Source organism: Vulpes lagopus, chromosome 20 (genome assembly GCF_018345385.1).
Source record: "Vulpes lagopus strain Blue_001 chromosome 20, ASM1834538v1, whole genome shotgun sequence".
Taxonomy (NCBI): Eukaryota; Metazoa; Chordata; class Mammalia; order Carnivora; family Canidae; genus Vulpes; species Vulpes lagopus.
Window position 1 is genome coordinate 5,662,894 of NC_054843.1, and position 144,179 is coordinate 5,807,072.

The 144,179-nt window shown below is 42.3% G+C and overlaps 4 protein-coding genes across 7 annotated transcripts in view; 2 read left to right on the top strand and 2 right to left on the bottom strand.

Moving 5' to 3' along the window:
* Positions 1–7,361: 7,361 nt before the first annotated feature.
* On the bottom strand, positions 7,362–66,448 carry LOC121479410 (SH3 domain-binding glutamic acid-rich protein-like). The gene is made up of 7 exons (XM_041734950.1): positions 66,237–66,448; positions 58,891–59,076; positions 50,324–50,404; positions 25,717–25,791; positions 24,976–25,068; positions 10,894–11,037; positions 7,362–7,829 (listed from the first exon to the last, which is right to left on the bottom strand). The coding sequence occupies exons 1-6, from the start codon at positions 66,279–66,281 to the stop codon at positions 10,927–10,929; spliced, it is 591 nt and encodes a 196-aa protein (XP_041590884.1). The 5' UTR covers positions 66,282–66,448; the 3' UTR covers positions 7,362–7,829; positions 10,894–10,926.
* LOC121479409 (GTP:AMP phosphotransferase AK3, mitochondrial-like) lies at positions 34,441–35,683 on the top strand. 2 transcript variants are annotated; one of them, XM_041734949.1, is made up of 2 exons: positions 34,441–34,637; positions 34,734–35,683. In XM_041734949.1, the coding sequence occupies exons 1-2, from the start codon at positions 34,441–34,443 to the stop codon at positions 35,158–35,160; spliced, it is 624 nt and encodes a 207-aa protein (XP_041590883.1). In that variant the 3' UTR covers positions 35,161–35,683. The 2 variants fall into 2 exon arrangements, with proteins under 2 accessions (XP_041590883.1, XP_041590882.1); XM_041734948.1 differs by having other exon boundaries at positions 34,441–35,683.
* A 20,777-nt stretch (positions 66,449–87,225) lies between the features above and the next one.
* LCA5L (lebercilin LCA5 like) lies at positions 87,226–123,316 on the top strand. Of its 3 annotated transcripts, XM_041734944.1 has the most exons (9): positions 87,226–87,376; positions 98,830–99,167; positions 99,450–99,596; positions 103,653–104,167; positions 106,500–106,637; positions 116,577–116,658; positions 118,329–118,432; positions 118,597–118,714; positions 121,476–123,316. In XM_041734944.1, exons 2-9 carry the CDS (start codon positions 98,840–98,842, stop codon positions 122,189–122,191), a joined length of 2,148 nt encoding a protein of 715 aa, XP_041590878.1. In that variant the 5' UTR covers positions 87,226–87,376; positions 98,830–98,839; the 3' UTR covers positions 122,192–123,316. The 3 variants fall into 3 exon arrangements, 2 of the variants coding, with proteins under 2 accessions (XP_041590878.1, XP_041590879.1); XR_005984717.1 differs by lacking the exons at positions 116,577–116,658; positions 121,476–123,316 and having other exon boundaries at positions 118,597–118,671; XM_041734945.1 differs by lacking the exons at positions 116,577–116,658; positions 118,329–118,432; positions 118,597–118,714; positions 121,476–123,316 and having other exon boundaries at positions 106,473–106,582.
* Positions 123,317–130,259: 6,943 nt separating this feature from the next.
* Positions 130,260–144,179, bottom strand: part of GET1 (guided entry of tail-anchored proteins factor 1) — a 14,892-nt gene continuing 972 nt past the window's right edge. The window contains exons 2-5 of the mRNA XM_041734951.1: positions 135,985–136,150; positions 135,070–135,137; positions 132,933–133,047; positions 130,260–131,246 (exon numbers count right to left, since the gene is read on the bottom strand). Coding sequence (XP_041590885.1) covers positions 131,173–131,246; positions 132,933–133,047; positions 135,070–135,137; positions 135,985–136,150 — 423 coding nt within the window. The 3' untranslated portion in view covers positions 130,260–131,172. The remainder of the gene's footprint in view (positions 131,247–132,932; positions 133,048–135,069; positions 135,138–135,984; positions 136,151–144,179) is intronic.

A 144,179-nucleotide genomic window follows, 5' to 3' on the forward strand; every position in this document is an offset into this window, starting at 1 on the left:
AAGTGAAGCTGTCTGTGCTCAAAACTGCTATAACATGTCTGCCTATGCCTTGGCACAACCAGAAAAACTTGGAAACAGATGTGAATCAAATTTTTTTTCTTTTGAAGATAATGAATTTGTGAGAATCCAGTGTTCTTCAAGCCAGCTAGGGGCACCTGGGTGACTCAGTGGTTGAGCATCTGCCTTTGGCTCAGGTCATGATCTCGGGGTCCTGGGATCAAGTCCCATATCGGGCTCCCCACAGGGAGCCTGCTTCTCCCTCTGCCTACTTCTCTGCCTCTCTCTCTCTCTCTCTCTGTCTCTCATGAATAAATAAGGCCTTTAAAAAAATAAATAATAAATACTAAAAATTGGGGTGAGAACATAACCGACCTGATGCCTGTACATTTCTTTTTTTTTTTTTAATTTTTATTTATTTATGATAGTCATACAGAGAGAGAGAGAGAGGCAGAGACACAGGCAGAGGGAGAAGCAGGCTCCATGCACCAGGAGCCTGATGTGGGATTCGATCCCGGGTCTCCAGGATCGCGCCCTGGGCCAAAGGCAGGCGCCAAACCGCTGCACCACCCAGGGATCCCTCTATTTTTAAAACAACTTTTAGCCAAGAGCTATAGTCAAACTACGTAACAATTTTGTGTCATGGGAGCCAGGGAAGAGGAAATGGACCATGGCCATGGCATGGAACAGGGTTCTGGAGGCCTCCTGCAGAGATAGGTGCTAATGCTTCACTTGCTGGATCCAGGAGCAGCAGAGAGGAAAGGGCCCATGGAGAGGCGCCAGGGCAGTGAGGTCTTCACCCATTGCTGGAGTAGTTCAGCATTTTGTCAACCAGTGTGACTAAGCCAGTGCCATCCAGTGCAGGTTGGGCCAACCTGAGCCCACTCTGTCCTCACTGAGGGACCATAGGCCATACTGAACCCTAGTGGCAACTGCTCTCCTGTATTCTGTGCCCTCTTAGAGGAGGTGGATTAATATGACATTTTAAAGAACACTGGATCCCCATAAATTCATTTTCTTCAGAAGATTCTGGAGGCCAAACAAAAAGGTTGTAGAATAGTCTGGATATGGTGGAAGTATCATTTATGCGAATTGACACAAGAAGAGCCAGAAAATTGGTCTAAATTCCCACAAGGCAGTAATTTGTAATTAGTTTAATAGCAAAATTTGGGGTAACACGGAAAATGCAGGTAAATTTTAGCTGATGGTTCTCGTTTTTTCTTTAAACAGTAAATGATAGGACAAAATGGTCAGTATCCCAGAGTCAGAAGCTGAGTCAGACTTCATGGTAGCAACATCTGACCCACTTCAGTGGCTGGAGAGCCTCTGCTTATCCCCCAGAGGCTCTCTGGAGAATGTCAAGATTCTCTTGCAAATTAAATTGCCTTAATCATTTGGGTAGGCAGCCAAAAATAGTAATGACCAATAAACCTGGCCTTTGTACTCAAACTGAGGGTTTGACTCCCACTTCTACTCCTGACTAGCTGTGTGCTCCTAGGCTGGCTACTTGACTTCTCTGTGCCTCTATTTCCCCAGCTAGAATTAAAGCTCTATAAAAATAAGACTTAGGTCTTATGGTCTTTGGAAGGATTAAAGACGACAATACTAAAGAGTATCTAGCACATAGTGAACATAAATTCCAACCAAGAAATTCATTTAACACAGGCTCAAAGCAACTGTGTTGAGTTACAAAGATGAATGACATGTGAATCGCGTCCTTAAAAACCTACCATCTAAAAAAAAAAAAAAAAAAAAAAAAACCTACCATCTAAATTCCACTGCTTGGTGTTTACTGAAGAGAAATAAAACATTTGTGCACAAAATGCCTTGTCCACAAATGTCCATGGCAGCTTCATCCAAAATAGCCAAAAACTGGAAAGGACTCCAACATCCATCCATAGGCACAGTAATAAACAGACTGGTGATTCCATACTCAGCAATGAGAAGAAACAGATCAATGCTGATATCAGCACAAAGATGAATGCACCTCCAACACTTTGAGGAGGAAAAGAAACCAGGCAAAAAAAGAGTAAACAGTTATTTTACTCATTTATATGAAGTTCTACTAATGGGAAATCTATAGTGTCAGAAAACAGAGTAGTAGTTGCCTGGGGAGGAGGTGGAGAGGAGGGAGCAGCTACCAAAGGATCACAGGGGAACTTCATAGGGTAATGGGAATGTTCTGGATCTTGATAGGGGTATGGGTTACATGAATATACATAGATGTAAGAATGCATCAAACTGTACATGCCAAATAGGTGCTGGAGTATATAGTAAGCAATATATCTGGTCTTCGTCTTCAGTTCCTGACACCGATCTCCTAAAACCCTTGAAATTTTCTGAGTGTTCAGAGTGTCTTTTGTTATTCATAATAAGCCCCTTAGGATCCCTTTGGACCTGAGAAATGGGAGATGGGAGCTGGTTGCCAGAAAAACCAACCATGGGATTAGAAGTTTAGACCTTCTCACCCACCTTAACCAGACGTCTGGGAGGAGGAGAGTGAGTTCAGTCACCAATGGCCAGTGATTTGTGCCTACCTGATACATGCCTACCTAGGAAACCTCTATTAAAAAGCTCAGAAATTAACCCCAGGAGTTAGTGCCAGAACTGAATTAAAATGACACCTATTGGTGTCAGAAAATTGGAGAACTGGCCAATGTTGGAAAAACAGCACAGTTGCATATTATTGTATAAAGTAAACCTCAATGAAGTTGATTTAAAAAGAAAAATCTACAACCAAGCAAAGAGTTTTCAAATTGTTCTCTGCATTGGTGGGTCCCCTTGGGGTCAAGGTATACTCGAAACTATACTCAGAGCAGCTCTCCTCCATCTGATTTTTATACTGGAAATCCATTTAAACAGAGTTCCATGGCTTAAATATATATATATATATATATCTTTGAAAACCACTGGTTCCTTTGTAAGAGACCATTGGGAGTGATCAGTCTGGTTGGCCCATGCAGGTGAGGGAATGAGGGCTTAGCTGTTTTCCTGGAGTTTAGATTCCTCCTGGGCAGCATTTCTTAAACCCAGCTGCACATCTCAACCAACTGAGGAGCTTCCGAAAATACTCTGGTACCTTCAGAGTGGATCGAAGACACCATCATTGCACGGTAAGTCCCCAGGAATTCTAACCAGATGAAGAGCCATCACCCGCTTTGTTCAGGAGCTATCTAGAACTCCCATTCCTCTGTCTAAATATTTAAGAAAAAAAAAAAAAACCCTCCTAGCACTGAAATCCCTTCTAACCACTCTGAGACACCATCAAGTTGCCTGTTTACTGGATTTGGCCTAATGCTATTTCAATCTCTGAATCTAGTCAAAAATGGAGAACATCTCTCTATTCCTTGGAACAAAATAAAACCAGGTTGTATTTCTCTGCTTTATTTTTGCAGAATCTGAAGATAAATTAACCTATGAGTGTGAAGTTTTTAATATGAGTTTTACTTTCCTCCCTAGGTAACTTCTGTTGCCTTTCAGCGATAGACTAACGCTTTGTTATAAAGGGAACGCAGAGAAATCTGATCTGCTACAAAACTAGCAAACTAAAATTCATGTCCTGGGACTAAAGAGTATTTCGCCTCATTAAATCTCCTCAACAAAGAGCCAGAAGGAACCATCCTCTCAGCTAAAAATACCGTGAGGAGCTAGTTGCGACACCAGCGCATCATTCAGTGGCCGGTGACAGCTAAGCCCCGGAGGAGTTCTGGGTGTACCCTTCAGCATCAGTGAGTGGAGTGTACCCAAGGACAACCAGACTGGAAAAAGCAGATGACAATTTTTAGATTTTTTCTCTCTGCAACCTAAGACTTCGTATTGGAAGCCACTGACCAACTTCTGGAGTATTGTGGGCTGACAGCACTTCACTTGCCTCTATAACTGGGGCTGGCGTTGGTGGCCACAGCAGCAGCCCAAGAACCTGAGAATGAAGGGGATGGAGATGTCCCCCCTGATGGTTCGACTAAGAAATCTGCATATGTGGATCATAGCTGAGAAGTTCCAGTTCCCTCCCTCCAGGGCCTGAACTTCATGACCATGGCATTGAGTCAAGCAGAACGTAAGGACCATCAGAGTCCAGGGAAGGAGACTCTCTGAGGACAAGGCACACACTGCCCACTGCCCAACTGGGAACTGTCCAGGGGGCATGGCCACAGTCAAGGACAGAGAGAAAAGGGTTTGTTGGGAAGGCTGCTCATGGCCATGGGTGGAACCCAGGTAGATCTCGGTCCCAACTTGGCCATTTCTGGGCTGTGTGACCTTACACAAGTACTTAACACTCTGTCCCCACACTTCTATGCTGCCTCACTTTCTTAATCTGTCAAATGAGGATGGTGTCCACCTCATCGGGTTACTGTAGGGATTACGTGAAGCCCTTAATACAGAGCCTGACTCACAGCAAGCACCCAACAAATGTTAGCGAATAAAAACACTATGAAACACAATAACCAGCGGCCTAATTTTAATCCTAAACTGTGAGTTTGATTCGTGTGAGCTGGTGAGAGAAGGGGGTATGCTCAGGTGCTAACACTCTCCACTTGCTGGATTTGAACACATTCCACTCAAGTTACTCCTTGACCCCCACACGCACCTGCCCAGCCGAGTCCTTTCCCATTGCGCATCTTCCGCCCCTGAGAGCATCACCTCGTCTTCAAACAATCTCTGGACTTCTAGTTCTGGAAAACAACCCCACCTGCTGAGAGATTTTCAAGATTTCACAACTCATTTTTTTCTACTTCCAACAAAGTCCTTCCAAAACAAACAGGAAAAAAAAAAAAAAGCTGAGGATCTTAGACAATCATGAAAGAAATACTTTTGTGAGGATAATGAATATATCTCCAAATATTTGGAAATACACTATGTTAGGGCTGAAGGGCTGGAATGGGGAGGGACAATCAGCCACTTGGCTCATTAGGGTTCTGTTCATACTCCTGGGAGGAACTAGCACCATTCAGAGGCTACAGGAAAATCCTGTACCTTTACCAAAAGCGTCCATATCCGATCAATCATTGAATCATTGACTAAGTTTAGACTCCTTCTGTGTAATGCAACGGTGTGAAATTCAAACAATCGATTACTGGTTTAATGGTGTTTAAGAATGCACATCATTTTGCTCATGATAAATTATCTTGGATAAAAGCATTATAAATGATATGCTAATAAATTGACCAATTGGCATGTAAGGTTTCTGTTTGTTCTTCCTCTGTCCAGTTGGCAAATCCCATATGCCCACCTTCTGATTTCAACAGTACCCAACCTTTTACATGCTGCCAGGGGGCTCTGGGGGCAGTACACTGTGTCCAGAAGTTTATGTTCTATCACCACCTAATGGACCTTCTCCATTATTACAATTCACTAGGGTCCCTGTGCATGACCATGCTTAGCACAGGTGTCATACTGAAACTGTTTAAAGGAAATATTCAAAAATATTCCTCAAGGAACTCTCTCACCTCTCACATTTAGTCTAGAAAACTAAGAACTCCCCGAAACCACACATTGCCTTTATCACACATCTTGGATCCAGGCACCAGATGAAGACTCCAACTCAATGAAATGCAAGGAGACCCCAGATCGGAAAAGAACAGCATGGAGATGGGAGTGTTTCTTGTTCAGGGCTTAGGAAAAGTGCTCTTGGATTTTTGTGTAGTTGTTTTTCTACTTTAAAAAGGGCAAAGAAAAGAGAAACCGTTACTTGGAATTTGGGCCTTCTGTAGACTAATAAGTCAAACTCTTTGTACCTCTATTAGCTTCAGATCAGCAGACAATTATTCCATTTTCTGGCCTTTCCTTTCTTCAGAAGGATTTTGCTTATTTGCTTGGGTTTTCCTTCTGGGTTTCTTTTTTACGTATTCATAATGCTTTTTGGTTTCTAGAAATTTCCTATACTGACAAACGTGTGGAGGTTAAAAAAACTCTATTTTGATATTGCACAATCCCTATTGGGGGATCTTCCTTACTGTGTCCCCGGACTCACTTAGCCATTTAAGCTGGTGCTGTTTATATGGCATCCCATATACAGGCAGACCTAAGTGGAGTCTGCATTGCAATAATACTTCCCCAAAAAAGGAAGTGGAAGTGAGAGTAAATAAAGATACACTCATACAATGTCAATTTTCTGATTACAGAAAGACAATATAAGAGAAAAATGATTCCATTTAAGTAAGTAGTCATCTTTGTCATCTTGCTTATTATTAGCACAAATAGTTATTTTCCTTTAGCAATATGAGAAACAAGAGGAAAATTGGCACCCAGCTGAATAAATGTTCCTCCATCCGACTCCACCACAAAAGAGCTACAAGTCAGCCTAAGAAATAGCAAAAAGCTTGAGGCCTACCCACGAGTGGAGCTGCTACAAAGTTATGCGTGCTCTGTAGATAGGACATTTAATGCAATAAAGTACAAAATAGAAATTAATTTTTAATCACATGAATTTTCATCTCACCCTAGTCTCACCTTAGGTTAAGCCAAGAAAGAAATGTTTCTAAGGTCGTTTTCAATAATTGGGAACAAAATAATCTTAATTCTCTTCAAAGTGCCTCTTTTTGTTACTAGGGTAACAAGAAAAGAGCTGTTCTCAGAGTCCCTGTGATGCACACAACCTCTGCCAACACACAATACGTTCCCGGATGACACAAACAGCCTTGGCTGCAAAATCAATAGGCAGACTGAGGAGGAGGTGAAGTTTATGGCCACCCCGAGTTGAAGTGCCATAATTGCCTTTAAATAGGACCACATGGAGGGGGACAAGCTCTTCTGACAGAACAAAAGCACTGCTTGCAGCAAGAGAAATACAAGGACCAGCACAGATACAAGAGAGGGGAGGGGTGTCAACAAAATCTTGCAGGAAAGGAAAAATCCCTTTGACAAACTGAGATGGGGTACGTGAGCACAGAAACGCTGCCAGCCTACCTGGTGTGCAAGTCGTCGGGGCTGGACCAGCTCTCCGTGGACCCTGGCATCAGCAGGCACAACTACAGATGTGCACTCTGCGCCTCACAGCCGTGGCTGCAAATCAATGAGAGGCAGGAGGAACAGAAGCAGCCACTCCCTCGGCGCAGAAACGTGCAAAGACACTGGGGTGCAAATCTATCTGTCCCTACTGTCGTCTCTACACATGCGGATGGCAGGCTTACAGTTAAAAAAGGCTTCGGAGATAATGTGCACAGCTGTGTGTATCACACAAAATATGACGTAACAAGACAACCAGTGTCATTTGAAAACACGAGCTGAATAACCAACACAACAAAAAATGCCCATCCCAGTGCAGACAGAAAGGTTGTGCAAAGGATTCAGACTTGGCAACAGACACATTGAGTTCAGCCGGATACAAGTAGAGACTATAAATAAAGAAATTAATGTTCCTCGGGGAAGATAGCCGCTATTAATCTTTATTTGTATGATTGTTCTCTGGAAAGCTCTTCATTTTCAAAGCTCTTTATTTTCAGCTCATTCTGAGACAGGTGGCATAAGGCACATACGAAGAAATGCTTTTATTACGTCACAAAGAGAAGTTCTATATTTGGAAATCATGTTTCAAAATCATTTCTTTTCAGGGTATTAGTAAGAAGATCTATTCATGCAGAGCAAAAAAAAAAATTAAGCAAAAGCCAGATATGTCAGGCACATGAAGGTATGGAGGAGTTGTCTTCACATGGACTCTCACGTTGCTAAGATTAGACAGACATATCCGCGTACATCTAACCATGTCAGGTAGGTACGATTCCTCGGGGAACCCCGGGTGTACCGAGAGAGGGGTGCTAGCTTCACGCCAAAGCATTTTGTTGAGTTTGGTTTGTGGGGAGACAGTTGAAATACTGCTTCACGGCTTGAGTTTTCTAGAAGAAAGGGAAAATAGTAGGGAGAGGACGTCAGGAGAGAAAGCCAGTGTTTACCACGATCTTCACTACCTATCACGTGTTAGAGGCAAGTGCTCCCTTTTACTCTCTAAAGCACTACTCACCCTTTGCTTCCAAGTGCAAGGAAAGAAAAATTAAATGGTTTCTTTTGGTGGAAACCCAGATCAGGTTTATATCCTCTCTCTGTACTAACACATATCAAACACCCTAAGGAAGTCAACATCTCTGATGACAGTTTCCCCACTGAAATTTCATGGAGAATGGAGAGGCCCAATTGACAAGCTCGGACCTGGAGAGGGCAAGTTAAATGGCCCATGCCTTGCCTGCAGGGCAGCCCCTGGGGAGGTAGCATTCGGTCTCATACTACAGATGATTTCTCCTGGAGCAGTAAGTTAGCATCAATTCTGAACATGGGTTATGAGAATCCCTCCACCATTCCATTCCCTGTTCTCCCTGGCTTCTCCAAGTTCCCCCTAAAGTGAAATCTTGTCAAATAAAACACCTGGATTCTCCATGAGCTAAGAGATGGGTTTGCTTTGGACACTGAATGGCGTGGTGCCCAGTTCAATGCATGACTGCATGGCCATGTTGCATATGAAAGGATCCTGAATCTCTCCAGGGGTGGGGGGTGGGATTTTAGGGAGGTGATTGAGTCGCTCCTTCACTATCAGGCATTTTGACCTCACAGACTCCTGTGGATGGGATTTCAAACTACAGAATCGGTGGAACAGGCAAATGTGCTTGCTGGCCACAGCTGTATTTGCCTTTTCTTTTTCCTCCTTTGAATCAGTCTGTGAAGCCATCTGGCTCCATGAAGGATGCTCTCAGCTGTGTCACTTCACGATCAACATATTTTTTTTCGTTATCACACTAAAATTGCATTATTTTAAAAGGAACTTCAGAGGGCGGGGGGTGGGGGTGACTGGGTGGCGGGCACTGAGGTGGGCACTTGACGGGATGAGCACTGGGTGTTATTATGTATGTTGGCAAATTGAAAACCAATAAAAAATAAATTTATTAATAATAAATAAATAAATGAAATCTTTTTAAAAATAAAATAAAAGGAACTTCATAAGCAGGGTGAATAGAAATGGATTTTAAACAGTACTTATGAGTTTTTACTGTTTGGGGCTTTTTGGTAGAAGAAGAAATAATTAGGATATTTCTCCTTCCCAATATTCTTCAGATAGAATTTCTAAAAGTAAATTTGCTCATTTTTTTTTTCAAAAAAATGTGTCCCAACCTACTCCTTAAAATTGAGACACTAAGAAGGGACACTAATAAGATTAATAACAGATTTCTCGATAGTAGCAACAGAAGAATTTTTTTTTAAAGAAAAGAAATGGGGATCCCTGGGTGGCGCAGCAGTTTGGCGCCTGCCTTTGGCCCAGGGCACGATCCTAGAGACCCGGGATCGAATCCCACATCAGGCTCCCGGTGCATGGAGCCTGCTTCTCCCTCTGCCTGTGTCTCTGCCTCTCTCTCTCTCTCTCTGTGTGTGTGACTATCACAAATAAATAAAAATTTTAAAAAATATATTATTTAAAAATAAATAAAGAAAGAAAGAAAAGAAATGGGATTACTTCCAAAATGACAATCAGTAGGCCTTAAAAGGTGAGGTCTGTGTGTCCAGAACATGAAAGAAACCACCTGCAAAATGTCAAATGATGGGCTAGATTTCCTTTGTAATTTACATAAATGAATAGTGACATTTGCATGGTCTGATAAGAATGGGCTACGCTTTTTTAATAAAAAAAATTTATATTAATTTTTTATGCATAAGCGAGTGTAAGTATATCAAGCGGGGAGATTCATACTAATCAAATCGATTTTTGGTACACAGAGCGGAGCTATTTCTTAGCCAATATTTACAAAGCACCGGGGACTTCTTTTTCCTTCCTCTGCTTAACCTTTGTGGACCCTTCATGAGACAGGGCTCTGAGATGCACCACAGGCCTTTACTGAAAAACCACCCTGCACTTCAATGCTTCACCTTCCATCTCTCCTTCCCCAGATCCCCGATATCTGCACCCCCCAAATCTGCCCTGTGTGCTTCACTGGAGGCAAGGAGACAAAACAAACTTTTAGTAAGTAAGGAGACTAAAAGAATTTTTCTAATTTTAATTTCAATTTTGAAAAGAACCCTTAGAGTACCAAAGCAAACCTCAGCGCCCTAGAGAATAATCTGCTGCCTCAAATTTGGTCACAAGGTTAAATAATATTCTTATTAGTATTATTTAAGAATACAACTCTTGCGTAGGCATTTGCTAAGTGTCTGCGATAGCCAGAGATCTCTGCAGCACTTACTGATCTCGAGTTGTTTTCATCCATGTCTTATCTGTATGGCCCACAATATTTGTCCTCAATACCCACTCTCATGAGATACTATCATCATCTTATTAATGTATTCACACAGCACTTGCAGAATCACATAACTATCCTGCATTGTCAGAAGTTTACAGTGACAAGGCGGCGAGTGTACTTGTCCAAGGAACTAAGGTGATCTTCACCATATTCCACGATGTTTCTACACGAGCATTCGGGTTAATATTTGATAAATGAAAATGTCTGTCAAGTACTTATCACTCAATCTCGAGCAGCAGTATTTTTCCTTCAAGAAGAGCCAGCGTTGTGATTTTTCAAGGCTGTAATTTATTGCCCCCATTGTGAACTCGATTGTCATTCCCCTATAGATGTGTACATATATCCGGGGCAGCAGGAGAGTCTGGGTAATAGAGCAACGGTCACAGAACACTCCCCGTGCTCTCCCTTAAATGAAGGTCATGCAGAGGAAGAGGAGGAAATAAATAACACAAAGCCAACTGCGCCTTGCCTCTAGGGTACACATTTTCCTGGAAATCATATAAACCATGGCCTTCCACACCCTCACCCACGGGATGGGTGGGGGGCAGCTGAGCAGCCCTCCAGCAGAGCCACCGGGGCCTGGGGAAGACCGCGTGGCCTGACCTGGGGCCCTTCTCCCATCACCAAGGAAGAGGCAGCATCAGCCCAACGTTGTAACAACCTAGGACCATGTTGTTACCTGGAAGAGGGGAGAAATGAAGCATGAAAAGGCCTAAGAATCTTCTGCTTCTGCTTCTTCTTCTTCTTCTGGCTCCTCCTCTCCTTTCTCAGCTTCCTCTTCCTCTGCTTCCCCTTCTGCTCCCTCCTCAGTGATCTCTTCCGTCTAATTTTAACAAAAATTTCATTAATTTTGAGAAAGGTCACAGATACAGCGAGGAAAGAAATACAAACTCTCAGACTATAGATGAGGGCCTCTCACACACCCCTACCCTACACACACACACACACATCACACATACAATACACACAACACCCATCACACACAAAAAACCTATGACATACATCACACACACAATATATACCACACACATCACACAGTACACCTGCCCATCACACAATACACACAATACCCAGCACACACACACACACACACACACACACCCCACAATTTGGAATAGTGCTGCAGAGCACTACATTAATTCTAATGAGTACCATGATTTCTCTTAAGTATGTAGTCTTTACTCATATTAATGCACTATTCTCATCAAATTACCTTTAAAAATTTGGGAGGCAGTTAGAAGAATAAAATACGAAAAAATCTCGGCAAACAGAAATTATCAGAAAAGATGAAGCTTTTAAATGTAGAAGTTGGTTATATTTTGTTATAGCAATCTAATTTTTTCAAGCCAAAGTCATCAGCAACCCATACATATAACCTGAAACTACCTCCAAATTAGTAGTATCTTTCTCTTATCTTTATATATAAAAATGGGATTTTTAAAAATGGAAACATGTCTAACAACAAAGAAGCTAATTATTGGAAGGATGTAACCTATAACTTTAAAAAGCAGAGCATAGAATAGGCTAGAAATAACCTTTAGGCCTAGGAACAGGGGTTAATTTGACAAAATGACATTAAAAACAATGAAGCAGATCTATATTTGCTGTCTCTCCCCCCCCCCAAAAAAATATACACACATTACATGAATGAAAGTAGCTTACAAAAGAGTATTCATCAAGATTTGATGTGTGTGTATGTGTAGCTAGCGGTTAACTCCAGGTAATTGGGCTGCAAACTATTTTCGTTTTCTTTTTTTAATCTGTATTTTCTAAATTTTTTATAAAGATCATAAACTATTTCTGGGGCACTTGGGTGGCTCAGTTGATTGAGCATCTGACTCTTGGTTTCAGCTCAGGTCATGATCTCAAGGTCATAAGATTGAGCCCCAAGTACCGCTGTGCTGGGTATGGAACCTGCTTAAGATTATCTCCCTCTCCCTCTGCCCCCCTCCCACTCACACTCTCTTGCTCTAAAAATAAACAAATAAAAATTTTAAAAAATAAAGATCATGAACTATTCCTTTTTTTAAAAAAGTTTTATTTATCTATATCTTTTGGAGAGGGAGAGAGGGAGAGCCGGTGTATGCACATGAGCAGGGGGAGGGAGGGGGAGGAGAGGGACAAGCAGACTCCACCCTGAGCACAGAGCCCTGTGCTGAGCTCCATCATATGACCCTGAGATCATGACCTGAATGGAAATCAAGAAGATGCTCAACTGACTGAGCTACCCAGATGCCCAATCATGAACTCTTTCTAACTTTAAAAAGCAATAAAAGGGGGGATCTCTGGGTGGCTCAGCAGTTTAGCACCTGCCTTTGGCCCAGAGTGTGATCCTGGAGACCCGGGATCAAGTCCCACATCGGGGTCCCTGCATGGAGCCTGCTTCTCACTCTGCCTGTGTCTCTGACTCTCTCTCCCTCTCTCTCTATCATGAATAAATAAATAATAAATAAATAAATAAATAAATAAATAAATAAATAAATAAATCTTTTTTAAAAAGCAACAAAAGGTTTTTTAGGGGAATTTCTTATGACATTTGGGACTCTCTTTAATGTTGATGACCTTCACCAACAAAGGACTTGATGAAACACTGAGACAATACATTGGGTGATTTTTGGTAAATTATTTTCCATATTCTTTGGTTCTCGTTTTGACTTAGCTCTCTGATTAGCATTTTAAAACAATTAATCAAAAAAGTTCATTCAAGGGGGATCCCTGGGTGGCGCAGCGGTTTAGCGCCTGCCTTTGGCCCAGGGCGCGATCCTGGAGACCCGGGATCGAATCCCACGTCGGGCTCCCGGTGCATGGAGCCTGCTTCTCCCTCTGCCTGTGTCTCTGCGCCTCTCTCTCTCTCTCTCTGACTATCATAAATAAATAAAAATTTAAAAAAAAAAAAAAGTTCATTCAAAATATCCTTAAAATCATTCTTGATTACAATGGAAGTCACTGAGAGTCAGCTAACCTGAGGAGCTGGAATAAAAGGGAGAATTCGAGAATGTCCCTTTGGACCTGCCCTCAGAATCCTCTAACATTTTCTCAACTGATTCCTCTCCACACAGACATGATTCCCTCCCTGTGAGGGTTTAAATTCAAAACTACTCCGAATGCCCAGCTAAGGAGCCACAGGTTCAACAAGCAAGCAGCTGGGCAGAATTGCAGTCGGCTTCATTTTGACTCATAGCACCCCTTGCACAGCGGCAGCAATATAAAAATAGCATGCTGCCCTTGCAGTGTTAAATTAATGAAAATTATCACAAAATTCCTTATAATGAAGTCCCTGCCCCAGCACGAATTAGAAAGCAAAACAAAATTTCTCAAACAAGCAAAAGCTCATTCTTGGAAGCTTTCACAATTAAACAGGAAGCATTAGGATATTTCAGCAAGCAGGAAAAGAAAGGGAAAGAAGAGAATTCATTCGTAAAAAACGTAAGCCGAGTTACAGATCTCCCCGGGTCTGGGGTCTCTTTCCTCCTTCTCATTTCCCATAACTCATTTCAATCACTGAAAGAAAATTAAGGGTTTAGGTTTCGTTGGGTTTTTTTGTTTGTTTGGTTGGTTTGATTTGGTTTACTAAACACAGTTCTTAATATAAAACAAACAGTATTGTCTTTGAAATTAGATGGACTTTTTACAATGAGCATCGAAACAGTAGATCTTGCAATCCAACTCCCTTGCCAACACTTCAGGTGACCTAGAATTTATGACCTAATCCAGTGCTTCTCAGACTTTCTGGGGGCATTAGAAACACCAGAGCTTGCTAACACACAGTTTGCTGGGCTGCACCTCAGCGTTTCTGATTCAGGAGACCTGGGGCCAGGCCTGAAAAATCTGTATTTACAGAGGTTCTCAGGCGAGGTGGCGGCTGCTGCTGCTGCTGCTGCTGCTGCTCTGAGAACCCACTTTGAGAACCTCCAACACAATCTCTATTCCCTCCCTTAAATCACATCAATTGATAACCAGAGCATGACGAGCACTCCCAAGCAGTAGGCTTGGCATCACTACCCACTGAGGCCTTCATTTTCCAGGGTGCGTTATGTTTATTCACATTTTTGTGCATGCAAGTTATAGTCTAATGTAATTACATCATTTAAATAAGCATCATGGAAATCAGAACATGAAAGGATATTTTGTTTTCTATGTGAACTTAACGGAATGCTTTGAAAAGACTCTGTACATGTAAGTCATCTTAAAAACTTGTCATCAAATGAGGTATCAAAAAAGCTGGGATTGGGCAGCCCGGGTGGCTCAGCGGTTTAGCGCCACCTTCGGCCCAGGGCATGATCCTGGAGACTCAGGATCGAGTCCTGCATCGGGCTCCCTGCATGGAGCCTGCTTCTCCCTCTGCCTGTGTCTCTGCCTCTCTCTCTCCCTCTCTCTCTCTGTCTCTCATGAATAAATAAATAAAAATCTTAAATTAAAAAAGAAGCTGGGATAGCAGGGAGGACTCACAAAACCCAAAGAGATTATGCACCTAGCTTGCATTGTGTTTTTAAATTTCTGTTCTATTTTTAAAAAGCCAACACCGATTTTCTAGACAGACAAATGAGTTATGTTTATGTTAGAAAGACAACAGGAGGTGACTGGGTGACCTGCACCAAGGGGGGCACTTGATGGGATGAGCACTGGGTGATATATGTTGGCAAATTGAACACCAATAAAAAAATAAATTAAAAAAAAAAAAGAAAGACAACAGGTAACTCCAATCATTGGACTCTTATTTAAAGAAATAGTCTTTATCTTACATCAAAAACATGGCAGGACTCTGGAAAACTGTGTGGAGGTTCCTCAAAGAGTTAAAAATAGACCTGCCCTACGACCCAGCAATTGCACTGCTGGGGATTTACCCCAAAGATACAGATGCAATGAAACGCCGGGACACCTGCACCCCGATGTTTCTAGCAGCAATGTCCACAATAGCCAAACTGTGGAAGGAGCCTCGGTGTCCATCGAAAGATGATGGATAAAGAAGATGTGGTCTATGTATACAATGGAATATTACTCAGCAATTAGAAACGACAAATACCCACCATTTGCTTCAACGTGGATGGAACTGGAGGGTATTATGCTGAGTGAAGTAAGTCAATCGGTGAAGGACAAACATTATATATTCTCATTCATTTGGGGAATATAAATAATAGTGAAAGGGAATATAAGGGAAGGGAGAAGAAATGTGTGGGAAATATCAGAAAGGGAGACAGAACATAAAGACTCCTAACTCTGGGAAATGAACTAGGGGTGGTGGAAGGGGAGGGGGGTGAGGGGTGGGGGTGACTGGGTGACGGGCACTGAGGGGGACACTTGACGGGATGAGCACTGGGTGTTATTCTGTATATTGGTAAATTGAACACCAATAAAAATTAATTTATTAAAAAAAACATGGCAGGAAGTACACGTTTATATATTTCAAGTTAGAGTAAAAGTGTTAAGCCTCTACGTTTTTATAACTGAGCACTTGAAGTGACTTCTTCAGTTGGTCAAACCACCTTCAGTTCGAAACTTAGGACTTGAGGTCTTCCACTGTACCTGGGAATGTTGGTTATTATTTAAGCACAGACTCCATAAACAAACCTATCAGCCAACCCAATAATAGAGTGCATTCCATTACAGAGGATAAATCTTATTTCCCTAATTTGTATCTTTAATAGCTTTAAAACTATTTTTTAGTTAAATTTTGTTTGTCTTAAGTAGGCTTCACACCCAGAGCAGAGCCCAACATGGGGCTTGAACTCAAAACTCTGAGACCAACACCTGAGCTGAGATCAAGAGTCAGAGGCTTAACCAGCTGAGCCACCCAAGAGCCCCTCCAGCTTATCTTTTAATGCTTTAATTGTGCTTTTAAATCTTATATCCTCAGTACTCTTAATTCTTGAATATTTATTTTGTAGGATTCTTAATCTTTTATCTCTGTGATTCTTGATTCTTTTACATTTAAGTTCTTCTTACTCTACCTTGTTCATAGAAGACATTTCTTTTTTCAATCCTTTATCTTATTGAATGCACATGTTTCCTTTACATCCTTAATTTTAATTCCTTTTATAATCCTTTTCTTTCTTTTCAGTGAGTGTTTTCTGTTATGGGCTTAGGAGGATGGCAAAGAGGTAAGCAATGCCCCGAACAGCGAATTGGAGGCTCCTGCTATCTATGTGATCCCTCACCCCCTTCAATCCTGGCCTTCTAAAATGAAGATAGACTCTCAACCTCAACTCTATCAGACAACTGAAGGCATGCCAGACCAAGGCCTACAGGGTCTCATCCACTGGCCATGGGAGACAGGCTCCAGGAGGCTCTATTGCATACCAGTGGATAAGAACCAGTGCTTTAGTATAACCTCAAGATGAAGAGGCAGGTTAGAAATTCTTCCCAAATCAGTAATGCTCTCCCTGGATAGGTTCCCACCATGTTATGTTTCCTAATGTCACATATCTTCCAGACACTTAAAGAGGAGCTGCATGTTTAAACTTCATAGTTTCTATGATACACAGCTATAGTGAAACATCTAAAATTGACCTCAGTGTTATGTGCTACCTTGACATCTAGTAAAATCTGGAAGGCCAGAAATGGCCTAAACACTGGCCAAAGCTCCCATAGATTAGGTCTCCTACCCAAGCAGCCTGCCTTACTGAGTACCCGGGCACAGTGCCTGTCCATCCCCTGGAATTATTCAACAAGCCAATCACATTCTCCATGTGAACCAAGGCACACTTTGCCCTCTTGATACCACAAAGCCTGCCTCCCACACCCCCAACTGTTCACACTGTCCCAAGTGCTCCTCTTGTGTCCCTACACTGTGTTGATGTTCTCATCCCTTGGGCTTGGAGAATATGTAATAAACTGCCATCAATCTCATCTGCCCGGTGTCAGGTCCTGTGTATCAGCCATCCCCATGACCACAGGAAGGGAATCCTTCCCTCACCAATAAGGTGAATAGGTGGCAATCAAAACAACACCACTAAACACCATGCAAGCTGCATTAACTGTACACACTACCCAGGAAGGAGGAGGGGAAGAATGGAAGCATGACCTGGTCCAGCCCAGCCCAACTCTGCAGACAACACCTTCCCATAGGAGGCTCAGGAATGGTCCATGACCACACCCTATTTCTCCATCCACGTCTCTTTGCTACGTTTACCTCCAACTTGCTAAAGTTCCCTTCCCAGCAGGCTAAAGGAGGAGTTTCTGGGATGCAGGCTACATCAGCTTCTTCATATTGAAGAACAAGGAGAACACGGCTAAGCTGCAATTCTCTGACCTAAAAGATGTTTTTATTAAGCACCGCTGTTAAATATGCTACTGTACCTCTTCTGTCACTGTCTCTCTCGCCTCTTCCTTAGGTCCATAAATAGGAATTGAAGAAAAAAATATGAATTCAGGTAAGTTTTAAGTTGAGTCTAAAAATTAAACAAACAGGGGCGCCTGGTTGGCTCAGTCGGTTGAGCATCTGACTCTTTATTTCAGCTTAGAAGATGGTCTCGGGATCATGGGATCCAGCCCTGTGTCAGGCTCTGCACACTGAGTGCAGAGTCTGCTTGAAATTTTCTCTCTCCTCTCCCTCAGCCTCCCCATCTCATGCCCCCTGCTCATGCTCTCTCTCTTTCTCTCTCTCTCTCTCTCAAATAAATAAATAAATAAAATCGCTTTAATTAAGTGGAGGGAGCAGTCCCTAAAAATTCCTCATGCCTTACTACTCAGGCAGTGAGCTCACGGAATCTTGCACTTGGGGGAGCTGAAAGCAATCTTGCATTCCCATAACCTCTCACTCAATCCCTCCTTTGGACAGATGAGGACATTGAGGCCACAGAGTTAAGCAATTTTCCAAAGGTCAGAGGACAAGTAAGCAACACAATCAGGACTGACTTTAAGGCTCCTGGCCCCTCATTTAGTGTCCTTCCTACTCTACCGTGCTACATCTCAAGATCAATAACAGAAAAGGCAAAATCATGGAAGGTGGTGATAAGGACCCACCACATCCCTCAGTCCAGCCCTGTATCCTTGGCCAGTTCCGGAACCACACTATCAGATTTCTGAGGCTGGCAGGCAAAATACAGAACCTGAAAGGCTGCTCCAGCTGGCCAGGCCGGGTCAGCCCCACAGGTCTGCCCAGTACAGGGAATTTCCAAACTAATCCTTACCCCCCTTTCAACGCACCAAGTTTTAGTGCTAAAATAATGTCCAAGAAAAGAGAGGTCCATGCTTGTTGGCTTCTCAGCAACGTATTGAGTGGACGTCTCTAGCACTGCCTAAGTCTGCCCATGCCTTGGCCCTCCCATCCATGACCTCCAGCTTCTCTCACTCGGGGCACGGTGCCCTAGTCTTCCTTATCTCTGACCTGTTCTCCACACTGTGGCCAGGTATCTTGCAATAAAAGACAGCACACCTTACTATGCTTCCCTCATGTTGAAAAACTTCCATCTTTTCAAGGAACTTCTATCCATTATTCATAGGATGGCCAAAAGGCCATCACAATCAGGCCCCTGCCCACCCCCACCCCCGACCCTGCCATGTCCCTCACCACTCTTTATTTCAGCCATGTGGACCACGTGCCCCTTTCTCACATCGGCCACACTTTCCAGGACACTGCTTAAAATGACATTTTTTTTTTAAAATTTTTTATTTATTTATGATAGGCACACAGTGAGAGAGAGAGAGGCAGAGACACAGGCAGAGGGAGAAGCAGGCTCCATGCACCGGGAGCCCTACGTGGGATTCGATCCCGGGTCTCCAGGATCGCGCCCTGGGCCAAAGGCAGGCGCCAAACCGCTGCGCCACCCAGGGATCCCGACATTTTCTTTTTAAAAAAAATTATTTATTTGAGAGAAAGAGAGAGCCAGAGAGAGTACAAGTGGAGGGAGGAGCAGAGGCAGAAGCAGGCTCTCCACTAGGCAGGAAGCCCAATGTGGGGCTGGATCTAGGACCCTGGAATCATGACCTGAGCCAAAGGCAGATGTTTAACCAACTGAGCCACCTAGGCGTCCCTTAAAATGACACTTTCAAGGAAGACTTTTCTGATGCATAGGCTGAGTTATAGGACCCCCTTATTTGTTCCCATGACCATCATTTATCCATCTCACTGAGGAGTCTGTGTACTCCTTGGGGCACGACTTGTGTGTTTATTCTTTTTTGGATCTCCAGGATCCAGCCACTATCTGGAACCAAGACGTCAGCTCAATAAATGTGCTAAGTGACCAGATAAATGAACGTATACTCTGCCAGTAACTGTTTGGATCTCGAAGAACATTAATTTTCCTCTTACTCACAGGAGATCAAATTAAAATATGTAACAGAGAATTATCAGCTACATAGAGTTCCACATTTTTCTAAATTCAGTTATTTGTATGAACTGAATTCAGCTGAAACAAATGCATCAACGAGATAGACACTGTTAAAAATGGGGTTATCCTTAAAGGGAGGCTGGAGGACAGTAGGGGGGCTTACAGGAATAAGCGCAAGTCTCAACTTTTACAGCTTAGCCAGCAGCAGTTACCGAGGGACCTAGGACTCCATCAATATCTGAATTGACCTCAATTTCTTAATTAAATGGGGAAAGTAATTGCCCAGAGAATTTACAGAAATACTTCACCACAAAAAAGTCATATATGGGGGCAGCCAGGGTGGCTCAGCGGTTTAGTGCCGCCTTCAGCCCAGGGCCTGTTCCTGGAGACCCAGGATCAAGTCCCACGTCAGGCTCCCTGCATGGAGCCTGCTTCTCCCTCTGCCTGTGTCTCTGCCTCTCTCTGTGTGTGTCTCATAAATAAATAAATAAAATCTTTAAAAAAAAGAATATCATAAAAAATCAAATATGCTTTGAAGAACCCAGATGTTACGATCACCAGTTCTATTAGAACATAAGCTCTGTGGGAGCAGGGACTTTGTCATTTTCCTTGCTCTGTCCCCAGTACCCAGAATTCTCCCTGGCATATGGCAGCACAATCTGTCAATAAAAGGTTGAATGGATGCATTTATATATGCTACTTCTGCCTCGAATTCCTCATAGGAGGAAGGGGATGTATTATGGAAACAGAACTTAAACCTCCATCCTTAGGTCACAGAATTGTAAAATATCAGAATTAGGCAGAACCTTAAAAAGCCATTCATATTCAATGCTTGCACGGACCTTTATGATGAACAAAAAATTATATTGGTAAAACGTTTTCTGGGTTTTTTTTTAAGATCATTGTGATCACATGGTCAATTGAGCTAAGTTCTTGCAAATCTTAGGACAGGCTATGCACCATTCACTGGACGAAGCTACAACCTAAAATCATTTTACCTTGTTATTGTAAAGAAAGTTAGACAGGGGAAGCCCCAAAAGTAGAAAGTCTTAGAACCTTCACCAGCAACTATTCCTGTTGGGAACTTGGCCAGTGAGGCAGGCCACAGAGGCGGCAAGTGGCCAGGACTAGGGACAGGTGTTGGCTGTGGTGAGTGTCAGGCAGTGGCTGATTAGGACAGGTGGCTGGTGTGGAAGGAAGCCAAGAGCCAGCCCAGAGTGACCTGAGGGGGGCAGGTGGCCTCAGAGTGGCTGGAAATGTCAGGGACAAGGGCAGAGTTCTCTCCATCTTCAGGCCTGAGACTTACCAGCTCAAGAACCTAAGCCAACATCGGCCCTCCGAGAAAGCAACTTTCCTCAGGACAGGTTTTGGAGGAAGCCGAGTGGACTTCGCAAGCCATAATCATGTAGTCAGTCAAGCCAAGGTCTTAAAAGGTTTTGGAGAGGACCGCTGAGTTGGCAGGGAACACAGCTTAAAATAATATTACTTCAGTGGGTGCAGCGGGTACAGTCTCCCATAAAGTGCTCATGAGGCCCCCAGTCTGCAGCCCCTTCCCCAGTGTGTGCCCTGAAGCTGAGGTGACCTTCTGCTTCCTTCCTTTCCTCCTCAGGTACCATTTACAAGCCTTGCCTCTCTGCCCTAGCCCCCTGTCCTTTCCAGGCCAGCAGGGAAGGCGACCACAGAGTCACCCCTCTACTGGGGTCTGGAGCAACAGAGGAGATCTCCTCAGGCATGAATGAACGGTCTTCCCAGTGTTCACTATCCTGCCTCCCAAATGCCCCCAACCTGCCAGCACATGGGTAGTGCACATCCTGGCATCTGGCATTTAAGAGCTGGGATGCTGGGGTTGGTGGTCAGGGGAGGCCGTTTCATTACAAGAGGTCACGGTTTCTGTCTCCACTTCTGATTTTTTTTTTTTTTTTTACATCAAGAGCGCTATTCTTAGATAAATACTCCTCCCCATTAAAATGGCATCAAGTGCAACCTGAGTGAGCACGTGCGACAGTTGGATCAGATGAACGAGCCCACACCTCACTTAGCTGGTTCATCACTTGGTTTATCACGGCCAGCTGCTGGAGGCAGTTGCTACCATGATACACTTGAAAACTGTCCTTAACACACCAATGAATGGTTTTTAAAACACAGATGAAAGGTGTGAAATAATGGTGGACACTGAATCGGGTCTGTAGTCTACTTAACAGAGAGGCACCAGCACCACGTGCCTGGTTTCCACCATGTACCATGGCTCCTTGACATGTCAGCATTGGGCGCAGCCAGGCGAAGGGCACACAGGATTCTGGACAATGTCCCTGTGAGTCTATGATTATTTCAAAATAGAAGGTGAAGATATGTGCGTACTCTTTGTCATACATAGTGTAACAGACCACTAGGATATGAATTACACTGGGTTCATACCACACAAAATGGGGAAAGGGAGGAGTGTTAGTGCTGCTCCCACACTCCAAGAAGATAGCTGCAGATTTGTTGTGGTTCTGGGCTCCTAGGCCTTCTTTTTTAAATCCTAGGCTAGCTAGGAGAGGCAATGAAGCTAGATGGTCCTTAAACAATGGGGCTTGGAGCTTAAGCTTGGAGTTGGGTTGATGGAAGCAGCCAGACTGAAGACAGAGGGGCAGGAGAAGGGACATTGCACCCAGGGGCAGCCACTGTGCTCCATCAGAGACATGTCCACCAACATCCCGCCAGGGCAGAGGGCCCAGCCCAGCCGAGGGGCAGCGCCCAACAGCTACTACAGGCAGCAGGACAGCCAGGTCACAGAGTGACCATCACAAAGAATCAGAGCCCTCTCCCCCATCCACTGATGACTCGGGGTGACCCAAGTCCCTGGGGAGGGAGTGGGTCTTCAACGCCCCTCACCCTGATGGAAGTTCCCACCAGCATGAGGTGGAGGCGTGAAGTAGATCTCACACTGTTCGAGAAATAAAGGAAGCTGATATTCTTGTCACACGTCTTAGGAACCAGATGGAGGCCGACGGGTACTATGTTCCTTCTATCCCCCATGGAGCAAGCAGAGGGAGCCCTGATCTGTTTGAATGAAATGGGCCAGAAGGAGCAAAAGGTAAGACTCTGTGACATCTCCTCCAGGTGCTTTTCAACAGAGCCAGAGAGTTTCGTCTAAAAAGCACCAGATTGATCTGAACTATAACATCTAGAAAAACCTACGAGGATGGGTCGAGTACTTTGGAAATCAAGTTTTAAAGAGGCAAAACACAGCAATCTAATGGACTTTTCTGTTTGCTACAAATAAGCCTCATCTAAGCCTGCGGGCACCGTGGGCCAAAAGGTGTCATGACGAACAGCCTAGGTGGCCTTCCCACCTTAACCTTTAAAAACAAATCCAAAGGGCACCTGGGTGACCCAGTCAGTTAAGCATCCACCTCTTGATTTCAGTTCAGGTCATTATCTCAGGGTTGTGAGATCAAACCCTAAATCTGGCTCCACGCTCAGCAAGGAGTCTGTTCGAGACTCTCTTTTCCTCTGCCCCTCCCTCTGCATGCACATGTGCATGCTCACTCTCTCTTTAAATAGATGATAGATAGATAGATAGATAGGAACAAACCCCAAAATTATTAAAATGTATAAGAGGGAAAAAATGAAAAATGAAAAATAAAATGGATAGGAGGTTCTTCAAGTGCAAAATACAGCCATTCTAAATATCAGATAGTTTTGTCTCCTTTTCAAATTTCAATCCATTACCCTATATATTCAATCCCAAAGGCAATCATATTATGTCATTTGTAATGCCTAGTGACAATGGGGTTCTTTTCCTTTATATAACTGGATTAAAGTAGGTTAAAGAGCACGGATCACTTGTCAAATTGGAAAAAGTCAGAATCTATCTTTATGTAGAATATTATTAAAGAGTTGAAAAATGAGTTTGATCATGAATGTGAATAATACATTCATCTAAAATTAAAATGATTTTACTTAGTCATTTTTTCATCACAGCTCAGGTGAAAATAACAAAAATGATTTTTTTTCATTCCTATCAGGATTCACAAAATTATAATTTACTTTGTAAAGTGTTCTCAATAAAAAAAAAAAAAAGCTGGTTTTGATGGCTTACCACCTCCCTGAACAATAGCTGAGAAGAGGAAGCAGACCCATCCTTGCTGTAGTTATGAAAATGCTACCTTCCTCTCAGTCCCCAGGAGAAAGGGATTGGGATGTAATGTTTCTTATCTTTGTCTCTCTGTCTTAAAAGAACCAAACTGGATTTCAAAAAGTATAAATTGATAACACTGTAAGAGGGCACTAGGCAATTCCTGTAAAATCTGCATTATAAAAACATGGATTTTTAAATTACGGGGTAATGAAATTGTCACTATATTTAATTTAAAATTTATTATTTCTGATTTTACAGACTGCCATGAAATTCCATCTAAATTCTGGGTCAGGATTAAAGATTTTTGTCTTTCTTCCAAACAAAAGACTTCAAAGAGTCTTAAATTATCAACACTTTGAAACAGCAATCTTTAAATATAAGGAATTTACTCCCCTGGCCCCTCCAAATTTCAATTCCTTAAGATGTAGACAAATTGATGCCCACCCCCACCCCAACACACCCATAGCATGTTTCCCTAGTACCCTTCCTAACCACATTCCATCTGCTGGGAATGAGAGTCCAACTATCTTAAAAGATGTCTACGTATCTATAAATAGGTAAAAAGAATCATAAATAGGTAAAGATGCAAATCATCATGGTTCAGTAAACAGTCTTTGCTACAACTGGCCTAGTGCATTTCTACCACTGGCTCAGCCTGATGCCAGCAACCCCATCCACTCAGCATCCTGTGCACCAGGGTCTCCCCTTACCTGACTTATTGGTTACATTCTCAGTATTCCTTGACTCAGTGGCCCATCTGATTCCCCATTCTCTCAGCTTGGCCATTCTAGAACTAGAGTCACCCCAGCCCTCCCATACCCCCTACCCTTTATCCTGTAGCCTCTGAACTAGGACCCTTGTAGAATTAGATCACAGACCTTGGAGCAGCTGATATTCCCATGACTGGATCTGAATTGAGTGTGGGTTTCCCTCCCTGAGGCCCCCCCTTCTCTCTCCCCAGCTCCTGTCGGCTTCCCACAAAATGTCCAACCCCTCTAGTTCTGTGTCCCAAGCAAGCAGTGTTCTTGGCAGGTGTTTTGCTGGGAATCCATCAATACTCATAAGGTTCCTTGTTTTATAAAAAACTTGAACCTAACCCTAACAACACAATTACAGATTATTAAAGCCTTGTCTAGCCTGTCCCTCCAGGCCTGGGTTCAGGGTCCTTCCTTGGTTTCCTTTTAGTCCCCTACCTGCCTTGACCACAGTGGTTAACGGTTCCTCCTGCTTCCTTCCTGGATGAACCCTCAGCTCCTGACTTCTGGGCTCACTTCAGTGTGCCTAGGAAGATTCCTGGCACCTGGGCGGTGCTTCAATGCTTGTTGACCTGAATCCAATGAAAACTATGGTGCAAAATGCAAACACTCACATTCTTCTCTTGAGATTCAGTGAGGTTGCCTGCATCTTCATTGTCCTCTTTTTGTGCCTCATTTTCTCCAGCCCCTTCAGTCTTCTCTGTTCCCTGGTCGTAAAGCAAACCATGGTATCACTAACCTTAGATAAACTTTCAAGGGAAAACCAAACTACACATGCTATGGTTTTCTTATTTGGATACACAGTATACAAACAAAGCAAACATAGACTTCCTATTTATTAGGTCACTTAGCCACTAGAGTATAGAATCACCAATCCCCTATATTGTTCATTGGACCTGCTGTTGTAAGTCAATAGATATGAGTTATGTGCCTGGTAGAGAAATAAACTCACTAATGAGAAGCTTGTAATTCACCCACTTAAGGCTTATGAAGAAAACTCCAAATGATTTGATATTTAGGCAGTGTTTGCTTTCTGTTGCTTAAGTGGAAGCAGGTTTTATCATTTTAGAGAGAAAAAAAAGATGATAGGGGATAGATAGTGAATACATACATGGATGGATGATGGATGGATGGAAGGAGGGATGATGAATATGATAGTTGAATGATAGATAATAAATGGATGAATGATGGATGGAGATGGATGATGATGATTGATGATAGATAGATGATAGATAGATAGATAGATAGATAGATCTTCTATCTATGTAAAGTAGAATGACAGAAAAAATGAGAACCAAGCAGACATTCTGAGGAAGCTAGTCTGGGGGAAGATGGTTCAAGATATCAACTCTTACCTCTGCGGTGCTCTGTACCTCTCCCACTACATCACCATTGGGAAGGGAAGATGCATCCTCGGATGATTTTGTCACCTGCATCATATAAGTTGAGAACGTTAGAAAATTTTCTTGAGGATAATAGCTTGCATTTCAACATCTTCTAACCAAGTTATGTTTGTCTTCATCCCTCACTTTATCTTTACAACAATACTATAGCCTGGTAAGTAGGACAATCACTACTACTCACACTTAAGAGATGAGAAAATCAAGGCATAAAGTGTCACATTGCAAATTAAGGGTGGGGCTAGGTCTACACCTCCTACTTTATGCTCTTCGGACTTACCCACAGTTGCCAACCTTCTAAAATATTAAGTTATTTTTCTCATCATAAGAAAAAATTTTGTAACTGTGTGAGGTGGTGTTTGCCAACTAAACCTATTGTAATCATTTCACTATAAATATATATATATACATACACACGCAGCGATTCTTTTACATTGTACACCTTAAACTAATACAATGTTATATGTAAGTTATATCTCAACAAAATTGGGGGGAAAATCAGTTATTTTTATTACAAAGGCAGTTAAACCATTGACACACCCTCTAGTACCATGCTCTTATGGTAATCAATATTAAAATTTTGATATATACCTAAATCTATCCTAATACATCATAGAGGTTTTTTTGTTTGTTTGTTTGGTTGGTTGGTTGCTATTTTTGTTTTTTTGTGTGTGTGTTTCTTAAAACAGACATGGGAACATGGGGCACATATTGATTTTTTAGCTTGATATATCCTGAACATTTGCCCAGGTTAATTCAAATAGTTCTAGCCTCATTTTTTAAATAACTGCTGAATATTAAATATATAAGTTATTCAAATATTTCCCAGCCAATAATTTTTCAGAATTTATATGTTTGTGCTTCAATAAACACTATACTAAGCTGAATAAAAGGGTGGGGGTTTTATCAGATTTCTTTCCAAAAAAAGAAATTGTAGCAATTAATATTCCACAGTAAATAAATTAACATCCTCTTTTCCTTTATCCTCATGACCAATGATCACTCTTTTTGGTCTCTACCAACACACTGGGGAGAAAATGAAAACGAAATTTTTGTTTTTGTTCCCATTTACATTTTCTTAATTACTAGAAGAGAAATGCATATTTTTCATGAGTTTTAGCCACTTACATTTCCTGTACTGATACTTGCCTTCATGTTTTGCCCCTTTTTATTTGTCTTTTATTATTAATCTTTAGAGGTTCTTTACATAATAGAAATGTTAGCTCTTTGTCAAGTTACAACTTTAATTTTTAGTCTATAAATTTTTGCAAATTTTGTACTTTTTAGTCTTTAGCCTTTTATAAAAAGTAAATTTATCTAATTCTTATTCTCTGAATTGCAATGCTGTTATTTTATATTATTTATGAATAACAAGAGCCTTGATCCCTCTAGAATTTAATTTTGCCTATAATGTAAAGTGGGGCTCTGTTTTCATCCAGATAAACAGCAAAGCATGTCTGCACTATTTATATAGCATCATATATTTGAATATACAGACATATCTATGAATATATTTATCATTTTTCATGCCAATATACTGCTTTTATCAGTGTAGCTTTTAACATGGATTTTAATATTCAGAAAGACAAGTTGCTAAACAGTTTTGTTTTTAATTTTCTTAACTCTAGTGCCTGGGTGGCTCAGGCAGTCAAGAATCTGCCTTCAGCTCAGGTCATGATCCTAGGGTCCTGGAATCAAGTCCTGTATTGAGCTTCCCACTCAGCATAGAGTCGGCTTCTCTCTCTGTCCCCTGCCACCGCCCCCACCCCCACTTGTGCTCTCTCTCTCTCACTCTTTCTCTTAAATAAATAAAAAAATAAAATATTTAAAAATAAATAAGTAGGTAAATAAAAATAAAATTTTCTTGGCTCTTCTCAGATGTTAATTATTCCAATAAATTTTAAGGTCATTTTCCTAGTGTCAAATTTTTTAAAATAAGATTTTGATTAAAATAGCATTAAATAGGGGTGCCTGAGTGGCACAGTCGGTAAGCTTCCAACTCTTGATTTTGCCTCAGGTCATGATCTCAGAGTTGTGAGATCGAGCCCAGCATGGGACTCCACACTTAGCATGGAGTCTGCCAGAAGATTCTTTCTCCCTCTCCTTCTGCCCCTCCTGCTTGTACTCTTTCTAAAATAAATAAATAAATCTTTAAAAAGATAAAATATCATTAAATGTATTTATTAGCTTAGATAATTTTCACTTCTTATTGTTAAGTCATCCTATCCAGACACATTGTAGGTCTCTCTATTACATTTTTATTTGTGGGTGTCTTTCAGAATAAAATTATGTTCTTCATAATACAAAGCTCTATATGGTTGCTGATAAATTTATTCCTGAATATTTTATATATTTTTATCACCACTGTGAATGAGATTTGATTTTTATATTTTAACTTCTTATCCATTATTATTGATATAAATAAAAGCTACTAATTTTTAATGTTTTTCTTTTATCCAGAAACTTAATAAACTCTTTAATTCTAATAGATTTTATTGGAGTTTCTTGAGATTTCCAGGTATACAATTACATTATATACAAATAAAGACCATTTTAAAATTTCATATATATTACATATACATGAGACATTTTATTTTCTTACATGACTATAATAACTACAGCTTCTGAAAAAAGTTTAATAATATAGTAATGACAGACATGCCTCTCTTGCTTCTAATTGTAATAGAAATGATTCAACATGTCAGGATTCACTGTGACACTTACAGCTGCCTTTTGATAATTTTGTTTTTATCATGTTTAATTAATTTATTTCTATTTGTATTTTAATTCATTTTAATTTTAACTAGGAATATCTGAAGAATTTTATGGAATATCTTCTTGGTATTTATGTAAGGAATCATATGGGTTTACTCCATTAATCAGTTCATGTAAGTAATTATGTTAATAGAATAAATTCTGCTTTGTATTATACAGTTTGCTAACATTTTATTTAAACTTTTCCCCTCTATGTTTATAACAGAAATTGATCTCTGTAAACTGAAAATATTCTAAGTAATATATCAACTGGTATCAACTGGTATATATCAATTTTGTATATAATTTGATTGTAATCAAATTACATATATATGTATTCAAATTACATTTATTTGAATCAAATATATATGTACATATGCCTGTCCATATGCACAAAGACACATTCTCCCTCTTTTGTATTTAATTGATTTGGCCTTTTCTTTTTATTGGTTCATACTGCCTATATTTTACTTTGTTTTCCTGTTATTAATTACTCAAATTGAATATTTATTTTAGGAGCATCTGGATGACTCAGTTGGTCAAGTGTCTGACTCTTGATCTCAGCTCAGGCCTTGATTTCAGGGTTGTGAGTTCAACTCCACATCAGGCATGGAGCCTACAATCAATCTATCAATCAACAGTTTTACTAAGTTTTTACCTTTCTTTTTTAATTATAAGAATATTTAAAGTTAACAATTTTGCTCTGTATAGAGATCTGACTATATATTGGGGCTTAGGTATGAAATAACCTCTCTCACTATTTGATGATTTGTAATACCAGGGGTTTGTTTTGGTTTTGGTTTTGGATTTTTTTTTTTTTTTTTTGAAAGTAAAAGAGAGAGTTGGTGGGGAGGGGCAGAGAGAGAGGGAGAGAATCCCAAGCAGACTCCATGTCCAGCATAGACCCCACACAGGGCTCAATCTCATGACACCAGCTCGTGACCTGAGCCAAAATCAAGAGTCAGGTGCTTAACCAACTGAGCCACCCAGATGCCCCTATAATTTCAGTTTTCTCTTCTTTGGATACAGAGTTATTTGAAATGGTATATATTTACTTCTTAAGTTTCTAAGATATTTTTCTTTCATATTATAATTCTGTATTTGGGATATGAATGTAGTCTATAAAATTATCTCCTTTTGAAATTTATGAAGGTTTTCTTTGTGACCAAGTATATGATAGCTGTGGAAATTATTTTAATAAGTACAAGGGAAGAATACATTTTATTAATATCTATCTATATAGTTATTCATGTGTATAGGCATATGAATATCCTATATATATATATCTATTAAATTTTATAATTATTTTTGTGTATATGCTTAAAATAGTACCTGATAAGTACTATGTATCTATTGAAAGAAACATTGTATTTCTCAGTTTTTAATTTATATATTTGACTGCTATGTAGCATGATCCATAATAATTCATCACTACTATATTTTCTTCATAGATTTTATCATTTTTCACTATATAATACCTTTTTCACCTAGTTAATGTTTTTGGCCTTGAATTCCTCTTTATTTGATATTATTAATGCCACTCCAGCTTTCTTGTTATTTGTATATGCCTGCTGTATACTCATTCCTTTATTTCAATTTTTCTTTAAATGAATGTTTTATTATGCTCTCATAAATAACATGTGGCTCAATATTTGTTAAAATCCAACTTCACTGTCAACTCTAATTCCATTATAGCCAAATAATCTCCTTTTGAACCCAACCTTCCAACAGATAATGACTATGAATTCTGAATCTAAAAAAAGAAAGAAAGAGGGCCACCTGGCTGGTAGAGTATGAAATACTTGATCTAGGGTCATGAGTTTAAGCCTCACATTGGGTGTGGAACTTACTTTAAAAAACAAATGAGCAAACAAAAGAAAAGAAAAAATAAGAGAAAAATTAGCCAAAGCAAGAAGATTCAAGAAGGACCTGACATTTAAAAGATATAAATAATTTGCACATCCATATTCATAGCAGGATTATTCACAGTAGCCAAGAGATGGACATTTGGATTGTTTCTATCAATGAATGAATGAATGAATGAATGAATAAAATGTTATATATACCTACAATGGAATATTATTCAGCCTTAAAAAGAGAAGTTATCCTGTCTCATGCCACAACACAGATGAACCTTGATTGCATTATGCTAAATTAAATAAGTCACTCACAAAAAAAAAATGTTTGATTCTACTTATATGAGATATCTAAAATAGTAAAATTCATAGAAACAGAAAGTAAAATGTTGGTTACCAGGGACTGGGGAGAGGAGGAATTGGGGGGGTTGCATGAGTATAGAGTTTTACTTTTGCAGAGTGAAAAAGTTCTAGAGATCTTTTGCACAGCAATATGAATATACTTAACATTACTGAACTATACACTAAGAAATGGTTAAGATGGTTTAAAAAAAAAGAAAGAAAGAAAGATGAGAATGGTACTGAGTGAGTTACTGTTTTCAGGGCTTAAGTCTGAGAATAGGGGGAGATAAAACCACAACAGAAAACTCAGGAGGTTTTGTCTGAAGAATCAGAATACAGAACTAAAGAACATATGACTCAGCTGAGACTTGGGCTGCTACCAGAAACATAGAGTTTGCAGTTTGATTCTCATAAAGTAAGTGTCTACTGAAACAAAAAAATAGTCAATATTTTTCAGAGGAATGCAACAAAATATAGTCTGAACAACACAATATTTGCTATATCTGACAACCCAAAATACTTGACATATAAAGAACAAAGAAAATATGACCCATTCTCAAGAGAAAAAACAATAAATGGAAACAACCTTTGAAAGGACCAGATATTAGAATTAACAGAGAAGGATTTCAAAGCAATTATATCCTACCCATGCTCAAAGAAGTAAAGAAAAATATGCTTGCAATGATGAAACAATGGGAAATTGTTCACCAGCAGAGAAATAAAAACTATAGGGGCACCTGGGTGGCTCAGCGGTTGAGCATCTACCTTTGGCTCAGGTCCTAATCCCAGGGTCCCTCAGCGGGGACCCTGCTTCTCCCTCTGCCTCTGTCTCTGCCTCTCTCCCTCTCTCTGTGTCTCTCATGAATAAATAAATAAAATCTTTTAAAAAAGATAAAAATTTAAGAACAAATTTAATTTGTTCAATAAAAATTGAACAAATGGAACATTCCAGAACTGAAAAAAGATAACATCTCAAGTAAAAAAAAAAAAAAAACTCACTAGACTGGATTCAGAATGCAGAATGAAAATTACAGGAAAAAAATACATGAACATAAAGAAAGATCAATAGAAATCATCTAGGGGCGCCAGGATGACTCACTTGGTTGAGTGTCTGACACTTGGTTTCAGCTCATGATCTCAGTCATGAGATCAAGCCCTGTGTTGCGTTCCATCCTGAGCATGGAGCCTGCTTAAGATGCTCTCTTTCCCTCTCCCTCTACCCCTCCCTGCTTGCTCTCTCTCTCATAAATAAATAAATAAATAAATAAATAAATAAATAAATAAATAAATAAATAAAATCATCTAATTTGAAGATCAGACAGAAACAAGATTTTTAAAAAATGAAAAAAGCATCAGGGAAGTATGAAATAATAACAAAAGTTTTCACATATAGATAATGGGAGTTTTCTCCCATTAATGGGAGATTAATGGGATAATGGGAGAGCAAATGGAACAGAAATGATATTTGAAAATAGCAAAAATTTTCCTAAATTTGGTAAAAGAGACAATTTTACAGATTACAGAAACTCAGCAAACGACAATAAAGATAAATGCAAAGAAAATCATACTTAGGCACATCATAATCAAATGGCTAAATACCAAAGCAAAAGATAATGTTTTGAAAGTGGCCAGAGAAAACTGACATTGCATACAGGGAACAAGGATTCCAAAAAATCCTCATGTTTTATCAGAAGTATAGAGACCACAAGACAAAATTTAAAAAGCCACATTTAAAACACTGAAAGAAAAAAATCATCAACTAAGAATTCTATGCTCAGTGAAAAAATGAGTGGGAAATATCAGAAAGGGAGACAGAACATGAGAGACTCCTAGCTCTGGGAAACGAACTAGGGGTGGGGGTGACTGGGTGACGGGCACTGAGGGGGGCACTTGATGGGATGAGCACTGGGTGCTATTCTATATGTTGGCAAATTGAACACCAATAAAAAATAAATTTACAAAAAAAAAAGAAAAGAAAAGAAAACATTCTTCAAGAAGGAAAGCCAAGACCACTTCAGATAAAAGAACAGTAGGAGAGCCTGTTGCCAGCAAACATGTGCTACAGAACAATGCACAAGGCTAAAGTAAGGTCTTTGGGTCAAAGAGCGATGGTGCTAGATGGAAACTTGATGCTTCAGAAAGAATAAAAAGCATGAGAAAAATTTTTTCGGGCAGCCCAGGTGGCTCAGCAGTTTAGCGCTGCCTTCAGCCCAGGGCCTGATCCTGGAGACTTGGGATCAAGTCCCACGTCGGGCTCCCTGCATGGAGCCTGCTTCTCCCTCTGCCTGTGTCTCTGCCTCTCTCTCTCTCTCTCTCTCTCTCTCTGTCTCTCATGAATAAATAAATAAAATCTTAAAAAAAAGATTTCAAAAAAGAAAAAATTTTAAATGTCTTTGTAAACAGAAAACATTCTTTTTCCTCTTGCTTTCTTTAAAACACATAGAATTGCTCAATACAAAAATTATGATGTTATATAGTAGAGTTGATAGACACACAAGAGTGATACATATGATAAGACAGCATAAAGGATGGGTCTGGTAAACACAGATATTTGACTGCAATGTTTCCGCATATTATACAGCATTACAATACTAACCTCTAACTCGGGGCACCTGGCAAGCTCAATCAGTGGAGCATGTGACTCTTGATCTCAGGGTTGTGAATCTGAGCTCCATGCGGCACGTTTAGATTACTTTAAAAAATATATTCACTATAATGCTAACTCTAAACTGTGAAATACTAAGAACATATATTACAATCACTAGAGCAACCATTATAAAGTAGTTAAAAGAGATATGGCTCAAAATCCAATAGATAAATTGAAAGGAAATCCTAAAATACACTCAACCTAAAAGAAAGCAAAATAGCATGGAACAAAGGAATAAAAGGATGGAGACAAAGAGAGAAACAAATAATAAAATAATAATAAACAAATCTAAACAAAACCAATTCAAGGATTACTTAAAAGCTAACAGATTGGACACCTGGGTGACTTAGTGGGTTAAGCATCTGCCTTCGGCTCAGGTCATGATCCCAGAATCCTGGGATCCAATCCCAAACAGGGCTCCCTGCTCAGTGGGGACTCTGCTTGTCCCTCTGCAATCTCCCTCAGCCCCTCCCCCAGCTCATGCTCGTGCCCACTCTCACAAAAATAAATAAATAGAATTTTTTTTAAAAGAAGGTAATGGACTAAAATGATGCAATTGATCACAGGCACTGTCAGAATGAATGAAAATGCACAAGAGCCAATTCTACGTTGTCTGCAAAGACACACCATGGAAACAAAAGCACAGGTAGGTTGAACATGAACTGACGGTAAGAGATGTATCACGCAAATGGCAAGCAGAAGTCTGGAGTGGGTTTGTTAACATCATGATGAAAAGATAGAAAGACAAAGAGTATTAGCAGAGACTAAAACAGTGATACTGATGGGGCGCCTGGGTGGCTCAGCGGGTGAGGTGCCCAACTGTCAATTTCAGCTCAGCTCATGATCTCAGGGTGATGAGATCAAGCCCCGTGTCAAGCTCTGTGCTGAGCGTGGAGCCTGCTTGAGATTCTCTCTTGCCCTCTGCCCCACCCCCACCCCCACTCATGCTCTCTCTAAAAAAAAAAAAAAAAAAAAGACATCTGATAAGGATAAAAACGTCAACCATTAGAAGTCATAACACTCATCAGTATGAACATGCCTAACCATGGAGTTTTAAACTAGACAAAGTGGCCTGCGGCCATGGGGGCGTCTGCGCGGCTGCTGCGCGCGGTGATCCTGGGGGCGCGGGGCTCTGGCAAGGGCACCGGCAAGGGCACCTGCAAGGGCACCGGCAAGGGCACCGTGTCGTGGCGCATCACCAAGCACTTGGCGCTGAAGCATCTCTCCAGCGGAGACCTGCTCCGGGACAACGTGCTTCGGGGCACAGAAATTGGTGTGTTAGCCAAGACTTTCATTGACCAAGGGAAGCTTATCCCGGATGATGTCATGACTCGGCTGGCCCTTCATGAGCTGAAAAACCTCACCCAATGTAGCTGGCTATTGGATGGTTTTCCAAGGACACTTCTGCAGGCAGAAGCCCTGGACGGAGCTTATCAGATAGACACAGTGATTAATCTGAACGTGCCCTTCGAAGGCATTAAGCAGCGTCTCACCGCGCGCTGGATTCATCCGGCCAGCGGCCGAGTCTACAACATCGAATTCAACCCTCCCAAAGCCGTGGGCATTGATGACCTGACAGGGGAGCCTCTCATTCAGCGGGATGATGACAAGCCAGAGACGGCTGTCAAGAGACTCAAGGCTTATGAAGTCCAAACACAGCCGGTCCTGGAATATTACGGGAAAAAGGGAGTATTGGAAACCTTCTCTGGAACAGTAACCAGCAAGATCTGGCCCCATGTGTATGCTTTCCTACAAACAAAAGTTCCACAAATAAACCAGAAAGCATCAGTTACTCCATGAGGAAAAGTGTACATCACCAGTAAGATGAGCAGAGACTCCTCGCCTGTGCATTTAGAAGCTCCGTGTTCTGAGACTGGCATGTATGAATTCTTTGAAAATTATATTAGTTTCACTTCTACTGATTTCATTCTGGAAATTAAGAATGGGCCAAATGAGTCCGATACTAAGATTCATCTTTTTGTCTACCCAGGGTATCTTCTATGGATATGTAATTTAAAAACATCAGATGTCCTAATTAAAAGAGCAATTGGTAGTAATATTAACTTTTGTTCAGAAGAGTAAGTGGTTGATAAAAATTTTTCTTATTCTTTGGAGAAGCTAAAAACATTTCCATGTCACTCGGTAAAGTATCTCGTCAGAGAAATGTGTTGTAGACTGATGCCAAAACCCAGCATCGTTAGTACTGTGGTACACGGTTTTGTGAAACATATCAAATTCTAGAAAACAAGCCACCAGATATGCAGATTAGTTTCAGGATGCAAATTCACTGTTGCCTTTACACTAAGAAACTTAAAAACTTAACCGTATATACTGTATTATGTCATAAACAAATTTCAGTTTATTCAGAATTTTCAGTCTGTTATAAAATTGTGTTAAATTAGCATATAGGAAAATATTACTTTCCTATGACAGGTTTTGAGAACATGTGTATTGAAAAAAATGATTTATTAGAAATTGACATTGGAAGTTCTTACAAAAGCACTGAGGTTGAATTATCAACAGAAAATGTAATTAGTCTTGTGTTTTCAGATTATTACTCAGGTTAAGAAGCATAAGTATGTGCTTTAGGATCTACTTGCCAGGTTCTCTTTTTGATCACTATGTAAAATCTGCTGTGATGAGTGACAAATTAAAATAAAAGAAAAGCAAACCCATGGGCCTACATAAAAGCAAGCATACTGGGTCCTCAGGAAGTAGAAATAGATCAGTTATGCCTGGGGAGAATTTCCCTGACACGCTTAACAATCATAATTAGTAAACAATCAAAATTAGTAAACTAATCAAATTAGTAGCAATTAAAAGGATTTACATGAGAGGTTAAAAAGGACCAGGAAGGTAACTGAGTTTGTTGAAGGACTTTATTCCTAGTGTAAGCGGTGGGCAGCTGCTGGCTTTCCTTGCCACCGTCAGCAGGGCAAGAACTCCACCTGTGTGTGTAGCCTGAGTAGCCCTTTAAAAGCGAAGAGAATTTGATTTCTTCGTAGGGCAACAAGGATGCGTGCTTATGTCCTGTGGCCTGGCACGAAGAGTGGGGCGATGAGAGGTGGATGAAAAAAATCAGCTACATCTTCAGTGGGATATTTACTCTTACTTGGTGCTAAATCAGACGCAACGAGTCTTGGTACAACCTGTTATGAACTGCCTTTGAACACCAGCCTGTTATCCCAGGCACTCAAAATATAAATGCCAGCAAGTGGTTCTTCGTGTATTTTTGTGGGAAAAAACTTTTCTTTTGATTTTTAAAAATTCAGTGTTGATCTTTCAGAATGGACCAAGGCTTTTAAAAAGGATTGCAGGACACATTTAATTCTTTACAAAACTTTCTGTAATGCCTTATTTAAATGTATTATGTGCTTTCTAAAACTGTGGTGAACTACTAAGCTTATGAATAATTACTGGCTTTCCTGGCATACATGACTCTTAATGTACTACAATAAAATTAAGTTCTAGAAAAAAAAAATAAACTAGACAAAGCGTAGATCGGCAGGATTAGAGGGAGGAGCAGACAACTCACAACTGTAGTTGGAGATCTGAACACGCCCCCTCTCATCAGCTGTGGAACGACTATGCAAGAATTCAAATTGTCTTTTTTCTTCTGTTTTCCTTCTTTTTAGGGGGTTGGGGAGACGGCCAAGAACTTCAGCCTTTTTAAATTTAGTAGTTCAATTCCTTTTGCTGTATTAATCCATTATTCATTATTCATCTGCCTTCTCCCATGCGACTACTCTCCTTCTTTTGCTGGCTCACATCTGTCCATTCTGTCTTCCTCAGCTCTGTCCTCTACCTTGTTCATCTAAATATTCTGAATTTTTTTTATTTCAATTTTATTTGAATTTTTTATTTCAATTTTATTTGTTGTGCTTAGTTTCCTACTCCTAAAACTTTGAACTCTTTATTAATATATCCAATTATATAATACATAGAATCATGAAAATGGCTTACCTGCCTTCCTCCAATTAAAAGGAGACCCTCAGGGCAGCCCGGGTGGCTCAGCGGTTTAGCACCACCTTCAGCCCAGGGCCTGATCCTGGAGACCTGGGATCAAGTCCCACGTGGGGCTCCCTGCACGGAGCCTGCTTCTCCCTCTGCCTGTGTCTCTGCCTCTCTCTCTCCCTCCCTGTGTCTCTCATGAATGAATAAATAAATAAAAGTCTTTGAAAAAAATAATAAAAATAAAACTAGACACTCAGAACACCTGTATTTTCTTTTCTCCATATTCCCCATCCATAATGGATATTCCCTTTCTCACATACTCCCTCCCACAACCCCTGGATTTTTCCAAGATGGTTTAAAATTCTTTTTTTTTTTTTTTAAGTTTGTTTGCTTGTCTATGAGAGAGAGAGGCAGAGGGAGAAGCAGGCTCCCTGAAGGGAGCCTGATGTGGAACTTGATCCCAGGATTCTGGGATCATGACTTGAGCCAAAGGCAGACACTAAACCACTGAGCCACACAGGCACCCCAAGATAGTTTAAAATTATTGATGTCACTATTATTACAGTGTTTTCCTTCACAGAAGTGGCTCTCGACATTAGCAGCACATTTAATTCATCTGGGAGCTTTCATCATTCATTGAGCTTGGAGGCAGCCCTGGCATCCGATAGCATTAACAGCTCCCCAGGTGCTCCTGCAGTGCAGCCCGGGTTGAGGCTGACTGCCAGGATGGAGCCTTCTCCCAACCCTCTGGGGAGGACCCGCTCCGGGGCCTGCCTGCCTCCCCACCCAGCTCACACCCCTCCTCGCCCAGCAACAGGCACTTCTGCTGACCACTGACCACTGAGGGGCTGAGGGCAGGATGCAGGTGGATGGAGACTTCCACCTTCCACGCTGCTCCACATCACCTCCCAGCTCCCACCCTGGGCCCTCCTGTGTCTGGAATCCACCTCCTAGGGATAGGGAGAGCCCTGTGAACCACTCCCACCTGGGAAGGGCCTGGCCTTAGTTTCCCCCTTCAAATCAGCCCTTTTGCCTCCCATCTTCCAAGTGTTCTTCCCTAGTTCTTGGTCCTCAGACAGCATCGTTGGGGCTTTCCTGCATGGTCATCAGACAAGGGGTAGTAGCATCTTCAACTGGAAGGTCCTCCCCTGTCTCTTTAACTATTCATTCTCTTCCTTCCATCAGGCCTTTTGATCTTTCTGGAACTCCTGTTATTCAAGATCAGGTCTTCTGTGTCTGAATTCCAAACTCCTGGCTTCCACGCATGGTTTCTACTTCATCACGTTTTATTTCATGTTTGATGTATCTGCCCCTGTTGAGCTCCTGGAAGCAGGATTGGGCCTCAGCTGTGTCCCCTGTCTGTTGTCCATGTTGCAGTTTCAAATTAGCAAATCCCAGAACAGGTGCTCGAGCTCCAGACTCAGCCCTCTTATGGCTCCTGTTAAATGTTTTTCCAGGTCTCCTCTGGCTTCATCATTCATGCTCGTTCAGTGGAAGGCACCTGATCCAGCCGCTCGGTTGGTCTTCCTCCCGCAGGTTACTGGGAAATGCTGAGCTTACTTAGATATTTTTGCCATTACTCAAAATTGCTTTCAACAGGCACTAACTAATCACACCAGAAAATGAGTATCAAAACTTATCATCATGCATCATTTAGGACCAAAAACTCCATGATGCAGATATATCATCTGTGAACGTGTTCAAAGAGCAAATCCACCTTCCAACAGAGGATGCAGCATGACCACCCCCAGAGGGATGGGAAGCCTCTTTTGAGCAATGTTGGTATTGCTGTTGGGAATCTCAAAACTTCCTGGGATAGTGAGGAGGACATCCCTGCTCCCTGGGATGTAAGGATTCTGACACCCAGTAGTCATCCCCATAGTGTTCTGTGAACATAATGCTCTGACGTGGGCATGACCATCCTCATCTCCACCAGCCAGGGGAAATCTAATTACATTTATAAGTGGGTGTTTGCCACTGATATCTTAATAATATTCCCCTGACTAAAATAATGTATAGAAGGCATTGATTCGGGACACCTGAGTGGCTCAGTGGTTGAGCATCTGCCTTCGGCTCAGGACGTGATCCCGGGATCTGGGATTGAGTCCCATATTGGGCTCCTTGCAGGAAGCCTGCTTCTCCCTCTGCCTATGTCTCTACCCCCTCCCCTCTGTGTCTCTCATGAATAAATAAATAAAATCTTAAAAAAAAGAAAAAAGAAAAAGAAGACATTGATCCTGGGCACCTGGGTGAGTCAGTTAGTTAAGCCTCCAACTCTTGGTTTCTACTCAGGTCATTATCTCATGGGTCATGGGATTGAGCCTGGAGTAGGGCTCTGTACTCAGTGGGGAATCTGCTGAAGATTCTCTCTCCCTTTCCATCTCTTTCTACCCCTCTCCCACTCACATGCACTCTCTCTCTTTCAAATGAATAAATAAAATCTTCCAAAAAAATAAAAGACATTGATCTTAGTGATTCCTTGCCAGACATTTGACAACCACAGTATAGGTTATCAATCATAACTTCAGTAATTTGCTTTAAATGTTAAGTTGATCATATATTTACTTCTCTCATTTCAATCTAGCATGTTCTAGAAGTAAAAACTACTGTTTTACTTAGGGATTCTTATCATCTACTCATATAGTTTTATTAATATACAGTTGTTTAGGATCTACCCCACACCTACTGACTCTCCTTACTTGATATTCTTGATATATTCCTATCATCTATGGTAAGAATGTGCTTGGCATCATGGTATCTTTCATGGGACATATGCTTGGTATATTCACAGTATAGTATGTTGTATATAATTATATCAAGAGCTTTATTCTATCCATCCATTTTTACAAATAAGATATAATGTTTGCTATCTTTGAAAATAGGCTTTGGGATTATGTTCATAGATATTTTGTCTAAAACTTTTTGAACTGACTTTATTATTTTATTTTGAATGTTGCAGAAACAACCAAATTTTCATATCAGGTGCATTATTCTTGTTTTAATCCCCATAAAGCATTTCGCCTTTGAAAATTATCAAACATTAACCACAGTTATTTTTTTTAAGATTTTATTTATTTATTCATGAGAGACACAGAGAGAGAGAAAGAGAGACACAGGCAGAGGGAGAAGCAGGCTCCATGCAGGGAGCCCTACGTGGGACTCCATCCTGGGTCTCCATGATCACACCCTGGGCGGAAGGCGGCGCTAAACTGCTGACCCACACGGGCTGCCCAACCACAGTTATTTTAAGTCTTTTGTCATTCACTGATATTTTTCTTAGCTTGTTTTACTCTGATGCTTCCCTAAAAGTGTTTGCAGTCTACTACAAGCCAGACTGCCTCACCTTCCACATAAAATGACCCAGAGGCCCCTAGAAAAGGATTATATGCCAGGCACTTTGGGGTATAGGCTTCTGATGGCAACACTTAAAGATCATTCAGGCCATACTAGTGGACTGAGTCAGGATTTCCAGAACTCTGGCTGAGAAGCAGATGGGTTTGTGTGACCACCAACCCCAGATCCAGTGGAAAGAGGATTAATTACATAGAACTGAATGAATCAGTGAAGATGAGTTTAATTTTTGTATGGAATACTGTTGATGTTATTTTAATGTCCTATTTTCTGGATATAGAAGGAAGCCTCTGTCTTTCCTCTTAAACTTTTTATAAGTCAAAACAATGTAGTAGGCTCTATTTTTGTATGCTGAAATGAGACATTTGTAAGTGATATTCTCTCTGTCTGACCCCTTCAGAACTCAAAAATTCTAAAAGTTTTCTGTGTTTCATGGCAAAACAGCTATTTGCTAGGTTCAGTAAGAGTGTGTATTTCCTGTTGCCAGGGCATAACTGGAAACTGGGTATGCAACCAAAGTCTTGCCTGGAGTGTGCTTTTGAGAATGATGCTCATTTAATCAAACATGATCAGATGGTTTTAAAGAACTAAAATTGCCTCTAAGGAGCCAAGGCTTATTGGCAAAACCCTCTTGGGCAAAACTGGCCTCATGCTTGGCCCCATACAGCCTGCCTTAGGCAAGAACAATATTCCAAAAGCAAAAATGCTGTGTATGATATTTAGTATCATCTTATAAGCATATATTTTCTATGTAATTGTCAAGATGTCTATTTTTAGAGAGAGCTTAATTTCCTTGCTGATACTTGTCCACAGTGTTGTTTACTACAAAATGACACTGACAAATAATATCATTTCCATAAATCATCAAGTGTCTGTCTTCCCAAAGGATACTTGAAGGTCTTCCCCTGTGTACACATGCATAAACACTTATAAATCCAAGCAATGCTGACAACACCAGAGGTTCTAGCACAGTCTGTGCTGCTAACTAGTGGGTATCTGTGCAAATCATGTAAACGCTGTGGGCTTCAAGCCCCCTCCTCTGGGAAGAGAAGAATCTGGACTGGGTGGTCTCTTAGCTCTCTCCAGGCTTCATTTTATAATTCCATGGCCACTCCTTTCTTCCACTTAGCTAAAGAGAATTTCATACAATATGACAGTACTTAAGCACAGGTCAGGGCAGGATTTAAAAACTGAAATTAGGTTTTTTATTAAAAATGTTATTTATTTATTTGAGAGACAGAGAGAGAGCAAGCCCAAGTGGGGGGAGGGGCAGAGAGAGAGGAAGAAGCAGACTCTCCACTGAGCAGGAAGCCCAATGCAGGGCTTGATCCCAGAACCGTAGGATCTTGACCTGAGCCGAAGGCAAATGCTTAACCAACTGAGTCACCCAGGCACGAAAGCAAACAGTTAACCAACTGAGTCACCCAGGCACCCCTGAAATTAGATATTTTTTAATGGGACAAGATAAAACATAGCAGAGGCTGAAATAGATTTACATATACTAGTATGGATATATCTCAAAGCATAATGTTGTTTTATAAAGAACTAATTATAGAACATTCTAAACAATGTAATCCCAATCAGCCATTAAAGGTACCAAACAATATATGTATTGCTTGTGGAGATAAACACATAGTTTATATATATAGCTTTTTATATAGATTTTGTTTTTAATTCATGATGTTGATGGCTCCCAGGGAGGGAAGGAAGCAGAGCGACCTCATGGTTTCTCTGTAATGTTTGGGTTTTTAAACTAAAGCAAATATGGTATCACATTCATTTTAGAGAGGCACATCCATAAATATTTAAATGAGTCCATGGATTAATGGTTGCTAAACAGAAGCGTACATCAGAATCAACCAAAGAACTTTTTTAAAATGCAGATCTTTGGTCCTCTCCCCGGTAATTCAAGACCAGTGGGTCTGAAGTAGAACTCAGGCATCTGAATCTTTTTTTTTTTTTTAGATTTATTTATTTATTTATTTATTCATGAGAGACACAGAGAGAGGCAGAGGCACAGGCAGAGGGAGAAGCAGGCTCCCTGCAGGGAGCCCAATGTGGGACCTGATCTCAGGACTCCAGGATCATGCCCTGGGCCAAAGGCAGACTCTCAACCACTGAGCCACCCAGGCGTCCCCATCTGAATCTTTAAAACTATACAAGTGACTCTACTGCACAGTAGCCTATCATACAAAATAGTACTATTTAAATAAAATTGAAAAAAATACACAAATGGTCATAACAGCATTACTCATAATTGCCAAAAAGTGAAAACAGTTCAAGTATTCATCAACCGGCAGGTGGATAAATAAAATGTGGTCTACCCATACAATAGAATATTATTCTGCATAAAAAGGAAGAAGTCCTGATACATACTAGAGAATGAATGAATGAACCTTGACAACATGCGAAGTTAGAGAAGCCAGGCAGAAAGAGGAAAGTGTCGTGTGATTCCATTTATACAAAATGCCGGAAAAAAAATGCCAAGAAGAGGAAAGTCTATATAGAAGAAATTATATTAGTAATTCCTTAGGGCTGGGAGAATGAGAACAGAGGGTAGGGGTAACAGCTAAGGAGTGCTGGGTTCTTTGGGGGGTGACTGATGAAAATGTTTCAAAGTAGATTGTGATGATGGTTGCACATGTCTGTGAATATACTAAAAAGCCATTAACTGCACACTTTCAGTGAGTGAACTTTATGCCATGTGAATTACATCTCACTATAGTGTTTTTAAAAAGACAACCAAAAATTAAACACTTAATTTCATCATATAACTGAGAAATAAATTACATAGAATTAACTGACATAGGGCAAGAACTTAACAGAATACAGAATGATACTTTTTAAAAAGATTGGGGTCATTGAAAATGACAGGCAGTTTCTAGTTATTCATGAGAAATTGAATGCAGATATTTGCCTTGGCTTCTTCCCAGGACCCCACTGACATGGTAATAAAGACATTTTCTTTTAAAGGATAAACTTACAGTAAGGGACAAAAAGAACAGGTGAGAGGTTACTACCTAAAAAGAATGCCCATAAATTTTGAAGGCAGAAAAGGAAACAGTTGAATAATAATTTGAAAAATAATTAGAAAATAATTAGAAAAAAATCTAAGACCTAATATCTTACAAAAAGGAATGTGGGGGATAAGGAGCAGATTTAGATTTCCTCTTCATCCCTGGATGGCAGGGGACTGCCCATTCCTAAATAAGCAGTTTTAGTCTCTGCAGAAGTTGAACCAGTGGGACCCTGGCCTCTTAGCCATGAGGCCAGCTGAGGTGGAGAACCAGAGCCAGGACAAGGGATCTATCTGAGAAGTCCACATCTTGAAAAAGAAGAATTTCCTATCACCCTTTCTGACTTGCTCCCAGAACACAGGCAATAAGATTTACTCCCCACTTACCACCACTGTCTTGAGCTCCTCTATTGCCTCCACCATCACCACCATCATTATCACCATCACCTCCACCATTACCATCACCACCTCCATATCTCCTTCATAACCACCACCACAACCACTACCTCCATCACCTCCACCACCATCATCATCACCCTCACCACCTTCACAATCACCTCTACCAGCACCATCACCTCTACCACCACAATCACCACCTCCACTATTTCCCTCACCATCACCAACACCATTAGAACCATATCCACCAGTATCACCACCATCACTGCCTTCACTATCACCCCCACCATCAGTATTGCCTCCACTACCAACATCATCACCTCCACTATATAGTTCACCATCACTACCGCCACATCCACTACCTCCATCACCTCGACCATCACCAACACCATTACCACCATATCCACCACCATCACCACCTTCACTATCACCTCCACCATCGCCACCACCACCATCACTTCAACTACCTCTACTACCACCTCAGAAAATGGAAGATTCCTTCTCAGAGAAGCTCAGCTAAACCAACAGCAAAAGCTCACAGTCCAAGATCCCTAACAGAAAGCCAACAAGTCAGGGTGCCTGGATGACTCAATCAGTTGAGCATCTATCTGCCTTCAGCTCAGGTCATGATCTCAGGGTCCTGGGATCAAACCCCATGTCGGGCTCCCTGCTCAGTGGGGAATCCGCTTCTCCCTCTGCAGATTCCCCTCACTTGTGTGCACTCTCTCTCTCTCTCTCTCTCAAATAAATAAAGAAAAATCTTTTTTTAAAAAAAGCCAACAAGTCATCTTTAAGTTGTCCCGTGGTAAAGTCTACCACACAGAAAGTCATGACCATGGATTCAACTTTTTAGAACCTTGTTCTTAAAAACAAATATCCCCAGACATCTGAGAAAAATATCTTACATAAAAGTAAAAAGGAAACAGAGAAAGGGGACACAGAGAAACAGAATGCAGAGAGTTGAAGAAACTGTATACAAGGAAAAGCTTATTTAATAAACTCAGAGTTAAGAAAAATTACTTGTATAACAAGAACAAGAAGCTATTTAATAAGGGAGTAGCCCAAAACAAGGAAAGAAAACAAACAACAAACAAAAAAAAAAACTTGAAAGAAGTAAAATATGATAGGGGGAAAAACAGAAAGTGGAGTAGAAAGTGGAAGAAACCTCCCAGAAAAGAGAAAAAGACAAAAACATCCATGTTTTTGAATATGAAAGTGAAGAGATTAGAAAATTGTAGAATTAGTCCAGAGGGTTTAATATTCAAATAAGAGGAATTCTAAAAAGAAAGAAGAAAAGAACATGTGAACTAACAGGAAATGAACCACCACAGAGGTAATACCCCACCCTCACCCTTTCCAGAACCAAAGGGCATGATTTTGCGGATTCCAAGGGCCCAGCAAGCACATAGCACAAATAACAAGGAAAAGACCTCTACCCGGCACCTTATCTTCAAAACAGAAAAAAAAACGATCCTTAAGTCTCCCAGAAATGAGAAAAACAGAAGCACACACAAATAAAAGATCAAGAGACAGGCTGGCATCAGGCTCTGCAAGAGCAACTCTGCAAATCTAGACAGAACCCGGAGCAGCACCTTCACACTTCCCAGATGGACTCCTCCCATTTGTCAGAATTCTGTGCCCGAGCAAACCAGAAAGGAAAGGTGAAGGATGCAGGTTTGAGGTGGGGCCTTCTGAGTGTTGTGATAATCCTTGTGGCACCATCAGACCTTTATGAGATCATATACAATTTGATCAAAGTTAATTTTTAATACTCAAGAAATAATCTTTTCACTAAGAAATGAAAATACACATGGAGTCACAAAGATGCACTTAAGAATTCAGGGCAGCCCTGGTGGCCCAGCGGTTTAGCGCTGCCTTCAGCCCAGGGTGTGACCCTGGAGACCCGGGATCAAGTCCCACGTCAGGCTCCCTGAATGGAGCCTGCTTCTCCCTCTCTCTCTCTTTCTCAATCTCTCTCTCTCTCTGTCATGAATAAATAAAAATAAAATCTTTAAAAAAAAGAAGATAGAAATTCATCAACACCACACTTCCTCTTCATAGCACAATAAAATCAGAAACTAAATTCTAGTGCATCTGGGCTACTCAGTCAGCTAAGCATCTGCCTTCCAATCAGGTCATGATCCCAGGGACCTGGGATCAAGCCCCACATTGGGCTCCCTGCTCAGCAGAGAGCCTGCTTCTCCCTCTCCCTTTGCTCCTCCCCCTGCTTGTTCTCTCTCTCTCTCTCTCTCTCTCTCTCTCTCTTTCTTTCTCTTGCTCTCAAATAAATAAATAAATAAAATATTTAAAAAAAATTTTTTTAAGAAACTAAAATTTAAAATTGAATCTGATGCTCCCAAGAGCAAGGAGATTAAACATGCTCACTGATCTTTGTGTGAAGCTGGTATGCCAGGGTGTGCAGGATAAATATTCCTAGCCCACCAGAGAGAGATTTGGAGGCACATTTCAAGCCCATAAAGACATTCATGCACCTTTGTCTCACTAAAAGCACTACTAGAAATGTATCCTTAAGAAATAGTCCAAAAGAAAGACAACATGTTTCATATCAAGAATACTGTAGAATTCTTTATAATTAAAAAAAAAACATGAGCAACAAATATTCAAAAATATAAGCACAATAAAAAAAATTATGGCACACCAACTTGATAGAATATTCCATGAACTATTTAAATGACTGTTGTGAGGGGATGCCTGGGCAGCTCAACAGTTGAGTGTCTGCCTTCGGCTCAGGGTGTGATCCCCCAGGTCTAGGGATGGAGTCCTGCATCGGGCTCCCCACCGGGAGGCTGCTTCTCCCTCTGCCTATGTCGCTGCCTCTCTCTCTGCATCTCTTATGAATAAATACATTAAATCTTTAAAAAATAAATAAGTGACTGAAAAATAAACGACTGTTGTGAGGCTATCACAGCAGAAATGAGTTTATGATACAATCAGTAAAGATGAAAAAATAAAGGAATAAGAATAAATGAAAATAAATAAAGGAATAAAGTCAATTAGGATACATCCATTTAATGGAGTATTAGGCAAAGGGATCACATGTTCATGAGCATTGTGAAAAACAGCACACCATTACAAGTAAAGAAATGAAGGGAACGTGGTGCCCAGGATCTGCTGCGACTAAGGAGAGGATGCTTCACTGTGACTCCTGGGTAAGAGGGGTCTCTGCCTAAGAATTTGACATATAAAAGGTTAAAGGAAAACTCTCCTTTCTAAGCTTTGCCAGACTACTGTTGACCTGGGATAGAAGTCTTTGTTAAAAAAACAAAAACCAACAAACATAAGGAAACAAAACAAAACAAAAAACCCTACTAGGTCTTCAGCTGTAAAATCTAGACTCTCAAAAAAAAAAATCTAGACTCTCCTTCCACCATCCACTGGCCTGCGGTCTGGAAAGAAGGGACTGAGAAGTAACAGGAATCTGTCCAGAAGGGTGGCAGGGTGTGAGAAAGCAAGGACACCTGGCACAAGCAGAGTAGAGCACCTAGATTCATGACTCAGTTCCAGAATGAACAGGAACTCTTTAAAATGATCAGATGGCATTAAGGAGGTCATGTGATGCGATGAGCACTGGGTGTTATACACAACTGATGAATTATTCAATACTACATCTAAACTAGTAATGTACTACATGTTGGCTAACTGAATTTAAATTAATTAATTTAATTAAGAAATGTGATGCCTCTTAATTAATTAATTAATTAATTAATTAAGCAATCAGATGTTGGGGCACCTAGGTGGCTCAGTTGGTTAGGCATCCAACTGGATTTCAGCTTAGGTCACGATCTCAAGGTCATGAGATCGAGCCCTGCTTTGGGCTCCACAGTGGGTGTGGAGCCTGCTGAAGATTCTCTCTGTCCCTCTCCCTCTGCCTCTCTCCCCAAAATAAAATAATAAAATAAAATGAAATAATATCATCAGATGCTGTCATATTCTCTTGTCCATGGGAAATGCCCCCAGAGATAACTGACCATGTATAATCCCTCCTTCTCATCACCAGATAGTTCTCCTTTGACCCCTGAAGCCTGGCTTCTGTCTACACCTCTCCTCAGAAACTACTTTTGTCACAGCCACCAAGGACCTCCATGTTGTCTGGGCCAATAGTCACTTTTTGTCCTCACTTGATTCATTCTTTCAGAAGCATTGGACCCTCTTCTTTGAAAAATGTTCGTCGTTGGCTGCCTTAATGCCACATGCTCCTAGTCTCCTGCTTCAAAGGCTCTCCATCTTAGCCTCTTCAAGTGACCTCTGCTTATCTACCCAGCTTTAAGCTTGGAGCACCTCCAAGCCTGGGCTCCTCATTGTCAACCCTCTATCAGTATTTTAGCTCTATCCACATGCTAGTAGATTCCACGTGTGCATCTTCAAACAGACCTCAGTGAGACATAGATCAATCTGCAACTACCTCACTTCTTTACTTAGATGTCTCATTCAAACATCCCCCTGTAAATGTGGTCCTCCACCAAAGTGAATGTCTACACCCAACAACTAGAAGCAATCATTCATTCCATCTCCACCCCCACATTCATTCTATCAGCAAGTCTTATCAATTATTCCTCCAAAATAGGCCCTAAAATCACCTACTTCTGTGTAGTTCTATCCCACCACCCTAGTACAAGCTGCCATGACATCTCATCTGTATTACTATGATAGTTTGTACACTTGCAGTTCATTCATCCTATAGTAACCAAAATGAGTTTTCAAGAAGGAAATAAGGTTACTTCTCTGCTTAAACCCCTTACAATGTCTCCACTACACCTAATATAGAATCCAGAGCACCACAATGGCTCACGGGATGCCCACCTGTAGCTCCCATCTCCTGTGATACTTCCACCCCTCACTCCAGCAATGTGGGCTCATGGCAGCTCTTAGAACTTTCCATGCTCTATCCTGCCTCAGGGAATTTTCACTTGTTCTTTCCTTTGCCTGAACTAGTCTTCCCTCCACCCTTTCTTCCAATCTTCAAGACACAAGTGACCTGAGTGTCCCCACCAGGAAATGCACCTTAACACCAAGGCACCATGTCTTAAATGTAATAACTAAACTAACATGACCCAATTAACAAACTCCTATACCAAATAAAACTTCCATACCAAACTCCTATGCCAAATAAAAAAGATTGAATTGCATGTAATAGCCTTTTTTAAACTGTTAACAGAGTGTGTGAAATGTGTTGCATTTAAGATGACCAAAGCCAGAAAGCTATTTCACTAAAAGGGAATATTTTCTTCCCCACATAAAACCACTAACCAACTGTGAAATTTACATGTTACATTCAGAGAAAGAATTGGTGCTAGACCTGCATATGTTAACCTAAGCACTAAGAGGTCCCAAATGGCATTACCTGAAGAATGCTGACATATGAAAGACAGCACAGCCACATGCCTCTGAGACAAACCCATCTCTCTAAGGTAGGATTTTGAGTTGTTTCTCCTACAATGAGAATTAATTTGGACTCAGTCATCACAAATCTCTTTTGAAATGAAGCTGAGTACAAACAAATTAATTAAGAAATAAATGAGTTAAACAAATGTGTACTTGTATCTCTGGAGAGTCATGTGCAAGATTCTTGGGAGAAGTAAGGATACAGTGGCTGGTGCATGGACTGAGCCAGATGGTCTCCATTAGACAAATTCACGATATTGGCTTCATTAGTATAATTCTGTGTTTAAATGACATAATTATACGTAATCAAAGATGAAACAACACCAAAAGGAAAAAAAAAATCTGTTGAGATTTATCTTGTTCTGTGTCTAGATCTTACCTTACTCCTCTCTTAAAAAAAAGCAAATCCAACACATTTTAAACGGAAAGAATTAATATAGGGTAATATATTATTATAAAATTAACCTAGATAAGCTACATGAGAAGTTAATTCATTACAAAATAATTTCAGAAATGCAACCTGGGAACTCAAATCTTTATTTTACATTTTTATTTAGTGTATTTAAGATTATTGAATGCAATGTTTCTTAATCTTGGTATTTATAAGTAAGCAAAACTTATTACAACAAGGTGTAAACAACAAAAAAAATGAAAAGCATAGTTTTAGAACATGCTCTAGTAAAAACCTTGCATTATCTCTATGCATAAGACTTCATTAGAATAAGGAATATATGGGAATCATCTTAATTTAAAGGTCATCACTTATTAAACAGACTTGGATGTTGATTTCTAGCTTCATTTACTCTGACTTCTATGGGGCCCCAAAGGGGTGTTCAAGCTTACCTTTGAGCCTGGAGGAGGAGCCAAACCAAGAAATGAATAAATAATATTCTCTTCTTTTGCAGAGAAGAAAGAGTCAAAATCCTTGAGGAAAAGGGAAAGAATGTTTAAACCCCATTGCACACCTGTGAGCCAGAATATTTACCTAAGTTGGTCTTTTTTATTAGTCATTAAGTTAGAAGCTAACACAAAAGGTTATCCCAGTTTGTTTTGTCAAAGATGACTAACCCCAAAAGTTAAGAAATCTCTAACCATGAACTTTACATTTGTTTTTAATCATTTCACTGTGGAATACAGAGCAATGAGAACTCACACACACACACACACACACACACACACACACACACACACACACACACACACACACACACACACACACCTGTTCATGCTCAGGAACTGCAGACAAGACTCAGATATACAGAGTGAAAAGATTCTCCAAAAGTTTCATATCTTTATCTGGTTTCCTTATAATTTGGCCCTATGATTTGGACCCTGATCAGCTGTGACTAAAACAACACAGGATTTCTCTAATGCTATGTAATAGCTTCTATAGGACAAGACCTATCATCAGACCTTCTGATACTAGCAGCCACAGGATTATGGAGGGTTTACAGTGGCACTTGTTTTGGCAGAGTGGGAAAAACTACCAAGTAAGGTGAAACATGGTAGCTGATTAAAATCTGGAGCTCAGGGATCCCTGGGTGGCGCAGCGGTTTGGCGCCTGCCTTTGGCCCGGGGCGCGATCCTGGAGACCTGGGATCGAATCCCACGTCAGGCTCCCGGTGCATGGAGCCTGCTTCTCCCTCTGCCTGTGTCTCTGCTTCTCTCTCTCTCTCTCACTGTGTGCCTATCATAAATAAATAAAATTTTAAAAAATTTAAAAAAAAAATCTGGAGCTCAGTAAAGCTGTATCCACCCTGCCACAAGCTCACCCAGGGGTCCATCCCTAAATCCACACTTCAGTAGTGTGGTTGTCAATAGCTCAGAAAAGTTTCATTTCATATAATTAAAACATAGGAAATATTCACCAGACTACTTCATGAATGCCAATCTTGTTCATCAAGGAGCGATCAGTTTCTTCACACACCGAGGGTGGTGTGTCTGGCCCAGCTTGACAGACAGCACTCAAACTTAGTCATCTAACTGCCCTCTACTCTTATGTGTGTTAAGAAGCTTAAAACCAAATACAAGCCACTGACATTGGGGAAAAAATGTCATGTATTCTTGTGTGTCAATCTTATCCAAACCTTTATTTTCCTACCCATTGCTCAGATTTTCTCAGTGGTTAATTGTATTCTTTTATGTTGAATGCATTTTTTGTAAGCTTCCCCAAATCTTAGTTGAAGAAAATAGAGCATCAAGAGCAAGTAATCCTTTGGTATTGATTCCTGGAGCGTGCACTGGCTAGATGTTGTTAACAATTACATGATAGAGGGGTGCCTGGGTGGCTCAGTCAATTGAGCATCCAACTCTGGATTTCAGGTCAGGTCATGATCTCAGGGTTGTAGGATTGAGCTCCACATCAGGCCCCATACCTTGTGAGGAGTCTGCTTGAGATTCTCTCTCCCTGTGCCCTCCCTTCCACCCTGCTCATATACTTTCTCTCTCTAAAACAAATAAATAATTATTTTTTAAAAGATTACATGATAGAACACATTAGTAGAGAGTAGGTGAAATATAAGGTGAACTTATTCTATTTTTTAAAAAATTCTATAAACATCTGTAACTTCTCTGGTTGGCCAGCTTTAGAAGCTTTCAAGTCAAGAAAGGTTTTCTTATTGAGTGAATTGTCTTTTGCTTCAACTTAGATCCAAATAACATCTTTTTTTCTTTCTTTCTTTTTTTAGGTCCAAATGGCTTCTCTAATTTCTCTAATTTGACTCAGCAACAATTTGTCATTATTTTTGACTTGACACTAACAAATAGAAACAGAAAATAATGAGTATAAAATGTTTTTTCAACTTCCAGTCATGTTAGTGTAGCAGATTAGATGCCCTGAAACACTATCTCAAAAAAAAATTTTTTTTAAGAAGCCAGAATAAGAAAAGTCTAGATACATTGCTGAGCTGATACAAAAGGAAAGATTATTGCCAGGTGAGACCAGGCCTTCTAAGAATAAGCACATACCAAGGCTGAATTCCTGACAAAACCAGTAGATCTTTTATGCCCACTTTGATGCCATGGAGAGTAAAGGCTGGAGTGGATAAAGCCTAGAACTCATGGTAAGGAATTTTATAAAAGGACAGCAGTGAGGGAGGGAGTAAAAGAGGCAGGCAGAAGGAGGAAAGAAAAAGCTTCCCCAGGAAAAGAATGACAATTAGACTGACAACTGGCTTCTTAACAGCAACAAAGAAGTTGGAAGAAAGTGAAATAATAATTTCAATGTCTTTAGAAAAAGCAATTATCAATCCAGAATTTTAGACTCAGTGAAACTATTTTTTTCAGTGAAACTATTTTTGGACATGAGGATAGAATAGACATTTTTCTGGAAAAAATATTTTTGAACAAAAATTTGGAGAATTTATCACCAATAAACACTCACTTAAAGAAACTTTTATAGGCTATATTAGACCAAAGGAAAGTGATTCCAGATGTATTATCTACAATGCAAGAAGAAATAATGAGCAAATATATTAATAAATATGTGCACAAATCTAAACTGAAACAAGTATTGACTGTGAAAACAATAATTAAAAGTGTCTAATTTATGTGGTGCAATGATGGCCAACAAACAAAAGTACTAAAAAATCAAAACACATGTAAATAGGGAAGTGGTGATTAAAGTATGAAGGCTCTTTTAATGTTTGGCACACACACAGTTGTACTTGTTGTTATTGCTCTTTAAGCTCTGTATTTTTATCACATGACACATTTCATACTAAGTTTTTAATGATGTGAAATAGCTTGTCCAGTAACCTCTGTGTGCGGAGAGTGCCCTGCTCCCCCCCACCCCAAACTGGGCTTGCATCCTGCCTCCTTTGCAACCCTGAGGATACTTTCCTGTGCTCAATGGCCAAGGTCCCCTTTGGTTGTGTTCAGGCCCAGGCAGGCACCCAGCTCTTACCTGGGCTAAAATGCACAGAGTCCAACTGGGAATTGACAGACATGTCTGCTACTTCCAGTTAGCATTCCTCTGCCAGGCGGGTAACCTGGCCTCCACTGCGCCTGGCTTCCCATCGGGTGTCTCTTTTCTCTAGCTAACAGTTGTCTGCCACACCCTGGTATAATATCTTCATCTGTTCTGCAAAGAGCAGCAGGAGTTCACACTGGCAGAGATGATGGTACTCAGAACTATCCTTGACATCCAGTCCTCTTACTGCCCTAGTGCAAAAAGTCCACTGCTTGTCCTTGAGGTTCCCTCTACCTACCACCATCATCAGGTGTGGCATATGGGTGACCATTCAAGATGAGACTAGTGATTCAATATAAATAATAATTATTCTTACAGTAAACATTTCAATCTCATGGAAAGACACACTGACTGGCCATCCAGATTTATACCATTTTAAGCCTGACATAGCCTTGGGAACCTTTGAGTCTCCGTTTAAAATCTGAAGCTACAATACAAATGACTATTTTTAACTACTTTCTTGGAACAAAGCCCTCTGTCTCATTAATCCCCTTTTGCTAAGAGTGTCCACAGACTGCAGAAAAGCAAATTTAGCCAAGTTGCTCATAAGATAAACTACTAATACCTCTCTGAAGGCAGAATTGAAAAGAATTAATATTAATAGTTAAACATAAAACGATTTATAGGCTCAGGGCACCTGGGTAGCTCACTCAATTAAGCATCTTGATTTTGGCTTAGGTCATGATCTCAGGGTCCTGGGATCAAACACTGTATCAGGCTCTGAGCTCAGCAGGGAGTCTGTTTGAATCTCTCTCTCTCTCTTCTCTCCCTCTGCCCCTCCCCCTGGTGGTACATGCATGCACTCTCTCTCTCTCAATAAATTAAAAAATTTTTTAAATAATAATAATAATTTTCAGGTTCCTTTCATTAAATCCATATTATATGACATAAAATATTATACACATATACATATGTATAAAATAGTATATAAAATATTATAAAATAATATTCAAATATTCTATTATAATATAATATGTACTGAAATATTACAAATACATATTCAAATATTACAATATAATCTTTTTTAAAAGTAGAAGTTTTTTCCCTAGGAAAGAGGAAACTTTTCGTTTTCTTTCACAACTAAATGAAAAAAATCATAGATCAAAATAGGATAAGAAATGCCCTCAAGGTTTTCTTTTCATAGCAAAAATCAATTGCAGAACTTTTACCCTAAGAGTTAACATAGATTGAAAGCTACATAGTTCAATATTTTCTCTACTATAACTAACCTTAATTTAAAAGGATGGTTAAGGAATCCCTGGTTGGCTCAGTGGTTGAGTGCCTGCCTTCAGCCCAGGGTGTGATCCTGGAGTCCCGGGATCGAGTCCCACACTGGGCTCCCTGCATGGACCCTGCTTCTCCCTCTGCCTCTCTCTGTGTCTCTCATGAATACATAAATAAAATCTTTAAAAAATAAAACAAAAAATAATAGGATGGTTAAAATAAACAAAAGTAAGAGATTTAAAATACTGCTTTCACTGGAAAAGTACTAGAAGAAAAAATGAAATTATTCTTTTGATAATTTTAGAGTGCAGAAAGCTTTTATAAACAAGACTCAGGATCAGGAACCATAAAGAAAAAAGATAGATGAATTGTCTTCATAAAAAATGTTTAAGTTCTGCATTCCAAAATATATCACTTTAAAAAGTCAAAAGAGAAAAAAAAATAAAAATAAAAAATAAAAAAAATAAAAAGTCAAAAGAGAAAAAATATGGGAAAAAATCACAACATCTATGGTAGTAAAAGGGCTACTTTCCTTCACAAATGAAGGGATCAAACACTGTATTTTCTGAAGGTCAAACAAGAAATTGCCAACATTAGTCAAAGCAGGACTAACTACATAATTTGTGAGGTCCCCATGCAAAAATGAAATATGGGGTCCCTTTTTCAAAAACTATGGTGGATTTCAAGACAGCAGGGCATTGGACCTACTTTCCTTCACAAATGAAGGCTTTTACAAACCAATAAATATTATCTGTAACCCAACAGAAAAATAGCAAGTCATGGGGGGGGGGGAAAGATAGCTTATAAACATGGGAAAAGGGCAGCCTGGGGGGCTCAGCAGTTTAGCACGACCTTCAGCCCAGGGCCTGATCCTGGAGACCTGGGATCAAGTCCCAAGTGGGGCTCCCTGCATGGAGCCTGCTTCTCCCTCTGCCTGTGTCTCTGCCTCTCTCTCTCTCTCTCTCTCATTAATAAATAAATAAAACCTTCAAAAAATAGGAAAAAATGTTCAGCCTCTTTCACATAGATAGAAATCCAAGTCAAAGCAGTGAGAATATATTTTTCATCCAATAAATTGGCAAAGATCCAAAGGTTTGTATAAAGAATGTTGTCAAAGTCACAGGGAGTTCAACTAGCCACTCGCAGATTAGGTTGGTGGAAAGAAAAGCTGGCACAAGTGCAATACAAGGCCAAGTGCCAATATCTTCTGTAATGAAAAGTGCATACATGCTTCAACTCAGCACATCTTCCAGGAATTTATCCTACATACATATATTCATTCTGAATACAAGGATCTGTGTGTATAAAGAGATTTCTTGCAGCATTGTTGGTATGCTGTTTCCCAAATGTTCCCCACTAGAGGACTGTGTTGATAAATATGTCACATATGACGCAGCATTTTGCAGCTATTAAAATAAGGAACATGTGCAGTTATACAATGATCTCTGAGATGTGGTTATTAGCTAACAAAAATCAAATGTGCATAGCACACTCACATTTTCAGGTGATATACTATGTATTTATATAATGTATACTATATTAGGGATACACAGAAAATTTCTGAAGGTCAAACAAGAAATTGCCAACATTAGTCAAAGCAGGACTGACTACATAATTTGTGAGGTCCCCATGCAAAAATGAAACATGGGGTCCCTTTTTCAAAAACTATGGTGGATTTCAAGACAGCAGGGCATTGGACCAAGCAGAAAGCTCTCTTAAGCATGGGGTCGGCAGGATTTCCCCGATCACACAGTTCCAGTGAAGCCAGTCCTCTCAGGGAAAGGAACTAGAGTCACAGGAGTCTTACATGGGAGGGAGAGTAATTTTTACTGGAGACAATTTTTGAACCATTTAAAATTTTCAGTGTGCACATATAAGGACTGAGCTAAGCCTCTGAAGAATGCTAAAACACCTATGTATATCTATACAGCCCTGTGCTGGGTTGAATAACATTCCCCCCAAATCCATGTCCATCCAGAATGTCAGAAAGCAACCTTATATGGAAATAGGATAGTTACAGATGTAATTAGTTACAATTAGGTCACACTGGAATGGGGTGAGCCCTATTCCAATGACTATTGTCCTTTAAGAAGGCCAAGTGAAAACAGAGAGAGAGACAAAGAGAACACAAGGAGAGATAGAGATTGAGGTGGAAGAGATAGATCTGCAAGCCAGGGAACACCAAAGGTTGTTGGCAATCACCAGAAGCTAAGAAAAAGGCATGGAACAGATTTTCCCTCATAGCCTCCAGAAGAAACCAACCCCACTGACATCTTGCTTTCAGACTTCTGGCCTTCAGAACTGTGCAAGAGTACATTTCTGTTATTTTAAGGCACTGAATTAGTCAACTTGGGTCACATAACAAAATGCCATGGGCTGGGGGCAGGGGGTGACTGAAACAACAGAAATGTATCATCTCACAGCTCTCAGGAGGCCGAAGGTCCAAGACCAGGGTGCCAGTACAGTTGGATTCTGGCGAGGACAGACAGATGCCTTCTGGCGGTGTGCTCACAAGGTGGAGAGGGATCTCTCTCTCTCTCTCTTTTTTCCTCTTTCATTTAAGAGCACTTATCCCATCACAAAGGCCCCATCATCATAACCTCATCTAAGCTGATCACTTCCCAAAGGCCTTATCTCCAAATATCATCACCATTCAACATATGAATTTGGGAGGAGGGGGGCACAAACATATAGCCCATAACAGCCACCATGTTTGTGATGCTTCATTAGTTACATCAGTCCTACAAAACTGATACAAACCTCCAATAACCAAACACTCTGTGCTTCAAATCAGAGGCAGGCCCAAAAGCTTTCCAGTAAATGGGCAGATAGAAAATACTTTTGGCTTTGGAGGTCATATGGTCTCTGTTGCAACTACTCAGCTCTGCCATTGTGCAAAATCAGCCACAGGTGATAGGTGAATGAATTCATGTGGATGTGTTCCAGTAAAATTTTACTTACTAAAACAGGTAGCTACAGGCATTGGCCTTTAGGCTTTAATTGAACCATACCTGCTTTAGATGAGAAACATAATAATAAAGAGGAGCTAACCTAAAAAAAAAAAAAAACAAACAAACAAACAAACAAACAAAAACAGCAGTTGTGCTGATTACTGCATCTTAAAGATGACCTAGAAGGCTTAGATGATCCCTAAGATAACCTCCAGTTCTTGTGCTCTGAAGTCCTTTGAGTTTTTGAATGTTTCTTTTCAACAATTTGATTTACTAACCAGGATTGTAAACTCTAGGGGAAAAAGTGATTTTCAGGTTAAATGAACTATTAAATGTATGAAGTAAATTGCTGCTGTAATCAAAATGTCCAGAACAGTTTTTAAAGTATCTAGATAAATTTACACAAATTTATCTTATAACTCTATTAAGATTTTCCTTCTGTAAATCATTCTTTATAAAAGTGAAAGCCTACCCTATGTCTGCCTGGGTTCATGGATGTGTACATCATAAGGCTGATCAGAATTCTCTTCCAGCTAAAAGTATACTTTCTTTGAACAAGTGACCTCAACTCTTCAAAATGAAATAAGGGAATTAAAATAATCCTAAGAATTCCCAAATCACCATTTTATTGTTTCTATCCTTTTGTAAATTTTTATATTGATGACTCATGGTGGATCTACCATCCAGGTATTGGTATAATAGATCATGTCCTGAAAACTATCAACAAGTTCAAATGCTGCCTCCAAATTAACCTGATTTTCTTAGATTTATTTCTTCCTTTTAGAAAGAGGGGGGGGGGCATCCCTGGGTGGTGCAGTGGTTTGGCGCCTGTCTTTAGCCCAGGGCGCGATCCTGGAGACCCGGGATCGAGTCCCACATCGGGCTCCCGGTGCATGGAGCCTGCTTCTCCCTCTGCCTGTGTCTCTGCCTCTCTCTCTCTCTCTCTCTCTCTCTGTGTGTGTGTGAGACTATCATAAATAAATAAATAAATAAATAAATAAATAAATAAATAAATAAATAAGAAAAGAGAGAGAGAGAGAGAGAGAGACAATGAGGGCAGAGAGAGAATCTCAAGTAGACTCCCTACTCAGTGTGGAGCTAAATACAGGGCTGGATCTCATGACTCTGAGATCACTGCCTGAGCCGAAATCAAGAGTCAGATGCTCAATAGACTGAGCCACCCAGGTGCCTCCAAGTTAATCTGCTTTAAACAATTTCTGATAAACACACATGCAGAAGAATTTTCCAAGAAACTGAATACTCACCCCACAATACTGCTCTTCATTGAAGATCTGGGGGGGCAAAGGGATTCCATTTTGAGGTTTTTTCTCTCCAGGGACATTCTCTCTCATCCACTTCCTATTGTCTTCATCTCCAGCAATGTCTAATTCCTTAAAGTCGATCTTATTAGCTTCCAAAAAGCCCACTACTTCTTGCTGTTTCTTCCTAATCTGATCAAGAATAGAAAAAGGTTATTATTAAACTAGGTTTATTTTTTTAATGTTTTACTTATATTTATATAAATTAAATCCTTTCTCCAACTATACTATATAACAAAAATAATCTTGCTAATATTTAAACAAGGAAAGTGATGAAGTCACACCTCTTCATTATAAAGACTCAATGGAGTGATTGTTAAAATTCTAAAATTTTAATTCCACCAATGTTTCAATCATGATATAATCAACTTAATAAGAATAGAGATGCCCTCATCATAGCTTTTACTTGAGGTCTTTGACGTGCTTTTAAATTCTTTTTTTCTTTTAAGATTTTTATTTACTTATTCGAGAGAGAGAGAGAGAGAGAGAGAGAGAGAGAGAGAGAGAGGCAAAGACACAGGCAGAGGGAGAAGCAGGCTCCATGTAGGGAGCCTGATGTGGGACTCAATCCCAGGACTCCAGGATAACGCCCTGGGCCAAAGGTAGGGGCTTAACCATTGAGCCACCCAGGGATCTCCTCTCTTAAGCTTTAATGCCAAAAAATAAATAAGGATTGGTAATGAAGAAAAGGGGGGATTGGAAGAATAGCAAGAAGGAAAGGGAGAAAAGACAATTCACTACAAAACTCAAATACCAAGTACATCCAACTAAAAAGAGCTCCACTCACAGTTATGAAAATGGGCACATTGAACAAAAGTGGCTTTACAAATAATATAAGAGATTGGTAAGCCCACTTAAAATGAGTGAAAGGGGAAAGGACAGAGGAAAATCCAGAAAAAGCCAGTGGCTGTGTCTCCCAGCTCACAAAAACAAAAACAAAACAAAACAAAAACCTGTTCTCCCTTGGATTTCTCCTTTCCACCTGAGAGACAACTCTTTGTGCCCATCTCCCTAATTGAGGCTCTTGTCTACCAGCCACCATTGCTCAGGAAAGTGGCCCTCTTCACAGCTCAGACCTCTGTCCCCAGAGACAATTACAACCATTTTCTTGTTTCAAAGAATCCACTTCCAGAATGCACAATGCCTTTTTTCATACACCCTAGTAAACAACTTGGAGCACACTCTGTGGACTCCACTAGGAGCCTCTGGGAGAGAGGTCCAGAGTGGTCAACCCAACAGTCAATCAACACTTATTTATCCACTCTACTCTGCACAAAACAGTATACCAAATTCTTCATGTGGAAAAAAAAAATGTGAAGAACTCTCTTTAAAAAGGGGGGGAGGTGCCTGGGTGGCTCAGTCAACTGGGCATCTGCCTTCAGCTCGGGTCACAATCTCAGGGTCCTGAGATAGAGCCCCACATCCTGCTCCCCGCTCCCTGCCCAGCGGGGAGTCTGCTTCTCCCTCTGCCCCTCCCCACTGCTCTCCTGCTTATTCTCTCTCTCTCTCTCTCTCTCTCTCTCTCTGTCAAATAAATTAAATCTTAGAAAAATTTAAAAATTTTTAAAATTCAAAGAACTCATTTGTACATTCTAGTCTGAACATGCTGAAAATAATCAAGAGGCAAAAGAAGTCATTGCTTAAAAATAAGAGTAAAATTTTAAGTATTTTCTTTGACATAAAAATATTGAATATCTTAACTTGTTAACTCCTCTGCATACAATATTTTCTCATATCAAAACAAGTCACTAAAAATGCTTAACAGAGCATGAGGCCCCCTGTCATTCTCTTGTAACTCATTTATCAGCAGAGGTACCAGAATTTGAAAAATTTGTTTTATAACAAATGTTATAAAAGGCCTGTTCCAAACCTAAAGCCTAGCCTCAAACCATCTTTGGATCAAAACCAATTCCTTTTGTAGATTTGTATACCAAATACATATAATATATTTTTTATTCATTTTTACCAAAATTAAGGAGTTTATTAGTGATTCATGTGTAGAGTATTTCCTTCTTAATATAAGGAAAAAATAAAGCACACATGGATGCTTAAGCTCTGGAAGCAAATCACCACCCAAACCAAATTCTATATAACTTGGTTTGGGTGGTGATCCGATTGTATATATTATATTAATTATAAATGAATTTAAATAACTTTCTAATTTTCTACAAGTAAATATAAATTGCATATAAAAGTGAATATATGTTATGTACCCACATATGTATTAATGGTAATCACACATTTACTTTTTAATTAACATTTGCTCCATCAACATAACAAAGATAATTCGACTAAAAGCATTAGATGAATAAATTGAAGGCTGCTGTTAGCTACAATACAACACCTAATCAGCAAGATTCAGTTTGGGGCAAGCATGTACAAAAATAAAAATAAAAGTCATACAGATAGGTGTGGGGTGACGGAATTTCCCTTAAGCTTCTGGCACAAGCACTCTGGCACATTCCTGAGTGTCACATATATCAGAAGCAAAGGAGGAGCTCAGATTTCTCCACCATGTGCCCTCCCCTAAATCTAGGCTGGTGTACCTTCTGCTTTTCCCCACCAAAACTGTGCTCCAAATTCCATAGCTTCACAGCTGAATTTCTGAATATTACAAAATCCCATCAGACCTGATGACAGGTTGTTGGAATTAAATTACTATTTTAATTAATCATGTTTTCTATACCTACTTTCCAACTTGTCCACAATTATCCATGCCACTCTATAAACTACTTTTTCCTTTGGCTATTTCCAGAGATAACTTTGCTGTTTGAAGAGTAGAGATGTCTTTGTTTTACGCAGGTTTACTTTTGATTAAAGTAACATCTTTTATTCTTTAATTCTTTGATTAAAAGTAACATCTTTTATTCTGTTCAAAATCCTGTCTTCCTTCCTTCTCAGGTACCCTCCCAGGAACCCAAATCAGCCTGGCTGAGGTCCACTGCCACCTCACCAATGTTATTTCCACCTCTATTAATCATGCCTCAGGACTTGAGGTTAAATAAAAGGGTTTCATTTTATTCCAAGATTTCTGAGCAGATGAAAAACAGTTCCCAAAATCCTGACTTGTGTTTCTTTGGTTAGAAAATCAAAGAGAAATAGAGAAAATGGGATGGGAAGATCTGTCTGCTGTTATTTCTTGCAAGACAAGCAATTGCATCTGCAGGAACTTAATGGAATGTTAGGTGCATGATCTTGTGTTAAGTGCTATTTCTCAGCCTCTCACTCAAAAGAGAGAGAGAAGAAAAATTTGTCCCTCTATCCTCCCCAAACACCAGTACTTTAAACTGGGTTAAATGCATCATTCATCTGGTTGTCTGGAGCACCCGAGTTCTGCCTGGGGCTGGAGAAGGGTCTTAGGATGAGCCCAGAGAAGGGGAGAGGGGAGCAGGGAGTACATGAGTTCACCTGGTGGCATGGATGCCTCTGCCTACACTCTGGTGGCCACCTTGAGTGTGGCCCTTTCTCCCACAGTCCTCCCTCCTATTCAAGGAGCTCCACAGACCTTCACATGCAAAGTGCAGCTCTTCTCCATGTGGCCTCCTCAGCTGACCACCAGAGACATCAGCTCCCAGAGGGCATCTCCCTCTATAGCCCCTGGGAGAGGAGCATGCACAGCACCCAGTGGTTCTCACCACAGATACCCTCTCAGCCCACATCCTACCACTTCTCCTCTTTTTACAGCACCATGGCATTGCTGGCTCCCCAGGCTATACCTTCTTTCTAGGCAGCCCCACTAGAGGATCTGGGGTCCCTGGGGTCTGGGTCATTTGGAGCCTTTGGGACTTCTGAAAACAGAGGCTCAGAGAGCTCTGTTTTCCTATCTTGTTATATTTACTTTTAAGAAAGTGTTGTTTTCCTGAAGTCACCAGCCACTCTTGATTACTGGAATGTATCAGAGTGATCTTTGAGTCACTTGCTTGGCATCTCCTTTTTTTTTTTTTTTTTGTCTTATACAGTTAGGTCCCTGCACTTAGTGAAAAACTGCATTTGAGCAGAGGTGACCTGCATTTCCCGCCCTGGCTCAGAAGGCTGCTGTCTGAGCAGCGATCCACTCTTGAATTGCCTCATCTGCCAAACTGGTAAAGCGGCACCCTCCTCAGATTCTGGTGAGAACCAAGGAACATGACGTGTGGAAGAGCATTTTGGATGAGGTGAGAGCCTCTGACTCATCCTGGTTCCCAAGCCAGGTTAAGTACTCTGATCATCATTTTAAAATAACAAAGCTAAGGCACCATTAAACTAAGGAATTTTCCAAGATCTACACCCAGATCCATCTTGTTCAAGATGGAGTTTTTGCTCAAGGGCTGAGGCTTTGCCCCCTATATTTACACTCAAGCCAGGCTGAAAAAAAATGATTGAGAAACCCAGGAGCCACACCATCAGGATCTGTCCTTGAAGATCATGGTTCCAGGGGCTGTGCATCTTGAAGAGAGTGAGGACTGTCCTCTCTCCCTTTGTTCCCCAGCCTACTGTAGCACAGGCCTTTGGGACAACACAGATCTGCTCCCACTCCCAAGGTCTCTTCACCATGTTCCTCCGTAAAGCAGTAAAACATGTGACAGCGCCTTATCATCAACTGTTTAGAGATGTGACACACAGCTGCATATGTGTAAGCCCTCATAAAGAGGTATTTCCTTTTCATTTATTTAATTCATCCCATAGAAGTCATATGCCCTGGCTAATTAAGTTGCAGGCAAGAATCCATTTTTAAAGTAAGGAGACTGAAGAAACAAGCAGTAAAGCATTTGCAGACTGATGACCCCACACACTGGCAGGTGCCCTGGGGTTCTCCTGCAAAGAAGCTTCTGTGTGAAATCTCCCCACTCAGGAAAAATCATTAGCACTTATAATATGGGAATAATCAGTTTTCATTCTTTAGGATAAGACAGAAATTATTCCACTTATGTGGCTTGGGACAATTCTTCTGAAACATAATCCAGACTCACATATACTAATATTAACTAATAATTAGAACAACTACATAATACTGATTAACATTAACTAACATTAGCTAATAATTATAATACCTAATAGTTATAACAATCATAATATTAAGTAGCCATATGTAATAATTATAAAATTAATGAATAATTATAATATGTATTAAGCACTGATTGAGCACTTGACACTATGTAAGGTACTCCATGCTTATTTCCTAAATCCTCAAGAGGATTTAGGAATAAGACGCCATGAGATGAGTACTATTTTTATCCTCATTTTACAGATAAGGAAATTGAGGCTCAGCAAGGTGAAATAACTTTCCCAAGGTCAAACAACTCCAAGTGGCAACAAAACATTTGCTTAGGGAACCAGAATTAATGTGGCTTTTCCAGGACTCTGGAGTGAACAGTTCCTCTCCAGACCCTTTGAGGCTAACTCAATCATACACCCAAACTTCAAGAATATAAGACACCACACCAAATCAAATTCCAACAAAAAATATACAAAAAAAAAAAGATAAGATACCAAATAATCCTAACAGAACCCCAAGTTTGTTCACTGTCTGTGGAAGGATGCATAGGGCACTTAGACCTGGCCTATAGAACATGTAGAAGGTTGGCAGGTCAGTGGTAAAAGTTTCCATCAATGAGCATCAATAGCATATTGAAAGCCCACTAAAGCCATTTTATTCAATTAAAAAAATCATTTTTTAATCTAATAATCTGAAAATGTGCTCTTCGTGGATCAATTAAAAGTTTCTGAGGTCATCAACAGCCACAAAAGATTTTGTGGTTTTACATCTGGAATTTACTCTCATCTGTTTCTGTTAAAAGATGCTCCACAGATACTAAGCAGTTGCTGATGGATTGTGTTCAGAGGAACAACCAGCCTCTTCTCTCTTGTTCTCTTCTTGCCCTCTGGAAAATGCGTGAACTTTCAGGACTGTGGGGGACGGGGGGCATTCAAGAGCCAGCGCTGGGGCTGCTCGCGGCCAGCTGCTGGCCGAGGGTATCATCCTGGCTGAGTGAAATCCAAGCTGCAGGATGGCCCAGGAACCAGATATAAAAGGAAACAGCCCCCTTGCTGGCATCCAACACTCAGGACTGATAAAACAGCTTCTCCCCCACCACAGCCCCCTCAATGCTCAAATGCTCATTGAAATGTCAGTCTCGGATAGACACAGAAGAATCAAACCTAAGATCAAAGCCTGAATCATTGCCAAGGAAAATTGGCTCCTTCTATCATCCTTGTTTCTTCAGGCAGGTCTATCCTGCACAGAATGAAGGCAGGAACTGGAGGGGTGACTCTGAGCCCGGTTCCAGAGAAATCAGATGCACAGTGTTATGGGGTGGGCTCTTAGTACCTATTTTTGGTCCGTTTGAATTCCTAGAGGGTTTAAAACTGTGGCCTTAGAGATGTTTGCTCTTGTCACTGTGACATCATTTTCCCGAAATAATACGATTACACATGCTAACTTTACACTTTTGGTATGGTTGCATCGCACACGCAAGTAAAATTGAGCCTTGTACAACACAGCTTTAAACTACATGGGTCCACCTATATGCAGATTTTTTTTTCTATAAATACAGAAATTGCTTTAAATGTTATTTTCTCTTCCTCATGATTTTAATAATATTTTCTCTTCTCTAGCTTACTTATTGTAAGAATACAGGTTATATTACATAGAACTTAAAGAATATGTGTTAATCGACTGTTTATGTTGTCATTAAATCTTCTGGTCAACAGTGGTCCATTAGTGAATTTTGGGGGAGTTAGAAGTTGTACATGGATTTTTGACTCTGGAGGTGTCAGTACCCTTAAGCAACCACCCCACCACCACCACCATTGTTCAAGGGTCAACTGTAATTACACCCAGGAGTCTGGTTCATCACGGCCCTGTTACACAAAGTGTCATGTATTTGCAACTTTAAGTTAGTCTAAGTCTTACAGAATGATTGGCAGAAACATTGCACCCCACCAAAAAAAAAACAAAAAACAAAAAACAAAAACAAAAACAAAAAAACCTTTGATTCTATAATATATGCAAACACAACACGACACAAATCACATGTTAAAAATTCTAGTATCAAACACGCCCCCTTCCTGGAATCCCTTTCACACCCAGCTGGCCCGGATCACTCATTTTACACACTTCTCCAGCACGGTTAAAGCGAACGCAGAAAGCAAAGGCACGCGGGCTGACTGCAGAGCCACGGCTGACTTGCACACTCCTCATAAAAGAAAGCTCAGGCCAACGCTGGGCCACGGCCGCTGCTTCTGCCTCCCCGTCTGAGTTGCTCAGAAAGTACGACAGGAAGAAAGCCCCGCGGATTCCATCAGACACCTACCGCTATCGAACCAGAAGATGTGGCAACAAACACTTTGATAACCATTTTGACAGTCGGAAAGAGGGCTCCCCCCTACACACCCCCGTGAGGGAACGCGGCGCCAGACGGATCCCGACCGCGGCCCGGCCGAGCAGGTAGCAGGTGCCAGGTGCAGGTGCAGGTGCAGGTGCCAGGTGCGAGCTGGCGGCCGCCCAGCGCCGTCTGAGCCCCTGCGCCTCCCTCCGCAACTTAAGCCCTGCGCCTGCCCCAGCGGCGCGGGCAGCGCGGACTTCCCAGGCCATTGGCCCGGGACGAGGGGGATCCGCCAGGCGGAGACGGGATTGGTTGATAAAAGCGGCCACTGACTTTGAACGCCCGACAACAGCCCCTACAAGGCCAGGCTGCGCCGCGCACCAATCAGGCCGCCGCGCACCAACCAGGCCGCCGCGCACCAACCAGGCCGCCGCGCACCAACCCCGCGCGCCCAGGCGCAGGGAAGGCCCAGGAGACCCCCGCTTCGTCCCCGAGGACGCCGTGAATGCGAGGCTTTCTGCAAACAGACTGCAAGCGTCCGCAATAAGCCACACGGGCCTTGAAATAAGCAAAGGCTTCCTGCACTTTCAAGTTTTCCGACCCGTTTAAAAAAAAAAAAAAATTCGGTGAACTCTTATACAATAGATGCCTTTTGTGCGTGGCCCGTTTCCAGTTTTCTCCCCTTACCACCTGTTTCTCCTAAAGAACAGAAGCTGACAGGCCGCAGACGTGTAAGGTTTCACTGACATCCCAGACAAGGCGGAGCGGCAGAGGCGGGCTGTCAGCAGGGATGAGTTCAACAAGTTAAATGTCTTCACTCTTTCAGAGACGTTGGGAGAAAACAAATGTCTGTAACAGTCTCTCTTATTTATGCAGATCATTAAATCCAGTAAAAAGCCCAAATGCTACCGCCCATTTTTCTAATGGGTTTCAAAATCAAGCTCAAGGACATGAGATGAAGTTACCAGGGGGGTTATTTACTCCTCCTAGTTAACAGTCTCTTTTGTTTCTCACTTTCTCGCTGTCTTTCCCTCTCCCTGCTTCCCTCTCTCACTTTCTTTTTTTTTTTTTTTTCTCAAGCCCCTGCTACTCCCGAAGGAGGTGGTTGGTACTGCCATGCTGGAGCGACGAGGGGTCTGTAGGCCTTCTTTACCTGCCCCCTTCACCTGAGTCCCAGGGCCCTGGAGGCCCCCTGCCCTCCCATAGGATGGGTGTCTGATGAGAAAGGACACCCCACCCCTGCAGCATAGCTCAAATTCATCTACATCAGAAAGAATGATTGAGAAAACCACTTTATTTTATTTTTTTATTTTTTATTTTTTTAATAAATTTTTATTGGTGTTCAATTTACCAACATACAGAATAACACCCAGTGCTCATTCCGTCAGGTGTCCCCCTCAGTGCCCATCACCCATTCACCCCCACCCCCCGCCCTCCTCCCCTTCCACCACCCCTAGTTCGTTTCCCAGAGTTAGGAGGCTTTATGTTCTGTCTCCCTTTCTGATATTTCCCACACATTTCTTCTCCCTTCCCTTATATTCCCTTTCACTATTATTCATATTCCCCAAATGAATGAGAACATACACTGTTTGTCCTTCTCCGATTGACTTACTTCACTCAGCATAATACCCTCCAGTTCCATCCACGTTGAAGCAAATGGTGGGTATTTGTCGAGAAAACCACCTTTTAACTTAGAGCCTCACTATGCAAAGTTTACTCCCAAAATTAGGCCCTTGGTGAAGATGGTTAATGGCTCCCCAAATTTAAGTCATTAGCATTGTAAATTTTATTTTTAAACCCACCAATGATTATAGGTCATTTTTGCTCCTCTTCTTTCCTGTAATTCCAGAATTGTAAAGTAACCTTATACCATTTTTGTCATACAAAGTAGTTTCTTCAACACCTTAGTCTCAAATTCTACCACACGAGCATGTCATTTTTCTCCAAATATGATTTAAGACAGTAATAAACTTTGCATATTTCTCAATGACTTTGTAAGTCAGTAATAAACTATAGCTGATTCTCATGAGCCCTAGGGAATATACAACTACTAATCATATGGGGCAACACTGCCTTGGACAATGACACGCCCCCTCCATCCACATGCCCTAGGGAGAAAGAATAGCCTACTCAAAGTAAGAATTAACAATTTTTAAGTGTTTCCCATGTGCCAGAACTTCCTTAAGTGCTTTACAGAAACCACTCCTTTAATCTGCACGACACTAACAGTGGGTTCTAGCTCCTATCGCTCCTTAAGGATGAGGACAGGAGGGGCACCTGGGTGGCTCAGTGGTTGAGCCTCTGCCTTTGGGCATGATCCTGGGGTCCTGGGATTGAATTCCACATCAGGCTCCCTGCACAGAGCCTGCTCTTCCCTCTGCCTAAGTCTCTGCCTCTCTCTCTCAGGGCCTCTCACCAATAAATAAATAAATAAATCTTTAAAAAAATAAAAATAAAAGAATGAGGACAGAAAATGGTGCATTCACGACATGAGCCCAATTCATCTATCTCCAGGCCATACCAGAAAAACTCCTGACACTACCCTCACATTCCTAGTGCACCCTCTGTGCACTACGGATAATTTTTAGAACTTTATCCTTTTAACAATGACAATGAAAACATACAAATTAGAAATTTGAAAACTCTAGCTGATAGATCTTTTCATTTATGACAGTGACACCAATAAACTTCAAGATAATTTTTTAACTATTTATTTTTTATTGGAGTTCAATTTGCCAACATACGGCATAACACCCATGCTCATCCCATCAAGTGCCCCCCTCAGTGCTCATCACCCAGTCACCCCCACCCCCCACCCACCTCCCTTTCTACCACCCCTTGTTCGTTTCCCAGAGTTAGGAGTCTTTCGTGTTCTGTCTCCCTTTCTGGTATTTCCCACTCATTTTTTTCTCCTTTCCTCTTTATTCCCTTTCACTATTTTTTATATTCCCCAAATGAATGAGACCATATAATATTTGTCCTTCTCTTATTTCACTCAGCATAATACCCTCCAGTTCCATCCATGTTGAAGCAAATGGTGGGTATTTGTTGTTTCTAATGGCTGAGGAATATTCCATTGTATACATATACCACATCTCCTTTATCCATTCATCTTTCGATGAACACAGAGGCCCCTTCCACAGTTTGGCTATTGTGGACATTGCTGCTAGAAACATCGGGGTGCAGGTGTCCCACCAACTTCAAGATAACTAATAGGAATACCAAAGATTCCAAGGAAGTCTTACAATAAAGCTCACCAAATCTCTGCCTTAGAAAATTCACTTCAGGTATAAGCTGTGTGCTTCAGTAAAAGGCAGAAGGCTTATCATTTCACATCCCTAGTCCCTGATGCTAAGTGAAATAATAATACCTTTTTTTTTGTTCAAAAATTTTTCAGGGATCCCTGGGTGGCGCAGCGGTTTGGCGCCTGCCTTTGGCCCAGGGCACGATCCTGGAGACCCGGGATCGAATCCCACATCGGGCTCCTGGTGCATAGAGCCTGCTTCTCCCTCTGCCTATGTCTCTGCCTCTCTCTCTCTCTCTGACTATCATAAATAAATAAAATTTAAAAAAAATTTTTTTCAGCTTTGAGGTATAATTGACAGATAAAATCATAAGGTACATTGTGGTGACTTGAGGAACATACACTATGAAAAAATGATTTTGTCTAATTTTAATGATAAAAGTGTGAGATATTGACTCCAAACTTCACAGAGATCCTGAGATGATCTTAGAATAAATGTTATCAGATGCTATGCTTTGGTCTACATAATGTTATAGGCAACCTAAAATGAAAAATAAAGGCATATTTTTATCATGTAGAATGACAGTGGTGACCATCAGAGTAACAGTAGTGAGTTGAATAATGTCCCCCCCCAAAATTCGTGTCTCCCCTAAACTTCAGAATGTGACCTTATTTGGAAACAGGATCTTTGCAGATGAAATTGGTGAAGGATCTTAAAATGAAATTATCCTGGATTTCAGGTGGGCTGTAAGCCATATAACTGATGTCCTTACAAGAAAAAAAGGCACTCAGAGAGACACGGATAAAACATCGTGTGAAGACAGGGATGGGGAGAAGAGTGGTGCTGCCACAAGCCAAGGAACATCAGGAGCCAGAGAAGCAAGGAAGGATTCCTCCCAGGAACTTTCAAAGGGAACATGGCCCTGCCAACACATTGACTTCAGACTTCTTTCCTCCAGAACTGGGAGAGAATAAATTTCTGTTGTTTTAAGCCACCAGGTCTGTGGTGACTTGTTATAGTGGACTTACCCAAACTAATACAGAGAAATAAAGGCATATGTTGATATGTAGCAGAATTACTAAAGGCATTTCTTCAGCTCTGTATTCCTTGGGTCTCTCTCCCCTAGATGGAAAAGAAGCATAAACAAATTCTATAGATTGAGAACAGCTAGCAAAGAAGCAGAGAGACCATTTGGGTGGGAAAGGAAGCTCTGAGGGGCCCCCATCTTTCAGGTTCCTCCAGTCCTGAGTACCAGGGTTGGGAGGTTCACTTAATAATAAACTGTCACAAAAAAAATAAAAAATAAAAAATAATAATAAACTGTCACTTTTGTTACTTTTGTTACTGTCCTGGAAGCATCACCAGCCATACATCAGGCATCTTTCCAGGAATGTCAAGTCTAGGGACACTTGTCTGCTGTATGTCATCCTAGAGATGCTGCCCATATCACCCCCGACAAAAAGCACCACCACCCACCTTCTAGGATTAACTCACCACCTAAGGTTGTAGAAATACAGCCCACCAAAATTAAGAATGGGTCCCCTAACAGCACAAGAAGGAAGGAAGTAGTGACATAAAGGGGAAGCCCTGCCCCCCTACCTACCCTAAAAAACTAGATCTAAACAGAGTCACTTTGGAAATGCCCACTACCCCTACTACATAACATGTAAATCAAAAATCATAAATAGAAAATGTGATAAATTTAACTCTACACAAATATCGAAATGCACTCTAAACAAAATTTGAAAGTATTTGACAAACTGGGGGAAATATTTACAACACAAACCACAAACCAAGTTTTCATCCAGCAAATCTGAATTTCAGAGAACATAGAAAGTTCTACAAAGATGAACATTGAGTGAAAAATGGGCAAAAGGCAGGAAAAAGAAAATCACAATGTATACATGATTACAAAAAATTTGAAAAAATGTCTATCCTTCCTAGAAAATATGTGAATAAAATCAAAGTAAAGTGTCAACTTTTGACAATAAAATGGGCAAACATTTTTTAAGAAATTAAAAAGATTATCCCCAATGTGGCTTAAGGATTGGGCCGCATTTGCCTGGAAGGCAAACTTTCATATACCTTCAGAAAGCCTTTCCTTTATAAAAAAAAAAAAAAAAAAAAAAAGAAAGCCTTTCCTTTGATCCTTCAATATTACATGTAGGATTTATTCCAAGGAGTCAGGGGTGACCTCTGCTAACCTTAAACTAGCAGTAATTTTGCCAGCAGATGGGTTTAGTTAGGAGTAACAAAGAATTCCAACTTGGGAACTATGGCAAAACTTCAGGCAAGTTCAACAAACAAAGAAGAGGAACATGACTGTATGGAAAAGAAAGAAGTTGGGAGGGATTCAAGAGTCCACCTGAGAAAGCAAGAGTTCAGGGTGATGACTTACTTTCTCATTGACTGAGTTATAGGGGTGGCCAATTTCTTGTAGGAGATGCAACAGGTATCTTTCCCTGTGGGGCCCATAACTGATCATTCTTTCCTGCTGACACTCTTCTGTTGGAAACTGTAACTGACACTTCTGTTGGAGACTGTAATTGAGTGGTAAGGTAAGGGCTCTCCCTTGTAGCCTCAGACCTACATTAGCGATGTTTCTCCCTTTATTAATTTTCACACCTCAAAGATTCACTTATAAGGATATTCAACATTGGCATTAATACAATGTGGGTTGGGGGGGAGAAAAGAAAGGAAAAGCGAGGAGGAAAAGGAGAAGAAGTAATATATGTGTAAGCGAGGAGGAAAAGGAGAAGAAGTAATATATGTGTTAATGCTGCCTATGCAGTCCTTTAAAATTCCTATGTCATCATTAAAAATCACCTACAATCATCATCTAGGTGATTTTTTTTTTGGTAATTTTTAAAAAGATTTTATTTATTTGAGAGAGACAGAGATACAGACAGAGATAGAGAAAGAGAGCACCAGTGAGGGAGGAAACGGAGAAGCAGGGTCCCCACTGAGCAGGGATCCCAAGGGGGTGGGGGGTGGGGGGAGTAGATCCCAGGGCCCTAGGATCATGACCTGAGCCGAAGGCCCACACTTAATCCACTGAGCCACCCAGACGCCCCCATCTAGGTGATTTTTAATTTTCCTTCCTACTCTGCTGTACGTTCTAAATTCCCTACAGCCCACATGCACGCATTGCTTTGCAATCAGATTTTCTTTCACCAAAGAAATTCATCTTTATAAAGAGGGGTCAGCCGGAGTGTTCTGCTCTCTGTCCACTTCTGCAGGCAGAGGCATCGATCCTACACCTGCTCACCTGGGCCCACCCCCCTTCCCGGGGGGAACCCGGCGTCCACACCTGCCTGCCCAGCAGCCCACCTGGAGCGCGCTGCTGGGGTCCGTGCACCTCCAGGCAGGGAACCAGACATGCGCACTGGACTCGGATTCAAACCACCAGTACGTGGCCGAGCGCGAACGAGAGCGCGAAGGGACAGCGGCGCTGCCCCGGGAGGGGCGCGTCAGCCCCAGGGCGGCGGGGCGAAGGCGGCGGCCCCGAGCTCGGAGCCCCCGCGGCGGGAGGCCCCGGCCCGCGTCTCGCCCGCTCAGCTCTCCAGTGCGCAGGCGCCGCCCCGCCCCCGGCCCCGCCGGTCCCAGGAGGCGCCGCGCCGGTTTCCATGGCGACGCGCGGGCGCCCCGAGGCTGGCGCTGCCGCGGGAGCGCGCGGAGCAGGTAACGGCCCGGCCCCAGGCAGGGCCTCGCTCGAGCCTCCGGGCCGTCCGGTGCCGCCGTCCCTCAGCGCTGGCCCCTGCCCAGCTCGGGCCGCGCCGCCTCGCTCTCACTGCGGCTGGTAACGTAGCGGGGCCGCCGGCCGCCGCCTCTCGCAGAGCGCGCCCTCCCCGCCGCGACCGGGCGCCTCCGCCCTCGCCGGTCCCCCCGCGCCCCCGGGGACCCTCCGCTCGCGGCCGGCCGCCGGGGCTTCGGGCGGGGGCGGCCCCGACGGGCCCGGGGACGGCCAGGGACAGGCTCCGGCCGGAGCCCCGAGGCGTCAGCCCCGCCCCCACCCGCACCTCCACCTGCGGGCTCGAACCGGGACCCCGAGACGGCCGGGCGCCGCTGTCAGCCCCGCCCCCACCTGCACCCGCATCCCCACCTGCACCCCCACCTGCGGGCTCTGCCGGAGACCCCGAGGCGGCCGGGCGCCGCTGTCAGCCCCGTCCCCACCCCCACCTGCACCCCCCACCTGCGGGCTCGGGCCGGGGACCCCGAGACGGCAGGGCGCCGCTGTCAGCCCCGCCCCCACCCGCACCCGCACCCTCACCTGCACCCCCACCTGCGGGCTCCGGCCGGAGACCCCGAGGCGTCAGCCCCGCCCCCGCCCCCACCCCCCACCCCCACCTGCGGGCCCCGGCGGGCACTTTCGTTCTTCCCTGAATCCGGTGCCTGCAGGCTCCCGGCTCCCACCCGCTTTAGCTTTGTTTTGCTTCCCGCGCCCCCCCGCCCCGCCCCCTCACCCTAGCGCTGCCGTCTCCTTATCCCCAGCCCGAGGAGATGTGGATTCTTTGAAATGTCTGCCCTGTGCGTGTTCCTGGCTCGCTCAGCCTCGGAGCCCTTTGTGCACAATTTTCCCGTCGCGCTGTATCATTTCGTTACCACCCTTGTGCCAACAGGTGACTTTGTTAAGACGGGTTTTCCCCGACCGTGAACCTGTTCTCTGTCTACACTCGCTCCCTCGATGAATTCATCCAGTCTCATAAAGACCAACGAGCCCCTAAAGTGTGTCTCCAGCCCAGACCCTCCCCGGGACCTCAGACCCAAGTACTCAGAGGCCTGCCCACGTCTACGCTTGGATGTCTAAGGCAAGTCCTGACGTTCCCTCACACCTGTTCCCCCTGCACTTTTACCCACCCCCTTACTGGAACCCGCTGTCCAGGCCTTGAGGCCCTCCTTGACTCCTGTTGTTCCCTCCCCACATGCAGTCTGTCAACACATCCTTCATAGCATCCCCTGAACGGATGCACAGCCCCACCTTTTCTGCCAACCCCCACCTCCCCCAGCCCCTTACAGGCCAGGGGCATCTCCTGCCTGGATTGCTTTGGCAGCCTGCTAATTGGTCTCCCTCTCCTGGAATGTGGATAGCCTTACCCTATGTTACCTGTCATTTCAGCTGATTATGGTTTTCTTTTAAGGATATGAATTTCATAATTTCCATAGATAAAAAAATAACTCAGTATGTGTTTCGAAGATAGTTTGTAGACAGGTAGCCAAAGCTACATAAACACTGCGCTGTTAACAGGCTAAGCATGGAAAGATGCCCCTTAGCTTTCTTGGGCATATGACTGTGCCCCTGGATAGAACTCTGCCTATGTCTCTCTCATGAATAAATAAAATATTAAAAAAAGAAAGAACTTTGACAAGAACTTTAAAATTGTACAGAAGAGTAAAACAAGACAGAGCCTCTTGCCAACTGGGAAAAAGAAGACATGTAGGAATTTAGGTTCTATTTATTCCCTACATTTTCGTTTTTGGTTTTTTTTTTTTTAGAAAGCACCACCGGGGCGGTGGCTCAGCAGTGTGAGGGCCGCCTTTGGCCCAGGGGGTGATCCTGGTGTCCCGAGATCGAGTCCCACATCGGGCTCCCTGCATGGAGCCCGCTTCTCCCTCTGCCTGTGTCTCTGCCTCTCTCTCTCTCTGTGTCTCTCATGAATAAATAAATCAAATCTTTAAAAAAAAGAAAAAAAGAAAGAAAGAAAGAAAGCACCAAAAGAGGCAAATTGAAATGGAGACAAGTGATCATCCCAGTGCTGGTCATTTTGACAGTGAGTGCCTGGGCGCTGGTTCTCCAGTCAGTGGGTCACAGAGTGACGCAGGGATTGATAGGACAGGTCCTCGCCCTCAGGGAGCTAATGGCCCCCAAGCACCTGTACCTCCCAATCACAGACCCCCAACTCCCATTTTTTTTTCTTCTTCCATCAAGTGAAACCCCAGTTGACCAAAGCAGCATGGCAGGATTGCTGCAGCCTGTGGAGGGTCTAATAGGATATCATAAGATACTGCAGATCATAACCCCCCCACTTTATTCAAATTTGATCTCACACTGCTGTCACTTGCTAGAGGAACGTGAAGCTACCTGACAGGAATCTCCTCAAGCCCCAGCTACCACAACTGCAAGCCTTACCTACAGCCATACCCATGTTACCCCTCCTAGCCAAGGCCACCCCTCCCTGTGCTTTGGATCTCATTCCCACCCACTTGCCAGAATCCTTCTGCTTTTGTTATCAGCTTTCACCTGTTCCATCTCAGCTGGCTCTTCCTTTGGCCTCTGTGCCCCCCTCCACCCCCACCTCTTTCTGCTTTTCCTACAGCCATGCTGGCTCACTCTCCTGGGCTCCTTAATACTGCAGTTCCTCAAAGCTCAGTCTGTTTTCATCGCATTCTTTCCCCATGCCCCCATATTCTGACATTAGGCACAAACCCATGCCCACCATCTCTGTGCTGTGGACTCCCAACTTAATCTCTCCAGCTTGGCCCTCTTTTCTGAGCCGACCTGTATGTCCAGCTGGCTTATTGACCTTGCCTCTTAATTCCTCTCAGAGACCAACTCCATGTGCAGAAGACCAATCTCCCACCACTCCTCCCAGCTGGGACCTCTTCCATTGGCAGCTAGGATTCCTCCTTGACCTTTACCGTCGCCCCTTTGCCCAGTGGCTCACCGAGCCCTGGTGACATCACCTCCTGTACATCTTTCACTACTTTTAATTGCCACTGGCACTTAGTCCAAACTGCCACCTTCTTTCACCAGCCTTCTGAAATCCTCCCCTGTATTCTCTTCTCCACACTGCAGCCGGAGTAACCTTCAAGAAGCAGAACAAATTATGTTATCTCTTCCCTTTACTCACTACTAGCTTCCTGTTGCTCTTGAATTAAACCTGCCCTCCTGTGACTGCAGCTGCTCACCCTCACTTATCTATGGAGACTCACTGGGAACCACTGGGACCCAGCCACATGGGCCTTATCTGTCCACCAGGCCTTGGAACTTTCTTTTCTCTCCATCCACAATGTACTTCCTTCCTACACTCCATTCCTTTTTGCATGATTAGTTCCCACTGACCTGTCATATCTCTGCTTACATGGCCCTTCCATAGAACTTCCAAGGTCACTGTCTGGATCAGGTTTCTTTGACATATATCTCCACAGAGTTGTATCTCTTTCCTCTAAAACACTTAGAACAGTCACTATTGTGATTATTTTATTACCAGCATATAAGCAACATGAAAAGAGAAATGTTTGTGTTCATTACATCCCCCATGCCTCAGATAGTTCCTGGCACATAGAAAGCTCTCAAATATGTGTTGAAAGAATGCATAAAATTAACATTTTAATGTGTAAGATATATCAAGAGTAGGGTACTTTAGTACAATTTATTAAAATGGAATAAAATTCTAGTAAAAAATAGGTTAACACTGAGAATTAAAAAGAAATGTGGCAGTGGCCAGGAGGGGGAGCTGAAAATTTACACTTCTAGAAATTTAGCTCCAGTATTTGTTAAGAGTCATGCGGTCTGTCGCACTTGCCACCACTTGGCGGAAGTAGAGAGGCACAGCTTCTCCTTTCTCATCCTGAAGGCATTTCTTTGGAATACTCAGCCTGGTAATGAATTCAAGGCTTTTGTCAAAAGTAAATAAAACATATCAAGTTGTTAAATAATCAAACCTACTCACTTGTCTATTCCCATCCAAATACTGAGCGTGGCACATTTTCATATTATCAGATAAAGCTTGAACTTTCTGATATACAAATATAGTATATTTAATTCATGGATTTTCATGCTGGACTGGACTTTAGAAGTTATTGAGCACAATTAGCTAACCTCAGACATTGAACGGTTGAGGCCAAACAACTAGCTCTGTTGACAGAGCTCACACTGTAACTCACATATCTGGCCACACGTGCCTTTTTTTTTTTTTCCTTTTATAACATACTCCCTTCCTTCTTAACCAGTGTTCATTCTTAAATGTCCCTTCTTCAATATTAGAATAACCACATTTCTGAAGCAAAAAATTGGGTCACGTAATCTTAAAAGCGGATGCAATGTTTGAAATAGTGTTTTTGAAAACCCTTATGATAGGTGATCATCTTACCTATGTGATAATGTTTTTTTTTTATAAGACAAAGAGTTTGTCCATTCATTTAACGTTCTGCTTAATTTTGCGTCAAAGAGTCTGTGTTAAAGAGTTTTGTTAAAGAGCTCAGGCCTGGGATCCCTGGGTGGCGCAGCGGTTTGGCGCCTGCCTTTGGCCCAGGGCACGATCCTGGAGACCCGGGATCGAATCCCACGTAGGGCTCCCGGTGCATGGAGCCTGCTTCTCCCTCTGCCTGTGTCTCTGCCTCTCTCTCTATCTCTCTGTGACTATCATAAATAAATAAAAATTAAAAAAAAAAAAAATTTAAAGAGCTCAGGCCTTCCTTTGTTCTGTAGGAAGACTCTCAAGCTGGATCCAGCTGCCAATTCCTCATGACCTGACTGTGGCCATGCTCATGGCAGAAAGACCATTGAAATGACTCTGTGTACGCCACAGGCACAGGGAGGCAGGCGCAGGCCATCTACATGTCCCATCACAGGGGATGTGGGTGTCTGCCAGGTTCCTCTAGAAGGTCACCATCTTTTCCTTTCTATTTGATTGGTAGTGCACCAAAGTCTATTCCTTGTCAGTCCTACATTTACCAGCCTTTAGCATCCATTGACAACACCTGCCTGTCTCAGCTACCTCTGTGATAGTTGTCAAATCTTCATTATCTGTTCTTACCACTTCTTGTTCATTTATTAGTTGTCATCCTACCCTAAGGAAGAGTTTTCTTTCCTCATCTATTTAGTTAATCATTATATCAAGATGGACTCACAGATTCCTACTTTATTTTAGTAGGTTGTTATCTTGTAGCTTCATTTATTTTGATGCTGAAATTGTCCTAGATTTGACCAGTGAGAACTTCGTTAAGCTGGCTTCTGTGTCCTTTGACACATATCAGCCTTATCCTGTACTTGCCTTGCTCTGGGCCTGGAGTCACCCATTCCTCCAAGGAACCTGATTCTTCTTAATGGAGAATGGTATTTTAGTAGAGGTTGGCACTCACTGTGGTCACTGTTACCAGAGTATCATTGTTTCTAGGCCCCTCTTGTTTCCTGAATGCTAGTGAGACAGTCTGCTGTCTTCTCCAGTTAGTTCTTCCAAAGCAAATAATCCCACCAACTCCACAGGGTTGGTCATATTTTTCCTAAATGAAGCCTAAGCGAGTTTAGGCAAGATGGTTTCTGGAAGCATTAAGTTACTTCCTCCAAAGGATTTGAACTCACTCTCTTCTTTGACTTTTTGAAATCTGTAATAGTGCATTTCATTTATATTCTAATAGCACGCTCTTAGATTTTCCACATAATCTGTATTAGTGTCCAGTGGCTGCTGTAACAAACACAAAACTCAGTGGCTTAAAACAATTCAAATATATTCTCTTACAGTTCTGGTGATCAGAAGTCTGGAATGAGTCTTAGGGGCTAAAATTAAGGGATCAGCAGGGCTGGTTCCTTCTGGAAGCTCGAGGGGTGAATCCATTCCCTGGCCTTTTCCAGCTTCTAGAGAAGCCTGTATTTGGCCTTTGACCCCTTCCTCCATCTTCAAAGCCAGCGGCAAAGTGGGTTTTTCTGAATCTGCTTCGTGCATCACACTGCCATCTTCTGACCAGCTCCAGGGGCCCCCTCCATAGGCCCTTGTTCTTATATCAGGCCAGCATAGCTAATCTCCCTGCCACAGGGTCTAGGGATTCACAAACTCTGGAGATTAGGACATTCTTCGGGTGGCCTGGGTGCCTTATTCAGCCCACACAGTATCAAATGGAAATCTTATATCTTAACAGTGGGATTTTAATTCCTTTCTTTATGTCATGTGATGGGCCATAAGCCCATATAGATAAGCCAGCCTATATCTATATATAAATGATGGGAGGGGAGATAGGCTATACATCCTGAAACCAAAACAAAAGCAAATCCTTACTGTATTGCTTACACTAAATATCATAGATATAGATATAGATAGTGATTGGAAAATGAACATCTCGGAACACCTGGGTGGCACAGTCAGTTAAGCATGTGCCTCTTGGTTTTGGCTCAGGTCATGATCTCAGGGTCCTGGGATCCAGTTCCACATTGTGCTCTATGCTTAGCATGGAGCCTGCTTGAGATTCTCTTCTCCATCCCCTCCCTCACACTCTCTCTGCCTCTCTCTCTCTCTCTAAAACAAAATCTTTAAAAGCAAAAGAACATCTAAGTTTTTTACATATCCATACATGCAGAGATATTTCATCCTTTTATGTTTTCCACTATGCATAAGCATATTATTATTAGTGTATTAGTGTATTATTATTAATCATAATTACAATTGATACTTTATCCAATCCTTTTTTTATCCAATCCTTTAATTTTTGCCATTCTGATGGATTAAACTGGAATTGTTTTCATTTGCATTTCACTAATTGAGAGCAAGTCTGAACATCTTTTTATATATTTCTTGGTTGTCTGTGGTTCTGTAATGTGTTGATATACTTTGCCCATTTTACTAGTGCATTATTATTACGGAAGTTAGCTCTTCGTCATATGTACTGAAAATAGTTTTCCCGTTTTCTAATGTGCCTTTCAACTTTATGGTTTTTTTTGTTGTACAGAAGTTTTTTGTTTGTCTTTTATTTATTCAGGAGAGACACAGAGAGAGGTAAAGACATAGGCAGAGGAAGAAGCCGGCTCCCTGCGGGGAGCCTGATGCAGGACTTGATCCCAGGACCCCAGGATCACAACCTGAGCCAAAGGCAGGTGCTCAACCACTGAGTAACCTAGGTGCCCCTGTACAGAAATTTTTAATTTTTATGCAGCTACTTTTATTGTGTCCCTGGTGGTTTACTTATTTTCAACATGTACATTTTTACTTCATCTGATATTTACTTTTTTTTATTTAAACTCAATTAGCCAACATATAGTATATCAATAGTTTCAGAAGTAGAGTTCAGTGGTTCATCAGTTGCATATGACATCCAGTGCTCATCACATCACATGCCCTCCTTAATGCCCATCACCCAGTTACCTTCTCCTCCACCCCCAAAATTGCTAGAACTCATACAGGAATTCAGCAACATGGTAGGATAAAAACCTGTGCACAGAAATCAGTTTCATTTATTTCTATACACTAACAATGAGAAGATTAAGAGAAATTAAGGAATTAATATTTAGTGTAAGCAATACAGTAAGGATTTGCTTGTTTTGGTTTCTGGATGTATAGCCTATCTCACCTCCCATCGTTTATTAAATGTCCACTTTTCTCCACCTTTATCTTATACTAGATTCACTACATATGTGCTTCTGTCTCTGAACTTTTTTTTTTTTAAGATTTATTTATTTATTCATGAGAGACACAGAGAGAGGCAGAGACACAGGCAGAGGGAGAAGCAGGGTCCCTGCGGGGAGCCAGATGCGCAACTCAATCCCGGATCCCAGGAGCCGAAGGCAGATGCTCTACCACTGAGCCACCCAGTCATCCCACTGTCTCTGAACTTTATTCTGGAATGTTGCTCTGTCCATTCAAGCGCTGGAGTCAAGCTGTTTTAGTGCCTGTAACTTTCTATCTCCCCGTCATTCCTGTTCAAAATCCTTTGGGTTCTCCCATATTTGTTTTTCTATATGAATTTAGTGTCTTTTTGTCAAATTTCAAAAAAAATTGTTCTTGGATTTTATTAGAAATATTTTGATTATGTAGATAAAAGTAGGGAGAATTTATAGCTTTCTCATCTGGGTTCTTATATAAGAACACAGTATGTCTCTCCACTTACATAAATCTTATTTATATTTCAATAGTTTTAAAGCTTTCTCTGTATTATTTGTATTCAACCTGTATCAGATGTTTTTAAATTCTTGGCTGATACTGTAAGTGGGATATTTTCATCATTTTCTAAGTCATTTTCATTTACATATGGAACAATGGATTTTTTTTAAAAAAAATTTATTGGAGTTCAATTTGCCAACATATAGCATATCACCCAGTGCTCATCCCGTTAAGTGCCCCCTCAATGCCCATCACCCAGTCACCCCAACCCCCCACCCACTTCCCCTTCCACTACCCCTTGTTCATTTCCCAGAGTTAGGTGTCTCTCATGTTTTGTCACCCTCACTGATATTTTCACTCATTTTCTCTCCTTTCCCCTTTATTCCCTTTCACTAATTTTTATATTCCCAGAATGAATGAGACCATTTAATGTTTGTCCTTCTCTGATTGACTTATTTCACTCAGCATAATACCCTCCAGTTCCATCCATGTCGAAGTAAATGGTGGATATTTGTCACTTCTAATGGCTGAGGAATATTCCATTGTGTACATAGACCACATCTTCTCTATCCATTCATCTTTCGATGGACACCGAGGCTCCTTCCACAGTTTGGCTATTGTGGACATTGCTGCTAGAAACATCGGGGTGCAGGTGTCCCGGCGTTTCATTGCATCTGAGTCTTTGGGGTAAATCCCCAGCAGTGCAATTGCTGGGTCATAGGGCAGCTCTATTTTTAACTCTTTGAGGAACCTCCACACAGTTTTCCAGAGTGGCTGCACCAGTTCACATTCCCACCAACAGTGTAAGAGGGTTCCCTTTTCTCCGCATCCTCTCCAACATTTGTGGTTTCCTGCCTTGTTAATTTTCCCCATTCTCACTGGTGTGAGGTGGTATCTCATTGTGGTTTTGATTTGTATTTCCCTGATGGCAAGTGATGCAGAGCATTTTCTCATGTGCATGTTGGCCATGTCCATGTCTTCCTCTGTGAGATTTCTCTTCATGTCTTTTGCCCATTCCATGATTGGATTTGTTTCTTTAATGTTGAGTTTAATAAGTTCTTTATAGATCTTAGATGCTAGCCCTTTATCTGATATGTCATTTGCAAATATCTTCTCCCATTCTGTAGATTGTCTTTTAGTTTTTTTGACTGTTTCTTTTGCTGTGCAGAAGCTTTTTATCTTGATGAAGTCCCAATAATTCATTTTTGCTTTTGTTTCCTTTGCCTTCATGGATGTATTTGCAAGAAGTTGCTGTGGCCAAGTTCAAAAGGGGTGTTGCCTGTGTTCTCCTCTAGGATTTTGATGGATTCTTGTCTCACATTTAGATCTCTCATCCATTTTGAGTTTATCTTTGTGTCTGGTGTAAGAGAATGGTCTAGTTTCATTCTTCTGCATCTGGATGTCCCAATTTTCCCAGCACCATTTATTGAAGAGACTGTCTTTTTTCCAGTGGATAGTCTTTCTTGCTTTGTTGAATATTAGTTGACCATAAAGTTGAGGGCCCATTTCTGGGTTCTCTATTCTGTTCCATTGATCTATGTGTCTGTTTTTGTGCCAGTACCACACTGTCTTAATAACCACAGCTTTGTAGTACAACCTGAAATCCGGCATTGTGATGCCGCCGGCTCTGTTTTTCTTTTTTAATATTCCCCTGACTATTAGGGGTCTTTTCTGATTCCACACAAATCTTAAAATGCTTTGTTCCAACTCTCTGAAGAAAGTCCATGGTATTTTGATAGGGATTGCATTAAATGTGTAAATTGCCCTGCGTGGCGTTGACATTTTCACAATGTTAATTCTTCCAGTCCATGAGCATGGAATATTTTTCCATCTCTTTGTGTCTTCCTCAATTTCTTTCAGAAGTGTTGTGTAGTTTTTAAGGTACAGATCCTTTACCTCTTTGGTTTGGCTTATTCCTAGGTATCTTATGCTTTTGGGTGCAATTGTAAATGGTATTGACTCCTTCATTTCTCTTTCTTCAGTCTCATTCTTAGTGTATAGAAATGCCATTGATTTCTGGGCATTGATTTTGTATCCTGCCACACTACCAAATGTGAGTTCTAGCAATTTTGGGGTGGAGTCTTTGGGTTTTCTATGTACAGTATCATGTTATCTGTGAAGAGGGAGAGTTTGACTTCTTTGCCAATTTGAATGCCTTTTATTTCTTTTTGTTGCCTGATTACTGAGGCGAGCACTTCCAGTACTATGTTGAATACAAGTGGTGAGAGTGGACATCCCTGTTGTGTTCCTGATCTTAGGGGAAAGGCTCCCAGTGTTTCCCCATTGAGAATGATATTTGCTGTGGGCTTTTCGTAGATGGCTTTTAAGATGCCGAGGAATGTACCCTCTATCCCTACACTCTGAAGAGTTTTTATCAGGAATGGATGCTGTGTTTTGTCAAATGCTTTCTCTGCATCTATTGAGAGGATCACATGGTTCTTATTTTTTCTCTTGTTGATATGATCAGTCACATTGATTGCTGTACGAGTGTTGAACCAGCCTTGCATCCCAGGGATAAATCCCACTTGGTCATGATGAATAATCTTCTTAATGTATTGTTGGATCCTATTGGCTAGTATCTTGTTGAGAATTTTTGCATCTGTGCTCATCAGGGATATTGGTCTCTACTTCTCCTTTTTGGTGGGTTCTTTGTCTGGTTTTGGAATTAAGGTGATGCTGGCCTCATAGAACGAGTTTGGAAGTATTCCATCTCGGAAAAGATGGATTTTTATATCCATTTAGTAACTATAGTTTTATTGAATGCTCATTATGTTACAGTGTTTTATAGGGTTTTCTAAGGATACAAGCATATTATCTGCACATGATAATAATTTGCCTTTTCTTTCCAAATGTTTATACTTATTTCTTTATTTGTATTTTAGTTTCAAAGGTAGAGTTCAGTGATTCAACAGTTGCATAAAATACCAAGTGCTCATTACATGTCCCTTTGTAATGTCCATCATGCAGTTACCCCATCCTCCCACCACACCTCCAGCAACCTTCAGTTTGTTTCCTATACTTAGAGTATCTCATGGTTTGTCTCCCTCTCTGATTTTATCTTACTTTCTTTTTCTCTCCCTTCCCCTGTGATCCTTGTTTCTTAAATTCCACATGAGTGAAATCATATAATTGTCTTTCTCTGATTGACTTAATTCACTTAGCATAATACCCTCTAGTTCCATCCACATCATTGCAAATGGTACGGTTTCCTTTTTGATGGCTGGGTAAAATATATATATATATATATATTTATTTATTTATTTATATTATATTTATATTTATATTTATATATGTGTGTGTGTATATATGGAGATACACACACACACACCACATCTTCTTTATCCATTCATCTGTCTATAGACATCTGGGCTCTTTCCATAGTTTGGCTTTTGTGCACATTGCTGCTATAAACATTGGAGCACAGATGCCCTTTCAGATTACTACCTCTGTATCCTTGGGGTAAATACACAGTAGTGCAATTGCTGGGTCATAGGGTAGCTCTAGTTTCAACTTTTTGAGGAACTTCCATACTGTTTTCCAGAGGGACTGCCCCAGCTTGCATTCCCACCAGCAGTGTTAGAAGGTTCCCCTTTCTTTGCATCCTCACCAACATTTGCTGTTTCCCAATTTGTGAATTTTAGCCATTCTGACTGGTGCAGGGTGGTATCTTATTGTGGTTTTTATTTGTATCTCCCTGATTCAAAGTGATATGTAGCATTTTTTCATGTGTCTATTGTCCATTTGTATGTCTTCTTTGGAGAAATGCCTGTTTGTGTCTTCCACCCACTTCTTGATTGGTGTATTTGTCTTTTGGGTTTTATAAGTTTTTTATAAGTTCTTTATAGTTTTATAAGTTTTTTATAGATTTTGGATACTAGTCCTTTATCTGATGAGACATTTGCAAATATTTTCTCCTATTCTGTATGTTATCTTTTGATTTTGTCAACTGTTTCCTTTGCTGTGCAGGAGCTTTTTATCTTGATGAAGTCCCAATAGTTCACTTTTCCTTTTGTTTTCCTTGCCTTTGAAGACATATCTAACAAGAAGTTGCTATGGCCAACCTCAAAGAGGTTGCTCCCTGTGTTCTCTTCTAGGATTTTGATGAATTCCTTTCTCACATTTAGGTCTTTCATCCATTTTGAATTTATTTTTGTGTATGTTGTAAGAAAATAGTCCAGTATCATTCTTCTGCATGTGGCTGTCCAATTTTCCCAACACCGTTTGTTGAAGAGACCGGTTTTTCCACTGGATATTCTTTCCTGCTTTCTCAAAGATTAGTTGACCTTAGAGTTGAGGGTCCACTTCTGGGTTCTCTGTTCTGTTCCCTTGATCTGTGTGTCTGGTTTTTTGCCTTTATCATACTGTCTTGATGATTGATTACGTAAGGCTTTGTACTAGAGCTTGAAGTCCAGCATTGTGACTTCCCCGGCTTTGGTTTTCTTTTTCAACATTCCTTTAGCTATTCGGGTCTTTTCTGGTTCCATATGAATTTTAGGATTATTTGTTCCAGCTCTGTGAAAAATTTTGATGGTATTTTAATAGGGATTGCATTGAATATGTATATTGCTTTGGGTAGCAAAGACATTTTCACATTACTTGTTCTTCTAATCCATGAGCATGGAATGTTTTTCCATTTCTTTTTGTCTTCCTCAATTTCTTTCATGAGTGTTCTGTGGCTTTCAGAATACAAATCCTTTACCTCTTTGTATACCTCTTATTTCTTTCTTACCTCTAATTTCATTGGCTAGTGCCTCCAAAACATTATTCATTAACAGAAGTGATGGTGGCCATCCTTATCTTAATCCTTGCAGCAATGTAAATTAATGTTTCACTATTAAGCATGAAGCTAGCTTTTAAGTTTGAGATGTGTATTTATCATGTTTGGAAAGCATTCATTTAGGGTATATAGGGCATTTTAAGTTGGATCAGGAGTACTGAAAACTTTGTCTTGAGTAATGGGTATGGAGACAGGAATTAAGGAAGCATAGAAGCACCCTGACCATTAATTTATTTAATTAATATTTGTTGAACACTTAGTATATCCTGGGAACTCTTCTGGGCACTGCGGATACAAGCAGTAGACAAAACAGTCAAAATACTGCAATCGTGAAGCACGATTCAGTGGGAAAGTCAGGCAATAGATAAGGGAAATAATACATATTATGGCAGATAATGATATGTGCTGTAGGGAAAAATAAAGTGGGAAAGGAAACTGCAGTGTTGAGAGTGGATGAGACAAGAGGGGAAACTTGAATGTCAAGCAGTTGTTTTCCATGAAGCAGGACTGGTTACAAATACAATTGCCTACCCACACAGTAATTTGGGGTGGAAAACATAGCAATTGAAAACCAAAGCATTCCTATGAATTAATTACAGCTTCACTGTAGAATATTTACTTTAAGAATAAATTATTATGCCACTAGGAATAAATCCTATTATGCCACTAGGATTTCCTAGTGGCAATAATAGCCAAGAATCTAACAATTTGTGAGAGTGTTGAGCCAGAAGGACAAATTTCAGTGTATACCATGTCTCTAATATCAGTGCTTCTAAAATAAGATCCAGTTCCCACCAATAGTACCAGGAGGGTCTTCCTTTTCTTATTTTTTATTGTTTACAAGTAAGTAACATGTAATCCAAAAACTTTTATTATTCATGTTCAACTTTGCACTGGAAAGAAAGAACAGATAGACAAGCCACACAATCTTTCGTTATGCCCCCAAAATTTTCAGAAACACCACTCTATTGTGGCTCCTTCAAATCTTATTTCCTGACCAATGGTGAAGAGCTGATGCACTCTGATAGAGATAAAGTCTTAGTGTGTGAAATGAGTATATATAAATTAATACTGATTCAAGATTTTAAACTATTCTTCTATATAAATGCTTATTTGTGACATTTTCCTTTTGCGATATTCTAGGTTTTTTGAAATATATTCTTTCTTAAAAAGAGACCAAAACATGTCAAAAAAATCCTGCCCTGGAAACATCATAAATACTACAGTTTGAAGAACCCTCCACTCAGAACATATAGCAGATCTTCATATATCTTAGGAACGTTTGATTAAGGACAGCAGGTATGCATTAATTCATTTTAAGACCATTTTCGCATATTTTTGGGGTCTGCTTTTTTTAACAAAAGCAGAATTGAAGACAACTACACAAAAGTATAGTTTCAGAATGATTCAAGTTTATATCTTGATCTTGAATATTCTTCTTTCTAATTCTATAATTAAACAAACATTATATACAAATTTTTTGTTCTTCTAGGCAGGCATCCCTTTTCATGGTGCATTCCAGAAAAGCATGTCATCAGCTGGATTGCATTTTTTCCATTTAAACAGTGTTCTTAACTGTGGATTGTATTCATGAGTTATAACAGCAAAGAAACCAATGTAAATCTTGTCATGATAGAAACAGTGAAATTATGCTTTGAGGGCAATAAAACAGGCACTTGTATACTGTAAACACTAGTCAGTATTCAAAATATAAATGTTGCCAAAATCTTAACTACACACCACCATAAACTGGTATATTAAAAACTAGTCACCCACTCTATAGTAAGCATTAATAACATAATTACTAACTACTTAATTTTAAATCCTTGAAAGCAGAAGTTTGCCTTCTTCATAACCCTAGTGTCTAATAGATCCTAAATAAATGTTACTTTGACTTAACATTTTAATTAATTAGTTAATTAACTAGAACATTAGATGGTTGCCCTGAGACCTAGATTTTTCAATAATGCTCTACATAATCAGAAAAACCTCTGTGGAGGCTGCATACATTTTTAATTGATAACAATGATGAATAGCCTAGTTATATTAATACAAAGACACTCAAAAATAGTTTCATCAACTTAAAAATGTATTTATAGACCTGATATTAGTCATCAATCCATTTTAACAGATCAGTGAGAAAGCTGGAGTTTAACAGACTGAATATTCCAGAGAGCTGCTTGATACGTGCATTCACATCTCATTGCTGACTAGTAATAACTAAAAATTGTACTTCATTTTACATTGTTCATGATGTCTCTCAGACATCAGTGTCATGAAAAGGAATGGAATTATCACAGGTGAACCAAACCAGACCTGTATTTGGGTCCTATAGATAGAAATTTTAGGAGAGTTCTGGGATCTTGAAACTTCTAAAATTCTAAGAATGTTCTGACTCTTTAGTGGGTATAATTTATGTTAAGGTCAAGTAATTCTTTTGGTCACTGAACCATCCTGAGAAAATATATCTTGAGTGTGTTAATTATCTATGCCTGTGTAACAAGCAAGCCAAAAACTTAACAGCTTAAAACAATAGTGTGGTTGGCCACCACTCCAAAAACTATTTTGATAAGATCATTATTTAATTAAAATTAATGGATTAGAGAGAGAGAAAATATGGCATTATATTTTTTTCAAAATTAAACATTCCAGAAAGCATCTGTTAACCTAAATAAACTAAGTTGTTTAGCATAAAATCCTATTTTTGCATGTTCTACAAGATGACTATTGATTTTGTAACCTCCTATGGTAGATTCATGCAGAAGTTTTCTGTTCTATAAGTCTCTCTCTAGTTTTCAAATCAACACTAACAGCCTCTGAAAGGTATATAATGACCCCTTCTTTACTGGAGTGCTCTAGTACTCTCTAGGGTACAGAAAGTGACAATGTGGAGGAATCACCTGATGGTTTCCCCCATTGAATGTCTGCAGTTAGTGACATTATCATCCGTAGATAACAGTAAGGGTGCTGCCTCTGCCCCTTGGTAACCAGTGAAGAGGCCTTTTCATCTTCCAGATACTGCCTGACCACCCTTTCCTGAAACCAATACAGTACAGACCGAATCTAAGGTAGCTTGAAGTGGTTCTTAGAGAAGGATTCATGAATAGAACTGGTTTGGGAAATTAAAGCATAGTCTCTTTGTTCTAGTGTATAGTTCCTGCTTATACTGTCCACTGCCTGAGCCTGGGTGGAGAAAGGGTTTTCCAGGTGGATATTCCAGAGGCTTTTGGCAGGAGCCTCCCATGGACTCTCATTTCCTAACTCTCTTTGCTACTTGCCTTTTATCTTTTCCCTCTCTCTCTTGATAACCTCTCTCTTCCCACATTTCCTTCAAGATTTACCTCACTTCCCTAGATAATGAATAGAAGGAAACTTCCTTAGTCTGATAAAGGAAAAACCTACAGTAACATCAGGCTTAATGGTGAAAGACTGGATGCTTACCTTCTCAGATCCAAAACAAGACAAGGACATCAACTCTTACCAACACTTGTATTCAACATTGTACTAGAGATTCTGGCCAATCAATCAGGCAAGAAAAAGAAATGAAAGGGTCCATATTAGGAAAGGAGAATTTAACTCTCTTTATTTACAGTTGACATCATCATCTGTGATAGAATCTACAAAAAAGCTACTAGAACCAATAAGCAAAGCTACAGGGTACAACATCAATATGAAATATCAATTGTATTTCTGTATACTAGCAGCAAACAATTGGAAATTGAAATTAAAAGATAATACCACTTACTAAAACCAGTATAATAGCAGTTATCATCAAAAATATGAAATACGAAATACGCCTGGGTGGCTCAGCAGTTTAGCGCCTGCCTTTGGCCCAGGGCATGATCCTGGGGTCCCGGGATCGAGTCCCACATCAGGCTCCCTGTGTGGAGTCTGCTTCTTCCTCTGCTTATGTCTCTGCCTCTCTCTCTCTGTGTCTCTCATGAATAAATAAAAATATTTTTTTAATTAAGAAATACTTGAGGATAAATCTGAAAAAAGATGTGAGAGATCTGTGCACCAAAAACTATGAAACATTGCTAAGAGGAATTAAAGATGGCCTAACCAAAACTGTGCCGTACCTATGGATAGAAGGCTCAGTTTTGTCAAGGTGTCAATTCTCTGTGAATTTATCCATAGACTCAACATAATCCCAATCACAATCCCACTCGGTTTTTTGAAGGAACTGACAGGCTGATTCTAACATTCCCATGGAAACTCAGAAGACCTGAATAAAAGAGCCAAACAACTTTAAAAAACAAAGAACAGAGTTGGAGGACTAATATTATCACATTTCAAGATTAATTTTAAAGCTGTAGTAACCAGAACAGTGTGGTATTGGTGTAAAGGTAAGAACTAGCAGAGAAGAAGAGAGAGCAAAGAAATAGACCTGCATATGGGCATCTCAGTTATAAATGTGCAAAGGCAGTTCAGTGGAAAAGGGTTGGTCTTTTCAAGAAATGGTCTTGAAACTGGAACAATTGATAACCTTATACCAAAAAAGTAAAACTTTGATCAATTTCTAATCCATAATAATTAACTCAAGATAGGTCAAAGTAAAATATAAAACTATAAAATTTCTGGGAGAAAATCTTTGTGGCCTCAAGTTATATAAAAATTTCTTAGATAAAACATTCTAAGGATCATTCTTAAAAGAACAGATTGGCAATTGGGCTTCATCAAAATTAAAAACATCTGCAGACACTTTTAAGGGAATGAAAACACAAGACACAAACTGGAAGAAAATATTTGCAAACATACATCTAATAAAGGACTTATGTCCAGAGTATAAAAGAGCTCTGAAAAGTCAACCATAAGAAAACAAACAACCCAATTTAAAAACAGACGAAAGATTTGAACAGATACTTCACCTACCCCTGAAAAAAAAAAAAAAGATATAAGGATGGAAAATAAGCAGATGCAAAGATGTTCAATATTATTAGTCATTTGGGAAATGCAAATTAAAGCCACATGAGATATCACTAAACAGAACAATTAAGTTTTTAAAAAGAGTGACCATATCAAGCGTCAGCAGGGGTATGGGGCAGCAGGAACTCATACACTGCTGGTGGGAATGCAAAATGGTACACCAATTTGGAAAACAGTATGGCGGTTTCCTAAGAAGTTAAACATATACTTACCATATACTCCAGCCATGCTACTCCAGGGCATTCGCCCCAAAAGAAAGAAACCATACGTCCATACATAAGACATGTGTATCAATGTTCACAGCAATTTTATTTGTAATATGCAAACTACGAAGAAAGCAGAAACGTCCATCAAGAGATGAATGAGTAAACAAATTGTGATGTAAGTCACACAATTGGATACTACTTGGCAATTAAAAAAAATGAACTCTTGATACACAGAGTAACTTGGATGAATCTCAAAATAATTATGCTGAGTCAAAGAAGCCAAACCAAATAAAAGTACGGACTGTATGATTCCATTTATATAAAACTGTAGAAAATGCAAACCTAGGGTAACAAAATACAGTCAGTCAGTGGTTATCTGGGGTGAGGATGGGGAGCAGGGAGCATCATGGGAAAGGAATGACATGGGGGTCCAAGGAAACCTCTGGGTGCATTGGATGTGTTGACTCTGGATGATGGTGCTCATCTCACTAGTATATACTTATGTCTATAATTATCAAATTGTACGCTTTTAATATGCACAGTTTGTTATATGTCATTTGCATACTGTTTTGCTGTATACTCAATAAAAGAGGTGCTTTAAAAAAAAAAGAATTGTATCCCAATGGCTTAGAAATTAGTTTTCTTATAAAATATATACTTTCAGTAAGCCAAATAAGTTGACCTATTGGATTTGTTTTTTTTTTTCTTTTTTTCTTTTTTTCCTATTGGATTTGTTAAAAATGATCATTTAAATGTTGGTGAATCACCTAATAAATGCATTCAAGTGTTGGTACTATTATTTCTGAACTGCTTAATGTGAAACTGGTCTTCATTTTTCTTATGACCTGTTTTTGTCCAAGACTGCTATTAATACTAAGAACAGGGATCCCTGGGTGGCGCAGCGGTTTGGCGCCTGTCTTTGGCCCAGGGCGCGATCCTGGAGACCCGGGATCGAATCCCACATCAGGCTCCCGGTGCATGGAGCCTGCTTCTCCCTCTGCCTGTGTCTCTGCCCCTCTCTCTCTCTCTCTCTCTCTCTCTCTCTCTCTGTGACTATCATAAATAAAAAAAAAAAAATTATAAAAAAAAAAATACTAAGAACAATTGTCTATTAAGCAGAAAGAAGCACATCGAGTTTACCTAAATGCCAATATTAATAACACTGACATTAATGAGTTCTAGTAAATCCCTGGGCCAGCCAGGTCAGATCCTGACCTTACTGGGTTGTAAACATATTGTTTCAAAAAAAGGTAGCACTATGTGAAGCATTTATGGCAACTTTTAAGCTTAATAAATTCCAAAACAATTAATGTCTTGAGGATATAAATGGAAATTATAGTTTGTGTTTACATCAGGCCCATATGGGTAATGTCTCCAACTCAGGGCCCTTATAACCTGATCACTGCAAAGTCCCTTTTACTACATAAGGTGTTTTGTTGGTGGTGGTGGTTTTTTTTTTTTTTACTACATAAGGTGTTTGTGCGTATTTAATTATGAGACAGTGATAGATGAATGGACCCAGTAATTAATCTGAAGTTACTTACATTTTTTTCAGTGAAATAGATTTAGGTTATAATAGTGAACAACAGTAGAATAACTATGCCTCATACCACGTACTACAGAAATGCACTGAAAACAAGCAGACAGTACACGTACTAGATAATTGGTGACAAAAAAGAATTTTCTACCGACTCATCCGCACACAAAAATTTTTATGGTAAGACTACATCTTGGCCCATCCTATGGAAACTATACTTAATTGCATTAGATGAATTATTAGCAGGAAAGATTATGGATAATTTTGCTAATATGGCATCTTCTCACTGGACATCTTTAATTGTATGTGATTTTTTTCAAGCATTTTTGAAGGAGCAGCAGTTACTGCCTCCTAACTATAGAGACCCACAGGAGACCGTATGCAGTAGGACAGTTCAGCCATCAATAGAGGCTTATGGTTCTTGCAAATCTAAATGAGGAGAGCAATAATGCCTTCAAATGCCCCTTCTTTTTTACAGCTAAACCTATAAAACCTTCCATTAGGGTACATTTTAATCTGATAGAATTGCTTTAAGAGTGAGGTTGTTTATAGATATTAAGGCTTACTTGACACCAATGGATTTCCATTAGAATTACACCCCCCCCCCATAATATCAATATTTATTAAACAAAGAGACCAGAAAAAAAAAAAAGAGACCAGGATGACTAGCTCGCTGCTATATCAGACGTGGGGCAATCAAAGCTCATTTTAGACCTATGTGAGCATATGATTCAAAGGGAATTTAAAAAAAAAACTGTACATGGGGTGGAGTATAAGCATCTCATAAAACCTCAATATTCTAATCTAACTGGAAAAGAACACTCCTCTGCCCTAACCTCCTTATATTCCATCATCTCCCTGTTCCTGTCATGTCAGATTCTGAGTGAGTTGTAGTGATTAATCTGAAAGATTAAAGGATAAGCAATTATATTCAATATAATCACAGATTTGGGACTCTGGACTATAGGTAAAACATGAAAAGCTGAATAGAGAGTGATTCTCATAGGCTTATCACAGGGTTTGACATAATTTAACATTTTAAGATTGAAGTGATAAATAAGTTGGGTCAAATTATGTCCATTTTGGGTCAAGTAGTATGGTTTAAGTAAAAAGAACTTTATTTTTTTTTAATTTATTTTTTATTGGTGTTCAATTTGCCAACATATAGAATAACACCCAGTGCTCATCCCATCAAGTGCTCACCTCAGTGCCCATCACCCAGTCACCCCCATCACCCCACCCACTTCCCCTTCCACCACCCCTAGTTTGTTTCCCAGAGTTAGGAGTCTCTCATGTTCTGTCTCCCTTTCTGATATTTCCCACTCATTTTTTCTTCTTTCCCCTTTATTCCTTTTCACTATTTTTTATATTCCCCAAATGAATGAGACCATATAATGTTTGTCCTTCCCCGATTGACTTATTTCACTCAGCATAATACCCTCCAGTTCCATCCACGTCAAAGCAAATGGTGGGTATTTGTCGTTTCTAATGGCTGAGTAATATTCCATTGTATACATAAACCACATCTTCTTTATCCATCATCTTTTGATGGACACCGAGGCTCCTTCCACAGTTTGGCTATTGTGGACATTGCTGCTAGAAACATCAGGGTGCAGGTGTCCCGGTGTTTCACTGCATCTGTATCTTTGGGGTAAATCCCCAACAGTGCAATTGCTGGGTCGTAGGGCAGGTCTATTTTTAACTCTTTGAGGAACCTCCACACAATTTTCCAGAGTGGCTGCACCAGTTCACATTCCCACCAACAGTGCAGGACGGTTCCCCTTTCTCCACATCCTCTCCAACATTTGTGGTTTCCTGCCTTGTTAATTGTCCCCATTCTCACTGGTGTGAGGTGGGATCTCATTGTGGTTTTGATTTGTATTTCCCTGACAGCAAGTGATGCGGAGCACTTTTCTTTAAAGGCCAACAGACTTGGATTCAAAACTCAGTTCTCCCTCCCGCTAGCTCTGTGACCTTGGATGGGTTTGTGCTCTTCTGTAAAATGGGGTCACTAATACCTGTTACACAGGACTGTCCTCATGATTAAGTAAGCTACTATATGTAATCTCTTACCTCGGTGTTTGGCATACAGTATATGGTGGTGGTGGTGATCATCATTCAAGCATTTACAAATACTAGTTGGGTGGCAGCACTCTGCTAGGCCTGAAGTTACAACAGGAACAAATATAGTCTCTATCTTCAGGGAGTTTTCAAATGGCAATAGCCAAGCACCGGTTCCCAGTACAATAGTTGATGGGGAAATAAACTGACTCTTGGTTGCATCTCTCACATAAAGACACCATCAATGCCCTGGAGAGTCCTGGTGTTTGTCCTAGAATTACTCTTCCAAGAAGGAACTAGTATTTGTTGATTGTGTACCATGTGACAAGTACCATGATAGGTATTTACAAACAATTTCTCATTTTTCCCTATAATAACTCCATAGAATCAGTGTTATTATTCAATTTTATAGATGGCCAAGATCACTTAATTGACAGACTCGGGTTCAAACCCACGTCGGTCTGCCTTCAAATTATCACCTTCCGCTGTCTCACTCCCACTCCTGTGGCTGTTGGACAATTTGTGACTATAAATGAACAACACTCTTGAATTAAGCCTGTATCCTACAATGCTGGGATAGCTTTCTCAAAGGAGTGGTCTGAGGAAGAAGGAGGAAAGTTTTATAGGGCTTTAGCAGGAATGGTCCGCCAAGAACAACTGGTCAAAAATTCTTTTCACAGATTACCAGAAGAATTGGGGGTATTATTTTCTCACAGCAATCTGGGTTTATCAAGATGGATGGGGAAGAAGTTAGGAGCTAAAGTCATGAGCAAGAAGGGGTAAGGAGAAAAAAAAAAAAAAGAAGGGGTAAAGAGGAGCCCCTCCCAGGGACAAGGACAGGCAAGATTATGAGGGCCACAGAGGAACATTTTTGATCTTTTTGGGATCTTACACACTAACATCTTGGTCTCCTCTTAATCCATTTGCAAAGATTCAAAAGTAAGGATCTTCATCTGTGCGTCTACCCAATGTTATATGGCAGAATGGGTCTGGAAAGATCCATTCATTGCCTTAGATCTGTGATGTTTGCAGTTGTGATGCTTAATGAAAAAAGTCCTGACTTTGAAGCAGGAAAACATGAACAGTTGCTTCACCTGAGCCTGCTCCCTTCACGAGTTTGGGAGTAGATGATGTCAACGCAGCTTGTGGGAAGTAAAAGCACTCATTAAAGATTAAGTACACCTGCACCCCGATGTTTCTAGCAGCAATGTCCACAATAGCCAAACTGTGGAAGGAGCCTCGGTGTCCATCGACAGATGATGGATAGAGAAGCTGTGGTCTATGTATACAGTGGAATATTCCTCAGCCATTAGAAACGGCGAAGACCCACCATTTGCTTCGACGTGGATGGAACTGGAGGGTATTATGCTGAGTGAAGTAAGTCAATCAGAGAAGGACAATCATTATATGGTTTCACTCATATGGGGAATATAAGAAATAGTGAAAGGGATTAAAGGGGAAAGGAGAGAAAATGAGTGGGAAATATCAAAGAGGGTGACGGAACATGAGAGACTCCTAACTCTGGGAAATGAACAAGGGGTAGTGGAAGGGGGAGGTGGGCATGGGGTTGGGGTGACTGGGTGATGGGCACTGAGGGGGGCACTTGACGGGGTGAGCACTGGGTGTTATATGTTGGCCAGTTGAACTACAATAAAAAATAAACAAAAAAATTTTAATAAATAAAAAATAAAGATTAAGTACAATACTAATATTAATAGTAGGATTAATTTGGACTAAGACTTCTGTAGTAGGGAGATGGTAAACCACTTCCTATATTCCATGAAAAGAGAAGAAAGCTTGAGAGTCAAGCCAATGTAGAAAGAGGCAGAGGCTGAGGTAGGAAAAACAAAAACTCTGAGTAGAGAGAAGGACACTAGATTCCGGTTGGGAAAGGTCTGATGGCAGCTAATTGCTCTTTTTCTTCCTTGATAAAACAGAAGAATTGGGGGTATTAAATGAAAACAAAAATAATCCTTGTAAAGACCCCAGGAGATGAGTTCCTTTGTTATGAACTGCTGTCAACTGTGCTGATCTAACAGATCTCGTGGTGTTACTTGCCTTAATGCAGGGGCCTTATAGAGGAACACAGAACCATCTGGTGTGTAACTAAAGTTAGTGTTATTGAGGGCCCACATTTGGGGTCCTTCTTGTATTTTCATTTTCTCTCCATTTTAAATTCTCACTTTAGACAAAGGCTTATCAACAGTATCAAAAGTTTGTGTAAGGGGCACCCAGCCCACTCAGTCAGTGGAGCATGTGACTCTTGATCTCAAGAGTTGTGAGTCCGAGCCCCATATTGGGCATAGAGATTACTTTAAAAAAAGTTTGCAAAAAAATAAAAAATAAAAAATAAATTAAAGAAAGTTTGCATACATTGGAATCACTCTTTCTAAATTACCGTGGATCGGGGCTATCTATGTGAGAAGCAGTGTAGTAGCTGTCCTGAGCTATCTTGGAGCTGGACATTGTACCTCAGAGAGCTAACTTTCCTATGAAATTTTTGTCTTCTTGGGGAGTGTGCAGTTAACTGTGGGCCGTCATCTCTCCCAGGGCCCTTAGGTCAAACACGAAGAACGGCATATTGCAGACCTTGTGGAGTGTATGTAGGAAAGTTTGCGTGAGAGACATTGTCATCCAGCCTTGTTTGTGACACAGATTATTCTGCTCAGTCAAGTTCAATACTACTGTCTCTGCTCTATACCAAGAATTTTTAAGATAAAGTGGAAGTAAAATACAGTAACTTATTTTTAACTGAATGTTAGTTAAGCAGGGTGCTAGGAGCAAAGTGCCAAGGAGTTGTTTTAGCTCTGTGGAACCCTGAAACTGTGTGAAAGTTGCTTTGGGGAGTAATTCAGTAAACTACAACATTCCTAATCTAAACATTCCTGAAGAACTACTATGTTTAAATCCCCTTATATTGTACTGAATTTGAATCAGATCTACCTGAAATAAAAGTGACTCTGTCTAGATCTTAATTAAATTAAGCTTTTCGGGCATGGACTTTGGTTACAAGGACTTTGGACTGTGTGGTATCTTTTGTCCCTGATGAGACATTAGGATCACATCATCAAATTTCATTTTCAGTTTTAGTTTTTAAACACATTTCTTTGAAGTCTGCTTTACTTTATTGCTGTTTAATTCCCAAGTAAGATTTTGCTTTTTCACATTGAATATTTAAATTTATAATAATTAGACAAACTTAGTTTTGATTTTTCCAAATCCATTATAAAAGTTTGGCCTTTGTGTAGCTGCAAATACATTTCTTTATAAAAGAAATGTAAACTTCCTGCTGGATGGATTGTCTTCAAAAACGTTCCAACACTTGGATGATTTTCCCATGCAAATCAGCATGTTTTTCTGAATTGCTTCTGTCATCATGTAGCATATAATTAGGGAAGTCATATCCATGATGGATATGGATCCATCATGGATTATAATAATCCAAAGGAAGCACAGAAAGGAATGCAAATCTTTTAAATTTAAATATAAAAACTCTTATGATCATGGATCAAGTTTACATCCCTGGGACCCACTATAACTCTTAATTTTAGAATGAATATTAGCTCTAGAAAACTAGAAAACTATTATATAGTTATATATTAGCTCTAGAAAACTAGAAAACTATTAATCTACACTGACTTTCCTAAGTGTTGCACTTCACACCAGCCATCCAAACTTGGCAATTACAGTCATTTTCTTCGAGGCAAAAAAATGTCAACATTCTTAGAGAATGAGGATATAATTCACTAATTCATAAATGGTTGTCGTTGTTCTCAGATGTGAACTTTATATTACATTATCTGTGAGTTTCATCTCACCAAAGTTTGGTCTCAGGAGTCCCATATCTTATGTGGAAAAAAAAAAAAAAACATAAAAACCAAATTGAGATTTTTCCGGAAAATAACTTCAATAGAATGTGTTGCTTCCCTTTCCTAATCCTTCATTTATAGTTAAATATACTAAAGCATATGTTCATTTTAATGTCAGTAGCTATACATCTAAAAATACTTTTCTTCTGTCAGGTTGTTAACTATGTCTCTGGCTGGTCCAGCAGAAACAGACGTAGCCGGACACCTCCCCAGTGTGGCATTAGGACCCAGTAGGATGGCTGCAGAGAGTGAGAGCAGCCTGGGTGCAGGTGACTGTCCCAGGGGCAGTTCCAGGTGTGCCTCTGACAGGAGTGTTGACTATAGCAGATCTCAGTGTTCCTGTAGAAGTTTAAGTTCCTGCTGTGATTACTCAGAAGACTTTCTCTCTGAATGTTCAGAAACTGCTCTTAATAGAAATTATTTAGAGAAGCCTGCAATAAAAGAAACGGACAAGAAGAAACAGTATGTTTCTAAAATCTCCCAATCTAAAGGTAAGAAACAATATTTCCCAAGGAAGACCAAATTTCTGTTTCTAATGACATTATTATTTAATGCACTCGTATTTGAAGTAGTCCACATTTAGTTTTATTGCCCTCCCATATTTTAAATGTGTGTGTATATATATAAGTGAACTTTTATAGAAGAAATGAGGTAATAGAGAAATTAAGAATAGTGACAAGATGGCAGGAAGTTACGCTGAAAATGTAGAGCCTAGCCCTCTTGCACAACCTATCCTCCTGGGAGCCTACTAGTGAGGTTGGTTCCGTTTTTAGTTAACAGGTGGCCTCATTACAGAGTACCACGATACTTGGATCTCACTGGCTACTTGCCTTTCATCTCAGCTGAAGAATCAAGGTTTGAACTGCCAATGAAATGTAAAAACCGGTTTCAACACCCCAAGAAGAGGGGCTCCAAGTCCGGTGAGGCAAAGATCATCCTTTGAAACAGGGGTGGTTCAAGAGGCTGTTAATAATATCATTCCCTCATGGACTGTGAGAGTACCAACACCATCGCTCCATAGCTGTCCAAACTGGAAGGAGCCTTGTGACACCCTTGATCTCACTCCCTGCCTTCCTGCCCGGACCATGATGACTTGCTCCCATTTTAGGCAATCCTAAACTTATAAATATCCCTAATCTAGAAATAGCTGAAACTTTCTTCCACTGTGACCACCAGAACCACCATCAGTCAACAGTTGGAAAACACTTAACTACATAACAGTATATGTGGAACCTGCCTTACTGTCCTGTTTACCCCGTATCTCCTACCCCTACCCCCAGCCTTGAGTGACCAGGTGTACCTGGGACTCCCTATGCTACTTTTGGATCATCTAGAATCTTCAAGTCCCCTTCTTCCTAGCTGTAGGGTAGGGATTCTTAATCTAAGACCCATGTCTGTGGACCCCATGAAAATCTTTGCTTTTATCTATTTGCATTTGTGAACTTTTCTAAGGAGAAAGACTCATGAGCTTCCAACAAATTGTCAAAAGGCTAAAGCCCCTTTCCTAGAGAGGCGAGAGCCTGACACTCATTGGCAAGGCCCAGGGTAGGAGATGAAAAGTCCAGTTCCTTCTCTCACCTGGGATTCTGTCAAAAGAAATCTGTTAGTAGTGGCATTTGAAAGATTATCACGACAGAACCCACATCATGGTTAGGCTTCGTGGTTACAATCCCTTATCCACATCTGTAATTTACAAAACACTGAAAACCAAACATTTTCTTTGTCTTTGGCACCTAAACTGATTGGGCAACAAAAACCTGATTTTAACTAACATGAGGCTGATTTTTATTTACTTCACTTAGTAGGAATAGTCCTATATTTCACAAAAATATTCTTTGGTTAAAGTGTGCTGTCCCCAACCCTACTGGGAGTACTATGGAAAATACTGAATATGCACCAAAATAATAATAATCATTCAGAAACAGTCTGTCCCCAGTGTTTTATGAGAGGGATCATGTCTCTATACATCTTATATTAATTCTACACTTTTGTGGGCCTGTATGAAAGGCAGTTAGCATTTATACAACTGTTTCTGTAGGAACTGCACTTTGAGTTCTAAGTACCTGATAATTTAACTTTTAAAAACTGATTCCTCATTTATTCCACAAATATTTATTGTGGTCATAATTTGGCCATAATACCTGGTCATAAATTTGGACCAATTAATTTTGGTGCAACCAAATTAATCTACCATTAATTATGATTAATCTACCGGAGTAGATTAATCATTAGGCCAAATCTGCCTTATAATATAAAATGAGAAATTGTAAGAGACACTTAACTCTAGGAAACAAACTGAGAGTTGCTGAAGGGGAGATGGGTGAGGGATGGGGTAACTGGGTGATGGGCACTAAGGAGGGCACATAATATAATGAGTACTGGGTGTTCTATGCAACTGATGAATCACTAAATTCTACCCCTGAAATTAATAATATACGGAAAGAAGGAAAGGAAAGGGAAAGGGAAAGGGAAGGGAAGGGAAGGGAAGGGAAGGAAAAAGGAAAGGAAAGGAAAGGAAAGGAAAGGAAAGGAAAGGAAAGGAAAGGAAAGGAAAGGAAAGGAAAGGAAAGGAAAGGAAGGAAGAAAGAGTGAGAGAGAGAAAGAAAAAAAAAAGAAAGAAAGAAAAAGAAAGAAAAATAAAAAATTTTATCATCCTCAGTATGTGTAGGTTAGTATAATGAGATTCAAAATCATTAAGGACTAAACCCTGTTTCAACTTTCCATAACCTTGATTAGTATACAAGTATGCATAATGTGTACAGTATGAATATCACTCAAATACAAGTGGTATATTTATCTTCTGAAGCAAACAAGTCTGGCTCATCCTCCTCCCAAGCACCCACTAAGGTAGGCAAAAAATTCAATCTCAGGCATGTTTGGGGAACAGAGGGGGTGTGGATGGCCTTACACAGACAAGAACACTTGGGGAAGGGCTTCTGGTCCTTCATTCTTACCAGTTATATGTTCCTTGTCCAAGCACATGTGATCATGAAAAGGCTGACACCTCCTGTTTGTTTTTCAGAGTACCTACGCCCTGTACACACACTTCATCCTGGGGCCTTGGCCAGTGCTCCCATGGCCACAAGGATTAGTCCCAGGCACCTACTCATGCTGAATCTGCCTTCCCATCACTCGAGCACAGCAGAAGTCAGGAACAAGCCTCCACCGCCCACAGAACCCACCACCCTTCATCTTCTAGTCCCAGGGAAATCCCTCTCTCCTCCGGGTCACACCACCCAAGAGCTGTAGAACCTTATAAGTTGGGAGTCAAGCTGCAGTCATGCTGGACATGGTATAGGACATGACAGTCCCCATCCACCCTGTTTTATTTTTTTAAGATTTTATTTATTCATGAGAGACACACAGAGAGAGGCAGAGACACATGCAGAGGGAGAAGCAGGCTCCATGCAGGGAACCTGATGTGGGACTCGATCCTGGAACTCCAGGATCACGCCCTGGGCCGAAGGCAGGCACTAAATCACTGAGCCACCCAAGGATCCCCTCCACCCCTGTTTTAATCCAGCCTGATCCACACTGCCTGGGTCTGGGGCTCCCCTAGCCAGCGCCCAAGGTATTAAAGTGCCTGGCCTTCTAGTGTCCTAGAGACTGACCTCTGCTTTCCTATTTCCAATGTGCTCAAAAACCTATTCCAAAATACTAAATATCTAACCAGAGCCCTTACTAAATCATTCCCAATGGGAAATTGGAGGTTGTAAAGATAGCCCTTCAATTATTGATGTGACACAGACACTATGATCGTCACTCCTATGTGGTCCGTCATAGTCATGCTTGAAATGCTTTATCCCCAAAAGCATCCTCAATTTCCGTTGGCTCATTTCCATCACCTCCACCACCTATACCAAACATGTTAAGCCGAGTCTCAGATGATGTGTCCACACTAGGGCCAATAGCTTAAAGTTAGGACTCCAGGGACATTGTTCACTAAGTATTTTTCTCTCCAGGATGAAAACTTTGGTTTGTTTGTTTGTTTTTAGACTCTAGAATCTAGTTTCAATCTCTCAGAATATAGATATAATAATATGTACACACACATATGCAGTGTGCACATATATGTACGAAAATGTCGTGCAAATGCTCATACATATGGGACCTGGTTTCTGTCTCACCACTTACTAGCTGTGTGCCCATCGGTAAGTGACTTCACTAAGTATCGGTGTGCTCATTTTTAAAAAGGGATAACAATGCAGTGGTGCTAAATATACATTTGACATACTGAATTTAGTTATATAAGTTTGATGCTTGTAAGCTGGGGGTAATATTTAGATACATTTTGTTTAAAATAGACTTATAAATACAAGCCAACTAACTACTTCCTCTAAAGCCCAAAGTAACAGGAAAAATTGTCTGTGTTGGCTTTACTGAGAGATGGAACACCAGTCTATTTCCTCTAAGCAGTTCAATGGGCTTCTAAGGGTCTTTTTGAATATATGAGATCTTCATGTATATCGCTAGATGCTAAGGTGACCCTTGAATTGCCTCATAGCATATTTTTGGAAGGATTATATCAGATAATCTACATAGAGCATTTAGTTCAATGCTTAACACATCATAAACCCTTAGTAAATGTCCTCGATTATTATGGTGTTCAGTAAAGCTTTAATAATAGAAATAAGTACAGGTTTTCCAGTCTAAAGAAGATCTGGTTTTCTCTTTTTTTTTTTTTTTTTTGAAGATCTGGTTTTCAATCCAGTCTGTGTTATTTGTGGTTATAGAACCTTGGACAAATGACTTACAATCTTCAGATGTTAAATAAACTGCTGATCTGAAATGAGGTATTTTGCATATGAAGTCCCTACCCTAGAACATGGCTATTTATTACATGTTCTTTCCCCTTCTAGTCTGCCTGTGTATGTGTGTGCATGGGTGTGGGCTGAGGCTAGGGGTAACACATACGTGCACATCTGCATATCCATATGCATATTACTACTAATGAACTGGATTATCTGTTTACACAGGCAAGAAGGAAATCTCAGTTGAAAAAAAGCACAACTGGAATGCACCACTTTTAAGTTCGCAAAACAATACGATTACCCAAAGAAGAGATGCTATGACTCATCGCATACTCTCAGCAAGGCTTCATAAGATTAAGGAGCTAAAAAACGAACTAGGTGATACACATCGTAAATTGGAAGCCACGGTCATAGAAAACCAATTTTTGAAACACCTTCAGCTTAGGCACTTGAAAGCTATAGGGAAGTATGAGAATTCACAAAATAATCTACCTCAAATTATGGCAAAACATCAGAGCGAAGTCAAAAATTTGAGGCAGCTACTTAGGAAATCCCAGGAAAAGGAAAGAAGTGCATCTAGGAAACTTCGAGAAGCTGATAGTGAGCTGCTGAAGACTAAAGACGCCTTACAGGCACTGCAGAAGCTTTCCGAAGACAAAAATCTTGCAGAGAGGGAGGAACTTACACAAAGATTGTCTGTTCTTACAACAAAAATGGAGGCAAATGACAAAAAAATACAGGTCCGTACTTCAGAGGCCTAGAAATTGTAATGTTCCAAAATGGACACAGAGAGGATATTCAGGCATCACGCTTGCCCCTGTGCAGTGAAGCATCACCAGCTGCTTTGCTTACAGGACACGCCAGTGATGCTGTCTAAAGGGGAAAGGCGGGAGGGGAGATGTTCCTTCTATGGTCAAGTGAGCTCATTCTGTAGCTGGGCACATTTGTCTAGAAATGACCATTCTCTAAGCCTGTTTGTGTGCTGGAAAGATTGTGCTGGTTGGGTTGGGTTGGGTTGGGTTGGGTTGAATGAAACCTTTTAGAAGCTAACGTCCTACTTCAAACTGTTTATTAAAAGCCTACTTCCCTAGAAGCCTGCCCCCTGCATCTCTCCCACCCTTTTCCTCTGGTCAGTTGTCTAGTCACCACCACACAGACATTGTTGGTACGTTAGGAACAGAAGGGTTTCCCGGATGATGCTCCTGGAAACAGAAGAGCAGAAAGGAACTAAAATCATTGAAACATATTTGTCGATCTTCCCAAATGGCAGGCACATGGTCGTCAAGGTTTGGGGACTGCACTATGAGGGATGGTTTGGGAGAGCACCTTGATTATACTGAGAATTCTGCCGATTTTATGTTAGTTCTTACTCTCTATGGACAAACATAAATTTAAATTTACTGCTTAATGCCTCATTATATGATGGTAAGAGGCAATTTTTTATGAACTTGAAATAATAAAATATCACATTCATCTCATCCACTTTTTTTTTTTTCTCACGGAAGTGAAAGTTCTTATTATTTCCTCTTTGGTAAAATCCTCCTTTTTCAAAGAGAATTTTCTCACATAAAATGGATGTGTGAGCTCCAGAAAATGATGAGCAGCTCCATATGCCATCATATAATTCATATATTGAAATTCTATCATTTGGCCTCCTAGGTAATATTAGGCCCATCTTAGCACTTTTGTCAGGGAAAAGTAAATGTAGTTTTATCTCATCTACATATTTTTTTACATATGCATGTTAAGTTAGTTCACATTTTATATCTGTAACCAAAACCAACAAGAATTCAAGAACTATTTTCTTATCAGATGCACTTGGTTGTATGGGAAGTTTTGTTTGGTTGAAGGGCATTTGGTGGAGGGAGAAAATGTTTATGAGCCAAAACATATAGTTTTGTTTTTTTTTAATGCTGTTTGGGGAGGGATTTTTATGATTATTTCATCCTTCTACCTTGCCATATTGCCTACTTTTCTTTTTTTTTTTTTTTAATTTTATTTGTATTTATTTATGATAGGCACACAGTGAGAGAGAAAGAGAGAAGCAGAGACACAGGCAGAGGGAGAAGCAGGCTCCATGCACCGGGAGCCTGATGTGGGATTCGATCCCGAGTCTCCAGGATCGCGCCCTGGGCCAAAGGCAGGCGCCAAACCGCTGCACCACCCAGGGATCCCTGCCTACTTTTCTTTAATGAGAAAGTATTAATACTATAATGAGAGGCGGGGAGCTTTCGGCCAAGCCTCTGTCAAAGTCCAGACCAGAGAGTTCTGCAATAAAATCCTCATGCTGGGGACACCTGGGTGGCTCCATGGTTGAGCATCTGCCTTCGGCTCAGGACGCCGGGGTCCTGGGATCGAGTCCCACATTGGGCTCCCCTCAGGGAGCCTGCTTCTCCTTCTGCCTATGTCTCTCTGTCTCTCTCTGTGTTTCATGAATAAAATATTTTAAAAATACTCCTCTGTTGGAGAGGATGGAGAGGAGGTTCCCTCACGCCAGTGAGCCCTGAGTGCAAAGGGCCACGGTGCTAACAGAAGTCTCCTGGTCTTAGAATTCCTTCCTCTTCCTCCTTGGGGGAGTGGGGTAAATCTTTGCAGGAGCTTCCAGGGTCAGTCAGCTGATACTCACGCCTGCATGGCTGCCCTGCTGCTGGACAGCCCCCAGCTGCTGGGCAGCCCTCTGAGTGCACCTGCCACAGCAGATCCTCGTGTAGGCACAGCCACTTGGGTTGAGTTTTAAAGCATGGTGTTATTATTTTTCATAATTAATAATTATGACATTAAAAATAACATTTTAATAATAAAATGTTCAAAGGTTTGTGAAATCAAATTTCAGAGTGTAAAAAACATTTGGTTCAAAACATATTGATTCTCTAGAGCTGGGATCTGGGGGTCTTTGGCTTTTGTGTCTGTGTGGTTCCACTTAGTTCTAATATATGTCCCCTGTAGCAGCCTTGCACTAAAATTATATCAAAAATTCACACTTCTCATAAATGCAATTAGTTCCATTATAATTGAAGTCTTTTAACAATACTACATTGGTTACAGAATACTTGAAATATATCCTGTTTTCAGAGCTTGGAGAAACAATTGAGGTTGAACAATAGAGCCTTTAATCGACAGCTGGCCAATGAGAACGGGAAGATGTTAGCAGCTCAAGCAGCTACAAAGACTCTGCAAATGGAAATAAAACACCTTCAACAAAAACTTAAGGTACTTCTTTTAAAGCAAAAATGTAACAAAATTTGTGAAATTCTGCTTCCCAAAGTATCAGAGCTATTCTTTATATTATTTAACTTTAGGAATGTTTCTCAAATTAACTTTTCGCTACAACCATATGAATAGATAAAGGATCTGAAATTACTGGGATGAGTTCACAGCCTGATGAGTGTGTGCTGTAACTAGAAAAATCTCTACACTATTCATTAACAAAACTTCCTGTTACCATTCTCATTTCATCACATGAATTAATATTATTGTGTTTTGTAATCACTTTAATTTAACTTAAAACTAAGTTTTTAAATTTTAAAATTACCTTATATCATTAAAATATTTTGAGTAATTTTAGTGGCCCAAAATTTTATTTTAAATCTCTCCTGGAGGGCAACCTGGGTGGCTCAGCGGTTTAGCGCCACCTTCAGCCAGGGCCTGATCCTGGAGACCCGGGGTCAAGTCCCATGTCGGGCTCCCTGCATGGAGCCTGCTTCTCCCTCTGCCTCCTTCTCTCTCTCTCTTTCTCTCTGTCTCTCATGAATAAATAAAAATAAAAAAATAATAAAATCTCTCCTGGAAATGCTTGCAAAACTGTCTTTCAATATGTGCTTTAGGGGCACCTGGTTGGCTCAATTGGCTGACAGTTTTGGCTCAGGTCATGATCACAATGTAATGAGATGGAGCCTCATTGATTGAGCCCCATCGAGCCCAGCACAGTCTGCTCGAGATTCTCTCTCCCTCTTTCTCTGCCCCTCCCACCACTTGCACTCTAAATAAATAAATAAATAGATAGATAAATAAATAATTTTTAATAAATATTTTAAAATGAAAAAATAAACTGTGCTTTAATAATAATTATAAATATTTTTTTCTGACTTTCGCTATCCTTCTGCCTTCACAATTCCTAAAATGTCCAATGAGTTGAAAAAGCTAGAGAAGGCACTTAACAATATAGTTCTTTTAAGCCTCCACTAGCAAATCTTTAGCTTGATTCTTTTTTTTTTTTTTTAGCTTGATTCTTTAAGACAAGATCTTTAACTTTTTTTTTATGACAAGTAGAGAATTCAGATTTCCCAGGAGCCTTGAGAGCACTCAGAGGCAGGGGAAGGGTACTAGGAGTGAAAATTGGGTGTAAATTTCTCCTTTGTAAAGCAGGGAGAGAGCTCTGTTTCTTTCTTCTCTGGAGTCTCAGGAAATTTCAGAGAGAAGAATATGCCAGAAAATAGATGTGGCCATAGCAACTAGATTATAAATCTTACAAGAGGCTTCAAGATCCACTGGTTGAAGCAAAACATTTTCAAAGAATTTTTTAAATGAATTTTGTGCTTTTGTATGCAACGATATGCATATAAATACTATGCAGTCATTAAAAAGAATTTGTAGGGTAAATGCTTAATACTTAATGAGATGCTTAATGAAAAGGAAGATGCACAATTCTATGTGCAGTAAGATCCAGATTTATTTACCAAAAAAAAAAAAAAAGAAAGAAAGAAATATACCTCTACACATTTCTGTGCTTCTGTATAAAGAAATGGGGGCTCTTTATGTAGTAAAATGGTAATCTCTAGGATACATGAGTAAGTGAAAAAAGCAACACAGAGAAAAGTGTGTAGTATGCCACCATTTAAAAACAGGAGAAATACAAATATATCCATGTAGTTGCTTCTATTTTTAAAAGAAAAGCAATAGTGGGATGACAATGGAAGTGGGGAAACTGTAGATCGGAAAGGGTGATTATAGAACCTACATTTCCAGGCAGCCTGGATGGCTCAGCAGTTTAGTGCCGCCTTCAGCCCAGGGCCTGATCCTGGAGATCTGGGATCACGTCCCACATCAGGCTCCCTGCATGGAGCCTGCTTCTCCCTCTGCCTGTGTCTCTGCCTCACTCTCTGTGTCTCTCATGAATAAATAAATAAAATTAAAAAAAAAAAAAAAAAGAACCTACGTTTCCTTGAATGTAGATTTGATTTTGGAACCACATAAAATTTTGGAATCACCAAATACTTTGCACAATTATGAAGCAGAATGAAATTCAAAAAAAATTGAAAAGCATTCCTTAAAAGTCAGAAATCCAATGAAGAAAAGATCACCCACTGTGTGTGTGTTACAGTGATGGTGTAATGTCACAGAGAGCCGCTATTCCAGGACACTTCAAATGTGTTAATTTCCCTGCACATGCCTACTCAGATATATTCATGGTTGTAGTGTTGGCATGGTTCTTTTGAGACTGTTGTGTATATCCTAATGAATGAAACACTTCATGACTATGTTGGTGTCACTGAGAACTGGTATTTAGGGGATAGAAGAAAGAAAATAACAGAAGTAAGAATAGGTCAATAAAAACCCTGTAGTCGTGCTTGTGAACTAAAGTGAAAGAATGAATTTATGATAGAATTTATCTTTAAAGATAGATACATATTTCCTAATGTGACCAATTCAGTAGCATTGGATACCCTTAGTGAGCAGATTATGGTCTTCAAATTCCATACCCAACTAAAAAGAACAAGGGCAACTTAAAATTTTTTGAGGTCTGGAGCATGAACTATACCGCATGAGCCCAGGACACACTGTCACACAAAAGCAAGGAAAATGTAGAGAAGGAGTAGTGTGCCATCTAAAATTAGTTATTATTGGCCAAAGATAAGGCAATTTGAAGATCAATAAAGTTACTACATGGGTTGAAACTTATCAAATATATAGAAATCCAACAGTTCACAATGACACTTTAAAAAGCAAAACAAAGCACCTCAGTGGTTAGTCGCCTTTAGAGGAACCAGCACACTATTTCAAAAACTGGTAAATAAAGAAAAACAATAATTTTTACCTTTCCTATATTCAGAGCAATCAAATAGTTTGTGAGGAGGGAAGGTCTTCCTTATAAAAGCATTCCAAATAATAATAAAAAAGGAATGACAAAATAGAAGAGTATCACTATTTTGGAACTCCTAGTGAGTTAATGGAGCAAAGCAATGATTGTCAACGACTTTGCAGCACCACAGAAGAGACACCACCAGACATTATATACTTGCCCACTGATATGCACACCATCACCTAGGGCAGACTCTTCCCCCCAAAAAATCATACCCAGATGTGATCATTTATTTTTTTAATATTTTATTTTTTAAAAAATATTTTTATTTATTCATGAAAGACACAGAGAGAGAGAGAGGCAGAGACACAGGCAGAAGGAGAAGGAGGCTCCATGCAGGGAGCCTGACGTGGGACTCGATCCTGGGACCCCGGGATCACGACCTGGGTACTAAACCACTGAGCCACCCAGGGATTCCCTAATATTTTATTTTTTAAAGTAATTTCTACACCCAGTGTGGGGCTCAAACTCACAACCCCAAGATCAAGAGTCACATACTCTACCAGCTGAGCCAGCCAGGAGCCCCTGTGGTCAAACATTGGGATCTAAAAGTATAGGAGCAGGGGAATGTGGCAGCACTTCAGGGGGCAATCAGCATCGTCAGGCTATGGGAAGCCCTACAGCACAAACAACCCAGTTTCTACAAGAACTAAATAGCAAGGGTGCCTGGGTGGCTCAGTAGGTTAAGCATCTGCCTTCAGCTAAGGTCATGATCTCAAGGTACTGGGATCCAGCCCCACGTTGGGCTCCCTGCTTGGTGGGGAATCTGCTATTCTCTGTTCCTCTGTCCCTCCCCCTGCTCATGTTCTCTCTTGCTCGTTCTTTCTCAAATAAATAAATAAAATATTTAAATAAATAAATAGGAAGGAAGGAATAAAAGAAGAGATAAAAGAAGTATCAGTAAATGTGGAGAAAGTGGAACCCTCAGGCACCATTAGGGGGAAATGTAAATGGCACAGCCACTATAGAAACTATATGGCAGTTCCTCAAAAAATTAAAAATGCATATGATCCAGCAATTCCACCTCTGTGTCTAAACCCAAAAGAATTGAGAGATTTTACTTATTTATTCATGAGAGACACAAAGAGGCAGAGACACAGGCAGAGGGAGAAGCAGGCTCCCCACAGGGAGCCCCATGTGGGACCTGAGCCAAAGGCAGACACTCAACCACTGAGCCACCCAGGTGCCCCGAAAGCAGAGTCTTGAAGAGATATGTGTACCCTCATGTTTCTGGCAGCACTATTCACAATAACTAAAATGTGGAAGCAACCCAGGTGTCCATCAGTAGGTGTCAGGAATAATGTGATACACACACACACACACACACACACACACACACACACACGATGAAGTAGTATTCAGCCTTAAGAAGGAGGGAAATTCTGACTCACACTACAACAAGGATGAACCTTCAGAACACTCTGCCAACTGAAATCAGCCAGTCACAAAAGACAAATATGATATTATTCTACTTATATGAGGTACTTAGTCAAAATCACAAAGACCCAGTAGAGTGGTGGTTGCCAGGAGCTGGGAAAAGGCAGAGTGGGAAGTTAGCCTTGAATGAAAACGGAGTTTCAGTTTTACAAAATGAGAAGAGCTCTGGGAATGGACCTCGGTGGTGGTTGCACAACGTGAATGCTATTTAATGCCACTGACCTGTACACTTAAAATTATTAAAATAGTGACTCTTATGTGCATTTCACCATAATAAAAAAAAAGAAAGAAAACCCACCAGATTGTATACTTTAAAAGGGCAAATTATGTGGTATGTGAATTACATCAATAAAGCTGTATATAAACAAGTTTTTTTAAAGACTAATAGACATTTTTTAACGGGGGAGTTGGGCAGAGAGAGACAGAAAGGGAGAGAATCCAAGCAGGCTCCACGCCCAGCGCAGAGCTCAATCTCACGACCCTGAGATCATGACCTAAACAGAAATCAAGAGTCAGACACTTAACCGACTGAGCCACCCAGGCACCAAGACTAAGAGACATACTAATCTTAAATGTTTTGGACTTTTTTTGGAATCTGATTCAAGCAAACTTAAAAAAAAAAATTGATGGGGATCCCTGTAAAAAAAAAATTGAGACAGTTGGAAAAATGTGAAACAAACTAGATATTTGATATTAGGGGATTATTACTGATTTTTTTTTTGGTAGGTGCAATGTTGACATTGTGGTTTGGTTTTGAAACGATGCCCTTGTCTGCTATAGATACATAGTGAAAGACTTACAGATTAAATTATATGATGCCTAGGACTTGCCTCAAAATAAGCCCCAGACAAGGGATGGGATCAGAGGGGGTGGTGTGTAGACAGAAACAGGGCATGAGTTGTTCATTAGTGAATGAACTCACTGGCTCACTGGTTCATGGAGGTTCACTATATATTTTCTCTACTTTTGTATATTTTTTATATATTCATTTTTTAAGATTTTATTTATTTATTCATGGAGACACAGAGAAAGAGGCAGGAGACATAGGCAGAGGGAGAAGCAGGCTCCATGCAGGGAGCCCAATGTGGGACTGAGTCCTAGGACCCCACGATCATGCCCTGGGCCAAAGGCAGGCGCTAAACTGCTGAGCCACCCAGGCATCCCATATTTTTTATATTTTTATAATAACATTCTTTCAAAGGGAAAAATAAGAAAAATTACATTCTTATGCATAACAAAAGTTGAAATAGATCAAGAAGATGGGTTAAATACATGTTTTTCATCCCTTCCTGCCACAACCTATGGAAATGACAGAAAATATACTTTTAAAACAATAACCCATAACCCCAGAAAGGATACCACAATTGTACCAGGACTGCCAAAGAATTTCTGGAAGATAAAAAGACCAAAAGCAATGTTTTGGATTGATGGAGAAACCAGACACAGATGATCACAACCTAAATCATGGTGCAGAAAACCTGCTGGTGATGTAACAGGATCGGAATCAACACAAGTGACCAGCAGGAGCAGAGCCTTAGGACAAGCTCTCTTCACATCCGGTTGAAGCTGTGGTCCTCAAACTTGGCTGCACGGTAATCACCTGGGGAGCCTTGAAAACTCCATTGCCCCAGCCACACTGATACCTATGAAATCAGAATCTCAGGGGGTGGCACCAGGCACCGGAAGATCAACTGCAGTCACTAGAGGTGGGTACCTTGCACTACATTCACTAGCAGATAATCGGGGATTCTGGTTTGAGCTGAGAAAGGCATTGTTCACTCTGGCCTCAGGTGTTGGGGAGATAGACCACATGTGACTTCTCTGTCTGGAGAACCCCCGTAGGAGGAATCAGTGAAGGAGTCAAAGAAGGTAGGCACACAAAGGCAAAGAGCTGGGGGCAAGTCATGGGCAAATGGTAGAGACCTGGGCACATTTACTGAAGACAGACAGCGGGCAGAAGCTTTTATGTGGATGGCGGAGCAGAAGCAGCCACAGCACAAGGTGCTGGAGAAGCATTTGTCCAGCGGAAGACAGGAGTGAGAAGCGCTTGAGCACATGGGACTGAGGCATCAAGCTCACCTGCCCATCCTGTCAACAGTGCTCACAGCACCTGAGTCCAGCATTTTCCATCAGGCAGAAAGTTTGTGAATGCATCACTTGAGAAGAAACGGGGTACCTAGGGTGAAATGCCTGCATCCCAGGTAAACCCCTTCAAAGACTACATTCTGGAATGTGGGAGGCACTTAGTCAAATGACTCGCCTCCAAGTGAAACCTGACAGCAAGTCCCACTGATGTACCCAGAGCCTTCCCATTCAGGAAAGAAACTGACTAATGAAATAAATTTCTACACAAAATAAATAGGTAGGTAGGGGCACCCGGGGGGCTCAGTGGTTGAGCGTCTGCCTTTGGCTTGGGTCATGATCCCAGGGTCCTGGGATCGAGTCCCACATCGGGCTCCCTGCAGGGAGCCTGCTTCTCCCTCTGCCTATGTCCCTGCCTCTCTCTGTGTCTCTCATGAATAAATAAATAATATCTTTTAAAAAATAAATAGGTAAATAAAATAATCCAGCCCCCTTATTCTGAAATATGCTCAAGCAACCAAGTCTATGAAGAAAACCAGCATCATGAAGAAAGCACAAATAGCAAGCAGAACAGCTGACCCTACAGGTTTAGTCTAATATCCAGGATAGAAGATACTGTGCCCCCAAAATAAGAAAGTTGTTCATAACAACAGAAAACAGTAAGTGAGAAAAGCTGATTTCAGCAGACGAAACTCAGTGGAAGACCTAGAAGATAAGGAAAATTCATGGACATTGAGGAAATCTCCCAAAAACAAAAAGCGAGCCAGAAGACAGATGAAAAACACATGAAGGAAAAGAAGACGCACTGGGCAGTGTAGGTTATACAAATCATCTAAAACAATCCACTGGGCCATTTCCCATAACTCAGTCAATACACCCATGGCCTATCACCTGTGATTTCTTCCTACATTCAGGATATACTCCTACCTCCCTCCAGTCCTGATTCATCTGGAAAAATGAGATTGCCTTTTATGCTTCATGGTCATCCCCGTACTGACCCAAGGAGAAGCAACCAAGGGTCCTGACTGCTCAGTGACTATGGCTACAAATCACTCCACACCTTAGCAGCTTAAGAAATGACAATATGAATTTTGTTCATGAATCCACAATTTGGGCAAGGCTTGCTGGCAATAGCTCATCTCTGCCGCTCTTGACATCAGCTAAGGCGGTTCAGAGGCCGGGGGCCGGAATTCTCTGAAGTCTCACACGTATGTCTGCAGTTGGTGCCAACTGACAGCTGAGATCATAACTGGGGTGTCGGCCAGAACCACCCATGTGTGGTGTGGGCTTCCTCACAGCATGGTGGCTAGGTTCCAAGGAGAAGAGCAGAGACAGACGAGTACCTGTCACATAGCATCTCTTCCACCTCATCCCTTTGTCCAGGCAGTACAAGAGGAGGAGCAATCGATTCTTAATGGGGAGTCACAAGGTTCTGGAAGAGCATACAGGACCAGAAATATTGCTGAAGCAATTTTAGGAAAACGCAGTCTGCCATATTAACATAGATCATTAATACCCGAGTTTGGGAGGGCACGATCCCAAAGATCAAAATTTGTGTCTCTGTACTTTGAAACTCTTTACAAAGTCATCCCAACACCAATTCTGGACTCTGCTCCATGCCCAGAGTGTGGGCTAAAGTAAGGGGAGAGAATGTCAGTCTTGCACAGCTCCCAGCTGACGTCCTGCCGCTCCACCCCACATCCAGGCTACAAGCTCACCTCCACCAGAATGGCCTTGTCTATTAAGACCTCGTTTCCTGTCTTTTGGAAGCCATCCATCCTGATCCTAATTTGGCTCCCCACCATGACCCAACTTCCCTTGAACACTGACCTGATAGCCTTTGAGCTCATGAGTAGTCCATCCTATGAATATTCCCCCAAGCATTCATGAACATTCCTAGATGTGGATTTCCCTTCCTACTCTTTCTCTTGATTAACTTATTGATCTCAGCTATACAAGTATCCTGGATCGTGTTCTGAACCTGTCGGCTCTGATTTTGAGTCCAGCTCCGTGGAGGGCACCCACACCTGAACCTTTGTTCCGAGCCTGAGGGAGGACTGCCCTGCAGGTGGCTTCCTTTTGCCCCCAGCCAGCCCTGCATCAGACACCGGTCAGTCAGCCCTTCTTATCTGCCTTCTTCCTCTCCACTGCTGAAGTGGACCAAAAAAACAAAAAGAAAACTGAATTTTCCAGACCATCAATGCTTTGCCCCTCTAAGTATCAAAATCTTTCTTGTCTTAACCAGTAAGGGTAAAAAAAAAAAAAAAAATCTAAGATCTTCTTATAAGATCTTCTATATTCTTCTATATTTCTAAGATCTTTCTATATTCTTCTTAAACGTAATATCCAGAATAAACTTGACCAATTTTTCATGGTAACAAACTGCCTCCATTACTGTTCTTTCTTACTAAATGCAGCGTTATCATAGTGAGAAAGAAAAAGAGAAACATACTGTAACATTTTTGCTCCTAGAAGCTTAATTTCTAGAAAAGGTTAATATTCTCATACTTTATCCATTTGGCTCTGACAGCAAATTAATTTTATGGTTAAAGTAAGTACAAAACCAAGGCACCTGGGGGGCTCAGTCAGTGAAGCGTCTGCCTTCAGCTCAGGTCATGATCCTGGGGTCCTGGGATGGAGCCGTGTCACGCTCCCTGCTCAGGTTGGAGTCTGCTTCTCCCTCTCCCTCTGCCCCCCTGCTCCCACTCATGCTCGCATCCTCTCTCTCTCTCAAATAAATAAATCTTTTTTTTTTTAGATTTTATTTATTTGTTCATGAGAATACACAGAGAGGAGAGAGAGAGAGAGAGAGAGAGAGAGAGAGAGGCAGAGACACAGGCAGAGGGAGAAGCAGGCTCCATGCAGGGAGCCCGACGTGGGACTCGATCCAGGGTCTCCAGGATCGCGCCCTGGGCTATAGTTGGCGCTAAACCGCTGAGCCACCGGGGCTGCCCTCAAATAAATAAATCTTTAAAAAATAGTAATAAATAAAATAAAAAGCCAATTCTGAGACTTAAAGCTGAACAACGATGCCCTTGTTCCAGGCCTTACCCACCTGCACCTACCGTCTGAATGCGGGCCTGTCTAGCAGAACTTCTGTGATGGTGGAAATGTTCCATCCGCACCACCCAACAGTGTGGTCACCAGTCGCAGCCGCTGCTGAGCCCTGGAAATACGGGTAATGTGACGGAGGACAGAATTGTTCACTTCATCTTAATTAGATCACAACGTGGCTGGTGGCTATGCTGGACCATGAGGAAAAAAAAAAACACCAGCAAACTTCAAGGCACAGACCCAGGGGACAGAAAAGCTACAGTGAAAGACACTGGCTTGCAAAGCCCTCGGCAATACTGTGCCTGACCCAAAGTCTGTTGCTCTGTTAAAAACTACTTTTTGGTGTCGGAAACAATATCCAAGGATATGGCCTTTCTGTTTCTGTGAACATCTACAGATTTTTTTCGAAGAACACTGAGCCCACTTAAATTGTTTTATAGAAGAAATTAAGGCTAAGAGCAGACATTCATTTTAAAAAATGGTATTGTTCTCTTTAGGAAAAGGACCGAGAGCTCGAAATTAGAAATATCTATACTAGTCGGATACTTAAAAATTTACATGACAAAGATTATCCAAAAGGTATGCTTTAATTACTTTTTGCTCAAAATCTATTTTTAAGTCTGTAGTCCTGTTCGTCCACTTTATGCCATGCAAATGATGGGTATTTTTAAAAATCGTTTTACTAGGCTTTAAAATACTTTGCGAATCTCGAAGAATAATGAGCTGTGTGATATGGAGGAAACAGTAGGAGGGAATAGAGATGGTCTCCGGTCCTCGCAGCCCCTGAGCGAGAGCCCCACTTTCCAGCGGGGAGCCAAATGCCTGCCAGATGTTGCACTTTCCAAGTACATGTTAGTCAGTGTGTGAGCTTCTTTTTATTATTATTCATGAGAGACACAGGCAGAGGGAGAAGCAGGCTCCCTGCGGAGAGCCCGATGCGGGACTTGATCCCAGGACCCGGGGTCACGCCCTGAGCCAAAGGCAGACGGTTCAACCGCTGAGCCCCCCAGGGGCCCCAGTGTGTGGGTTTTTAAAATCATCATAACTTAGGCACAATCCACCTCATAATGCACCCATTTTAAGTGCGTATTTCAGCAGGTTTTGACAAATGCTGAAAGGCATGGGACCAGCACCCCGGTCAGCACAGAACCTCCCCTCAGGAGGACCCTGCACGACCCCCTGCCGTCAGGAGTCCCTGTCCCTGGACTGAGGCAACCACTGATTTCCCTGGTCAGAGCAGCTTCCTTTGCCTCTTTGCCTGTTCTAGAATTTCCTGGTGGTGGAGTCCTACAGCAGGTGCTCTGTGTCTGGCTGCTTTTTTTTTTTTTTTTTTTTTTAATTTTATTTATAGAGGCACACAGAGAGAGAGAGGCAGAGACCCAGACAGAAGCATGCTCCATGCAGGGAGCCTGACATGGGACTGGATCCTGGGACTCCGGGATCACGCCCCGGGCTGCAGGCGGCGCTAAACCGCTGAGCCACCCGGGCTGCCCGTGTCTGGCTGCTTTTGTTCAGCCTAATGCTTTTGAGATACGCCCACGCAGCTGCAGCCCCTCACTGGTTTGTACCTTTTCATTGCCCAGTAGTATTTTTCCTTCAAGACAAGATGTACTTATTTCCTCGATCCCCACCCCGCCCCCAAGATCTGCCAGCACAAGGCTTTGCTCACAAGAGGTACAACAGGAACACCCACCCTGTTTTGGTTTAAAAAAAAAAAAAAAAAGCCACTAACCAGCAACAACCTCATCTCTCTTTGCCTTTGTTTGCTTCTGCTTTGTTATCCAGAATAACAGCCTGCAGAGATGATCGTCCCAACCCTGGGGTCATTTGAATGGGTTATCGCTTTGAGGAAAGCGTAGCCTTAGTGGCAGGCTCCAGCGTGGGCAATCCATCTAGCTGCTGGTAACCAAGCGTGTGGGCACAGGAGGTCTCCGTGGCTCAGCCGCGGCTCCCTGCCTCACAACCACGTGTCCTCCATCAGCAACGCAGACCTAGCCTCAGGCCTCCTTGCTTTGGAGCCTAACACTGTGATACCCATGACCTCTGTTGCCCAAAACAAGACAAAACAGGCAAAATGGTAGAGGGAAGAGGGAAACTGGCAAACGTTATACATATATTGAAAAAAAAGGTTTTAAATGCCTAATACACTTTGTTTTACACCAGAAACTTCAATGTTAATTTTTATCTAAAATCAATATTGCTTCCACATGTAAAATATGTTTCTCACATATAATGTGCCTCTCCTGCAGTTTCTTCAACAAAATCTGTACAAGCAGAGAGAAGTTTTCCATTGACAAGTATGAAACACCAGGAAACCCAAAAATCAGAAGATGCTCCATCTTTGACGGCTAAGGTACAACAGATCTGAATTCAGTGTCTGAACGTATCCTTGTGAAAATAGGGTATAAACAGTCTCTTATCCTACACAACTATTTGTACTTGTTGAATAAAATACAACTTAAAATGATCTGTGCCCCCCCCCCCAAAATGTGTTTTTGCTGCTTTTCTAAATCATAGGGGAAGAAGACAACCAGAAACATTGGTCATAAAGAAAAATTGACTGAAATAACCCATGCGATTCCTCGCTCTATCAGCAAACTTCCAAAACAAGAGGATACCAAGAGAAAATATGAAGGTAATTTTGACCACTTTTAAGTCTCCTTTATTCTTAAGTTGTGAATTATTCTGTGCGTGTGAAAGGCTACACAAGACACAGATGCACAATGTAAAGAATCGTTAGGAAAGGAGCACCTGTGTAGCCGTACCTCCGGCGCTCGGCCCACGTTCGCAGGAGCACAGCCCCGCGCCCCCCGCGTCCCCCAGCAGCAACCTCCGTCTTCCACTCTGTGCCCGCCTCCCCCGGCTGCTCCTCACAGCGTCCTAGCCTTCCAGGTATCCTTAATCAGTATGTTCGCTTTTGACCCCAAGGAGCAAACCCAAAGCTGGCTGAGTGAAGGGCAACATCCCCCCTAACGAAGACTGGAAACGAGGACTCCCAGATGCAGACTCTGGCTCCAGCGTCCCGGGTGTGTGGGGCCCCTCCCCGGGGGCATAGAACCCAGAGCCCTGGCACCTTCCCCGGGACAGAGCGGGTCGGAGCAAACAGGCCACATGCCCTGGGGTCAGCAGACTCGCCCCCCCCCCCCGCCCCCGGGGTTAGGTCCGGGCAGAACGCTCCTGGGGGCCAAGTGCAAGTGCCAGCCACGCCAGGCGGCGGCGCCCGACGGGGAGGGCAAGCCTGACGGGGAGGTCCGTGGAGCAGGGGGCTTGGCACTGAAGCCTCTGGGCCTGGGGAGGGGTGGCCCACTACCTCGGGTGCAGAGCTCTGGTGCCAGGACCTCCCTCCCCCTGCGGGCTCCTGCCATCCCCTCCTCCGCCAAGCCCCCTGGTTCCTAAACCCTGCCCCCCCCCCAGTAGATGCCATCATGCCCTAAGGGCACACCCCCTCCTAGTTTCTGGAGAACGGGCGTGTGAAGGTAAACGTGTATGCCCATCATCTGGAAAGGGCACTTTGCTACCCTCATACTTTAATTGGCTAGAAAATTCTGGGTTGGAATTTTCAGAATTTTTTCTTTTTAGGATTTTATTTATTTAGAGAGAGAGCACAAGCACAGGCCTGGGGCTGGGGATAGAGGGAGAGAATCTCACTGTCCGCTGAGCGCAAAGCCCAACACGGGGCCCGATCTCATGGCCCTGAGGTCAGGACCTGAGCAGAAATCAAGAGCCATACACTGCGCCACCCAGACGCCCCTCTTCAGATCGTAAAGACACTGCGCCGAACTGTCCACGTTGAATTACTGCTGGAGGGAAATGTGCTGGAGTGCACACGCTGGGCAAGCACGACCGCTGTCACCTGGGGCCCCGGGGGAACACATTCCGCCCCCCCCCCCTGCCCAGCTCGGGCTGAGCAGGGTGGCCTAGGAGAGGCTCTGGAGGGGCCAAACTGGCCTGGAGGCCGCTGCGTCTGGTGCAGAATGGCAGGAGCTGGCAACCCCACTTTCCGTTCCTTCCGGGGTCCGTGGTGTGCTCAGGTTTTCCCCGGATCTGTTCGTCTGCTGTGGTGTATCGTCTGGGAAAGTTCATTCATTCCTTTGGCAAATATTCGCTGAGCATATACTGCGTGTGTCAGGCACTGTCCTGGGCACGGGGATGCAGCAGTGACAAAACGTCCCGCCCTCGTGTGCTTACGTTCTAGCGTGGGAAGGGAAACACGTAAGTTATGCCGGGTGGCCGAGGACCAGGACGCTGGCGGGGGGCACCTCTAGGACCAAACTTAGTAAAAACACACAAAGAGCCACATAAGGATGTGTACTGCAGCTCGGTCTAGCAACAGGGAAACACCCCGAACGTCTGTCGAGGGGCCACGGGTAAAGAAATGGCACGTGCGGTCTACGGGATCCTGGGCAGCTATCCTAGGACGGGGTGGGTGCACATGGCCAGACGGCAGAGGGCACAGTTCGTAGAAGTGAAGCTGTTGGGTAGGAGAGTACGTAGGTTCATTTAAAATTGATAGATGCGGGGCGCCGGGGTGGTGCAGTCAGCTGAGCATCTGACAGTTTCGGCTCAGGTCGTGATCTCAGGCTTGAGTTTGAGAGATCGAGCCCCACGTCAAGCTCCTCGCTCAGCAGGGAGTCTGCCTGGGGTCCTCGCTCTCCCTCTGCCTCTGCCCCCACCCCCACAACCCCCCTCATGCAGTCACATGTGCACAATCTCCAAAAAACAGGGGAGCCAGGGTGGCTCCATCGATGAAGCATCTGCCTTTGGCTCAGGTCATGATCCTGGGGTCCTGGGATCGAGCCCCACCTTGGGTTCCTTGCTTAGTGGGGAGCCTGCTCCTCCCTCCCGCTCTGCCCCTCCTCCTACTCGTGCTCTCACTCTCTAATAAGTGTTTTTTAAAACTTAAAAAGTTTTTTGATAGTCAAATTACCATCCAAGAACAGCTGTACCAATGGACACACCCAATGGGGAACAGAAATTCCACTGTCCCCATATCCTGGAATTATTTGGAAATTATCTGGAAATTTCCAGATAATTGGAATCTGGAAATTATTTGCTGCTCGGATGGGTGAAAACGGTTCTCATTGCTTTACGTGGCACTCCAGCCCCCAGGAGTGACGAACATCCTCACTACTCAGCACATGTTAGTTCTTTCACGAGTATCATTTTAGTTTTGGTTTCGTAATCCTTACCGACTTGGTATGTTCTGGGGAAGCAGAACGTCTGGAGCTGGTTCACAGCGCCCTTCCCTGTATTCTAGTGTCGTGTGCATCTGCTGGACGTCTTTCTGTACGTCCCTGTGCCTGGCGGATGCCAGTAAGTGCGCTCAACAGGCCCGCTTGATATAGGAGCCCACTCATGGTATAAAGATCACTAACTAGACTATTTTCCGCATACAGATTTATCGAAGGAAGAGGAACGTTTGGAAGTAGAACCACCTCTGGAAAATGCTGGAAGACCAAGAGAGAAGAAAGATCAAGAGAAGAGACCCGCTTTGGTGAAAGAACGGGAACTGTCACCACCAAGGTCTGAAGTAACTCCTCCCGAGAAGGAGGGCAAGCGGGAAGACGACGCAGCCCAAGGGAAGTTCACAGGCAGCCTCCAGATAAATGACACGGATGAGACGCCTGATAAAACTGCTGCGGCCAGTATCAAAGTGCCCTTGCGACCAAGAAAGCACTACTCCTTCACGGAAGCCACCGAGAACCTGCATCTCGGGCTCCCGGCCTTGGGCGGGCCGGTGGGCACAGGCGGGACGCGAGGCAGTCTCAGCGCGGGCAAGCCGCACGGGAGCGCAGGCCTCGGGCCAGAGCACGCGGTGAGCGGGTACGAGCCCTCCTTTGGCAAGTCTTCCCGAACAAAGGCCAAAGACACGTTCAGAGATAAGAAAAGCAGTCTAATGGAGGAACTCTTTGGGTCGGGCTATGTCTTCAAACACGACCAGGCCTGCACGGCTGCCCCTCCACAGCTCGAGGAGACGCTGGAAAGTAAGATGCACCATCTACCCCCCGGCCAGGCCTCCACCAGCAACGCTTTCAGAGATTCTAAAGTAACTGTGGTAAATTCTATTAAGTCATCTTCACCTACGGAAGGAAAAAGAAAGATCATTATTTAAATACAATCAGCATCCTACTACATTCTGATTGGGTATTCTCGTTCTTGCGGGCCTTTAAATCTGACCACGCTGGGGGGGTGGGGTCAGTATTTCAATGGACTTTGGATAATTAAGGTTTTATTATAATCTAATTCCAAAAATCTGTTGTGTTTTAGCCAATGATGACATTTCAAATACAAAATTCTATCTTTTTTTTTTTTTCCTACAATGAAAACATGTCCAGGATCTTTGGGAAGACTCCTTTCTTTCATGGCTTTAATATCCTGTGGGACCCCACGCACGGTTCGTAAGTCCAAGTCAGTCAGCCAAGATGCACACATCTCGTATACGTAGGAATGTTCACAGCAATCAAATTGTGTTTTAACCAAAAAACACGGAAGCAGCTTTGAAAGGGACTATTAAAAAGACTATTAAAAAAAAAAAAACAACCCCACAGTGTGGTTTTATCAAAATTATTTTTGAGTGTTCGATTCAGCTAAACCACCTTTGTGATGACACTCTCCTCGTGTACACCTGAGATCCACTTTTTATTTCTATTTGTTACATACCTGTCCCATGTCCTTTTTTCTGTTAATCTTGCTGTAAAAGAGCATATGGAATAGTGTCCCCTCAAGCAAGCCACTCCATCCTGAGAGCTTCATTACATATTAGGACGAGACGGGCTGTAGGCCCCACGTTAATTGGTTTACTTACCTTCATCTACTTTTAAGGGCAACTTATTGATAATACGGACCACATTATTTCCAAAGAGCTTTATGGACTGGTGTGCAATATTATCACTTTAAAAAACTAAGAGTGAAATAAAACTTACTAAAGACAGTGAAAGCCATGGTAGGAAAACAGTTGTATTCAAAACCAAAGAAGAGGTAAACACTGCCATAAGCTTTGATCCTTAGGAAAACCACTGAGGGGAACAGAGAAGAGGAGAAGGGGAGGGAGGGACGGGAGTAGGATGTCCCATAGGCTTCTAAGGAGAGATATGAATGCCGAGCCGTAAATTCTGGAGAAATTTACTGTAAGAATTAGAAATGGTATATGGAATAATATTCCAGTGTTACAAGGTCTACTTGCCTTTTTTTTTCTAAGATTATTTATTTATTCATGAGAGACACAGGGAGAGGCAGAGACACAGGCAGAGGGAGAAGCAGGCTCCCTGCGGGGAGCCCGACGTGGGACTTAATCCCAGGACCCTGGGGTCACGCCCTGAGCTGAAGACAGACGCTCAGCCACTGAGCCACCCAGGTTCCCCATAAATAAGTTTCTGACAAAAATAAGGAGAATAAAAACTCAGCATATGTGACAAAGAACATAAAAGACATATATAAAATCATTTAACTTAACTCTATAAATGGGCTTAGCAGCAGATGAAACCGATCGGAGAGCAAACACATCTGAAGAAGTGAGAGAGACAATACGAGGGGAGGTTAAGAGGGGGGCACAGATTACAAAGGCTGCACGAATACGTAATCGGAGCCTCTGAAGACAAGAGAAGAGAGCACAGCAGGGCTAAAGACCTAGAGAGATAAAGGGTAAAAAACTTCCTGATCTGATAGATGGTACCAATCCACTGAGTGGGAAAGTCCAATAAATTCCAAGCAGAAGGGGATCCCTGGGTGGCTGGCGGTTTGGCGCCTGCCTTTGGCCCAGGGCGCGATCTTGGAGACCCGGGATTGAGTCCCACGTCGGGCTCCCAGCAGGGAGCCTGCTTCTCCCTCCTCCTGCGTCTCTGCCTCTCTCTCTATGTCTATCATAAATAAATGAATAAATAAATCTTAAAAAAAAAAATTCCAAGCAGAATAAACAGAAATAGAAACGAAACGAGGGATGAGCACTGGGTGTTACACTGTATGTTGACAAACCAAATTTAAATTAAAAGAAAAAGTAAAAAAAAAGAAATGGAACTCACACCTGGCTAGCTGGAGACAAACCGCAGAGCACCAAAGACAATGAGAAAGTCTTAAGATCAACCACAGAGAAGGAGGCAGCGTACTGTGAGCGCTTGTGGGTTGCAACAGCGAAGGCAGTAAACAGTGCAGGGCTGACGGGACAGCTGCTGCTACAACCACAGACCCTGCAACTCTCTCTGTCCAGAAGGAAGACAGGGGACACCCCGCCAGGGCCTCACGAATGCAGGGATCAGCAGACCTCTTCTGTACAGCCCGGGTACGGGCCACATACCCTCAGTCACAACTATGTGACACCTACGCGACGCCACTGGAATGCGAAAATAGCCGGAGACGATTCATAGACGGGCCTGGCCACGTTCCAGTACAGTGAGCAAAGTGCAGCCCACACGCCGAGTCCAGCCGCCGCCTAACTCCCGTTCTAACAGACAGACTTCAGGCAGGACTGGTTTGAGATAAAAGGTCTTCTGTGCGAGTGACAGAGTGAACAATGTGTAATGCTGAGCATCGCTGTTCTACACCATCTCTTGTAGGGTCACAGAGCGGTGACTCACGGAGCGGTGACACACGGCCGTGACATCATCCGTATGATGACAGCACCGCGTGCATCGGAGGAAAGGAGTGATGTTCAGGTGTTTGATTCTCACCCCGCTGCAGAGGACTGTAAAGCATCAACGTTAAGCATTGACAAATGTTCCAGTGTTAAAACAAGTATCAAGTAACCTCAAAATTTAAGAGGAGGAGGGATGTGAAAATAAAAAGAAGGCAATCGTGAGGTAATAGAAAGTACATACCGGCCTCTGCCCGCAGCTCCTGGCACAGAGCTCCTGAAACCCTGGTACTTCCCTGCATGGTAAGATCACCTGGAGCATCTTTTGTTCCAGTACTTGGTCTTTGACCTGCTTCTGACATGGGGTTCCTGAAACCCTGATAGTTTCCTGGGTGATGGCAGTGTCTTCTGTTCTAATGAGTAGACTCTGGGTGGGTCCTGGATGGGGCCTGGTCACCAGAAGCTTGGGATTTTCAAGCCCCACCCCCATACTCTTGAGAAGGGAGAGGGGCTGAAAATGAAGTTGCCGACCCACCATGCCTACCTGAGGAAGCCTCCACAGAATCCCAGCAGCACGGGGTTTGGAGAGCCTCTGGGTTGGCGAACACGTAGAGGGGCCTGGTGAGGCATGGAAGCCCCGTCCCACACACCTCGCCCTGATCATCCCTTCCATCTGGCTGGTCATCTGCATCCTTTATCATATCCTTTTATAATAAAGTTGCAAACAGGGGTGCCCGTCTGTTAAGTATTTGACTCTTGGTTTTGGCTCAGGTCATGATCTCAGGATTGTGAGATCGAGCCCCACATCAGGCTCCACACTCTGTATGGAGTGGAGTCTGCCCCTCCCCTGCCACTGCTCCCACACTCACTCACACATGCTCTCTCCCCCTAAAAAGAAGTGTCTGCAATAAACTTAAACAGGAAGTGAAGAGATCCATGAGCTGCTCTAGGAAATTAACCAAACCCAAAGAGGGTGTCATGGGAACCTTTGACTTAGAGCCAGTTGGTCGTTCAGAAGCACAGCCTGGATCTGAGATCGGCAACTGCAGTGGGTGGGACTTGTTGTAGGGGGCTGAGCCTTTAACCTATGGGATCTGATGCAGTCTCCAGGCAGACGGTGTTAGGCTGTACTTGAGTCACTGGACATGCAACTGGTGTCACAAAGACTAGCTTGTTGTGGGGAAAAAGCAAGTTCATAGTCCCCTGTAAATAGACTAGACATTTCTGTTAGAAGAAAACACACTGGATGTGTAAAATACAGCCATGGGCTATTTATACACATATCCAAGCCACGGAGATACAGGAAGTTAAAGGGTGAGAAAAGATACCCCCGGTAAATACTATCTAAATGAAAGTTGATGTTGCTCTATAAACATCTGTAAAAAACCAGACCTGAAGGCAAAAATTACTACTGGAGATAACACAGGGTACTAGAAGGGTACATAAATCCACTAGAAGATGTGAGTTCTAAACATGTATGCCTTTAACAATAATTTGAAAACAAAAGCAAAAACTGACCACAAGTTCACATCACTGCGGGAGATTTTCACATACCCTTCTTGGTAATGGTAGGTAGCCCAGCAAACAAAAAAGCACCAGTAAAGACAAAGATGTGAATAAGACAGCTGGAACTCTAACTTAATGGATACACATAGAAGGCAACTTCAAACTTGTATTTTTCATCACAAATGGAGCATTCACAAAAATTTTATCCTAATATAAAGTTGAGAAGAAATGGATAAATCCTACACTAATTTGCCTAATATGATTCAAGAAGATATAAAACTGAATAACCTCATAATCACTAAAGAAACTGAAATCAGTAATCTTTCAATAGAAATGAGAAAACGGAGATTTTTACCAGCAAGTTCATCATATATTCAAAGAACATATAACTCAGACCTTAAACAATCTGGTCCAGAATATAAAAGAGGGAACATTCTCATTCTCATTCTCATGAGGCTGGCATAACCTTGCTAACAAAACCAGGGATCCCTGGGTGGCGCAGCGGTTTAGCGCCTGCCTTTGGCCCAGGGCACGATCCTGGAGACCCGGGATCGAATCCCACGTTGGGCTCCCAGTGCATGGAGCCTGCTTCTCCCTCGGCCTGTGTCTCTGCCTCTCTCTCTCTCTGTGTGTGTGTGACTATCATAAATAAATAAAAATTAAAAAAAAAAAAAAGATGAGGAAAAAGGTAACAATGTCCACACTCAACACTTCTATTCCACACTGTACTGGAGGTTCTGGCCAGAGCAATTAGACAAAAATGAAATAAAAGGCATGGTTGGAAAAGAAGAAGTAAAACTATCTCTACTCACAGATGATATGACCTCATAAACAGAAAAATCCTAAGGTATCCACTAAACTACTGGGACTCATAAATGAAGTTGCAGGACATAGGATCAATGTAGAAAAAAATCAACCTCTATATGCAAGCAACAACTAGAAACGAAATTTAAACAATTTCATTTATGATAGCATCAAAAATAAAATACTTATGAATAAATTTAACAAAAGAAATACAAGATATCATCTGAATACCACAGAACATTGTTGACAGAAATTAAAGATCTAAATAACTTGAAAGACAGCCCATGTTCATGGATCGGAAGATCTAACACTGTTAAGAAGGCAATACTCTCCAAGCTGACAAATTCAACATAATCCCCATCAGAATTGCAGCTAACTTCTCTGTAGAAATTGAGAAGCTGGGGCGCCTGGATAACTCAGTCAGTTAAGCATCTGCCTTCAGCTCAGGTCATAACCAGGGTAGGGTCCTGGAATCGAGCCCTGCATCAAGCTCCCTGCTAACTGGGGAGCCTGCTCCTCCCTCCCACTTGTGCTCTCTGTCGCTCTCCCTCTCAAATAAATAAATAAAATCCTTAAAAAAAATCGAGAAGCTAATTCTAAAATACATATGAAATTGCAGGGGACATAAAATAGTCAAAACAATCTTAAAGAAGAAATACAAAATTGGAGTATGCACACTTCCCCAATTTCAAAACTTACTACAAAGCAACTGTCATCAAAACATTGTGGCGTTGGTCTAAGTAAAAACAGTGTAGGGCAGCCCAGGAGGCTCAGCAGTTTAGCACCACCTTCAGCCAAGGGTGTGATCCTGGAGACCCGGGATGGAGTCCCATGTCAGGCTCCCTGCATGGAGCCTGCTTCTCCCTCTGCCTATGTCTCTGCCTCTCTCTCTCTCTCTCTCTCTCTCTCTGTGTGTCTCTCATGAATAAATAAATAAATTATTAAAAGAAATTAAAAAATAAAAACATTTCATGTTTAAAAAAAATAAAAGAACAGACATGTAGGTGCATGGAACAGAACTGAGAGTCCAGAAATAAACCCACATATTTACAGTCAACTGATTTTGAACAAGGTTGCCAAGACCAATCAATGGGGAATAAATGTTCTCAACAAATGGTGCTTGGACAACTGGATATCCACATACAGAAGAATAAGGTTGAACCCTTAACCTCATTCTCTATACAAAAATTAATTCAAAGTGGATAAAAGACTTAAATGTACAAGTTAAAACTACAAAACTCTTAGAAGAAAACACAGACCTAAATCTCTGTGACCTTGGATTTGGCAATGGATTCTTAGATATGACACCAAAAGCACAAGCAGCGACAAAAATTTTGGCAAAAGCTACACAATATTTATTCAACTTTAAGAACGAACTCTCGGGCAAGAGTCAGTAGATAGTTGAAAGAGGGATGCACATACTTTACGTTTCAAATATGCAAGCAGAAAAGCTAACCCACACATACAAGAAGGGAGCCCTGAGAAAGGATGGCATCCACGTGGTGTGCAGACCAGCAACACACACAGCTTTGAATCTGCCGACACCACCACCGTCCTGAAGGACTTGTAAGAGAACAGCATCCTAGAAAATTCTAATAACTGTTCCTTGGTAACGCCTCAACTGTGAAGAAAATATACTCCCTGGGAAAGACTTACATGGCCCTAGTGGAAAACCATTATGTGATTTTCTTTTTAAGTTAGATATTCCTGAGTACTGAATTGAGACATGCAAGGGGGGGAATAATAAAAGCCTAAGAAAAAAGTCTCTGGCCCTAAAGACACTTGTAGCATCACTGAAAACCCTTTTTCTCTCTCTCTCTCTGTCTCTCTCACACTCACACACACACACACAAACTACCCTCACTGAGAGCTGTGTATATGTAAGAAAAACCATGGGAGGCCAGAGAGCCCAGCCAACTCAAGGGAGAGTGACCTCGCTGACTGTGTTCCTCTTCCTTGTGCCGGCAACAGAAGTGTATTAACCCCACACAACAATGTCTGCGGGCTGGTGTATAAAGACCTCCCTGTCTGAATTACCATACATGTAAAGTGAATGAAACTGGCATAAAGAGAGCTTTAGATGTGTTCTGTATCAAACAGGTGTTTCTCTTCATGTAAAGCCATAAACTATATCCAGTATTTTTTAATAGAAATACAAAACCCATAGCTGTCCAAACACAAATAGAAAAAAGTCAAAGAGCAAATGTTAACACCAGCAATCCCAGTTCTGTGGATCACAGGAGACTTTGCTTCCTTGCTTCCAAGTAGGAGGTTTTAAAAAAAAAAAAAAAAAAAAAGCAGTTACTAATTTTTTGGGTATTTATTTCATAATTTAAAAAAAATTTATTTTAAAAATGCACACAATATTCACATACATATGGAATATCGTTGGAAGAATTATAAGAAACTGGTAATAGAAGACAGGGGTGATAGGATAGTTGGGGGCCAAAATACCTAGTTTCCATTGAATCCTTTTCTGTAGCTTTTAAATCCAGTACCATGTTTATTATTTAAAAACAACTATTTCCGAAAAACCACAATGATGTAAAACAAGAAGGATGCTTACATGTCCCTTACGTAATCTTCAAAAACTGCTACTGCTCACGTACAGCTGTACATTTTTTCCTCTAGCCTTAGTGAGATTCATCAGAATTCTCAAATAGGAACTGAAAGAACATTATCTTTAGGAGACAGAGGAGGCTCACATGTCAGGGAGGCTCACATCGTCAGGGAGACTGTACATGGATTAGCGATCCAAGGGTGTCCCAGAGCACACTGTGCGTAGCCACTGATTGCTCACCACACAACCTGCCCTTTAGGGGGGCAGCTCGCTCTGTGGGGGGCAGGGGAGACGAGACACATGGTGTCGAGCGCCCAGGCCCCTTGTGCTGCTCTCTTGGCCTCATAAGGGGGGCTTCCCATCCTCTGTGGCCGAAGGACGCCCTCTGATGCTTCTGCTATAAATGCTCCCGTGATCCCTGCTCCACCTCCTTTCTTAAAGCTTAAGTCAACCTGGGGCTGGAGACGTCTGAATGATGAACCAACTCCCCTCTAGAAATGATTAACTAAGCCACCCCCGCACTCTGTGTTTTCCTGGTACAATTCATGGAAGTAACAATGAGCTCCTTATTAGATCACCAGGGAATTCAACAATACAAATAAGACTTCTTAAAAACCAGTGATAGTAGTTTAGCTTCACAGGTCTATGGCCCCCGAGTTAACAGGTTAACGTCCTCAGTCACTTGTCACAGTTACAAACTTGTCACAGCAAGTGGCTCTAAGGAAGGAAAAGTCACACAAGCCCTTGCAAAAATTTTAATATAAAAAAGTGTTTTACATGGAGAAACTAGACTTACTATGGTGACTGTTTCACAGTGAATACAAATATCAAATCACTATGTTGTACTCTTGAAACTAATAATGTTTTACATCAATTATAATTCAAAAAGAAGAGCAACACAACGGTAAAAAAAAAAAAGTGCTTTAAAAGATGTATCCACTCAATTTAATCAGAATTCCTAGTTTGTTTTCAAATTTGTTCCATTCTACAGAACATAAATATTAAATGCTTATAAAACACACTTCATCTGAAATGTTTTAAATATAAAACACACAATGTGAGCATAAAACAATGCATTATGATCTCATGAACACATTTACAAAACACAGTAACAAAAAGATAACTTCAAATAAGTAAATACTATAGGAAGGCTTGCCCAACGAATGACATTCTAAACAGAGAAAAAAAAAACACACAAATAATGTCAATTAGTGTTACCTCTTTTAGTAGTACTACAGGAGATTTCAAATTCTAGTAGTGATAGTAAAATTAAATTGTTTTCTAATCTGGATCAAAAATAGTGCAAAGTCTTTAAAGTAATTACATTAGAAAATGTTGACCTTCCAGTTGGCAATGTGACCTTTAAAATATGCCCACAGTGCACACACCCCAAGGAACGTGGACGCCCAGGCCACTTCTGGTAACAAATCTGGGCCTTGCCAGGACACACATGTGAGACCGGCTTTCCGGCACAGTGACAAGTCACAAAATGATCACTCTCGTATCTCACATAAAATCCAAGAACAAACGCATTCAACAAAAAAAACTAACGTGTGCTTTTGTTTCTTTAAAAAAGAAAAAAAAAGTATAAATTGGATTTTTAACCTACTAAGTGAAAATCCATTCTTTAAAATGCCGTAGCCACAATCGTCTTCTTTCAGCTGAAAGGGTGAAGCACAATCGCCACGACCTTGTTACAGACTAAAATCCAACAGGTAATTCCCACACCACCTGGAAACAAAGAAACCCAGTATGAGAGAGCAGGCCCAGGGTTCCGCCCACATTTCCTACCTCTGCTCCCTTTAATTTACAGGAGTTCAACCCTTTTGCAGCAGTGCCAGGCTAAGAAAAACTAGGTGTGTGTTTCCTGGATTCAAACTCAGACCTTCCCGTGATTCACAAGGCTGCCTTCTTTACTCAACAAGAACTACCCAGAACAACAGGCAGAGAGATGTGCATTGTGGATTACAGTATTAACAAACTGGAAAGCCACCTTGGAAGACTATGCGTTTTTCCTTCTCAAAAAAGCATTATAAACAAAGCCATGTCTACCCATGCCAGTGCCGCCCAGCTGATGATGGAGAGGCAGGAAGACAGGCTGCAGGAGTGGCCCATGGCCCGCGAGATGCCTGGAAGAGTGGCCTCACGCTCTCCTGTTAACCAGCACTGACACCCAACCCGCGGCGCCCACAGGTGGGTAGGGGTGGTGGCCCAGGGGGGCAGGGAGAAGGTGTGGCAAAACCGGAACCTCTGAAACAGTCACTCCTTTACACTCACTAATTTGCCCCCAGCGTCATCACAGATCACAACCAAAGGCTGACTGATGGGGACGTGTGCCGCAGGCAGCGTTAGGTCTGAGAGTAAGAAATTAGGACCTAAATACATATCTTTTCAGGGGAATTAGTAAATGATGATACATCCAAATGAAGAGTAGCTACTCAATATTCCTTTAAAAAGTTTATTGATATGGGGCAGCCCCTGTGGCTTAGCGGTTTAGCGCCGCCTTCAACCCAGGGTGTGATCCTGGAGATCTGGGATCGAGTCGCACATCAGGCTTCCTGCATGGAGCCTGCTTCTCCCTCTGCCTGTGTCTCTATCTCTCTCTCTGTCTCTGTGTCTCTCATGAATAAATAAATCTTAAAAAAAAAAAATTTTTTACTGATATGGGAAAGAGTTTACAATATAAGTAAAAGGGAACCTAAAATTATATGTGCCAGATGGCATTAGTTGTATAAACAGAAGACTGGAAAAATATACCACGAGGTTGAGATGTTATCTATAGCTTATGAAATGTTTTTAAGTTGTTCTTCTATTCTTATTCGTTCTACAATGATATATACTACTTTTTAACATCCAAAGGATATCATTACCTTTCAAAAATAAAAGAACGTGACTGGCAGTAAACGCTGGAGAGATGCCAAGCATATATCCGGGGGTCGGTGTTTCAAAGAACAAGATTTCAGACTCAAGGTACGGGGTGACATTCTGTAAGCAACCGGAGGTGGACTCCAGCTCTGCCCCTTAACATTTCAGTGACACTGGACAAGGTAAGCAACCTCTCTAGACCTGTTTCTTCACCGTGAGCCTTGTATGAGGCCAACACACAAGGTACTGCTCACAAGTGAACAGGGGAGCTTGGGTTTCTTCACCTTGTACCCCACGTGTCTACAGAAGCCTATCCGTGGGGCGCCTGGGTGGCTCAGTGGTGGAGCATCTGCCCTCAGCTCAGGTTGTGATCCTGGGGATCTGGGCAGGCTCTAAGTCATTGGGGATCTGCTTCTCCCTCTGCCTTTGCATAACCTCCTGCTTGGGCTCCCCCCCCCCCCTCAAAAAAATAAAATCTTTAAAAAAAAAAAAAAAGAGAGAGGCAGAAGCAACTTATCTATTCTTCTGCTCTGGTTTCCAGAAAACTCTTACCTGCTACCCTAGTAGGAAATGCTACCAGGCGGTCTAGTGGAGTTATCCATTTGCTTGGCACCACAGCCACGGGGACAGAATAATACTTCCAGATGAGCGACACCATGAGGGCAGCCTGCAAAGACAGTACTGATGAGCGGACCAACCCACTGGTCACACACCCCGTAACCAAAGAACGATGAGAAACGTGGAAACACACTAAAGAAACTCTCCAAACTGATGCCCTCAGGCCCCATCAACCCAGTCCTCACGGACATGGACACAGACACACAGTCACTGATTTCCACTGTTAGCACCTTGAAACAGAATCTAATTAAAGACTAGCTCACTGGACATCTAGAACACTCTGCCGCCAAGTGGGGTAGCCGTCTTAGTGAACGCCTATGTCACTATTTTAATCTGAGTAATAAACATACACTATTAATTTAGCTGATAAATTAACCAAGGTCACCCATAACAAAGGTGTTCTTTTTTCACTGAGCATCTCCTTTAAGTAGCCAAACTATGATAAATACACCTTATTGGTGACAAAAGTGATTTCATGCCTCTAAGATCCTCGAAACACTAGTTTGTCCTCCCCACTGCATATAGTACTGGCACTTGCATATGGAGGGAGCCCTGTGGGTCTAAATGGCGGACGGTGAAGCAGCAGCATCTCTTCCGCAGTCTTCACCCAACCCGTGGCCTTGGATAAGGCACTCAAACAAGCAGACTTAAGAGAGGGAATCTGGCTTCGTTCCCACCCCTGGGAAACCTAACCTGGCGTCACAGGGACAGGGCTTCAGGATGACTATACTCAAATGTACCCAGGCATCCTGGGCTTGGGGCTGGCTCAGGTCCTTTAGCACAGTGAGGACCACATATAAGGTCCCAGAGGTCAGATGGGAGCTGCCAGCGCGTCAAGAGCACGTCCACGACCTCAGAGGAAAGAAGCAGGAATAGTTCCCCAGGAACTTTCTATCCCAGGCAGGACAGCTGGGAACCAAGAGTGCTGGACTCCACTGAGTACAGTAGGATTTCCCCCCAGAGAGTGGGCAGCGTTTCCCACATCCGCATGCCCCGTAACAAGCAATGACCCAAACCGACCATGTAGAAAATACAATGTCTCAATAAGCTTCTCTCACTTCCCCACAGGCTCCCTAAACTGCACTGGAATGAAGGCAATACGAAAGAGCCCCAGAGAAGCTGCTTCAGCATTCATGTGGTAGAGAAACCCCGTTTCACAACTCAACAGAGACTTTCTTGGAATCCTCGTGCACTGCTGGTGGGAACACAAGCTGGTGCAGCCACTGTGGAAACAGTCCGTTGGTTCCTCAAATCACCATATGACCCAGTCATTCCACTACTGGGTACTTACCCACAGAAAACAAAAACACTCATTTGAAAAGATACACATACCCCTATGCTTATGGCTGCATTATTTACAATAGCCGAGTTATGGAAGCAGCCCAAGGTCCCTTGATAGATGAATGGCTTAAGAGGAGGTGGGGTATAGACACGTGTATATATACACAACAGAATACCACTCCTGAGTTAAAAAGGATGAGAGCTTGCTGTTTTGTAACAACGTGGATAGATCTGGAAGGTACAGTGTTAAGTGAAATAAGTCAGAGAAAGACACCGTATCATTTCGCTCATATGTGGAATCTAAAAAAGAAACCAAACGAAAAGCAGATCTATAAATACAGAGAACTGATGGTTGCCAGAGGGAAGAGGAGCAGAGATGGGTGAGACAGATAAAGGGGTACAAACTTTCAGTTCCAAAATAAGTCAGTCATGGAGGTGAAAAGTACAGCACAGGGAATGTAGTCAATGGTACGGTAATAAAGTTGTATGGTGACTGCACATCATGGTGAGCACGGAGTAATGAGGATTGTTGAGTCATTACATTGTACACCTGAAACTCATCTGACGCTATGTATTAACTCTACTTCAATTTAAAAAAGAGAAAGGCTTTCTTTTAGTCTAACTTATAAATTCACAGAGTTTTCAGTTCCATCCTGGAAGGATCACAACACAGAGCAGCAGAAAGTGGAAAAACCTGAACTCTCAGACCTGGATTCTGGGGGCCGCAGAGTTCTGGAAGACAGTCTCTTAACAACTTTAAGGACCCCAGATGACACAACAAGACACTTACTTGCAATATATAGAAGGCAACACTTATAACCCATTTTATCTTGGCCAATTGTGCTGTCCGAGCTTTCACTGAAAGAAAAAAAAAAAGGATGAAATCGTTATCATCAATCCTGGAAAAAAAGGAAAATATTCAAATACACAGTAATGATACTTTCCTCATATAAAATATTTTCTCATCGTGTTATGTAACATTTATTCAGTATGTTTAGGAAATAGAAAACAGAATTTCTTAAAAGCCACACCTGATGCTGTTAATTAAAACAGAATCACACACAGATGATAAGATTTGAAGCTTTAATTTTGAAAACCCTTAAAACTATGTGTCTACATCAAAGATCCTTTTGACAGGCCACATAGCAACAGGACTACATTCGCTCCCCAGGTCTCCCCGTCTACACAGTACGCCAGTGCGGACGTGGGCCCCTCCGTCTGTCATACTAGCCGGGGAGGCAGCTCTCACTGTGCACGTTCCCAGCACACGGTGACGTGACGACTTCCTCACAGGAGACTGTTGGCGGAGGCAACACAGTGATGAAGACCTGATCTCGACTGTCAGTCTATTCTCAGATAAGGACACTCTGGGCGTGTTGTAGAGTGTTCACAAAAGCCCTCGGGCGTCCCCTATGACACTGTCTCTAGACTTATATCAAAAAATGTTGAATTCGAAAACGTCTACCTATAAAAACAGAAGAAAAGCTAGGAGGATGTTAGCTGTTTCTGTTTACGAAGCAAAGATTCACCGGCAAGTAAGGAGAGAGCTATCGTGACTACTGGGCTTCTTCTGGACAACTTACAAGTTCCTTTTAACACGTAAAACGTCTAAGAACCAAAACATACGTTCTACCAATCTTTACATGAAGCCTTCTCTAGTCGTCAGCTTTCATGACGCTTTCCACACTACAACTGAAACCAGTACCGTGAGTTTTAAGCTTATCCGTCATCTTGTTGATCTTCCTCTCTAGCCTGGCGTATCTGGCGAATTCATCCATCATGTTGACAGTGGAAAGCTCCTGCTTCATGTCCTGGATCTCTGCTCTCATCTGTGCCTCCTGCTCGGCATCCTTCTGCAGCAGCCTGGACATCTGATGGAGCGGACAGCTGGGGTCAGTCCCTTCCCACACGGGCACACCGTCCCCCCACCTCCTCCCGCATCCCCCTGCAGCCGCTTCCACCTGGGCTGGCTTCCCTCGGCTGCCTGGACCTGCTGCTGCCCTCTACACCCACCACAAAGACAAACTCCCTCTGATGTGAATCACTGTTCCAAGTATACGTTTCCTTTTGCAGTCATGCCCCTGAGTCGCTCCAGTACAAATGTATGTATCTTTCACTACAACTATAAAATTGTGATTATGAAACGAAAACCAGGCTCAAGGGTTGAGCATCTGCCTTTGGCTCAGATTATGATCCTGGGGTCCTGGGATAGAGTTCCGCGCCCAGCTCTCTGCATGGAGCCTGCTTCTCCCTCTACCTGTGTCTCTGCCCCTCTGTCTCTCTCATAAATAAATAAAATCGTTAAATAAAACGAAAAAGAAAACCAATTACAGCCATTATTCAGGTGACAGGGACCACACATCCTCTTCCCTCCCTGAAATATCCAGTCCTAAATAGGCAGGCAGAGAAGAGGGGTGGGTGCCAGTGAAGAGGTGGTGGCCCAGCAGGAGGACTCAATTCCAAGCACAGTGAGGGGGCACTCCCACAGAGGAGCACCCTGACAAGGGGGACATAGAGCCAAGCACGGTGATACGAGCATCTCCAGAAAGGGCAGCCTGGCATAGAAGTCGGAGCAGGATGCACACAGGATGAGAGGAAAGCACCCGGCCAAGCCCCAGTCAGAGCCCAAATGGGCCAGGCAGGCATGGGGGTGGGAGGTTAATTACAAAGCAATGATCAAATACATGAAACATATTGGAAATAATAGGAGCCAGTTTTTTCACTATCAGAAAAGGGGATTAAAAACATGGATGGGGGAAGAACCTGAATGAATTCTTCGGTGTTGAATTAGGATTTCAGACGTGGGTGTGAACTTGGGGGTTTTTGATGGGTAGAGAAATACAGACGAACGTGCTTGTGAAGAGGCACCTCCAACAGTGGGACCCCACACCAGACGATCCCAGGTGCCCCCCCACAGCCAGACCCCAGATGTCCCCCCATGACCCCGCACGGGATGACTCCCAATGCCCCCCCCCAGAGCTGGACCCCACACTGGACCATCCCAGGTGCCCCCACCCCCGAAAACTGGACCCCACACGGGACAACCCCAGATGTCCCCTCCAACCCCCCCACAGCCGGACCCCACAAAGGATGACCCCAGATGTCCCCCCCCAACACACACACGAAGGTACTGACACTCCCTACAGGGAGCCCAGGGACCAGACACAGCAGTGGCCACCAGGTGGCGCCCGGCAGCCGGCTGGCGAAGTGGGGGGGGACATCTGGGGTCGTCCCATGTGGGGGAGAGAAATTCCCCCAGTCCTGCCCCCAAGCGAAGTGTGAACGTCCCACGGCGCCAGAGGAGATGCCAGGAGAACACAGCATCCCTTCTGGGACATGGGTCAAAGACGTCCTAAGGCCATTGCGCACACTCCCTGCCCTTGCCATATTCAGAAACGTCAGCCATGCACGTCAAGGAAGCCCCGGGAATCTTAACAGGCTTAAAAGATGTGGCAAGTGTGTGCAACGCAGAGTACTGACTGGGATCCTTTTGCTACAAAGGAGCTCGCCTGGGCCGAGTGAACACAGGAGCGCCCGGTAGGAAGGTTCCTGAAGGCTGTGTTGTGGACAAGGCCCCTGTTTGCAGTCATGTGTCGAGGAATGCAGGGGTGCAGGCTGACTTTTTTCAAACGGTTAAGGAAACAAAATGTTCTCTGTATTGTATGTTTGTTTCAAAAGTTTAAAAACAGATTTAAAAAACAAAAAAGTGTATGTAAGTGTACTGGCATACAGCAGTGCACAGGAACAGTTTGCCCCTCCAGCTTGGGGTCCTCTCTGCACAATAGGACAACTCTTCAGACAGGGCCGGGGAGCCAGCCACGCCCCATCACAGGTCCCCCGGGGCTGCCTGCCCAGGAGCGGGTTCCAGGACACCCTCAGATGTGGCGGCCTCCAGGGCCTGTGGAATGAAGCCCTTTTCGTGGTCCAGGAGAGGTCTCCCAAGGGCTTGTGGACAAGCACAGTGCTGGCTGCTGCGCATCGTCCTGCAGGCCTCGCCCAGAGTAGGGGCCTTCACACCCAGCTGTCTTCATCCCCTCCACCCAACACTGCAACTACAGGACGAATATACTCCAGCCTGATCCACCCTGGAGACGAAAATAGGAACGGCCCAAAACTCATCAAACTGCCCCCCAACCTAGAAACAGTGAATTTCCCTGAACGCAGATTATACATCAATAAACCTGACTTTTATTATTTTTTTTTAATTTTTATTTATTTATGATAGTCACAGAGAGAGAGAGAGGCAGAGACACAGGCGAAGGGAGAAGCAGGCTCCATGCACCGGGAGCCTGATATGGGATTCGATCCCGGGTCTCCAGGATCGCGCCCTGGGCCAAAGGCAGGCGCCAAACCGCTGTGCCACCCAGGGATCCCAATAAACCTGACTTTTAAAACTCGATCTTCGGGATCCCTGGGTGGCGCAGCGGTTTGGCGCCTGCCTTTGGCCCAGGGCGTGATCCTGGAGACCCGGGATCGAATCCCACATCGGGCTCCCGGTGCATGGAGCCTGCTTCTCCCTCTGCCTGTGTCTCTGCCTCTCTCTCTCTCTCACTGTGTGCCTATCATAAATAAATAAAAATTAAAAAATATATATTAAAAAATAAAAAAAAATAAAAAAAAAATAAAACTCGATCTTCAGGGCAGCCCAGGTGGCTCAGCAGTTTAGCGCCACCCTCGGCCCAGGGCGTGATCCTGGAGACCCAGGATCGAGTCCTGCATCGGGCTCCCTGCATTGGGCCTGCTTCTCCCTCTGCCTGTGTCTCTGCCTCCCTCTGTCTTTCATGAATAAATAAATAAAATCTTTTTAAAAAATTAAAAAATAAGACTCGATCTTCAAAAGAAGAAACAGAACCACAAGTGTATTACTTACGACCATAAAGGATACGTAAAAAAATTTGAAAACTGAAAAGACCAAAAGATGTTCACTCAGGAGCAGACGATGAACAAGGGCGTGAAAATGAGCTGGGGAAGTCTTGTGGTTAAATCAGACAAGTGTCGTGCTGGGGGTGGAGGGTGGGTGAGTAAATCACATCTACAAGTACACAAAAATACTTGGAAGTGCCTACATTTATAAATAGGCACCGATATTAAACCAAGACCGCCTTATAAGGGACAGTTAAAATGGGCTAGAATTACGAGCTGAATTGTAACATCCAACGAGATGTGAATTTTTACGTGTCCTGAGTACTGATTTTCCAAACAAAAACAAGCCTCCTTCCGTACTCAGGAGCACCTTCTAGGCCATCAAACCTCCCACTTGGCAAACAGCGGCTGCGCGGGGCACAGCTTTCAGAGACCTGGACATGGATCCACAACGAATTCCCGAGAAGAAAACGAGTTTTCCAAGACTCTTAGCAGACGCAGGCAGTGGAGGAATCTAGGGCGGAACCAGGAGCGGCAACGCCTCCGTCACCCCCGCCCAGACGCGGCCGCAGGCCTGCAGGGCTCGGGGTCCCACCAGACCCCCGGGTCGGGCCAGGTGCACGGCGGGGCCCGACAGGCAGGACGTCAGGGCGCGAGCTTGGGGTCACGCGGGGTCGAGTCGAGCCGCGCTGCACCGCTCGGCGGGTGGCCCCTGGGCCCGACCCTGAACGGCAGCGCATGACGACCCGGACGGCGCCCTCGGGCACGCAGGGGGCACCGGGGAAGCCGCACGCGGGGCGGCCCGCTAAGGCGCCGCGCTCCGGGTCGGGACAAGGGCCGAGGCGGCCCCACATCGGCCCCCACGCTCGGCCCCACGTCGGGCCCCCACCTCGGCCCCGACGCCCACCCCCACCTCGGCCCCCACGTCCACCCCCACGTCGGCCCTCACGTCGGCCCCCACAGCCACCCCCACGCCTGCCCCCACGTCGAGCCCCACCTCGGCCCCTACGCGCGCCCCCACGCCAAGCCCCACGTCGGGGCCCACGTCCACCCCCACGTCAAGCACCACGTCGGCCCCCACATCGGGTCCCCCGCCCGCTGCCACGTCCACCCCCACGTCGGCCCCCACGTCAAACCCCACCTCGGCCCCCACCCCCACCCCCACGTCCACCCCCACGTCAAGCACCACGTTGGCCCCCACATCGGGTCCCCCGCCCGCCGCCACGTCGAGCCCCACGTCAAGCACCACGTTGGCCCCCACATCGGGTCCCCCGCCCGCCGCCACGTCGAGCCCCACGTCGGCCCCCACGCCCACCCCCACGTTGAGCCCCACCTCTGCCCCTTCGCGCGCCCCCACGCCCGCCCCGCCAGGACAAGGGCTGCAGGACCAGGCCCGCGGCTCCTCAGGCGCCCCTGTCGGGACCCCCCCCAGCACCACCCCGCACCCCGATGGCCAGTGCTCGAGCCCCACCTGCACGTGCGCGCTCAACCCCGTGGCCCCCTCAGTGACCCCACTACTACGACCGGAGGGAGGGGCATCCTGACGCCTGGGGGCCCCCAGCGGGGACTCAGGAGGCGACCGTGCTCCGGGTCCCGGGGAGGCCCCTCCGGCCGCAGGGCCCGCAGTGTCCGTGCCTCGCCCCAGTGGCCTGGGCCCCTAGGCGGAGAGGCAGGCGGCCCCACTTTCTAGAGCAGAAAATGAAGGTGACTTCAAAGTCATCAAACATGGAAATGGCGGCGAGCCCCACACGCCGCACCCGGAGGGCAGCCTCCGCCCCGCCCAAGCCCACGGCCTAGTCTACACCGCGGGGGCCCTGGCGCGGCGCCTGCGCAGTCCGCCTCCATCACCCCTCCTCCGCCGGCGTGCCCGGGCCGCATGCGCAGTGCACGCAGCCCACCGGGACGCATGCGCAGTGCACGCAGCCCACCGGGAGGCAGCAGCGCGCTCCGCTCCCGCCAGGCCTGGGGCGCCTGCGCAGTGCGCCTCCCCACTCGCGTGCAAAGCGGTGCTCACCGGGGCCTGTGTCTCCCTCTGCCTCTGCCCTTGGCTGAAGAAAGGCCCGAGGACACCCATTAGGTACACGAGGCGCTCTCATCCATATGCCCTGAAACCAGCTTGAAGAGAAGAGACAACTCGGTAAAATTCCAACCAAGTCAGCACACCGGAGGCCGCAGGGGGCCTGACCCAGGCACCCACCTCCACGCCAGCGCCCTGCAAGCCTTAGCTTGGCAGAGGGCTTGCAGTATTTAAGAGACTTATGCAAAGGCCTCAGCCAGCCCATCTGACTATAACGGGATGAAACACTGGCGGGAAGACAGGCTGAGGCTGGGATTCCAGTTCGAGGACATGGCCCATTCCCAGGCAGGCTTGTGAGTGTGTCCCACTCACATCCTCCAACGGCTCCTGCATTGGGCCGCCTGTAATGCTCGTGGAAGCAGTCGTACCCTACGCAGGCCCGGAGCGCTCCTGACACCTTTACTCTCAGTGACCAGGCGGTACGGAGGTCTTCAGTACTTTTCCCTGTTCTGAACGCCAATGTAGGGGATGTGCTCTGCTAGGATAAGCATGTTATTACCCGTTGGGCCTGGCTGACAACCCTGACAAACAGCGTGACGACCACGGAGAATCATTTAAGAAAGCTAACTGGTCTGAGGTCGCACAGGTTATACAGGCTGTGGGAAGCAGCGCAGAATGTGGACCCAGGTCCAAAGACAAACCCAGGGATCTTTGGTCTGAATGAGGAACATCACGGACACGAGCCTCGTGCACATCCAGACTGCAGCAGTAACCTCTGGTGACAGTGTGTGCCAGCAGCAGAGCACCAGCTTGCTGGAAGCTTGGTTAAGGAGCCTGATGATGACAGGTCTTACCTGTAGCCACTGCCGTAACCCAAGCACACATCTCTTTCTCCCCTTCTGCTAACGGGAAATCATGAACAATTCATAGAGGAATACAAAACCAAAACAGTCTCTCTGAGCAATTTAGTTTCGTATAGCTCCGTAAGAGGTGAAATGGAATAGGGTACGCAAGAAGAATCAAGGGGATACAGCCAGAAAGATAGGCAAGCAACCCACAGAAGAAAATATTTACAAATCAGACATCTGGTTAAGTATTTAATCCACAATATATAAACAACTCCTCACCCAACAACAACAAACCAAATGCCCACTCACTCCCCGCTGTGGGGCCACAGAGGATGCCTTTCCCCTAGGGATAGTTCCTGGTGCCCCATTAAAAAGGAGGCAAAGAGGGGGTCCCTGGGTGGCTTAGCGGTTTAGTGCCTGCCTTCGGCCCAGGGTGTGATCCTGGAGACCCAGGATCAAGTCCCGCATCGGGCTCCCTGCATGGAGCCTGCTCTCCCTCTACCTGTATCTCTGCTTCTCTGTGTGTCTCTCATGAATAAATAAATAAAAATCTTTAAAAAATAAATAAAAATTTAAAAAATAAAAAGGAGGCAAAGGACTTGAATAGACATTTCTCCAAAGCTATACAGATGGCCAATAAGCACATAAAATGATGTTCAGCAACACTAATCGCTAGGAAAATGCAAATCAAAACCATAACAGGAAGCCACCTCACATCCATTGAGGATGACTACTACAAAAACAAAAGAGAAAATACCAAGAGCTGTAAACTGTGGAAAAATTAGAACCTTGTACATCACCTGGTGAGGATGCAAAATGGTGCAGCTGCTATGGAAAACAGTTTGGCAGTTTCTCAATAAATTGAAAATAGAATTGCCATATGATCCAGTATCCCACATCCAGATATTTACTCAAAAGTACCAAAAGCAGAGACTCAAACAGGTATTTACACACCACTGTTCCAGCAGCATTATTTACAATAGCCAAAAGGTGGAAACCCAAAAGTCCATCAAAAGATGAAGGGGTGAACAAAATGTGGTATATACACACAATGAAATATTATTCAGCCTTAAAAAGGAAATAAAAAAAAAAAAAGGAAGGAAATCCTAACACATGATACAACAGGGATAGACTGTGAAGACATTATACTGAATGAAAGCTAGGCATAAAACGAAAAATACTGCATGATTTCATCTATAAGACATAACCAGAGTCATCAAATTCTTTTTTTTTTTTTTTGAGTCATCAAATTCTTAAGACAGGGACACCTGGGTGGCTCAGCAGTTGAGCGGCTGCCTTCAGCCCAGGGCGTGACCCAGGGTCCTGGGATCAAGTCCCAAATCAGGCTCCCCACAGGGAGCCTGCTTCTCCCTCTGCCTGTGTCTTGAAAAATTCATAAAGACAGAAAGCACCATAGTTGCCAAGGGTGAGGCAAAAGAGGGATAGGGACTTACTGTTTAATGGACAGAAGATGGAGAAGCTCTAGAAATGGATGGTGGTTGATGGTAACACAATAATGTGGATTATTTAATTCCACTGAACTATATACACTTAAAAACGGTTAAGATGGGAACTTTTATGTGTATTTAACGAAGATTTTTATTAAAAAAAAAAAAAAGAGGGAAAAAAAGGGGGGCAGAGGCCAGCTCTTCAAGAATCTTCCTATGCAATGCTAAGTACCTGGGACATCATTTAAAGACCCGGGTAGTATCAAAGGGGTGTGGGGAGTTAAGAAAGAATCCCCCTTGGGCAGCCTGGGTGGGTCAGTGGTTTAGTGCTGTCTTCAGCCCAGGGCGTGATCCTGGAGACCCGAGATTGAGTCCCACGTCGGACTCCCTGCATGGAGCCTGCTTCTCCTTCTGCCTGTGTCTCTGCCTCTCTATGTCTCTCATGAATAAATAAATAAAAATTTAAAAAAGAAAGAATCCCCCAAGCCTAGGTAGTACAACCCTAGAGTTTTACACAAAACAGGTGCTCCATGAATGCTAGCAGAATAAAGAAATTGTATCTAGGCTTAAATACCACCCCCTCCCCGCCCATACACACGCCGCCAATTTACATCAGGAGATCACAGAAGAACTGCTGTTTCCCCCAAAGCTACAAGGCGTGCACCCAGTCTTCGAGGTCTTTCAGGCTGTCAGACTCCCGCTGTGGGCATAAAGGGGGCGCCCT

Coding starts and splice junctions, on each gene's coding strand:
- LOC121479409 (XM_041734948.1), top strand. CDS start 34,441: ATGGGGGCGTCTGCGCGGCTGCTGCGCGCGGTGATCCTGGGGGCGCGG.
- LOC121479410 (XM_041734950.1), bottom strand. CDS start 66,281: ATGGTTATCAAAGTGTTTGTTGCCACATCTTCTGGTTCGATAGCG. Junction 25,792..50,323: donor CTCCTCCTCCAGGCTCAAAG/GTAAGCTTGAAC, acceptor TATATGATGCAG/GTGACAAAATCATCCGAGGA. Junction 25,069..25,716: donor AGGTACAGAGCACCGCAGAG/GTAAGAGTTGAT, acceptor CTTTACGACCAG/GGAACAGAGAAGACTGAAGG.
- LCA5L (XM_041734944.1), top strand. CDS start 98,840: ATGTCTCTGGCTGGTCCAGCAGAAACAGACGTAGCCGGACACCTCCCC. Junction 104,168..106,499: donor CAAATGACAAAAAAATACAG/GTCCGTACTTCA, acceptor TCCTGTTTTCAG/AGCTTGGAGAAACAATTGAG. Junction 118,433..118,596: donor CTCCATCTTTGACGGCTAAG/GTACAACAGATC, acceptor TCTAAATCATAG/GGGAAGAAGACAACCAGAAA.